The sequence below is a fragment of the Dromaius novaehollandiae genome, unplaced genomic scaffold (genome assembly GCF_036370855.1).
Source record: "Dromaius novaehollandiae isolate bDroNov1 unplaced genomic scaffold, bDroNov1.hap1 HAP1_SCAFFOLD_59, whole genome shotgun sequence".
Taxonomy (NCBI): Eukaryota; Metazoa; Chordata; class Aves; order Casuariiformes; family Dromaiidae; genus Dromaius; species Dromaius novaehollandiae.
Genome location: NW_026991418.1, coordinates 433,915 through 578,093, shown reverse-complemented (window position 1 = coordinate 578,093; position 144,179 = coordinate 433,915).

The following is a 144,179-nucleotide window of genomic DNA, read 5'->3' as shown; positions in this document are numbered from 1 at the left end:
GGGTATTCAACGACGTACCACGCGTATTATCCCCTATTCCCCTCAGGACTTGGCTAAAATACAGGAAAAATACTCCCGGGGCTCCCGGGAAACTGAAACTGAGTATGTGTGGAGAGTCTCCCTCACCGGGGGGGATCGCATTCTGCTGAGCGAAGATGAAGCTAGAGGATATTGGGGACCCAGAGTCTTTCTAACCACAAATGATAACAGGGAACCATGGTCCTTGACCCAGAGGGTAGCCTACTGGGCAGGAGGATTAGACCCAATGGAAAGAGGAGACCCTTTTTCTATTAAAACACCCACAGCGGGCCACATTCTGGAAAGCGTGCAGAAAACTGCTTGCCTCCAATTGATGCATGACGGTTTGCTGCTTCCGCAGCAGCCCTCCCCCATGCAGTGTGTGGCAGACCCCGAGAGGTTACATCCTCTGATCAGGGGACTTCCTGATGCTGTTCAGCTGCAAGACCGATTACGAACTCCCCGACTGAGACGAAGGGGAGGCCCCCCCAACATGACTTGGGGGGAGGTGGCACAGGAGCTAATTAATTACGGAAGGCGTATGGGATTCACTGGCCAGGGGGAAACAAAGCATAAAGCAGAAATAAGAAGAGTTGAGGAAAGTGGGAGGCAATATAAATCACTGCAACACCCACATCCTGGGAAACCGGTACGGGTGTTGGATAGCAGGAGACAATTATTATGGGCAGAAGGCATTTCAAAGGGAATTCCCAGAGAAGTCATGGATAGGTTACCAACTCCCAACCTGGAAGGTTTGGTAAGAAGTTGGGACAGGATAAGGGGAACCCCATCTTCCTCAAACCCCAAAGTTCCTCCTCCCTTATCCCAAGACCCCGTCTGCACCCCAGGACTCTTAAAACGAACCCTGAGACCGCACAATCCCGGATGGGCGCGACGAATATCTGATGCAGTAACTAAAGTCAATGGACGATGGGGAGTAAATGGCTGCCCCAGACTCGCTGCTTTTTGCCCTAATCCTCCATCCCTCTTACCTGGGACTGGGGAGAATAAGAAACCGAGGAATCCCTTGTATTACCCGGGACAACCAGTTCTAGTGGACTTACCCACTGTGGGAGAAATACCTCTAGTACTAAAAGCTTCAAAAAATCTGTATGCATGGGTAGCTACTGATGCCCATGGGAAAGATCATAGAATCCATGCCAGGTGGATCCTCCCTTCCTTTTAGGTCAACAGTGTAAAAGGAAGAGGACACTGGGGAAGAAGACTTGTCTTATGTTGAGCTTGAGTGTCCTCAACGATACTACCTGTGGTAGTTATAACAGTTATTTTTATCATTTTTTGTAATTGTGTGCTGCGATCATAATTAGCTTTATTGTTGAAAACACAACAGCCAAGAATGGCATTCTTAACTTGTGTTGGAAAGATACTTCTTGTCTTAATGTGCTTATATGTGCTATGGCAAACCTACCACCAGAATACACTTCTGGGGCTTGGTATTGTACCGGCCAAATAGGTGATGGGGCAACCACCTTCTTCAGCCCTCTGGGCAACAGAGATGCAACTTACTTTCAATTCCCACCAGGGATAAACGGGCCATTTGCTCAGGGCATTGGAGCTAAGAAGGGGCATTACTGGATATGCAGGCACACAGCATATACATTTTTACCCACGGGGTGGTTGGGAATTTGTTATATAGGGATTATCAGACCTTTGTTTTTCCTTTTGCCAGAAACAAGTGGACCTCGGTTAGGCATAAAGGTATATGATAACCTTGGAGACAGAAGTGTTGCCTGTAAGACACGATCCATTAAGGGAAATTTGGGCGGGACGCAAAAATGGGGAAATAATCAGACTACAAGCGGCTCTAGAAATTATTACCAACAAAACCGCTGACACGATAGATCTTCTAACTTGGCAATCCCAACAGATGCGCACGGCAATCCTTCAGCACCACATGGTTTTTAGATTACCTGTTAGCTGAAGAGGGAGAAGTGTGTGGGAAATTAAATATTCCTAACTGTTGTTTGGAAATAGATGATGTAGGCGAAGTAGTTCTCCAGTTAACCAAAGATATCAGAAAAATAGCCCACGTCCCCGTCCAAACATGGAATGGCTGGAGTGGCAATTTGTAGTCCTGGTTACTGGGGGCACCGTGGGTGAAACAGTTAATATTGTATTTGTTAGGTGCAGTTGCCGCCTTAATGTTCTTGTATAATTCCTTGCTTTGTTCAATTAATCGGACATGTTGTGTCAAATATGCAATTTGTTCCTACCACCTTGCCCGACGGCATAAAGAAAATCCGTGCCATCCATTGGCCGTGGCCAACCACAGTACCCATCATTTCCCAGTTTCTCCTGAAGGAGGAAATTGCATATTGACATCCACAGCGCATTTGCCAGCTGTTTTATGCCTATTGTAACAATCCTACCTCATTAACTCAGTTTTGATGTCTGTTTTGTAAAGTTAAATGTTGTTGAAGTTGTTAAAGAATAAGCTTGCATTGAGCAAGACCTCTGTTTAATCACTGTTAAGCACTTTATTTTTTACCCAAACCCATGTTGTTCCCACGACTTCCCCCCCGTCCCTAATTCTCTCTCCTTTCCTTCCTTGCTTGCTTGCTTGCTTTCTCTCTCTCTCTCTCCTGCTGCCAAGCTGCAATGTTGAGACACGGGGTGGTGTAGAGGACCGGTACTAAATGCGGTTTTGTCTTGACATTGCTGCTGCTGCTGCAAAGCTGCCGCTGCCAAGGTGTGTCGGGCAATGCCGCGCTGGCGCCCCCGGGAGCCGTCTGCGAAGTAAACAACCTCGTGCACCTGCACGGGGTAAAAAGGGTGCGAAAAGGGCAGAAGGGCGTCTCTAGGGCACGAACCGCACGTACTCATTTGCCATCTGCGCATGAGCAGGAGACCCCCAGATACCCCAGCCCATTTCTGGAAGGTTCCGAGAGGGCGGACTGCGCATGACGGTTAATCTGCATGGGAAGCGAGGAAGCACCTCCCAGAGGCCGGGCAAGAACCTATAAAAACTGCAGACTGTGTGAATGGGGGGGCTTGCTTGCGACGACTGAAGAACTCGAGCAGAGTCAGCGGAACCAGACGGGAGCTTCCCCCCTCTGCCCCCCCGCCCCGCCGCAAGGACTCCCAAAAGAAGAGGACCAACGGGACGCCGCTGGATCCACGGGTGGTGATATCTTTCTCTCTCTCTCTTCCCCTTTTCCTCTCTTTTTCCCTAAACGTGTGACGCGGGACATGTCTCGTTAGTTGATTCCATTTTGCCTTAATAAATCTTAAACTGGTTGGCTGGTGTCGTTTTCACCTTAATTGAGTGCAAGGGCATCACGAACTTGGTCGTTGGTCCTAAGGGGAGGGAGGTCGTCCTGAACGACTCCTTTCGGGCCGCGACACGTGTCTGATAGGTCACTGGCAGGCCCATAGCTGCTGGCTGTGCTTGTGAGGTCACAGCAGTCCTACAGCCTGATAGGCCAGTGGCAGACCCACAGCTGCTGGCTTTGCTTGTGAGGTCACAGCAGCCTCAGTGTCTTATAGGCCAGTGGCAGGCTCATGGCTGCTTTCTGTGCTTGTGAGGTCACAGCAGCCTCAGTGCTTCACAGGCCAGTGGCAGGCACGTGGCTGCTGGCTGTGCTTTTCAGGTTACAGAAGCTTCAGTGCCAGGTATGCCAGTTCGAGGCCAATGACTGCTGGGTGGGCTTGTGAGGTCAGAGAAGCCTCAGTGCCCTATAGGGCAGTGGCAGGCCCATAGCTGCTCACTGGGCTTCTGAGGTCACAGCAGCCTCCATGCCCTTTAGGGCAGTGGCAGGCCCCTGACTATTTACTGTGCTTCTGAGTTGACAGCAGCGTCAGCGCCTCATCAGGCAGTTGGAGGCCAATGGCTGCTGGCTGTGCTTGTGAGGTCACAGCAGCCTCAGTGCCTGACAGGCCCATGGGAGGCCAATGTCTGCTTGGTGTGCTTTTGAGGTCACAGCAGCCTCCGTGCCTCATAGGCCAGTGGCAGGCCCGAAGCTGCTGGCTGTGCTTGTAACGTCACAGCAGTCCTATTTCCTGATAGGCTTGTGGCAGGCCTCTGTCTGCTGGCTGCCTTTTGAGGTCACATTTGTCTCTGTACCTTATAGGGCAGTGGGAGGCCTCTGGCTCCTCGCTGTGCTTGTGAGGTCCCATCAGCCTCCTTTTCCTGTAGGCCAGAGGGAGGCCAATGGCTGCTTGGTGTGCTGGTGAGGTCAGAGCAAACTCAGTGCCTGTTTGGACAGTGGCAGGCCAATGGCTGCTGGCTGTGCTTGTGAGGTCACATCAGCCTCCGTTCCCTATAGGCCAGTGGCAGGCCCATAGCTGCTGGCTGTGCTTGTGAGGTCACAGCAGTCCTAGTTCCTGATAGGGCCGTGGAAGGCCCCTGTGTGCTGGATGCCTTTTGAGGTCACATTTGTCTCTGTACCTTATAGGTCAGTGGGAGGCCCCTGGCTACTCGCTGTGCTTGTGAGGTCCCATCAGCCTCCTTTTCTTGTAGGCCAGTGGCAGACCAAATGCTGCTGGCTGTGCTTGTCAGGTCACAACACTCCTACAGCCTGATTGGCCAGCAGCAGGCCCCTGGCTGCTGGCTGTGCTTGTGAGGTCACAGCAGCCTCAGTGCCTCATAGCACAGTGGCAGGCCCATAGCTGCTGGCTGTGCTTGTGAGGTCACAGCAGCCTCAGTGCCCTATAGGGCAGTGGCAGGCCCTTGGCTGCTGCCTGGGCTCGTGAGGTCACAGCAGCCTCCGTTCCCTTTAGGCCAGTGGCAGGCCCCTGGCTACTGGCTGTGCTTGTCAGGTCACAGCAGTCCTATTGCCTGATAGGCAAGTGGCAGACCCACAGCTGCTGGCTTTGCTTGTGAGGTCACAGCAGCCTCAGTGTCTTATAGGGCAGTGGCAGGCCCCTGTCTGCTGGCTGTGTTTGTGAGGTCACAGCAGCCTCAGTGCTTCACAGGCCAGTGGCAGGCTCATGGCTGCTGGCTGTGCTTGTGAGGTCACAGTAGCCTCAGTGCTTCTCAGGGCAGTGGCAGGCTCCTGGCTGCTGGCTGTGCTTGTCAGGTGACAGCAGCCTGAGTGCCTCCTAGGCCAGTGGCATGCTCCTGGCTGCTCCTGTGCTTGTGAGGTCACAGCAGCCTCCATGCCTCCTTGGCCACTGGCTAGCTCATGGCTGCTGGCGGTGCTTGTGAGGTCACAGCAACCTCAGTGCCTCCTAAGCCAGTGGCAGGCCCCTGACTGCTGGCTGTGCTGGTGAGGTCACAGCAGCCTCAGTGCCTCCTAGGCCAGTGGCAGGCTCATGGCTGCTGGCTGTGTTTGTGAGGTCACAGCAGCCTCAGTGCCTCCAAGGCCAGTGGCAGGCTCTTGGCTGCTGGCTGTGCTTGTGAGGTCACAGCACCCTCAGTGCCTCATAGGGCAGTGGCAGGCTCATGGCTGCTGGCTGTGCTTGTGAGGTCACAGGAGCCTCAGTGCCTCCCAGGCGACTGGCAAGCTCATGGCTGCTGGCTGGGCTTGTGATGTCACAGCAGCCTCCGTGCCTGATAAGCCACTGGTAGGCTAATGGTTGCTAGGTGTGCTTGTGAGGTCACAGTAGCCTCAGTGCCTCCTAGGCCAGTGTCAGGCTCATGGCTGCTGGCTGAGCTTGTGAGGTCACAGCAGCCTCAGGGCCTCATAGGTTAGGGGCAAGCGCCCCCTTCTGTTTGTACTTGTGAGGTCACAACAGCCTCCGTGCCTCCTAGGCCAGTGACAGACCCACAGCTGCTGGCTGTGCTTGTAAGGTCACAGCAGTCCTATTTCCTGATAGGCCTGTGGCAGGCCTCTGTCTGCTGACTGCCTTTTGAGGTCATATTTGTCTCTGTATCTTATAGGGCAGTGGTAGGATCCTGGCTGCTGGCTGTGCTTGTGAGGTCACAGCAGCCTCAGTGCCTCCGAGGCCAGTGGCAGGCTCATGACTGCTTTCTGTGCTTGTGAGGTCACAGCAGCCTCCGTGCCTCAAAGGCCAGTGGCAGGCTCATGGCTGCTTTCTGTGCTTGTCAGGTCACAGCAGCCTCAGTGCTTCTCAGGGCAGTGGCAGGCTCCTGGCTGCTGGCTGTGCTTGTCAGGTGACAGCAGCCTGAGTGCCTCCTAGGCCAGTGGCATGCTCCTGGCTGCTCCTGTGCTTGTGAGGTCACAGCAGCCTCCATGCCTCCTTGGCCACTGGCTAGCTCATGGCTACTGGCGGTGCTTGTGAGGTCACAGCAACCTCAGTGCCTCCTAAGCCAGTGGCAGGCCCCTGACTGCTGGCTGTGCTGGTGAGGTCACAGCAGCCTCAGTGCCTCCTAAGCCAGTGGCAGGCTCATGGCTACTGGCTGTGCTTGTGAGGTCACAGCAGCCTCAGTGCCTCCTAGGCCAGTGGCAGGCTCTTGGCTGCTGGTTGTGCTTGTGAGGTCACAGCACCCTCAGTGCCCCATAGGGCAGTGGCAGGCTCATGGCTGCTGGCTGTGCTTGTGAGGTCACAGCAGCCTCAGTGCCTCCCAGGCGACTGGCAAGCTCATGGCTGCTGGCTGGGCTTGTGAGGTCACAGCAGCCTCAGGGCCTCATAGGTTAGGGGCAAGCGCCCCCTTCTGTTTGTGCTTGTCAGGTCACAGCAGCCTCCGTGCCTCGTAGGCCAGTGGCAGTCCCCTTCCTGCTGGTTGTGCTTTTGAGGTCACAGCAGCCTCAGTGCCTCCTATGGCAGTGGCAGGCTCCTGGCTGCTGGCTGTGCTGGTGAGGTCACAGCAGCCTGAGTGCCTCATAAGTTAGTCTACAGCGCCTCCTGCTGGCTGTGCTTGTGAGGTCACAGCAGCCTCAGTGCCTCCTAGGCCAGTGTCAGGCTCATGGCTGCTGGCTGAGCTTGGGAGGTCACAGCAGTCTGAGTGCCTCCTAGGCCAGTAGCAGGCTCCTGGCTGCTGGCTGTGCTTGTGAGGTCACAGCAGCCTCAGTGCCTCCTATGGCAGCGGCAGGCTCCTGGCTGCTGGCTGTGCTTGTGAGGTCACAGCAGCCTCAGTGCCTCATAAGTTAGTCTACAGCGCCTCCTGCTGGCTGTGCTTGTGAGGTCACAGCAGCCTCATTGCCTCCGAGGCCAGTGGCAGGCTCATGGCTGCTGGCTGTGCTTGTGAGGTCACAGCAGCCTCAGTGCCCCCTAGGCCAGTGGCAGGCTCATGGCTGCTGGCTGTGCTTGTGAGGTCACAGCAGCCTGAGTGCCTCCTAGGTCACTGGCTAGCTCATGGCTGCTGGCGGTGCTTGTGAGGTCACAGCAACCTTCAGTGCCTTATAAGCCAGTGGCAGGCCCCTGACTGCTGGCTGTGTTTGTGAGGTCACAGCAGCCTCAGTGCCCCTGAGGCCAGTTGTATGCTCCTAGCTGCTGGCTGTGCTTGTGAGGTCACAGCAGCCTCAGTGCCTCCTAGGCCAGTGGCAGGCTCATGACTGCTTTCTGTGCTTGTGAGGTCACAGCAGCCTCCATGCATCCTTGGCCACTGGCTAGCTCATGGCTGCTGGCGGTGCTTGTGAGGTCACAGCAACCTCAGTGCCTCCTAAGCCAGTGGCAGGCCCCTGACTGCTGGCTGTGCTGGTGAGGTCACAGCAGCCTCAGTGCCTCCGAGGCCAGTGGCAGGCTCATGGCTACTGGCTGTGCTTGTGAGGTCACAGCAGCCTCAGTGGCTCCTAGGCCAGTGGCAGGCTCTTGGCTGCTGGCTGCGCTTGTGAGGTCACAGCACCCTCAGTGCCCCATAGGACAGTGGCAGGCTCATGGCTGCTGGCTGTGCTTGTGAGGTCACAGCAGCCTCAGTGCCTCCCAGGCGACTGGCAAGCTCATGGCTGCTGGCTGGGCTTGTGAGGTCACAGCAGCCTCAGGGCCTCATAGGTTAGGGGCAAGCGCTCCCTTCTGTTTGTGCTTGTCAGGTCACAGCAGCCTCCGTGCCTCGTAGGCCAGTGGCAGTCCCCTTCCTGCTGGTTGTGCTTTTGAGGTCACAGCAGCCTCAGTGCCTCCTATGGCAGTGGCAGGCTCCTGGCTGCTGGCTGTGCTGGTGAGGTCACAGCAGCCTGAGTGCCTCATAAGTTAGTCTACAGCGCCTCCTGCTGGCTGTGCTTGTGACGTCACAGCAGCCTCAGTGCCTCCGAGGCCAGTGTCAGGCTCATGGCTGCTGGCTGAGCTTGGGAGGTCACAGCAGTCTGAGTGCCTCCTAGGCCAGTAGCAGGCTCCTGGCTGCTGGCTGTGCTTGTGAGGTCACAGCAGCCTCAGTGCCTCCTACGGCAGTGGCAGGCTCCTGGCTGCTGGCTGTGCTTGTGAGGTCACAGCAGCCTCAGTGCCTCCGAGGCCAGTGTCAGGCTCATGGCTGCTGGCCGAGCTTGGGAGGTCACAGGAGCCTGAGTGCCTCCTAGGTCAGAAACAGGCTCCTGGCTGCTGGCTGTGCTTGTGAGGTCACAGCAGCCTCAGTGCCTCCTAGGCCAGTGGCAGGATCATGGCTGCTGGCTGTGCTTGTGAGGTCACAGCAGCCTCAGTGCCTGCTAGGTCAGAAACAGGCTCCTGGCTGCTGGCTGTGCTTGGGAGGTCACAGCAGCCTCATTGCCTCCGAGGCCAGCGGCAGGCTCATGGCTGTTGGATGTGCTTGTGAGGTCACAGCAGCCTCATTGCCTCCGAGGCCAGCGGCAGGCTCATGGCTGCTGGCTGTGCTTGTGAGGTCACAGCAGCCTCAGTGCCTCCTAGGCCAGTGGCAGGCTCATGGCTGCTGGCTGTGCTTGTGAGGTCACAGTAGCCTGAGTGCCTCCTAGGCCGGTAGCAGGCTCACAGCTGCTGGCTGTGCTTGTGAGGTCACAGCAGCCTCAGTGCCTCCTAGGCCAGTGGCAGGCTCCTGGCTGCTGGCTGTGCTTGTGAGGTCACAGCAGCCTCACTGCCTCCTAGGCCAGTGTCAGGCTCCTGGCTGCTGGCTGCGCTTGTGAGGCCACAGCAGCCTCAGTGCCTCCTAGGCCAGTGGCAGGCCCATAGCTGCTGGCTGTGCTTGTCAGGTCACAGCAGTCCTATTCCTGATAGGCCCGTGGGAGGCCTCTGTCTGCTGGCTGCCTTTTGAGGTCACATTTGTCTCTGTACCTTATAGGGCAGTGGGAGGCCGCTGGCTACTCGCTGTGCTTGTGAGGTCACATCAGCCTCCTTTTCCTGTAGGCCAGTGGCAGACCCACAGCTGCTGGCTTTGCTTGTGACGTCACAGCAGCCTCAGTGTCTTACAGGCAGTGGCAGGCTCATGGCTGCTGGCTGTGCTTGTGAGGTCACAGCAGCCTCAGTGCCTTTTATGGCAGTGGCAGGCTCGCGACAGTGTGCTGTGCTTGTGAGGTCAGATCAGTGTCAGCGCCTCATCAGGCAGTGGAAGGCCAATGGCTGCTGGCTGTGTTTGTTAGGTCACATCAGCCTCCGTTCCCTATAGGCCAGTGGCAGGCCCTTCACTGCTGGCTGTGCTTGTGAGCTCACAGCAGTGTCAGCGCCTCATCAGGCAGTGGCAGGCCCCTGGCTGCTGGCTGTGCTTGTGAGCTCACAGCAGTCCTATTGCCTGATAGGTCTGTGGCAGGCCAATGGCTGCTGGCTGTGCTTGTGAGGTCACAGCAGTCTGAGTGACTGTTAGGCCAGTGGCAGGCCTCTGGCTGCTGGCTGATTTTGTGAGGTCACAGCAGCCTCAGTGCCTCATATGCCAGTGCGATGCCCTGGCTGCTGGCTGCTGGCTGTGCTTGTGAGGTCACAGCAGTCCTGTTGCCTGATAGGCCAGTGGCAGGCCCATGGCTGCTGGCTGCGTTTTGAGGTCACCTTTGTCTTAGTGCCTCATTGGCCAGTGGGATGCCCATGGCTGCTGGCTGTACTTGTGATGTCACGGAAGTACCAGTGCCTGATAGGGCAGTGACAGCTCCATGCCTGCTGGCTGCGTTATGAGGTCACTTTTGTCTCGGGGCCTCATAGGGCAGTTGGATGCCCATGCCTGCTGGCCGTGCTTGTCAGGTCACAGCAGTCCTGTTGCCTGATAGGCCAGTTCAAGGCCAATGACTGCTGTGAGGTCAGAGAAGCCTCAGTGCCCTATAGGCCAGTGGGAGGCCCATAGCTGCTGGCTGTGCTTGTGAGGTCACAGCAGCCTCAGTGCCCTATAGGGCAGTTTCAGGCCCATACATGCTGGCTGTGCTTGTGAGGTCACAGCAGCCTCAGTGCTTCACAGGCCAATGGCAGGCCCCTGGCTGCTGGCTGTGCTTGTGAGGTCACAGCAGCCTCCGTGCCCTTTATGGCAGTGGCAGGCCCGTGACAGTGTGCTGTGCTTGTGAATAATTTGTAGTACAGAGGATCTGACAATGAAGGATAATCCTCTTTTTGAGAATCTGAAGGGCTATAAAGCCCTGCTCTCTCTTGGCATGGCTCGGGCAACAGTTTGTGGTGTTTTAGGGGCAGCACTAATTGCTGCCCGGTGGGGGAGGCAAGGTGATAAAAAGACCATTGAGTCCTTGGGAGAACACATAAGAAACTCCCAGAGTCGAGCCAAAGAGACAATCGAGTTCTTGCAAGACTCCCGGAGTCGAGCCAAAGAGACAGCTGAGTCTTTGCAAGAACAGGTAAGAAACTTGCAAAGTCAACTCACTGCGGAGCGCAACCTTACTCAGCGGCTTCACATAATCTTATCAGACTCACTAGACCGAGAGAGAATCCTGCGGTCTGAATTGGAAGAAAACAGGCGTGGGGTTAATGATAGTGAACCGGGATTCTCGAATTTGGCCGAACTAGACGGAAAACAGGCATCTGATCTAAAATCCATATATCCAATTAAAGAATTAGAAGACAGCAGGAACTGCTTTTATCCTGGAGATGGGAATGTAGTAATGAGACCCTTGATTAAAACGGAAACCACTGACAATGGTCAGGGGGGTATTCAACGACGTACCACGCGTATTATCCCCTATTCCCCTCAGGACTTGGCTAAAATACAGGAAAAATACTCCCGGGGCTCCCGGGAAACTGAAACTGAGTATGTGTGGAGAGTCTCCCTCACCGGGGGGGATCGCATTCTGCTGAGCGAAGATGAAGCTAGAGGATATTGGGGACCCAGAGTCTTTCTAACCACAAATGATAACAGGGAACCATGGTCCTTGACCCAGAGGGTAGCCTACTGGGCAGGAGGATTAGACCCAATGGAAAGAGGAGACCCTTTTTCTATTAAAACACCCACAGCGGGCCACATTCTGGAAAGCGTGCAGAAAACTGCTTGCCTCCAATTGATGCATGACGGTTTGCTGCTTCCGCAGCAGCCCTCCCCCATGCAGTGTGTGGCAGACCCCGAGAGGTTACATCCTCTGATCAGGGGACTTCCTGATGCTGTTCAGCTGCAAGACCGATTACGAACTCCCCGACTGAGACGAAGGGGAGGCCCCCCCAACATGACTTGGGGGGAGGTGGCACAGGAGCTAATTAATTACGGAAGGCGTATGGGATTCACTGGCCAGGGGGAAACAAAGCATAAAGCAGAAATAAGAAGAGTTGAGGAAAGTGGGAGGCAATATAAATCACTGCAACACCCACATCCTGGGAAACCGGTACGGGTGTTGGATAGCAGGAGACAATTATTATGGGCAGAAGGCATTTCAAAGGGAATTCCCAGAGAAGTCATGGATAGGTTACCAACTCCCAACCTGGAAGGTTTGGTAAGAAGTTGGGACAGGATAAGGGGAACCCCATCTTCCTCAAACCCCAAAGTTCCTCCTCCCTTATCCCAAGACCCCGTCTGCACCCCAGGACTCTTAAAACGAACCCTGAGACCGCACAATCCCGGATGGGCGCGACGAATATCTGATGCAGTAACTAAAGTCAATGGACGATGGGGAGTAAATGGCTGCCCCAGACTCGCTGCTTTTTGCCCTAATCCTCCATCCCTCTTACCTGGGACTGGGGAGAATAAGAAACCGAGGAATCCCTTGTATTACCCGGGACAACCGGTTCTAGTGGACTTACCCACTGTGGGACAAATACCTCTAGTACTAAAAGCTTCAAAAAATCTGTATGCATGGGTAGCTACTGATGCCCATGGGAAAGATCATAGAATCCATGCCAGGTGGATCCTCCCTTCCTTTTAGGTCAACAATGTAAAAGGAAGAGGACACTGGGGAAGAAGACTTGTCTTATGTTGAGCTTGAGTGTCCTCAACGATACTACCTGTGGTAGTTATAACAGTTATTTTTATCATTTTTTGTAATTGTGTGCTGCGATCATAATTAGCTTTATTGTTGAAAACACAACAGCCAAGAATGGCATTCTTAACTTGTGTTGGAAAGATACTTCTTGTCTTAATGTGCTTATATGTGCTATGGCAAACCTACCACCAGAATACACTTCTGGGGCTTGGTATTGTACCGGCCAAATAGGTGATGGGGCAACCACCTTCTTCAGCCCTCTGGGCAACAGAGATGCAACTTACTTTCAATTCCCACCAGGGATAAACGGGCCATTTGCTCAGGGCATTGGAGCTAAGAAGGGGCATTACTGGATATGCAGGCACACAGCATATACATTTTTACCCACGGGGTGGTTGGGAATTTGTTATATAGGGATTATCAGACCTTTGTTTTTCCTTTTGCCAGAAACAAGTGGACCTCGGTTAGGCATAAAGGTATATGATAACCTTGGAGACAGAAGTGTTGCCTGTAAGACGCGATCCATTAAGGGAAATTTGGGCGGGACGCAAAAATGGGGAAATAATCAGACTACAAGCGGCTCTAGAAATTATTACCAACAAAACCGCTGACACGATAGATCTTCTAACTTGGCAATCCCAACAGATGCGCACGGCAATCCTTCAGCACCACATGGTTTTTAGATTACCTGTTAGCTGAAGAGGGAGAAGTGTGTGGGAAATTAAATATTCCTAACTGTTGTTTGGAAATAGATGATGTAGGCGAAGTAGTTCTCCAGTTAACCAAAGATATCAGAAAAATAGCCCACGTCCTCGTCCAAACCTGGAATGGCTGGAGTGGCAATTTGTAGTCCTGGTTACTGGGGGCACCGTGGGTGAAACAGTTAATATTGTATTTGTTAGGTGCAGTTGCCGCCTTAATGTTCTTGCATAATTCCTTGCTTTGTTCAATTAATCGGACATGTTGTGTCAAATATGCAATTTGTTCCTACCACCTTGCCGGACGGCATAAAGAAAATCCGTGCCATCCATTGGCCGTGGCCAACCACAGTACCCATCATTTCCCAGTTTCTCCTGAAGGAGGAAATTGCATATTGACATCCACAGCGCATTTGCCAGCTGTTTTATGCCTATTGTAACAATCCTACCTCATTAACTCAGTTTTGATGTCTGTTTTGTAAAGTTAAATGTTGTTGAAGTTGTTAAAGAATAAGCTTGCATTGAGCAAGACCTCTGTTTAATCACTGTTAAGCACTTTATTTTTTACCCAAACCCATGTTGTTCCCACGACTTCCCCCCCGTCCCTAATTCTCTCTCCTTTCCTTCCTTCCTTGCTTGCTTGCTTTCTCTCCTGCTGCCAAGCTGCAATGTTGAGACACGGGGTGGTGTAGAGGACCGGTACTAAATGCGGTTTTGTCTTGACATTGCTGCTGCTGCTGCAAAGCTGCCGCTGCCAAGGTGTGTCGGGCAATGCCGCGCTGGCGCCCCCGGGAGCCGTCTGCGAAGTAAACAACCTCGTGCACCTGCACGGGGTAAAAAGGGTGCGAAAAGGGCAGAAGGGCGTCTCTAGGGCACGAACCGCACGTACTCATTTGCCATCTGCGCATGAGCAGGAGACCCCCAGATACCCCAGCCCATTTCTGGAAGGTTCCGAGAGGGCGGACTGCGCATGACGGTTAATCTGCATGGGAAGCGAGGAAGCACCTCCCAGAGGCCGGGCAAGAACCTATAAAAACTGCAGACTGTGTGAATGGGGGGGCTTGCTTGCGACGACTGAAGAACTCGAGCAGAGTCAGCGGAACCAGACGGGAGCTTCCCCCCTCTGCCCCCCCGCCCCGCCGCAAGGACTCCCAAAAGAAGAGGACCAACGGGACGCCACTGGATCCACGGGTGGTGATATCTTTCTCTCTCTCTCTTCCCCTTTTCCTCTCTTTTTCCCTAAACGTGTGACGCGGGACATGTCTCGTTAGTTGATTCCATTTTGCCTTAATAAATCTTAAACTGGTTGGCTGGTGTCGTTTTCACCTTAATTGAGTGCAAGGGCATCACGAACTTGGTCGTTGGTCCTAAGGGGAGGGAGGTCGTCCTGAACGACTCCTTTCGGGCCGCGACACGTGTCTGATAGGTCACTGGCAGGCCCATAGCTGCTGGCTGTGCTTGTCAGGTCACAGCAGTCCTATTGCCTGACAGGCCAGTGGCAGACCCACAGCTGCTGGCTGTGCTTGTGACGTCACAGCAGCCTCAGTGTCTTATAGGGCAGTTGGATGCCCATGCCTGCTGGCCGTGCTTGTGAGGTCACAGCAGCCTCAGTGCCTGATAGGCCAGTTTGAGGCCAATGACTGCTGGGTGGGCTTGTGAGGTCACAGCAGCCTCAGTGCCTCATAAGCGAGAGAGAGGCCCCTGGCTGCTGGCTGTGTTTGTGAGTGTTAAAGAATAGTGAATTGAAACTGTCTAGAAATAGCTGCTTAGCACAACTTACATAAAACTTGCTTAGCATGAGTGGCTAGATTTGCTGAAGCCTTAGGCTGCATGTGGGAAAAGTAACGAATCTTTACCTAGTTTAATAAAAAATAGTGCCTCAGAGCTCATTCAGGCTGGGAAAATAAGGAAGCCACACGCAGTCTGCGCTCCTGTGTCACCGACTCCGAGAGGGAAGACGCCAAAACAATTGGGAAAATAAGACCTTGGGAAACAGCCGCCAGACCCAACAAAAACAGAGGTACAACCATCATCAGAGACTGCAAAAAAACAAAAAAAAGGAGAAAACCAGCTTGCCTCAGAAAGATGATGAGACCCAATGAGGAGCAGGAGACCCCAGACCAAAAAATTACTATTGGGCTAACTACCGCGTGAGGGGTGGGAAATGGAAGTTGAAAAGACTATAATTACCCAGGATTTGTTTATGTTAGGGTCCCTCTTCGGAGGCACCCAGCTCGAGCTGTAATTACGGTACGCGCGTGATTAAAATTATCTGATTTGTTTTGATTTGGCTCTGAACTTTACTTGGGGGAACCTAGGGTCGAGCCCTGTTATGGTGGCCGACAGGCCTAATTTCCATAACAGTTTGGCACCCCAGATGGGACCCTAGGCGACCACTGTTGGGGCCTCTCATCTCCAAACAATCATCTGGCGCCATCGGGTGAGTTCACCTGGGATCTTTGGCACCGAGAGGCACCGAGAAGGTGAGTCTTAAACTCCCGCCTAAATTCTAAACTCTGGTCTGGTAACAGTGCACTGAAAGGGTACGCGGACTGATCACCGTAAGGCGTACCAGGTGTGTGTGGGGGGTACGCGGGCTGGCCACTGTAAGGCATACCAGGGGGACAGGTAGGAGTCCCATCCCCAGGGTTAGAGTGGGTTTTAAGTCCCAGCTCGGTCCGGCCGGAGGAGGGTTGTGCAGCCTGATCAGCATAAGGCGCACTGCAAAACTGTAAGACCGAAATCTAGAGTCACCGTGACTGGTGTGAGTGTAAACAGCACTGTGTGTTTGTGTGTGTGTGTGTGTGTGTGTGTGAGTGCGTGTAGCCTGGGAACTGATTGGGGCACCCGTCGGCTGAGAAGCCGCCTGCTGCGAAGGGACAGCAGTCCTAGCAGTTAAAGACGCGGGTGGTGTGAGTGCAGTTCCCAGAGAGCGAGAGAAAGAGAGGGAGAGAAATAGTGTGTGTGATCACACCAGCTACAGGGACTGGTGTTACCGGGAAGGAAGTGCACTGCCTGATTTGCTTAAGACGCACTTTTCAGGAACTCAATATGGGAAATAATTTCGGCATAGAAAAGGGGACGCCCTTAGCCGAAATTTTGGTAAACTGGAGTAAGATTGATGGTACCAAAAATTTAGGGAGAAAAAGGTTAGTCCAACTATGTCAGGAGGATTGGCCGTTCCTGACTAAGGAAGGTAATCTGGCAGAGCGATGGCCACCCCAGGGGTCCTTCAGTTACCAGGAACTAACTTTCCTGCGTCATCATTTGCAGAATAGGTTCCCCAGACAAATGGATTACTGGTATGTATGGGACAACTGGGCATTTGCTAGATGAAAAGAGGCGCCTAGGAAAGAGAGACTCTTTCCTCAGAATGCTGTAAGTACCGCAGCTGCTGAAACGCTTGTGGAAACTATTCCACCCTATGCGCTACCCTCTGCTTCAGCTTCCCTACACCCCCGCTTGCCTTCCGCCCCCGCCTTTCAAGCTCCTCTGGAAGGCCTTCCTGTGCCAGGAGTGCCCCCACCCGGTCTGGAAGGGGTACCTCGGGTCGCCACAACACGAGTTTACCGACCCTGGAGACCCCAAGATTTAATTATATGGAGTCAACGGCTCCCCAGACTTAGGGATGATCCAGAAAGAGTGTTACAAATCATAAGGGGAATTATGCAGGCGTATGACCCTACCTGGGGAGATGTACAAATGCTCCTTGAATCTGTGTTCACTCCAGATGAAAGGTGCTCAATTTTGGATGCAAACCACCGTTGGGCAGCAGAGAGGGGTGTGTTGGGGCTGCTCAAACAGCCTGGCCAGCTGTGGACCCCGGATGGAATCATAATGTAGATGCAGATTACAGGCAGTTGCAATTAGCCAGAGAGGGCTTAGAAGAAGCTATACGTTTGGCAGGACAAAAGACTGCAAGTAAGGGAGTGTCAGCAACAGGCAGAGGAACACCCCTCGGCTTTCTTTGCTAGGCTAATTAAGCAAGTCAGAATGTATGGGGGAGGACTAGACCCAGAAGCCGAGGCTAACAGGCCGCTAATGATTTCCACATTTGTAGACCAAGCAGCCCCGGACATTAGAAAGTAGTTTTCCAAACATGTTCCTGACTGGCCAGGAAAGCGAATGGATGAAATAATACGTTTAGCCACATTTGTGTATAATAGTCGAGAGGAGGAGAGGGCAAAAGAAAAGAGACAGCAAAAAAAAGAGGAAGTTAGTGTGTTAGCAGCTGTGTTAAGAGATGGATTTAGAGGACCCAGGGGGAGGGGACGTGAAAGAGCCAGGAGAGATAGATGGAACCAAAGTGAACGTGCTGTACAGTCAGGAGTTAATGATTGTTATTATTGTGGGGAACAAGGACACTGGCAGCAGGAGTGCCCAGTGAGGCCCCGTGTAGTTAGGAACAGAGGAACCGGCATGAGACAATCAAACACTAAGGAGGAGACCAGGCGATTCCCAGTCAATCCACAATGAGAGGAAACAGGAGACTCAGAAAATACTGTGGAAATTGGAGTAAATTTATGGGATGTAGTTTTGGATTTTGAGGGTCACGTAATGGCAATACTGAAGGTTTAGAAGTTCCCTTTCTAGTGGATACTGGAGCCACCCTTTCCCTTTTAAATTTTGAGCCTAAAGGATGCAAATCATCAGATAAAATAGCGATGCAAGGAGTGATGGGAAAGGGCGAATGAATGTTATCTAAGCCCTTATTACTCACTATTGAGGGTAAAACAGTGTGGGGACATTTTATAATTTCCACAGACGCACCTATATGCCTTTTGGGGAGAGATCTCCTGCAAGCCTTGGATACTCAGATCTGCTTACAGCCGGAAGGGATAAAGCTAATAATTATGGGTTCATGTGTTCTGGCTAAGACACCAGAACCAGAGTCAACTAATCTGCAAATTCCAACAGGTTTAGAATCAGTTTCTAAAAAATTATGGAGCTCTTCAGGAATGGATGTGGGACTACTGAAATCAGCCGGTCCAGTCTCGATAAAAACAAAGGGGGGATTGCCTCCTGCAGTTAAACAATATCCTATCCCAAAGGAAGCAGAGAAGAGTATCCAAAAACAAACTGATCATTATCTGAAAATGGGTATCCTTAGAGTCTGTGAATCCCCATATAACACCCCAATTCTGCCAGTTAAAAAGAACAGGCAAGATGCTGATGGTGATCCAGAGTATCGCTTTGTACAAGACTTAAGGGCTATAAACCAACATGTAGTTGCTCCACATCCAGTAGTCCCCGACCCATCAACCATTTTACTACAGATACCCCACTGGGCAACTTATTTTACTGTGATTGACCTAACAGCAGCCTTTTTTAGTATACCGATAGCTGAAGATAGCCAAGATCTCTTTGCTTTCACTTGGAAGGGACAACAATTAACTTGGACAAGGCTGCCACAGGGATTTACTGGGTCTCCGACTGTTTTTTCGCGTATACTTAAAAATGACCTCTCAGATATCGAACTTCCAGGACATTCTGCATTAATACAATATGTAGATGATTTGTTATTAGCAAGTAAAGATTATGAGACATGTTTGAAAGATACTGTTTCTCTGTGTAACGCTCTTGCAGAAAAAGGGCATCGAGCATCTCTGTCTAAACTCCAGCTGTGTCAAAGAGAGGTAAAATATTTGGGTTTTATCTTAAGAGAAGGACACAGGTTAGTTGATCCAGAACGAGTAAAGACAATTCTTGATATGCCTCGTCCTGTAACAAAAAAACAGCTTAGGGGATTTTTAGGAGCTGTAGGATTCTGCCGACCGTGGATTCCGGGGTTAGCAGAATTTACTAAGCCTCTGGTACAGGCAACAAAAAAGGAGGAAATAGAGCCTTTGGCCTGGGGCCCAGAAAGGGAGAAAGCTTTTACATCTGTGAAAAAAGCGTTGGTTTCAGCCCCTGCTCTCGGGTTACCAGATTATAGCAAACTATTTGAATTATTTGTCCATGAGCGACAGGGAGTAGCAAGTGGGGTACTCACCCAAAAACTAGGCCCTCACCGTAGACCAGTGGCCTATTACTCCACGCAACTAGATGAGGTAGCTAAAGGCACTCCAGGACGCATCAGAGCAATAGCAGCTACTGCAGCTCTTATTGAAAAAAACACGACCTGTGGTTTTGGGTCATTCATTAACTGTGTATGTGCCACATGAAGTAGAACTGTTAATGAAGCAATATGCGACTCAAGCACTATCCCCACAGAGAGCTGACCGCTATGAACTGATAATACTGCATGCAGATAATGTGACTTTCAAAAGATGCAATATTTTGAATCCAGCAACGCTATTGCCTCAACCGGAGGACGGAGAGCCACATCATTCCTGTGAGCAGGTGGTCGTCAGCTCGAGCAAGCCCCGGGAGGACCTTAAAGATGAACCTTTGGAGAACCCGGACTTAGTTCTGTTTACAGATGGGTCATCCTATTATTTGGACGGAAGACGTCACTCCGGCTATGCTGTCACTAACGTCTTTGAGGTGCTCGAGGCCAATCCTTTGTCTCCATCAGTAAGTGCTCAAGGAGCAGAATTAATAGCATTGACCCAAGCAGCAAAAAATAGGTAAGAGCTTGCGGGTAAATATCTATACCGACTCTAAATATGCATTTGGAGTGTGTCATGCAACAGGGATGTTATGGAAAGAACGAGGATTCTTGCCGTCATCAGGAAAGAAATTAGCTAATGGAGAAGAAATACGTAATTTGCTGGAAGCAGTTCAACTGCCCAAAGAAATTGCGGTAATACACTGCCCAGCCCATACTAAAGACACTACAGAAATTAGCAGAGGAAATGCTCTAGCCAACGCTGCTGCGAGGGCTGCAGCTCAACAACCTCTGAGAGAATGTATGGGGGCAGTTCCAAGGATGGACCAGAGTGAGTGGCCAAACTTAATAGACCCCAAAACTATGTATGAAAAAGACTGCTCAGTGGAAGAGAAAAAACAATGGGAACAGTGGGAAGCAAAACAAAATGGTGACGGAATATGGACAATTGGGGAAAAACCAATTCTACCAAAAAAATATTTAATTACTATAGCTAGGTGGTTTCACGATAAAGCTCATGGGGGAGCCGAGGGAATAGCTAAACAGGTACAGAAAGTATGGGCTGCTCCAGGAATCTATGCAGCTGCTAGAAGAATAACAAATAGCTGCCCGACCTGCCAGAAGTTTTCAAATAACAAGCCAAGCTCAGATTTGGGGGGGACGACCATGGGCTTACTTCCCTTTCCAGAAGCTGCAAATAGCTTATGCAGATATGCCATCTGTCTATGGATAGAAACACTTGTTAGTGATAATAGATCAGTTATCAGGCTGGGTAGAAGCTTTTCCAACAAGAAAGGCTGACACAGGGGGAATGGTAAAAGCCTTACTGAAGGAAATCATACCCAGGTATGGGGTCCCAGAAGCCATTGATTCAGACAGGGGTGCCCATTTTACAGCAAGCATAATCAATCAGTTATGTAAATCGTTAGGAATAAAAAGAAACCTACATGCTCCTTATCACCCACAATCTTCAGGACAAGTAGAAAGAATGAATAGAACATTAAAAGAGAAAATAGCAAGAATATGCACACATGCTAGCCTAAAATGGCCAGAGGCATTAAACTTAGCTCTGTGGGATGTTCGAAATTCTCCACGGCAACCCATAGGACTACCACCAGCAGAAATTCTTTTTGGGAGACATTTAGCGATACCAGGGACTTATATCCCTGCTAAGACCAGCCTATTAGACGGAGATGAACGAGTAACACAATAGGTACTAGCCTTACAAGAACGGTTTAAGGCCTTGCAAAATCAGGCTCAGTGGTTTCAGCCGGTGCCATCAGACATTCAGGCACATGCTATACAGCCTGGAGATAAAGTGTTGATAAAGGTATTCTCGCGAAAAACAAAACTAGAACCAAAATGGGAAGGACCCTATACTGTATTGTTAAGTTCTTACTGCGCTGTTAAAATTCTAGGAAAAGAGAATTGGATTCACCACTCTCACGTGAAACGAGTGACAGTCCAAGAAGCAAACACAGCAGAGGTTGCAGCAGAACAGTGAAAACAACCACGTAAAGCTTGATGCTACTTTCTGTAACCTGTGGTCAAAGAACCTTAGAGTGGCCATGGTCCCAGGCCCGTGTTAAGTATACCGGAAGTATGAGATTAAGTTCTGATAAAAACTTAAACCTCTCAACCCTGCTCATGCATGGAACTGAAGTATACTCAGAAAATGAATGGAACTGGGATAATACTAACCAACTTCCCCAACTCCTGGGAAGGACAGGAAAGGAAATAAAGATAGGGTGTCGAGTGATCAACGGGTCCACCCATGAGAAGGCAACTCAAATCTCTCTCACTAAAATCAAATCAAATGAAAAAGAAAGGAAAATTTGTGCCACTGAAAAACTGGATTGTTGGTACAATTTTACCTTAGAACAACCTGTTTTTATAGTTTGCCTGTGGGCTCACCACAATGTGGGACTATCATTTGAATTTAAAATAGACATTATTGAGCCCAGTACAGCAATACCTACCCTGACTACAATTATTTCCACCAATATAAATAACTCTGTTACCATGAAGAGTAAGAAAACCTTATCCCCACAAATCTTTGAAATTGGACCGTATGTGATTAGAAATACAGGCCAACAACGAGTGTTATTTAATCCATCATGGTCTCTCAAACGAGTAGAGCTATTAATGCAAATTATATCTCTACAATCAAACCGACCTGTTCACCATTCTTAGGTACGTCCTATGTGGGATGGACGGCGTGGTTACATAGGCGAACCCTCACCTCTCCAAAATGAACAAGGAGAGATGTGACCGGTATCATAGGAACAGGATTGGGAGTCCTAAACAGTATAGATGCTGAAGTACTCGTAAATAAACTGAGCACAACAACAAGTGACTTATACAGATTAAAACATCCATTGAGGTCTTCTCTATTAGCATTAGGAACTAACCAATGGCTTTCATCCGAGATATTACCTCAGTGGGAAAAAATGAATGAAAAAGATCACCACTTGATAGTGGATGCACTTGGGGAAGCCCAAATTAATATTTCCCTGGCCCTCAGTTGCATCCAAGCTCAACTGTGGATGCAATCTATGGCAGCAGCGATTATAAGGGAGGGGAAGAAGGCACTTTACCCACTGAAATTCGAAAGGTAATTTGGGATAATGTGACCGAATTTGAAAAGGAATTCCAATCCTGGTGGTATCTGGTCAATTTTACTTATGATCCTATCAACACTGAGGCCACAGCCTTTGTTTCAACAATACGTAATGCTCCAACATATACAATATATCCAATCATTGCGTTAGGATTAAATCACAATGGAGCTATACTCTATCCATTGGAACACAGAGTATGGGCCCAACGAAATGGAAATAAATGGCAAACTGTGGACGTTAGCGCATGTATTGTACAGGAACAGCAAGGGTTTATTTGTGAAAGTAATACCATCAAAGCCCAAGACATTTGTCTTGACACTGAGCAAAATGTTTGTCACTTTGAAATACACCCTGATGAAACACCTGCAACTATACTTGTATATATTGGGAGAGGGTGTGTATGTATGAGAACCTTTTGTAGTCTTATAGTTATAGATGGCATTGTAGTAGATATGAGTAATCATTGAAATATTTGTATTTGTAGCTTTACCAAAATCATGGGATGTGATTTCAATTATTCAGCTCCTATCACGTCTTATCAATTGTTACAATCTAATTATACATTAATTCAAAATTTACTACCTACTCCCATTGGGATGAATCTCACCCTGGTAAGGAAACTACTGCAACATGATGATTTGCATCGACTGCTAGAGCGCATCCGGAACAGTGGACAGAAAACTCTAATCACTGTTCACCATGATGCAAAAGAGATACATCATATCTTAGAAAGGGTAAAAAGGGACGGAGAACATCATGGCTGGGAAACTCTTCTAGGGTGGTCACCAACCACAACAGGGATTTATAATCATGTATTGCACCCGGTAGTAGTTGTGTTCAGTTTAACTGTGTTATGCCTATTGCTTACGATCATATTATATATAAGAGTATGGAAAGTGATAGTATGCCTCGAAAGACTTCGAGAACTCTGTTTAAAATATTAGCAGGGATGCTTCATAAAAATAAAGGGGGGAAACTGTTAAAGAATAGTGAATTGAAACTGTCTAGAAATGGCTGCTTAGCACAACTTACATAAAACTTGCTTAGCATGAGTGGCTAGATTTGCTGAAGCCTTAGGCCGTGCGTGGGAAAAGTAACGAATCTTTACTTAGTTTAATAAAAAATAGTGCCTCAGAGCTCGTTCAGGCTGGGAAGATAAGGGAGCCACACGCAGTCTGCGCACCTGTGTCACCGACTCCGAGAGGGAAGACGCCAAAACAATGGGGGAAAATAAGACCTTGGGAGGCAACCGCCAGACCCAACAAAAACAGAAGTACAACCGTCATCAGAGACTGCAAAAAAACAAGAATAAGGAGAAAACCAGCTTGCCTCAGAAAGATGATGAGACCCAATGAGGAGCAGGAGACCCCAGACCAAAAAATTACTATTGGTCTAACTATCGCGTGAGGGGTGGGAAATGGAAGTTGAAAAGACTATAATTACCCAGGATTTGTTTATGTTAGGGTCCCTCTTCGGAGGCACCCAGCTCGAGCTGTAATTACGGCACGCGTGTGATTAAAATTTACTTTGTTTTGATTTGGCTCTGAACTTTACTTGGGGGAACCTAGGGTCGAGCCCTGTTATGGTGGCCGACAAGCCTAATTTCCGTAACAGGCCGATGAGGCTGCAAAAAGGGCAGCATTATCCATGTCAGTGGCAGCATTAGTTCCAGAGAGACTGTTAAAAATGGAAATTCCAGTATACACTGAAAAAGAAAATAAATTAGCAGAAATACTGAAATGCATAAAAACTCCTGAAGGATGGTGGGTGACATCTACTGGACAGTGTGTGGTAACTTTGCCGATAATGAAGAAGCTGATGAAGCAAATACATGGTAGTACCCACATGGGAGCTGAGGCATTGGTTGAAACAGTTAAAAGATTTGCTGTGGGAGTTAGTATGTTAATAATTGCAAAGGGTATTACACAAAAATGTGAAATCTGTCTTAGAAATAATCCCAGGATTCAGAAGAAGCCCCCCCAGGGGAAGTAAAAAGGGGCTTCATGCCTGGGGATTACTGGCAAATTGATTTTTCTGAATTACCAAGATGTAATGGATATAAACATTTGTTGGTAATTGTTGACACCTTTTCAGGATGGCCTGAGGCTTTCCCGTGTCGTACCACTAAAGCAGGGGAGGTAGTGAAAATGTTATTAAAAGAAATCATACCAAGATTTAGGGTACCAGAAGGGTTTTCTTCAGATAGGGGACCTCATTTTATAGCAGAAATAGTACAACAAATCTCAAAAATACTACAAATTAAATGGGACTTACATACCCCCTGGAGGCCACAATCCAGTGGAAAAGTGGAAAGAATGAATCAAACAATTAAGAGACAGGTAGGAAAATTGTGTCAGGAGACTCAGATGAAATGGACTGATGTTTTACCTCTGGCATTATTAAGAACCAGAATAACCCCAAGGGTTAGGGAGAAAGTTAGTCCATTTGAGATTCTGTATGGCAAACCTTACACTGTAAATTTAACTGGAAATGAAATTCAAATGCACGTTAAGGGTGATCAAATTTTAAGTGATTATCTCTTGTCTATGGCAAAGGTTCTTCTCTCCGTAGGTACATCCAGTTATACTTTTAGATTACACCCGAGTGAAAGCAGTACCTCAAGAGACGTGGAAAGCTGAACAAGTTCAACCTCTAAAGTTAAAAATATATAAAGATATATGAGATGTATTAGAAGCGAATCGGTTTTAAATTTAGATTGTATTCAGGGAAAAAATGCTTTAATCTGATTGTTAGGAATAGGGTTAATATTGTTGTTACGGTATCTGTGTAAAAATGATGTTCTCCTTAACAACCAGGGGAGAAATGTGGTGGTTAGTTTTTCTAGGTTACCTGAGCCAAACAATTAAAGGGAATCAGGAAGGATTTTGGAGTCACAATCTCCATTTGGAAGTAATTACGAAATCTATGAAGATAGTTAAGCAGAGGGATTGCTGGGTGTGTACCCACTTCCCTGAACTTTCCAACAAGGGCTTCCCACTAATTGGAGTGCCTATGAAACAACCAAACAGGAATGGGAAGTCCAGAGGGTGACAGGAGATTATTATCAATGTATCCAAAGATGTAATAATAGTAATAAATGGTGGGAGAAAACTATACTTTATGGAAAGCAACCGATCAACTGTACTGGAGCCATTAAGGTAGGAGGTTATAAAGATTGCTCTCGGATACCTGAATAGGTTATAAGTGGCCAAGTAAGGAACTAAATGGGTGGCGTGTTCCAAAAGGTAGTGGATGGTATTGGTTGTGTGGAAACAAGGCACGAAAAGTGCTACCTCCTAATTGGTCAGGGACATGTACTTTAGGGGCAATAATCCCTAATGTTACTATAAGAAAAGAATTGAGTAATAAATACCAAAAATCCTGGCTAAGAACATTCATAAGGAGACAAAAGAGGGTCAATAATCCTTTAATAGATCGACCTGCTAGGTTGCAGTCATTCGTAAGGTGGCTGTTTCCACAACTGGGAGTGAGTGAACTTGAAAAAGCAATAGTAAATATTTCAGCAGTTATTGAAAAAAATAGGGAATAAAACCTCTGATGCCACTGCAGCTTTACAAGAGGAGGTTTCAGAAATTGCTAAAATAACTACCCAAAACAGGATGGCTCTAGAGATGTTATTGGCATCTCAGGGAGGAGTATGTACAGTAATAAATACTAGTTGCTGTGTATATGTGGATCAAAGCGGGAGAATTTCTACCGATCTAAATGAAATCTGGAAGCAGACTGAAATCTTACATGGGGTTCAGAAAGAGGATACCTCTTTTGGATTTGAAGAAACATGGAAATGGTTGACTTCCTGGTTCCCTGACGTGAGCTCATGGGTTAAAAAGTGTTTAACAATTTTGGGAATGGTGTTAGTAGTTTTTGTATGCGTTTATGTAGTGATTCAATGCATTTGTAGATGTTGTACAAAATTAATATGGGAAAGATTTTAAAAGAGTGAGACTAATATGAAAATGATCATATAAGTCTCAAAGGGGGGAATTGTTACAAGACAACCCTGGGAAGCTCAGAAGGAATGCGTGAACTAGGTAGATTAGGATAACTTCTAACATTAAGTCTGAAGTGGTCTAGAGGTAGCCACTTAGATAAAACTTGCTTCATGAGTAGCTAAATTTGCTGAAGCCTTAGGCCGAACTCCTAGTTCAGTAAGAAAGGGCCCCAGAGCTGGTGCAGGCTGGAAAGATAAGGGAGTTACAAGCAGGCTGCATTCCTGTGCCCCACACTCCGAAAGGGAGGATGTCAAGGCTTTGAAATAAGGCCTGCTTGGGCACCAGGACCTTGGGAAGCAAAACCTCCTCTCACTGCTGAAACAATGTTAATTAAGGGGTCTGGACTATCTCCCCCTTGTCAGGACTTTGGGAGATAACACCTACTGTCCCTGCTGGGGCAGTGTTAATTGATCTCCCCTCATCAGGACCTTGGGAGACAGGGGTGGGACCCGGGGAATGAAGAAATCACTAACCAATCAGTGTAAAAGGGAAAATTGCAAATCTGGCAATTTGTTTGTATAAATGCTACTTGAAAAGTTGGGGGGGGGGGGTGTGCTTGATTTGTGGGAAACGACCGAGCACCCAGGCTTGCGCAACTCTGAAATAAATAAGCAAATGTCTCTCCTGAGTGTGTAATTATTGGCTTATTGCACACCGGGCAACGAATCCGCTTTTCAGACAACAGCAGCAGCCTCAGTGCCTGATATACGAGGGGCAGGCCAGTGCCTGCTGGCTGTGCTTGTGAGGTCACAGCAGCCTCCGTGCCTCCGAGGCCAGTGGCAGGCCCATAGCTGCTGGCTGTGCTCGTGAGGTCACAGCAGTCCCATTGACTGATATGCCAGTGGGATGCCCAAGGCTGTTTGCTGTGCTTGTGAGGTCACATTTGTCTCAGTGCTTCACAGGCCAGTGGCAGGCTCCTGGCTGCTGGCTGTGCTCGTGAGGTCACAGCAGCCTCTGTGCCCTATAGGGCAGTGGCAGGCTCATGGCTGTTTGCTGTGCTTGTGAGCTCACAGCAGTCTGAGTGCCTGATAGCCAGTGGCAGACCCACAGCTGCTGGCTGTGCTTGTAACGTCACAGCAGTCCTATTGCCTGATAGGCCTGTGGCAGGCCTCTGTCTGCTGGCTGCCTTTTGAGGTCACATTTGTCTCTGTACCTTATAGGGCCGTGGGAGGCCCATGGCTGCTGACTCTGCTTGTGAGCTCACAGCAGCCTCACAGCCACAGTGCTTAATAGGCGAGTGGCAGGATCCTGTAAGCCAGCTTTTTTTGTGAGGTTAGAGCACTCTCATTGCCTCATAGGCCAGTGGCAGACCCCTGTTTGCTGGCTGTGCTTGTGAAGTCAAAGCAGTCCCAGTGCCTGATACACCAGGGGCAGGACCCTGGCTGCATTCTGTGCTTGTGAGGTCACATTTATCTCAGTGCTTCACAGGGCAGTGGCAGTCCCCTGGCTGTGCTTGTGAGGTCACAGCAGCCTCCATGCCCTATACGCCAGTGGCAGGCCAATGGATGATGGCTGTGCTTGTAAGGTCACAATAACCTCAGGGCCTGATAGGCCAGTGTCAGCTTCCTGGGTGCTGGCTGTGCTTGTGAAGTCAAAGCAGTCCCAGTGCATAATACACCAGGGGCATCCCCTGGCTGCTGGCGGTGCTTGTGAGGTCACAGCAGCCTCCGTGCCTCAAAGGCCAGTGGCAGGCTCATGGCTGCTGGCTGAGCTTGTGAGGTCACAGCAACCTCAGTGCCTCATAAGCCGCTGGCAGTCCCCTGACTGCTGGCTGTGCTTGTGAGGTCACAGCAGCCTCAGTGCTTCCTAGGCCAGTAGCAGGCTCCTGGCTGCTGGCTGTGCTTGTGAGGTCACAGCAGCCTCAGTGCCTCATAAGCCAGTAGCAGGCTCCTGGCTGCTGGCTGTGCTTGTGACGTCACAGCAGCCTCAGTGCCTCCTACGACAGTGGCAGGCTGCTGGCTGCTGGCTGTGTTTGTGAGGTCACAGCACCCTCAGTGCCTCCGAGGCCAGTGGCAGGCTCATGGCTGCTGGCTGTGCTTGGGAGGTCACAGCAGCCTGACTGCCTCCTAGGCCAGTGGCAGGCTCCTGCCTGCTGGCTGTGCTTGTGACGTCACAGCAGCCTCAGTGACTCATAGGTTAGTCTACAGCGCCTCCTGCTGGCTGTGTTTGTGAGGTCACAGCAGCCTCAGTGCCTCCTAGGCCAGTGTCAGGCTCATGGCTGCTGGCTGTGCTGCTGAGGTCACAGCAGCCTGAGTGCCTCTGAGGCCAGTGGCAGGATCATGGCTGCTGGCTGTGCTTGTGAGGTCACAGCAACCTCAGTGCCTCATAAGCCAGTGGCAGGCCCCTGACTGCTGGCTGTGCTTGTGAGGTCACAGCAGCCTGAGTGCCTCATAGGTTAGTCTACAGCGCCCCCAGCTGGCTGTGCTTGTGATGTCACAGCAGCCTGAGTGCCTCATAGGTTAGTCTACAGCGTACCCTGCTGGCTGTGTTTGTGAGGTCACAGCACCCTCAGTGCCTCCTAGGCCAGTGTCAGGCGCATAGCTGCTGGCTGTGCTTGTGAGGTCACAGCACCCTCAGTGCCTCATAAGCCACTGGCAGGCCCCTGACTGCTGGCTGTGCTGGTGAGGTCACAGCAGCCTTAGTGCCTCTGAGGCCAGTGGCAGGCTCATGGCTGCTGGCTGTGCTTGTGAGGTCACAGCAGCCTCAGTGCCTCCTAGGCCAGTAGCAGGCTCATGGCTGCTGGCTGTGCTGCTGAGGTCACAGCAGCCTCAGTGCCTCCTAGGTTAGTCTACAGGGCCCGCTGCTGGCTGTGCTTGTGAGGTCACAGCAGCCTCAGTGCCTCCTAGGCCAGTGGCATGCTCATAACTGCTGGCTGTGCTTGTGAGGTCACAGCAGCCTGACTGCCTGTGAGGCCAGCGGCAGGCTCCTGGCTGCTGGCTGTGCTTGTGAGGTCACAGCAGCCTGAGTGGCTCCTAGGCCAGTGGCAGTCTCATGGTTGCTGGCTGTGCTTGGGATGTCACAGCAGCCTGAGTGACTCCTAGGCCAGTAGCAGGCTCCTGGCTGCTGGCTGTGCTTGTGAGGTCACAGCAGCCTCAGTGCCTCCGAGGCCAGTGGCAGGCTCCTGGATGATGGCTGTGCTTTTTGGTCACAGCAGCCTGAGTGCGTACTAGGCCAGGGGCATGCTCCTGGCTGCTGGCTGTGCTTGTGAGGTCACAGCAGCCTCAGTGCCTCTCAAGCCAGTGTCAGGCTCCTGGCTGCTGGCTGTGCTTGTGATATCACAGCAGCCTCAGTGCCTCTAAGGCCAGTGTCAGGCTCATGGCTGCTGGCTGTGCTTGGGAGGTCACAGCACCCTCAGTGCCTCATAGGTTAGTGTCCAGCGCCCCCTGCTGGCTGTGCCTGTGGTGTCACAGCAGCCTGAGTGCCTCTAAGGCCAGTGTCAGGCTCCTGGCTGCTGGCTGTGCTTGTGAGGTCACAGCAGCCTCTGTGCCTCATAAGTTAGTCTACAGGGCCCCCTGCTGGTTATGCTTGTGAGGTCACAGCACCCTCTGTGCCTGCTAGGCAAGTGTCAGGCTCATGGCTGCTGGCTGTGCTTGTGATGTCACAGTAGCCTCAGTGCCTCATAAGTTATTCTACAGGGCCCCCTGCTGGCTGTGCTTGTGAGGTCACAGCACCCTCTGTGCCTGCTAGGCAAGTGTCAGGCTCCTGGCTGCTGGCTGTGCTTGCGATGTCACAGTAGCCTCAGTGCCTCATAAGTTAGTCTACAGGGCCCCCTGCTGGCTGTGCTTCTGAGTTGACATCAGCGTCAGCGCCTCCTAGGGCAGTGGGAGGCTAATGGCGGCTGCCTGTGCTTGTGAGGTCACAGCAGCCTCCGTGCTGTATAGGCCAGTGGCAGGCCCATAGCTGCTGGCTGTGCTTGTGAGGTCACAGCAGTCCTATTGCCTGATAGGCTTGTGGCAGGCCCTTGGCTGCTGGCTGTGCTTGTGAGGTCACAGCAGCCTCTGTGCCCTATAGGGCAGTGGCAGGCTCATGGCTGTTTGCTGTGCTTGTGAGCTCACAGCAGTCCCATTGCCTGATAGGCCAGTGTGACGCCATTGGCTGCTGGCTGTCCTTTTGAGCTCACAGCAGTCTGAGTGCCTGATAGCCAGTGGCAGACCCACAGCTGCTGGCTGTGCTCGTGAGGTCACAGCAGTCCCAATGCCTGATAGGCCAGTGCGAGGCCATTGGCTGCTGGCTGTCCTTTTGAGCTCACAGCAGTCTGAGTGACTGATAGGCCAGTGGCAGGCCTCTGCGTGCTGGCTGCATTTTGAGGTCACCTTGGTCTCAGTGCCTCATCAGGCAGTGGGATGCCCATGGCTGCTGACTCTGCTTGTGAGCTCACAGAAGTACCAGTGCCTGATAGGCCACTGGCAGGCCCCAGGTGGCTTCCTGTCCTTGTCAGGTCACATCAGCCTCTGTGTCTGATAGGGAAGTGGAAGGTGTTGTAGAGGCCTCTGACTGCCTTTTATTGTGGTGCAGGGGCCTCCAAGTGCCTTTTTTTCGTGTTGTAGCAGCCCCTGAGTGCCTTTTTTTGCAGTGCAGGGTCCTCAGGGTGCATTTTTTGTGGTGCAGGGACCTCCAAGTGCCTTTATTTCCAGTGTACAGGCCTCCGAGTGCCTCTTTTTGCAGTGCAGGAGCCTCCGAGTGCCTTTCTTGGTGGTGCTGGGCCCCCCGAGTGCCTTGTTTCACATTGTAGCAGCCCCCAAGAGCCTTTGTTTGTGCTGTAGGGGCCACTGAGTGCCTTTTTTTGTGGTGTAGCGCCCTCCGAGTGCCTTTTTTTGCATTGTAGCAGCCTCCAAGTGCCTTTTTTGTGGTGCACTGGCCTCCGAGTGCCTTTTTTTCCAGTACAGGGGCCTCCGAGTGCCTTTCTCTGCAGTGTAGCAGCCTCCGAGTGCCTTTTTTTGTGGTGCAGGGCCCTGCGAGTGCCTTTTTTTCCGGTGCAGGGGCCTCAGGGTGCATTTTTTTTGCAGTGTAGTAGCCTCCAAGTGCCTTTTTTTCAGTGCACTGGCCTCCGAGTGCCCTTTTTTGCAGTGTGGAGGCCTCTGAGTGCCTTTTTTTGAGGTGCGGGAGCCTCCGAGTGCCTTTATTTCCAGTGTAGGGGCCTCCGAGTGCCTTTTTTCTGCATTGTAGCAGCCCCCAAGTGCCTTTTTTTGTGCTGTAGGGGCCTCCGAGTGCCTTTCTCTGTGGTGTAGGGGCCTCCGAGTGCCATTTTTTCTGGTGAACAGGCCTGCAAGTGCCTCTTTTTCCAGTGCAGGAGCCTCCGAGTGCCTCTTTTGGTGGTGCCGGGCACTCCGAGTGCCTTGGTTCGCATTGTAGCAGCCCCCGAGTGCCTTTGTGCTGTCGGGGCCACCCAGTACCTTTTTTTGTGGTGTGGTCCTCTGAGTGCCTTTTTTTGTGCTGTAGTGGCCACCGAGTGCCTTTTTTTACAGTGTAGTGGCCTCCGAGGGCTTTTTTTTTTCCTCTGCAGGGGCCTCCGAGTGCCTTTGTCTGTGGTGTAGCGCCCTCCAATTGCCTTTTTTTGTGATGCAGCGGCCTGCAAGTGCCTATTTCTGCGGTGCAGGGGCCTCCGAGTGACTTTTTTTCATATGTAGGGGCATCCGAGGGCCCTTTTCCTGGCGGTGCAGGGCCCTCTGAGTGCTTTTTTTCATGGTGCAGTGATTTCCAAGTGCTTTTTCTTTGCAGTGGGGCCTCCGAGAGCCCTTTTTTTGCGGTGCAGGTCCTTCTGAGTGCCTTTTTTGCTGTGCAGTGGTCTCCGCGTGCCTTTTTTTGTGGTGCAGGTCCTCGCTCTGCTTGTGAGTTTGCTTCTGCCTCTGTGCTTGATAGGCCAGTGGCAGGGTCATGCCACCTGGCTTTGCTTGTGAGGATACTTGTGTCTGCATGCCGAAAAGGGCAGTGGCAGGCCCATGGTTGCTGGTTGTGTCTTACGATGTCACTTTGACCTGCATGCCATTGCATGCATGGCATGCATGGGCATGCACTGCCACGCCCATGGCTGCTGGTCTGCTTGGGTGTTCCCTTCTTTCTCCGTGTTTGATGCGCCATGGCAGGCCCAGAGCTGCTGGCTGTGCTTGTGAGGTCCCTTTGACCTCAGTGCCTGATGAGGCACTCAGAGCGCCATGAGTCCTGCCTGCGCTTCTGAGCTCACTTCTGCCTCAGTGCCTGATTGGCAAGTGACAGGCCACTGGCTGCTTGCTGAGGTAGAGTGAGGTCATTTTTACCAGCAGCCCTAAACTTAGCGCTACGGGATGTTCAGAATCCTCCGTGACAGCCTCTAAGACTATTGCCAGTAGAAATGGGACCAAGACATTACCCAAACTGAGAAGTCCAGTGTGTCACTAACTACAAATTGTAGTGACTCTCGCCTGGTGCCGGAGAGACGATTGCACTGAAAACTTCCGCCTTCCATTGCCCGGGTCCCGGCAGACCCCGGTGATGCGTTCTAACGAACGCTCTTGTAATGGGAGTGTAACTTGTAAGTCTACGCCATTAGTTCTACCCTGCACTCTCAGGAGCAGGCTTTCAACACTCTCTCCTGCTTTAACCACTTCCCCAATGCTCTCCATTTTAACTTTCCCTGCGGTCACTGCAGGAACAGCCCGACCATCTCCGCAGAGCTCCCACGCAGTTAAATCAACCGGAACACAAAAGTTACTGTTGAACCCTTTGTGGTCTCTAAAACCTGTAGCGTTACTCAGGCAAGAGAACATGTCTATGATTAAGCCATCCTGTCTGCCATTTTTAAATATAGCTTACACCACATGGATGGAATGGTTACGCAAGCGGACCTGAAGCGCCAAATGGCGAGAAAGAAAGGATGTCAGTGGTGTTACAGGGCCAGGATTAGGAGTTCTAAATAGCATCGATGCTGAGGCATTAGTGAATAAGCAAGTGCCACAAACAGAGATGTGTCTAGATTAGACAAAGCAAAGCCATTACGATCATCTCTGTTACCTCTTGGACGTAATCAACGGTGCTCCTCTCAGATTTCTACCTCAGTGGGAGCTCAAAGAAGGCAAGCTCATCAGCTTCCTTAGTTGCAGCAGGAGGAGCTCAAACTAATGTTTCTTTGGCGGTCCATTGTATCCAAGCCAAATGGACACAATCCGGACCAGTTGCAACAACTCGGGCAGGTGAGAAAGGGCTCCTACCCAGTGAAATTCGCAAAGCAGGACTCCTTCCAAAGGAGTTCAGTGTTAAGGAATCTTGGACTGCCACCATCTAGAGTTAATCAGAGTCAGGCTAGGGCAGCCCCATGACATTGCCTCCCGCACCCCCGGTCGACAATAACACCAGGCCTGTTCCCACCTTTCTCCTAAGAGTGTGAAACTGCTCAAACTCTCCCACCTATCAGTTCACATGGATCAGAGGTCTGGGCACACCAGGCTTGCCTCGGGCAATCCCACAAGACATGCCCAATCTCGCCATCCTCCCCTGTGGACACTTACACCACGTCCACTCACAGCTGCCTCCTAAGAATGCCCGCCTGCTCAGCTGCCTGTCCGAACAGCCGACGCTGACAGGCAAGAGCTGTTGCCAAGCAAGCTTGACCTGCATGCGCAGGGCAGCCCCATAGCACTTTCACAGCTGCCTTCCTCGCCGGTTGACACTTACAGCAGGGCTATTCCCTCCGAACGCCTAGGAGTGCCACACTGCTCCAATGCCTCCACTGACAGTCAGGGCTCACAGGCAGGAGCTAGTCCCAGCCAAGCTTCCCCTGCATGCCTAAGGCAGTCCCACAACAGGATAACGGCTTGCCTTCCTTTCCTGTCGACATTAACAGCACCGCTACTCCCGCCTTCCTCCTAGCAATGCCACGTTGCTCAAATGCCTGTCCAACGAGCAAGGGCTGCTGGGCAAGAGCGCAGGTATGCGAAACTAGCCTTGGGCAGCCCCACAAGATGTACCCATCTCGCCTTCCTCCCCCGTCAACAGTTACAGCAGGCGTACTCACAGCTTCCTCCTAAGAATGCCCAACTGCTCAGACGCCTGTCCGAACAGCAAGGGCCGCTAGGCAAGAGCTCTGGGCATGCCAAGCTTCCCTTTGGCAGCCCACAGCATATTCCCTGCTCTCTTCTAGGTGAGGGCCTTTTGGCCTTTACATCACGGCTACTCCCAACTTAGTCCTAAGAATGCCAAAATGCTCAGACGCCTTTGCGAGCAAGCAGGGCTCAAAAGCAAGAGCTCATCCCCACCACACAAAACCTGCTAAGCCACAGCAGGCCCACAACACGTTCACAGTTGCCTTCCTCTCCTGTCCACACTTAAAGGCTGCGTACTCACGCCTTACTCCGAGGAGTGCCATATTGCGCAAACGCCTCTCTCACCTGTCAGTCCTCACAGGCAAGAATTCTGGACACGAGCTGGAAAAGAGCTTCTGGCAGCCGCACAGGATATGCGCAGCTCACCGTTCACTTGTGTCGCCGATCACACCAGGCGTACTCAGCGCTTCCTCAATGAATGCCAGAATAGTCAGTGGCGCGTCCGAGCAGCCAGGGCTCACAGGCAAGAGCCTTCATCCCTAACGCCACCGCACAATATGTTCCCGAGTGGCCATCCTCTCCTGGCAAAACAGAGGGGCTTGCTCGCTCTAAGTGTGGAGGGAAGAGGCGGGCAAACTGCGAACCTGTTGTAGAGCTGCCTCAGATATGCAGCTCAAGCCTGTGAGCGCTGGCTGTTCGGACAGCCGTCGGAGCAGTCTGTCGTGCTTAGGAAGAAGCTGTAACTGTCGACAGGGGAGGATGGTGAGCCCGGCTCGTTTTGTGGCCCTGCCAGAGACAATCTTCTCCTGCCCAGATCTCTTGCCTATGAGTGCCGGCTCTCCGGAGAAGCCTCTGAGCACCCTCTTAAGAGTAAGCATGGTGTAGTTGTTCATGGGGGAGGATGGCAAAATGTGACTACCTGTGGGGCTTCCAGAGACAAGCTTGTTATGCCAAGAACGCTCGCCTGTGAGTAATGACAGGGGAGAAAGGCATCTGAGCAGTGTGCCACTCCTAGCAGTAGGTTGGGAATTGGCGCGCTGTAACTGTCAGCAGGCGAAGAAGGCAAGCAAATGTCGATGGCGGAAGGATGGCGAGACGGGCTCATTTTGTTGTGCTCCCAGAGACAAGCTTGTCGTGGCCAGCGCTCTTGCCCGTGAGTGCCGGCTGCCAGACAGGTGTCTGAGCAGGCGAGCTTTCTAAAGCGTAAGCCTGGTGTAATTGTCGACAGGTCTCACAGGCAGGAGAGCTGGACCCCCCCCACCCAGAATTGTTCTGCATGCTTAGGGCAGCCCAACAGCACATTCACGGCTCGCCTCCTTTGCCGGTCGACACTTACGAGCTTTCTTAAGAGTAAGCATGGTAGAATTGTCGGCAGGGGGCACAGGCAGGAGAGCTATCCAACCAAGCTTCCTTTTCATGCTTAGGGCAGCACCGCAACACATTCACAGCTGCCTTCCTCGCCGGTCGACACTTACAGCAGGGCTATTCCCTCCAGACGCCTAGGAGTGCCACACTGCTCAAGCGCCTCCACCGACAATCAGGGCTCACAGGCGGGAGCTAGTCCCAGCCAAGCTTCCCCTGCATGCCTAAGGCAGTCCCACAACAGGATAACAGCTTGCCTTCTTCTCCTGTCGACATTAAAAGCACGTCAGCATCCACCTTCCGCCTAGCAATGCCACATTGCTCAAATGCCTGTCCAACGAGCAAGGGCTGCTGGGCTTGCCTCGAGCAGCCCACAAGAGGTACCCATCTCACCTTCCTCCGCCGTCGACAAATACAGCATGCGTACTCACAGCTTCCTCCTAAGAATGCCAGAGTGCTCAGACGCCTGAGCGAACGACAAGTGCAGAGAGGTAATAGCTCTGGGCATGCCAAGCTTCCCTTTGGCAGCCCACAAAATATTCCCTTGCCCTCTTCCTAGGTGCGCCCCTTTTGGCCCTTTACACCACGGCTGCTCACAAGCCTTATTCCTGAGAATGCCGGCCGGCTCCGACACCCGTCGTGGCAGAAGTGGATTCAGAGGGGAGAGCTCTGGGCACCACAGGCTTGCCTCGGGCAGCCTGACCAAAAACGTCCAGGTCTCGCTTTCCTTCCCTGTGGACACTTACAGCAGGACTCTTCCCAGCTCACTCCTGGGATAGGCACAGGTAGCACATGTCTCTCCCACTTGCCAGCACTCACAGGCAAGAGCTCTGGGCACCCCAAATTGGCTTCCGACAGCCTCGCAAAAAGTCCCCCTCTCGCCATCCTTCCCCTCGATAAGAAGACCAGGCCAACTCAAAGCTTCCTCCTATGAATGCCAGAAGACTCAGATACAGCCAAGGCTCACAGGCAAGAGCTCTTCCCAAGCAAGCAGGCCCTTCATCCCTAAGGCCACCGCACAGCACGTTCGCAAGTGGCCTTCCTCTCCTGGCGCCACTTACAGCGGGGCTTGCTTGCTCTAAGTGTGGCGAGGAGAGGCAGGCAAAGTGCACATCTGTTGTAGAGCCGCCTTAGATATGCAGCTCAGGTCTGTGAGTTCTGGTTATTCGGAAAGGTGTCAGAGCAGTCTGGCATTCTTAGGAGGAAGTTTTGAGTACGCCTGTTGCAATTGTCGAAGGGGAGGAGGGTGAGGTGGAGGTTTCTTGTGAGCTTCGAGAGACAAGCTTGTCATGTCCGGAGCGCTTGCCCGTGCGTACTGACGAGGAGAGAGCCGTTTAAGCAGTGTGGCACGCCTAGCAGTAAGGTGGAATAGGCCTGCTATACGTGCCGACAGGCAAAGAAAGGGAGCCGGGAACGTATTAATTGGGCTGCCCTGAGCATGCGGAGCAAGCTTGCTGGGGCAGTGCTCTTCCTTGTGAGCGCAGTCGACAGTTACAGCAGGCTGAATCTTAAGAAAGCAAGCCTGCTCAGAAGCCTCTCTGGACTGGCGGCAGTCACAGGCGAGCGCTCTGGACACAACAAGCTTCTTTCTGGCAGCTCCACAAGAAGTCCACATCTCGCCTTCCTCCCCGTCGGCAATTACACCAGGCATACTCAGAGCTGCCTCCTAAGAATGCCAGACTGCTCAGACACCTGTCCGAACAGCCTGGGCTCTGGCCACCGCACAGCACGTTCCCGAGTGGCCGTTCTCTGCTGGCAGCAGGGAAAGCGGGGCTTGCTTGTTCTAAGTGTGGAGAGAAGAGGTAGGCAAACTGCGAACCTGTTGGAGAGCCGCAGATCAACGTTGTGAGCTCTGGTTGTTCGGCCAGCCGTCCGAGCAGTCTGGCACTCCTAGGCGGAAGCTTTGAGTATGCCTGGTCTTATTCTCGATGGGGAGGATGGCGAGACGGACTCGTGGCTGTGGGAAAAGACAAGGGAGAGACGTTTAAACAGTGTGGCACTCCTAGAAATAAGGTGGGCATAGCCCTGTGTAATTGTCAACACAGGAGAAAGGTGAGACGGGGAACTTTTTGCGAGACTGCTCGAAGCAAGCTGGCCTGCCCAGAGCTCTTGCCTGTGAACGCCTGCTGGTCCAAGAGGCATCAGAGCAGCCTGGCATTCTTAGGCAGAAGCTGTGCGTGTACTGTTGCAATTGTCGACGGGCGAGATGGAGGGGCTTCGAGAGACAAGCTTGTCGTGCCTAGAGCGCTTGCCTGTGTGTGCTGGCGAGGAGAGAGGTGTTTGAGCAGTGTGGCACTCCGAGCAGTAAAGTGGAATCGGCCTGCTGTATGTGTCGACGGGCAAAGAACGCGAGCCGGGAACGTGTTGTGGGACTGGGCTAAGCATGCGGAGCAAGCTTGGTGGGGCAGCTCTCTTGCCTGTGAGTGCAGTCGACAGTTACACAGGCTGACACCCAAGAAAACCATCCTCTCGGACGCCTGTCCAGAGAGCCGGCACTCATGGGCAAGAGGTCTGGGCACGCCAAGCTTGTCTCTGGCAGCCCTGCGAGACAACCCGGCTCTCCGTCGACACTTACAGCAGGCGTCCTCAATGCCTCCTTCTAAGAATGCCAGACTTCTCAGACAACTGGCCGAACACCCAGGCCTCGCAGACGCTGTCGACACTGCAGTTGCATGGCACTGCTAGGCGTGCAACTCTGCTCAAACGTGTCTCTCGCCCCTGTCAGTACTCACAGTCAAGCGCTCTGGGCACGACAAGCTTGTCTCTCGAAGCTCTCCCCATCTCGCCATCCTCCCCCGTGGCCATTTACACCACATCCACTCACAGCTTCCTCCAAAGAATGCCCGCCTGCTCTGCTGCCTGTACGAACAGCCAGCGCTCACAGGCAAGACCTCTGGGCAGGACAAGCTTCCATCTGGAAGCCCAGAAGAAGAGCCAAATTCCCATATTACCCTTGTTTGACAGGTATACAAGCCTTACTGCTGAGAATGCCAGCCTGCTCAGACAACTCTCCGAATAGAAAGGGGTTCAGAGGCAAGAACTCTGGGCACTCCAATTGTGCTTCCGGCAGCCTCGCGAAACGCCCCTTTCTCGCCATCCTCCCCCTCGATTGTAAAACCAGGCAGATTCGAAGCTTCCTCTTATGAATGCCAAAATGCTCAGACGCCTGCCCGAACAGCCAGCGTTCACAGGCAAGAGCTCTTCCCCAAGCACGCTAGACCTTCATCCCTAAGGCAGCCGCACATGCCGTTCACGAGGGGGCCTTCCCTCTCCTGGCGACACTTACAGCGGGGCTTGCTTACGCTGTGTGGAGGTAGGCAAAGTGCAAACGTGTTGTAGAGCCGCCTTCGATATGCAGCTCAAGCCTGTGAGCTCTGGCTGTTCAGACAGGCAGCTGAGCAGGCTGGCATTGTTAGGAGGAAGGCGTGAGAACCCCTGGTGCAATTGTCGACGAGGGAGGATGGAGACTCAGCCTTGCCCATGGGCCGTCCCGAGACAAGCTTGGTGTGTCTAGAGCTCTTGCCCATGAGTGCCCGCTCTCCGGACAGGCATCCGAGCAAGCTTACTTTCTTAGGAGTCAGCCTGGTGTAACTGTCGACTGCGCTCACAGGCAAGAGAGCTGCCCCACCAAGCTTGCTCCGCATGCTCAGGGCAGCCCAACAACACCTTCCCGGCTCCCTTTCTTTGCCCGTCGGCACATACAGCAGGCCTATTCCCACCTTACTGCTCGCCGTGCCACACTGCTCAAACGCGTCTCTCCTCCCCAGTAGTCACAGGCGAGCGCTCTGGAACTGACAAGCTTGTCTCTGGCCGCTCCACAAGACGAACCCGTCTCGCCATCCTCCCCATCGACAATTACACCAGGTGTCCTCATAGCTTCCTCCTTAGAATGCCAGACTGCTCATCTGCCTGTGCGAACAGCCAGCGCTCACAGACCCGAGCTGCATAGCTAAGCCAGCTCTCCAACAGTTTCGCAGTCTGCCTACCTCGTTTCCCAACACAGAGCAAGCAAGTTCCTCTGTAATCCCGCCAGGAGAGGACGGCCACTCCTGATTGTGTCCTGCGGCTGCCTTAGGGATGGAAGTCAAGCGTGCTTGGGAAAAGCTCTTGCCTTGGAGCCCTGGCTGCTGGGACAGGGGTCTGAGACCAGCAAGCTTTCATAGGAAAGAGCTCTGGGCATGCCACGCTTTCCTCAGGCAGCCCCGCAGAACGTGCCCTTGACTACCACCCCACATCGACCTGGTCGAAACACCACTTCTGCTCGCACCTTATTCTGAAGACTGCTAAAATACTCAGACACCTGTCCGAAAAGCAAAGGCTTACAGGCAAGCGCTCTGGGCCAGGACAGCTTGCTTCGGGCAGTTTCGCCAAAATTCCCAGTCTCGCCTTATTCGCCTGTCGACGATAACACAAGGCCTTTTCCACCTTACGCCTATTTGTTCTACACTGCTTAAACGCCTCTCCCACCTGTCAGAATGCACAGACAGGAGATCTGGGCACGCCAAGCTTGTCTTGCGCAGCCCCATCAGATGAGCCCGTCTCACCATCCTCCCCTTGACAATTGCACCAGGCGTACTCACAACTTCCTCCTGAGAGTGCCAGACTGCTCTGACACCTTTCCGAATAGCCAGAGCTCACAGACTTGATATGCATATCTAAGGCGGCTCTACAACAGCTTCGCACTTTGCCTACCCTCTTCTCTCCTCGCCACAGAGCCAGCAAGCCCCGATCTATGTGTCGCCGGGATAGGAAGGCCCGCCCCCCCCCCCCGCCAACATGCTGTGCAGTGGCCTTAGGGATGAAGGGCCAGCTTGCTTGGGAAGAGCACTTGCCTGTGAGCCCTGCCTGCTCGTACAGGCATCTGAGTCTTCTGGCATTCTTAGGCGGAAGCTTTGAGTTGGCCTGGTCTTATCGAGGGGGAGGATGACGAGAGGGGGACTTTTTGCGAGGCTGTCGAAAGCCAGTTTGGTGTGCCCAGAGCTCTTGCCTGTGAGTGCTGACAAGTGGGAGAGGCGGGTGATACCTGTGGCATGCCGAGGAGTGAGGTGGGAAGAGGCCTGCTATAAGTGTCCACAGGGACGGAAAGCGAGACCTGGATTTTTGGTCAGGCTGCCTGAGGCAAGCCTGTCGTGCCCAGAGCTCTCCCCTCTGAACCCATTTCTGCTCTTTGGACAGGCGTCTGAGCAGGCTGGCATTCTTAGGAGCAAGCCTTGTGTAATTGTCGACTGGGGAGGATGGTGCGATGGTATGTCTTCTGGAGCTGCCAGAAGCTCTTTTCCAGCTGGTGTCCAGAATTCTTGCTTGTGCGTACTGACGCGGAGCGAAGCATTTGAGCAGTGTGGCACTCCGAGCAGTAAGGTGGGAGTAGGCCTGCTGTAAGTGTTGACAGGCAAAGAAGGCGAGACGTGGACGCATTGTGGGCTGCCGTAAGCATGAAAACACGCTTGGTTGGCGTATCTCTTGCCTGTGAGCCCTGCTGACAATTACATCAGTTTTACGCCTTAGAAAGCTCGCCGAATTGGAGCCTGTCCGGACAGTGGGCAAGCACAGGCAAGAACACTGGGCACGACAAGCTTGTCTCTGGAAGCACAACAAAATCAGCCCATCTTGCCATCTTCCCCTGTTTCCACAAGACGTACTCACGCTTCCAGATTGCTCAGCTGGCGCTCCGAACAGCCAGGGTTCACAGGCCAGGAAGCTGCCCCCACCAAGCTTGCTTTTCATGCTTATGGCAGTTCCACAACACGATCACAGTTTGCCGTCTTCGCCTGCTGACACAGCCTGCCTGTTCCAACCTACTGCTAGGAAGGCCACACTGTTCAAACGCTTTTCTCTCCATCAGTATTCACAGGCGAGCGTTCTGGGCACAGGACAAGCCTGTCTCTGGCATCCCCACAGGACGTCCGCCTTTCGCCATCCTCCCCATGAACAATTACACCAGACTAACTCTTTAGAAATGTCGCCTAATCAGAACCTGCTCCAGAGAGCGAGCACTCACGGGCAAGAGAGCTGGGCACGACAAGCTTGTCTCTGGCAGTGCCACAAGACGAGCCCGTCTCGCCATCCTCCCTCGTCGACAATTACACCAGGCGTATTCACAACTTCTTCCTAAGCACGACAGACTGTTCAGTGGCCCATCCGAACAGCCAGAGCTCATAGGTTCGATCAGCATAGCTAAGGCAGCCCTACCAGAATTTTGCTGTTTGCCTGCCTCTCCTCGCCACAATTAGAGCAAGCAAAGGCCGCTGTAAGTGGCGCCAGGAGAGGAAGGCCCACCTCGTGAACATGCTGTGCGGCGGCCTTAGGGATGAAGATCAAGCTTGCTTGGGAAGAGCACTTGCCTGTGAGCCCTCTCTGTTCGGACAGGTGTCTGAGTCTTCTAGCATTCTTAGGAGGAAGCTTTGAGTTGGCCTGGTCTTCTTATCAATGGAGGAGGATGGCGAGAGGGGACTTTTTGTGAGGCTGTCGGAAGCCAGTTTGGGGTGCCCAGAGCTCTTGCCTGTGAGTGCCGACAAGTGGGAGAGACATGTGCTACCTGTGCCTATCCCAGGAGTGAGGTGGGAAGAGTCCTGCTGTAAGTGTCCACAGGGAAGGAAAGCGAGACCTGGATGTTTTTGGTCAGGCTGCCCGAGGCAAGCCTGTGGTGCCCAGAGCTCTCCCCTCTGAATCCACTTCTGCCACGACGGGTGTCAGAGCCGGCCGGCATTCTCAGGAATAAGGCTTGTGAGCAGCCGTGGTGTAAAGGGCCAAAAGGGCGCACCTAGGAAGAGGGCAAGGGAATATTTTGTGGGCTGCCAAAGGGAAGCTTGGCATGCCCAGAGCTATTACTTCTCTGCACTTGTTGTTCACTCAGGCGTCTGAGCACGCTGACATTCTTAGGAGGAAGCTGTGAGTACGCATGGTGTATTTGTCGACGGCGGAGGAAGGTGAGATGGGTACGTCTTGCGGGGCTGCCCAAGGCTACCCGGGGGTCTTGCCTAGCAGCCCTTGCTCGTTGGACAGGCATTTGAGCAACGTGGCATTGCTAGGAGGAAGGCGGGAGTAGCGGTGCTGTTAATGTCGACAGGAGAAGGCAAGCCGTTATCCTGTTGTGGGACTGCCTTAGGCATGCAGGGGAAGCTTGGCTTGGACTAGCTCCCGCCTGTGAGCCCTGATTGTCGGTGGAGGCGCTTGAGCAGTGTGGCACGCCTAGGCGTCTGGAGGGAATAGCCCTGCTGTAAGTGTCGACCGGCGAGGAAGGCAGCTGTGAACGCATTGCGGGGCTGCCCTAAGCATGCAGAGCAATTCTGGGGGAGTCCAGCTGTCTTGCCTCTGAGACCTTTCGACAATTACACCAGGCTTACGCTTTAGAAAGCTCGCCTGCTCAGACACCTGTCTGGCAGCCGGCACTCACGGGCAAGAGCGCTGGGCACGACATGCTTGTCTCTGGGAGCACAACAAAATGAGCCCGTCTCGCCATCCTCCCCCCGTCGACAATTACACCAGGCGTACTCACAGCTTCTGCCTAAGAATGCCAGACTGCTCACACGACTGTCCGAACACCCAGAGCTCACAGGCAAAAAAGATGCCCCAGCAAGCTTGCACTGCATGCTTAGGGCAGCTCCACAACACGTTCACGACTTGCCTTCTTCGCAAGGCGTGAGTACGCATCCTTTAAGTGTGGACAGGAGAGGAAGGCAACCGTGAACGTGTTGTGGGCCTGCTGTGGCTTAGCAGGTTTTGTGTGGTGGGGATGAGCTCTTGCTTTTGAGCCCTGCTTGCTCGCAAAGGCGTCTGAGCATTTTGGCATTCTTAGGACTAAGTTGGGAGTAGCCAGGGTGTAAAGGCCAAAAGGCCCTCACCTAGAAGAGAGCAGGGAATATGTTGTGGGCTGGCAAAGGGAAGCTTGGCATGCCCAGAGCTCTTGCCTAGCGGCCCTTGCTGTTCGGACAGGCGTCTGAGCAGTTGGGCATTCTTAGGAGGAAGCTGTGAGTACGCCTGCTGTAACTGTTGACGGGGGAGGAAGGCGAGATGGGTACATCTTGTGGGGCTGCCCAAGGCTAGTTTCGCATACCTGCGCTCTTGCCTAGCAGCTCTCGCTCGTTGGACAGGCATTTGAGCAACGTGGCATTGCTAGGAGGAAGGCGGGAGTAGCGGTGCTGTTAATGTCTACAGGAAAGGAAGGCAAGCCGTTATCCTGTTGTGGGACTGCCTTAGGCATGCAGGGGAAGCTTGGCTGGGACTAGCTCCTGCCTGTGAGCCCTGACTGTCAGTGGAGGCATTGGAGCAGTGTGGCACTCCTAGGCGTTCGGAGGGAATAGCCCTGCTGTAAGTGTCAACCGGCGAGGAAGGCAGCTGTGAAAGTGCTATGGGGCTGCCCTGCGCATGCAGGTCAAGCTTGCTTGGCAACAGCTCTTGCCTGTCAGCGTCGGCTGTTCGGACAGGCAGCTGAGCAGGCGGGCATTCTTAGGAGGCAGCTGTGAGTGGACGTGGTGTAAGTGTCCACAGGGGAGGATGGCGAGATTGGGCATGTCTTGTGGGATTGCCCGAGGCAAGCCTGGTGTGCCCAGACCTCTGATCCATGTGAACTGATAGGTGGGAGAGTTTGAGCAGTTTCACACTCTTAGGAGAAAGGTGGGAACAGGCCTGGTGTTATTGTCGACTAGGGGCGCGGGAGGCAATGTCATGGGGCTGCCCTAGCCTGACTCTGATTAACTCTAGATGGTGGCAGTCCAAGATTCCTTAACACTGAACGCCTTTGGAAGGAGTCCTGCTTTGCGAATTTCACTGGGTAGGAGCCCTTTCTCACCTGCCCGAGTTGTTGCAACTGGTCCGGATTGTGTCCATTTGGCTTGGATACAATGGACCGCCAAAGAAACATTAGTTTGAGCTCCTCCTGCTGCAACTAAGGAAGCTGATGAGCTTGCCTTCTTTGAGCTCCCACTGAGGTAGAAATCTGAGAGGAGCACCGTTGATTACGTCCAAGAGGTAACAGAGATGATCGTAATGGCTTTGCTTTGTCTAATCTAGACACATCTCTGTTTGTGGCACTTGCTTATTCACTAATGCCTCAGCATCGATGCTATTTAGAACTCCTAATCCTGGCCCTGTAACACCACTGACATCCTTTCTTTCTCGCCATTTGGCGCTTCAGGTCCGCTTGCGTAACCATTCCATCCATGTGGTGTAAGCTATATTTAAAAATGGCAGACAGGATGGCTTAATCATAGACATGTTCTCTTGCCCGAGTAACGCTACAGGTTTTAGAGACCACAAAGGGTTCAACAGTAACTTTTGTGTTCCGGTTGATTTAACTGCGTGGGAGCTCTGCGGAGATGGTCGGGCTGTTCCTGCAGTGACCGCAGGGAAAGTTAAAATGGAGAGCATTGGGGAAGTGGTTAAAGCAGGAGAGAGTGTTGAAAGCCTGCTCCTGAGAGTGCAGGGTAGAACTAATGGCGTAGACTTACAAGTTACACTCCCATTACAAGAGCGTTCGTTAGAACGCATCACCGGGGTCTGCCGGGACCCGGGCAATGGAAGGCGGAAGTTTTCAGTGCAATCGTCTCTCCGGCACCAGGCGAGAGTCACTACAATTTGTAGTTAGTGACACACTGGACTTCTCAGTTTGGGTAATGTCTTGGTCCCATTTCTATCCGTATGGGATGCTCCTCCAGGGCTTTTGCCTCACCTTCAACGTGGTAGGCACTGCAACATGCTGTCAACTCTGTGGATGCGCTATTTGATACAAGTAGGAACAATAGCGTTCCTCATTTGCTTCCCAAATTGCTTCTCCTCGATTTTGGCTACAACACATTTTACTCGCAGGTTGGTTTTTTGCTAGGGCGGTTAAACAATACTCCAGTGCAAGCACAAATGTCATGACAACAACTAACAACACAAGCAAGTGTTACACGCCACACTTTGTAACATTTAATGTCCAGTACGGCTTAGCTCATGTGGTGCTTCCAAGAGCTTCCGGTCCACTCAGCCGCTTTACATCTGACTAGAGCCAATTTTCTTTACCTGGAAGTTTAACAATGAAATAAGAACTCAACAATACAGTGTAGGGGCCTCCCGAGATTTGGTTGCACTTCGGACTTTCAGGTGACTATCTGTACCAACCCCTTATGTCCAGGCTGGATAGCGTGTGCTTGCACGCCACCTGGTACTGAGTGGGCCCACTGAGCTTTTCCCCTGCCTTTTGTAAGTGTAATTCGCTCATCTCCACCCAAGCGGTTGCTTTTAGCCTGAGTTGCCCACTGTGGCTAAAGGTCTCCCCAAAAGAATTTCCACTGGCAATAGTCTTAGAGGCTGTCATGGAGGATTCTGAACATCCCATAGTGCTAAGTTTAGGGCTGCTGGTAAAAATGACCTCACTACCTCAGCAAGCAGCTATTGGCCTGCCACTTGCCAATCAGGCACTGAGGCAGAAGTGAGCTCAGAAGCGCAGGTAGGACTCATGGCGCTCTGAGTGCCTCATCAGGCACTGAGGTCAAAGGGACCTCACAAGCACAGCCAGCAGCTCTGGGCCTGCCATGGCGCATCAAACACGGAGAAAGAAGGGAACACCCAAGCAGACCAGCAGCCATGGGCGTGGCAGTGCATGCCATGCATGCAATGGCATGCAGGTCAAAGTGACATCGTAAGACACAACCAGCAACCATGGGCCTGCCACTGCCCTTTTTGGCATGGAGACACAAGTATCCTCACAAGCAAAGCCAGGAGGCATGGCCCTGCCACTGGCCTATCAAGCACAGAGGCAGAAGCAACCTCACAAGCAGAGCGAGGACTGATGGGCCTGACTGGCCTACCAGGCCGTGAGGCAGAAGTGACATGACTATCTCATCCAGCAGTGGTGGGCCTGACAATATCATTTCAAGCAGTACAGGTTAATACAGGTAAAGTGCTAACACAGAACGTTGAAGGACCATAACAGAAAAAAGGCACTTGGAGGCCTGAGCACTGGAAAAAAGGGCACTAGGAGGACATGCACTGCAAAAAATATGCACATGGAGGACACTATACTGGAAAAAAAGGCACTTTGGGAGCCTGCATCGCAAAAATAGGCACTTGGAGGCTGCTAGACTGGAAAAAAAGGCACTTAGATGCCCCTTCACTGCAAAAAAAGGCACTCAGACAGCAGTGCACCTCAAAAGGAGGCACTCGGAGGCCCCTGCACCACAAAAAAAGGCACCCGGACAACAGTGAATCACAAGAAAAGGCACTCGGAAGCCCCTACATCACAAAAAAAGGCACTTGGAGGCTAGTACACTGCAAAAAAAAGGCACTCGGAGGACCATGCACGGCAAAAAAAGGCACTCGGTGGCCCCTACAGCACAAAAGAAGGCACTCGGGGGCTGCTACAATGTGAAACAAGGCACTCGGAGGCCCCTGAACCACAAGAAAAGGCACTTGGGGCCACTACACCACAAAAAAAGGTACATGGAGGACCACACACCCCAAAATAACAGCACTCGGAGGTCCCTGAACCACAAGAAAAGGCACTCGGTGGCTCCTACAGCACAAAAAAAGGCACTCGGGGGCTGCTACAATGTGAAACAAGGCACTCGGAGGGCCCTGCACCACCAAAAAAGGCACTCGGAGGCTCCTGCATTGGAAAAAGAGGCACTTGCAGGCCTGTACACTGGAAATAAAGGCACTTGGAGGCCCCTGCACTGGAAAGAGAAAGGCACTCGGAGGCCTGTACACTGGAAATAAAGGCACTCGGAGTCCCCTGCACCACAAAAAAAGGCACTCGGAAGCCCCTACACCACCAAAAAACGCACTTGGAGGCTAGTACACTGCAAAAAAATGCACCCTGTGGCTCCTACAGCACAAAAAAAGGCACTCAGTGGCCCCTACAGCACAAAAAAAGGCACTCGGAGGCTGCTACAATGCGAAAAAAAGGCACTCGGATCCTGCTACACCGGAAAAATAAGGCACTCGGAGGCTGCTACACCGTAGAGAAAGGCACTCGGAGGCCCCTGCACTGGAAAAAAAAGGCACTCGGAGGCCAGTGCACCCCAAAAAAGGCACTTGGAGGCTGCTACACCGTAGAGAAAGGCACTCGGAGGCCCCTGCACTGGAAAAAAAAGGCACTCGGAGGCCAGTGCACCCCAAAAAAGGCACTTGGAGGCTGCTACAATGCAAAAAAAGGCACTCGGAGGCCAGTGCACCCCAAAAAAAGGCACTCGGAGGCCTCTACACCACAATGAAAAGGCATTAGGAGGGCCTTACGCTGGCAAAAAAGGCACTAGGGGGCATCTACACTGCAAAAGAAGGCACTCGGAGGCCACTACACTGGAACAAAAGGCACTCGGAGGCCAGTGCACCACAAGAATAGGCACTTGGTGGCCTCTGAACCACAAGAAAAGGCACTCAGAGGCCTCCACACTGCAAAAAAAGGCACTCGGGGGCTGCTACAATGTGAAACAAGGCACTCGGAGGGCCCAGCACCACCACAAAAGGCACTCGGAGGCTCCTACACTGGAAAAAGAGGCACTTGCAGGCCTGTACACTGGAAAAAAAGGCACTCGGAGGCTCCTGCACCACAAAAGAAGGCACTCAGAGGCCCCTACACCACCAAGAAAGGCACTCGGTGGCCCCCACATTGCAAAAAAAGGCACTTGGAGGCTACTACACTGCAAATAAACGCACTCGGAGGACCACACCACAAAAAAAGGCACTCGATGGCCCCTACGCTGGAAAAAAAGGGATTTGGTGGCCCCTACACCACAGAAAAAGGCACTCGGGGGCCGCTACAATGCAAAAAAAGGCACTCAGAGGCCCCTACACTGGAATAAAAGGTACTCAGAGGCCAGTGCACCACAAGAAAAGGCACTCGGTGGCCCCTGCACTGCCAAAAAAGTCAATCACAGGCCCCTGCACAGCAAAAAAAGGCACTCAGAGGCTGCTACAATGCAAAAAAAGGCACTCGGAGGACCACACCACAAAAAAAGGTACTGGGTGGCCCCGACAGCACAAACAAAGGCACTCGGGGGCTGCTACAATGTGAAAAAAGGCACTTGGAGGGCCCTGCACCACCAAAAAAGGCACTCGGAGGCCCCTGCACCACAAAAAAAGGCACTCAGAGGCCCCCACATTGCAAAAAAAGGCACTTGGAGGCTACTACACTGCAAAAAATGCACCCTGAGGCCCCAGCACCTCAAAAAAAGGCACTCCGGTGCCCCTACACTGGAAAGAAAGGCACTCAGAGGGCCCTGCAGCACAAAAAAAGGCACTCAGCTGCCCTTACAGTGGAAAAACAGGCACTTGGAGGCCTCTACACCCCAGAAAAAGGCACTCGGTGGCCCCTACACTGCAAAAAAAGGCACTCGGCGGCTGCTACAATGTGAAACAAGGCACTCGGAGGGCCCAGCACCACCAAAAAAGGCACTCGGAGGCTCCTGCACTGCAAAAAGAGGCACTTGCAGGCCTGTACACTGGAAAAAATGCACTCAGAGGCCCCTACACCACAAGAAAAAGCACTCGGCTGCCCCTACACTGGAAAAAAAGGCACTCGGAGGCCCGTACAACACAAAAAAAGGCATTTGGGGGCTGCTACAATGCAAAAAAAGGCACTCGGCTGCCCCTACACTGGAAAAAAAGGCACTCGGAGGCCCATACACCACAAAAAAAGGCACTCGGAGCCCCCTACAGCACAAAAAAAGGCACTTGGGGGCTGCTACAATGCAAAAAAAGGCACTCGGAGGCCCCTGCAGCAGAAAGAAAGGCACTCGGCGTGCCCTGCACCAGAAGAAAAGGCACTCGGGGCCACTACACCACAAAAAAAGATACATGGAGGACCACACACCCCAAAATAACAGCACTCGGAGGCCCCTACACCACAAGAAAAGGCACTTCAGGGCTGCTACAATGTGAAACAAGGCACTTGGAGGCCCCTGCACCACAAAAAAGGCACTTGGAGGCCCCTGCACCACAAAAAAAGGCACTCAGAGGCCTCTACAACACCTTCCACTTCCCTATCAGACACAGAGGCTGATGTGACCTGACAAGGACAGGAAGCCGCCTGGGGCCTGCCAGTGGCCTATCAGGCACTGGTACTTCTGTGAGCTCACAAGCAGAGTCAGCAGCCATGGGCATCCCACTGCCTGATGAGGCACTGAGACCAAGGTGACCTCAAAATGCAGCCAGCACGCAGAGGCCTGCCACTGGCCTATCAGTCACTCAGACTGCTGTGAGCTCAAAAGGACAGCCAGCAGCCAATGGCCTCGCACTGGCCTATCAGGCAATGGGACTGCTGTGACCTCACGAGCACAGCCAGCAGCTGTGGGTCTGCCACTGGCTATCAGGCACTCAGACTGCTGTGAGCTTAAAAGGACAGCCAGCAGCCAATGGCCTCGCACTGGCCTATCAGGCAATGGGACTGCTGTGAGCTCACAAGGACAGCAAACAGCCATGAGCCTGCCACTGCCCTATAGGGCACAGAGGCTGCTGTGACCTCACGAGCACAGCCAGCAGCCAGGGGCCTCCCACTGCACTATAAGGTACAGAGACAAATGTTACCTCACAAGCACAGCCAGCAGCCATGGGCCTGCCACTGGCCTATGAGGCACTGAGGCTGCTGTGACCTCACAAGCACAGTCAGCAGCCACTGGCCTGCTGCTGGCCTATCGGGAACGGAGGCTGCTGTGACCTGACAAGCACAGCCAGCAGCTATGGGCCTGCCACTGGCCTATAGGGCACTGAGGCTGCTGTGACCTCACAAGCACGGCCAGCAGGCATGGGCATCCAACTGCCCTATAAGACACTGAGGCTGCTGTGACGTCACAAGCAAAGCCAGCAGCTGTGGGTCTGCCACCGGCCTGTCAGGCAATAGGACTGCTGTGACCTGACAAGCACAGCCAGCAGCTATGGGCCTGCCACTGGCCTATAGGGCACTGAGGCTGCTGTGACCTCACAAGCATGGCCAGCAGGCATGGGCATCCAACTGCCCTATAAGACACTGAGGCTGCTGTGATGTCACAAGCAAAGCCAGCAGCAGTGGGTCTGCCACTGACCTGTCAGGCAATAAGACTGCTGTGACCTGACAAGCACAGCCAGCAGCTATGGGCCTGCCACTGGCCTATAGGGCACTGAGGCTGCTGTGACCTCACAAGCACAGCAAGGAGCCAGAGGCCTGCCATTGCCCTATAAGGTACAGAGACAAATGTGACCTCAAAAGGCAGCCAGCAGATGGGGCTTCCCACGGGCCTATCAGGCTGTAGGAGTGTTGTGACCTCACAAGCACAGCCAGCAGCTATGGGCCTGCCACTGGCCTATACAGCACGGAGGCTGCTGTGACCTCACAAGCACAGCCAGCAGCCAGGGGCCTGCTGCTGGCCTATCAGGCTGTAGGAGTGTTGTGACCTGACAAGCACAGCCAGCAGCTATGGGCCTGCCACTGGCCTATGAGGCACTGAGGCTGCTGTGACCTCACAAGCATAGCCAGCAGCCAGGGGCCTGCTGCTGGCCTATCAGGCTGTAGGAGTGTTGTGACCTCACAAGCACAGCCAGCAGCTATGGGCCTGCCACTGGCCTATACAGCACAGAGGCTGCTGTGACCTCACAAGCACAGGCAGCCGCCATTAGCCTCCCACTGCCCTAGGAGGCGCTGACGCTGCTGTCAACTCAGAAGCACAGCCAGCAGGGGGCCCTGTAGACTAACTTATGAGGCACTGAGGCTGCTGTGACCTCACCAGCACAGCCAGCAGGGGGCGCTGGAAACTAACCTATGAGGCACTCAGGCTGCTGTGACCTCACAAGCACAGCCAGCAGTCATGAGCATGCCACTGCCATAGGAGGCACTGAGGCTGCTGTGACCTCACAAGCACAGCCAGCAACCATGAGCCTGCCACTGGCCTAGGAGCCACTCAGGCTGATGTGACCTCACAAGCACAGCCAGCAGCAATGAGCCTGCCACTGTCCTCGGAGGCACTGAGGCTGCTGTGACCTCACAAGCACAGCCAGCAGCCAGGAGCCTGCCACTGGCCTCAGAGGCACTCAGGCTGCTGTGACCTCAGCAGCACAGCCAGCAGCCAGGAGCCTGCCACTGGCCTCGGAGGCACTGAGGCTGCTGTGACCTCCCAAGCACAGCCAGCAGGCACTGGCCTGCCCCTCGTATATCAGGCACTGAGGCTGCTGCTGTTGTCCGAAAAGCGGATTCGTTGCCCGGTGTGCAATAAGCCAATAATTACACACTCAGGAGAGACATTTGCTTATTTATTTCAGAGTTGCGCAAGCCTGGGTGCTCGGTCGTTTCCCACAAATCAAGCACACCCCCCCCCCCCAACTTTTCAAGTAGCATTTATACAAACAAATTGCCAGATTTGCAATTTTCCCTTTTACACTGATTGGTTAGTGATTTCTTCATTCCCCGGGTCCCACCCCTGTCTCCCAAGGTCCTGATGAGGGGAGATCAATTAACACTGCCCCAGCAGGGACAGTAGGTGTTATCTCCCAAAGTCCTGACAAGGGGGAGATAGTCCAGACCCCTTAATTAACATTGTTTCAGCAGTGAGAGGAGGTTTTGCTTCCCAAGGTCCTGGTGCCCAAGCAGGCCTTATTTCAAAGCCTTGACATCCTCCCTTTCGGAGTGTGGGGCACAGGAATGCAGCCTGCTTGTAACTCCCTTATCTTTCCAGCCTGCACCAGCTCTGGGGCCCTTTCTTACTGAACTAGGAGTGCGGCCTAAGGCTTCAGCAAATTTAGCTACTCATGAAGCAAGTTTTATCTAAGTGGCTACCTCTAGACCACTTCAGACTTAATGTTAGAAGTTATCCTAATCTACCTAGTTCACGCATTCCTTCTGAGCTTCCCAGGGTTGTCTTGTAACAATTCCCCCCTTTGAGACTTATATGATCATTTTCATATTAGTCTCACTCTTTTAAAATCTTTCCCATATTAATTTTGTACAACATCTACAAATGCATTGAATCACTACATAAACGCATACAAAAACTACTAACACCATTCCCAAAATTGTTAAACACTTTTAAACCCATGAGCTCACGTCAGGGAACCAGGAAGTCAACCATTTCCATGTTTCTTCAAATCCAAAAGAGGTATCCTCTTTCTGAACCCCATGTAAGATTTCAGTCTGCTTCCAGATTTCATTTAGATCGGTAGAAATTCTCCCGCTTTGATCCACATATACACAGCAACTAGTATTTATTACTGTACATACTCCTCCCTGAGATGCCAATAACATCTCTAGAGCCATCCTGTTTTGGGTAGTTATTTTAGCAATTTCTGAAACCTCCTCTTGTAAAGCTGCAGTGGCATCAGAGGTTTTATTCCCTATTTTTTTCAATAACTGCTGAAATATTTACTATTGCTTTTTCAAGTTCACTCACTCCCAGTTGTGGAAAGAGCCACCTTACGAATGACTGCAACCTAGCAGGTCGATCTATTAAAGGATTATTGACCCTCTTTTGTCTCCTTATGAATGTTCTTAGCCAGGATTTTTGGTATTTATTACTCAATTCTTTTCTTATAGTAACATTAGGGATTATTGCCCCTAAAGTACATGTCCCTGACCAATTAGGAGGTAGCACTTTTCGTGCCTTGTTTCCACACAACCAATACCATCCACTACCTTTTGGAACACGCCACCCATTTAGTTCCTTACTTGGCCACTTATAACCTATTCAGGTATCCGAGAGCAATCTTTATAACCTCCTACCTTAATGGCTCCAGTACAGTTGATCGGTTGCTTTCCATAAAGTATAGTTTTCTCCCACCATTTATTACTATTATTACATCTTTGGATACATTGATAATAATCTCCTGTCACCCTCTGGACTTCCCATTCCTGTTTGGTTGTTTCATAGGCACTCCAATTAGTGGGAAGCCCTTGTTGGAAAGTTCAGGGAAGTGGGTACACACCCAGCAATCCCTCTGCTTAACTATCTTCATAGATTTCGTAATTACTTCCAAATGGAGATTGTGACTCCAAAATCCTTCCTGATTCCCTTTAATTGTTTGGCTCAGGTAACCTAGAAAAACTAACCACCACATTTCTCCCCTGGTTGTTAAGGAGAACATCATTTTTACACAGATACCGTAACAACAATATTAACCCTATTCCTAACAAACAGATTAAAGCATTTTTTCCCTGAATACAATCTAAATTTAAAACCGATTCGCTTCTAATACATCTCATATATCTTTATATATTTTTAACTTTAGAGGTTGAACTTGTTCAGCTTTCCACGTCTCTCGAGGTACTGCTTTCACTCGGGTGTAATCTAAAAGTATAACTGGATGTACCTACGGAGAGAAGAACCTTTGCCATAGACAAGAGATAATCACTTAAAATTTGATCACCCTTAACGTGCATTTGAATTTCATTTCCAGTTAAATTTACAGTGTAAGGTTTGCCATACAGAATCTCAAATGGACTAACTTTCTCCCTAACCCTTGGGGTTATTCTGGTTCTTAATAATGCCAGAGGTAAAACATCAGTCCATTTCATCTGAGTCTCCTGACACAATTTTCCTACCTGTCTCTTAATTGTTTGATTCATTCTTTCCACTTTTCCACTGGATTGTGGCCTCCAGGGGGTATGTAAGTCCCATTTAATTTGTAGTATTTTTGAGATTTGTTGTACTATTTCTGCTATAAAATGAGGTCCCCTATCTGAAGAAAACCCTTCTGGTACCCTAAATCTTGGTATGATTTCTTTTAATAACATTTTCACTACCTCCCCTGCTTTAGTGGTACGACACGGGAAAGCCTCAGGCCATCCTGAAAAGGTGTCAACAATTACCAACAAATATTTATATCCATTACATCTTGGTAATTCAGAAAAATCAATTTGCCAGTAATCCCCAGGCATGAAGCCCCTTTTTACTTCCCCTGGGGGGGGCTTCTTCTGAATCCTGGGATTATTTCTAAGACAGATTTCACATTTTTGTGTAATACCCTTTGCAATTATTAACATACTAACTCCCACAGCAAATCTTTTAACTGTTTCAACCAATGCCTCAGCTCCCATGTGGGTACTACCATGTATTTGCTTCATCAGCTTCTTCATTATCGGCAAAGTTACCACACACTGTCCAGTAGATGTCACCCACCATCCTTCAGGAGTTTTTATGCATTTCAGTATTTCTGCTAATTTATTTTCTTTTTCAGTGTATACTGGAATTTCCATTTTTAACAGTCTCTCTGGAACTAATGCTGCCACTGACATGGATAATGCTGCCCTTTTTGCAGCCTCATCGGCCTGTTACGGAAATTAGGCTTGTCGGCCACCATAACAGGGCTCGACCCTAGGTTCCCCCAAGTAAAGTTCAGAGCCAAATCAAAACAAAGTAAATTTTAATCACACGCGTGCCGTAATTACAGCTCGAGCTGGGTGCCTCCGAAGAGGGACCCTAACATAAACAAATCCTGGGTAATTATAGTCTTTTCGACTTCCATTTCCCACCCCTCACGCGATAGTTAGACCAATAGTAATTTTTTGGTCTGGGGTCTCCTGCTCCTCATTGGGTCTCATCGTCTTTCTGAGGCAAGCTGGTTTTCTCCTTATTCTTGTTTTTTTGCAGTCTCTGATGACGGTTGTACTTCTGTTTTTGTTGGGTCTGGCGGTTGCCTCCCAAGGTCTTATTTTCCCCCATTGTTTTGGCGTCTTCCCTCTCGGAGTCGGTGACACAGGTGCGCAGACTGCGTGTGGCTCCCTTATCTTCCCAGCCTGAACGAGCTCTGAGGCACTATTTTTTATTAAACTAAGTAAAGATTCGTTACTTTTCCCACGCACGGCCTAAGGCTTCAGCAAATCTAGCCACTCATGCTAAGCAAGTTTTATGTAAGTTGTGCTAAGCAGCCATTTCTAGACAGTTTCAATTCACTATTCTTTAACAGTTTCCCCCCTTTGTTTTTATGAAGCATCCCTGCTAATATTTTAAACAGAGTTCTTGAAGTCTTTCGAGGCATACTATCACTTTCCATACTCTTATATATAATATGATCGTAAGCAATAGGCATAACACAGTTAAACTGAACACAACTACTACCGGGTGCAATACATGATTATAAATCCCTGTTGTGGTTGGTGACCACCCTAGAAGAGTTTCCCAGCCATGATGTTCTCCATCCCTTTTTACCCTTTCTAAGATATGATGTATCTCTTTTGCATCATGGTGAACAGTGATTAGAGTTTTCTGTCCACTGTTCCGGATGCGCTCTAGCAGTTGATGCAAATCATCATGTTGCAGTAGTTTCCTTACCAGGGTGAGATTCATCCCAATGGGAGTAGGTAGTAAATTTTGAATTAATGTATAATTAGATTGTAACAATTGATAAGACGTGATAGGAGCTGAATAATTGAAATCACATCCCATGATTTTGGTAAAGCTACAAATACAAATATTTCAATGATTACTCATATCTACTACAATGCCATCTATAACTATAAGACTACAAAAGGTTCTCATACATACACACCCTCTCCCAATATATACAAGTATAGTTGCAGGTGTTTCATCAGGGTGTATTTCAAAGTGACAAACATTTTGCTCAGTGTCAAGACAAATGTCTTGGGCTTTGATGGTATTACTTTCACAAATAAACCCTTGCTGTTCCTGTACAATACATGCGCTAACGTCCACAGTTTGCCATTTATTTCCATTTCGTTGGGCCCATACTCTGTGTTCCAATGGATAGAGTATAGCTCCATTGTGATTTAATCCTAACGCAATGATTGGATATATTGTATATGTTGGAGCATTACGTATTGTTGAAACAAAGGCTGTGGCCTCAGTGTTGATAGGATCATAAGTAAAATTGACCAGATACCACCAGGATTGGAATTCCTTTTCAAATTCGGTCACATTATCCCAAATTACCTTTCGAATTTCAGTGGGTAAAGTGCCTTCTTCCCCTCCCTTATAATCGCTGCTGCCATAGATTGCATCCACAGTTGAGCTTGGATGCAACTGAGGGCCAGGGAAATATTAATTTGGGCTTCCCCAAGTGCATCCACTATCAAGTGGTGATCTTTTTCATTCATTTTTTCCCACTGAGGTAATATCTCGGATGAAAGCCATTGGTTAGTTCCTAATGCTAATAGAGAAGACCTCAATGGATGTTTTAATCTGTATAAGTCACTTGTTGTTGTGCTCAGTTTATTTACGAGTACTTCAGCATCTATACTGTTTAGGACTCCCAATCCTGTTCCTATGATACCGGTCACATCTCTCCTTGTTCATTTTGGAGAGGTGAGGGTTCGCCTATGTAACCACGCCGTCCATCCCACATAGGACGTACCTAAGAATGGTGAACAGGTCGGTTTGATTGTAGAGATATAATTTGCATTAATAGCTCTACTCGTTTGAGAGACCATGATGGATTAAATAACACTCGTTGTTGGCCTGTATTTCTAATCACATACGGTCCAATTTCAAAGATTTGTGGGGATAAGGTTTTCTTACTCTTCATGGTAACAGAGTTATTTATATTGGTGGAAATAATTGTAGTCAGGGTAGGTATTGCTGTACTGGGCTCAATAATGTCTATTTTAAATTTAAATGACAGTCCCACATTGTGGTGAGCCCACAGGCAAACTATAAAAACAGGTTGTTCTAAGGTAAAATTGTACCAACAATCCAGTTTTTCAGTGGCACAAATTTTCCTTTCTTTTTCATTTGATTTGATTTTAGTGAGAGAGATTTGAGTTGCCTTCTCATGGGTGGACCCGTTGATCACTCGACACCCTATCTTTATTTCCTTTCCTGTCCTTCCCAGGAGTTGGGGAAGTTGGTTAGTATTATCCCAGCTCCATTCATTTTCTGAGTATACTTCAGTTCCATGCATGACCAGGGCTGAGAGGTTTAAGTTTTTATCAGAACTTAATCCCATACTTCCGGTATACTTAACACGGGCCTGGGACCATGGCCACTCTAAGGTTCTTTGACCACAGCTTAGGGAAAGTAGCATTGCCAGGGTTTGAAACAGCAGGGTGCAGTAAAGGGAAAGAGATTTGTGTTAGTGAGGCGAGTCCGAACAGATTACCCTGGGGAAGTCGTGTATCCCATCGAGCTTTACGTGGTTGTTTTCACTGTTCTGCTGCAACCTCTGCTGTGTTTGCTTCTTGGACTGTCACTCGTTTCATGTGAGAGTGGTGAATCCAATTCTCTTTTCCTAGAATTTTAACAGCGCAGTAAGAACTTAACAATACAGTATAGGGTCCTTCCCATTTTGGTTCTAGTTTTGTTTTTCGCGAGAATACCTTTATCAACACTTTATCTCCAGGCTGTATAGCATGTGCCTGAATGTCTGATGGCACTGGCTGAAACCACTGAGCCTGATTTTGCAAGGCCTTAAACCGTTCTTGTAAGGCTAGTACCTATTGTGTTACTCGTTCATCTCCGTCTAATAGGCTGGTCTTAGGAGGGATATAAGTCCCTGGTATCGCTAAATGTCTCCCAAAAAGAATTTCTGCTGGTGGTAGTCCTATGGGTTGCCGTGGAGAATTTCGAACATCCCACAGAGCTAAGTTTAATGCCTCTGGCCATTTTAGGCTAGCATGTGTGCATATTCTTGCTATTTTCTCTTTTAATGTTCTATTCATTCTTTCTACTTGTCCTGAAGATTGTGGGTGATAAGGAGCATGTAGGTTTCTTTTTATTCCTAACGATTTACATAACTGATTGATTATGCTTGCTGTAAAATGGGCACCCCTGTCTGAATCAATGGCTTCTGGGACCCCATACCTGGGTATGATTTCCTTCAGTAAGGCTTTTACCACTCCCCCTGTGTCAGCCTTTCTTGTTGGAAAAGCTTCTACCCAGCCTGATAACTGATCTACTATCACTAACAAGTGTTTGTATCCATAGACAGATGGCATATCTGCATAATCTATTTGCAGCTTCTGGAAAGGGAAGTAAGCCCATGGTCGTCCCCCCCCCCAAATCTGAGCTTGGCTTGTTATTTGAAAACTTCTGGCAGGTCGGGCAGCTATTTGTTATTCTTCTAGCAGCTGCATAGATTCCTGGAGCAGCCCATACTTTCTGTACCTGTTTAGCTATTCCCTCGGCTCCCCCATAAGCTTTATCGTGAAACCACCTAGCTATAGTAATTAAATATTTTTTTGGTAGAATTGGTTTTTCCCCAATTGTCCATATTCCGTCACCATTTTGTTTTGCTTCCCACTGTTCCCATTGTTTTTTCTCTTCCACTGAGCAGTCTTTTTCATACATAGTTTTGGGGTCTATTAAGTTTGGCCACTCACTCTGGTCCATCCTTGGAACTGCCCCCATACATTCTCTCAGAGGTTGTTGAGCTGCAGCCCTCGCAGCAGCGTTGGCTAGAGCATTTCCTCTGCTAATTTCTGTAGTGTCTTTAGTATGGGCTGGGCAGTGTATTACCGCAATTTCTTTGGGCAGTTGAACTGCTTCCAGCAAATTACGTATTTCTTCTCCATTAGCTAATTTCTTTCCTGATGACGGCAAGAATCCTCGTTCTTTCCATAACATCCCTGTTGCATGACACACTCCAAATGCATATTTAGAGTCGGTATAGATATTTACCCGCAAGCTCTTACCTATTTTTTGCTGCTTGGGTCAATGCTATTAATTCTGCTCCTTGAGCACTTACTGATGGAGACAAAGGATTGGCCTCGAGCACCTCAAAGACGTTAGTGACAGCATAGCCGGAGTGACGTCTTCCGTCCAAATAATAGGATGACCCATCTGTAAACAGAACTAAGTCCGGGTTCTCCAAAGGTTCATCTTTAAGGTCCTCCCGGGGCTTGCTCGAGCTGACGACCACCTGCTCACAGGAATGATGTGGCTCTCCGTCCTCCGGTTGAGGCAATAGCGTTGCTGGATTCAAAATATTGCATCTTTTGAAAGTCACATTATCTGCATGCAGTATTATCAGTTCATAGCGGTCAGCTCTCTGTGGGGATAGTGCTTGAGTCGCATATTGCTTCATTAACAGTTCTACTTCATGTGGCACATACACAGTCAATGAATGACCCAAAACCACAGGTCGTGTTTTTTTCAGTAAGAGCTGCAGTAGCTGCTATTGCTCTGATGCGTCCTGGAGTGCCTTTAGCTACCTCATCTAGTTGCGTGGAGTAATAGGCCACTGGTCTACGGTGAGGGCCTAGTTTTTGGGTGAGTACCCCACTTGCTACTCCCTGTCGCTCATGGACAAATAATTCAAATAGTTTGCTATAATCTGGTAACCCGAGAGCAGGGGCTGAAACCAACGCTTTTTTCACAGATGTAAAAGCTTTCTCCCTTTCTGGGCCCCAGGCCAAAGGCTCTATCTCCTCCTTTTTTGTTGCCTGTACCAGAGGCTTAGTAAGTTCTGCTAACCCCGGAATCCACGGTCGGCAGAATCCTACAGCTCCTAAAAATCCCCTAAGCTGTTTTTTTGTTACAGGACGAGGCATATCAAGAATTGTCTTTACTCGTTCTGGATCAACTAACCTGTGTCCTTCTCTTAAGATAAAACCCAAATATTTTACCTCTCTTTGACACAGCTGGAGTTTAGACAGAGATGCTCGATGCCCTTTTTCTGCAAGAGCGTTACACAGAGAAACAGTATCTTTCAAACATGTCTCATAATCTTTACTTGCTAATAACAAATCATCTACATATTGTATTAATGCAGAATGTCCTGGAAGTTCGATATCTGAGAGGTCATTTTTAAGTATACGCGAAAAAACAGTCGGAGACCCAGTAAATCCCTGTGGCAGCCTTGTCCAAGTTAATTGTTGTCCCTTTCAAGTGAAAGCAAAGAGATCTTGGCTATCTTCAGCTATCGGTATACTAAAAAAGGCTGCTGTTAGGTCAGTCACAGTAAAATAAGTTGCCCAGTGGGGTATCTGTAGTAAAATGGTTGATGGGTCGGGGACTACTGGATGTGGAGCAATTACATGTTGGTTTATAGCCCTTAAGTCTTGTACAAAGCGATACTCTGGATCACCATCAGCATCTTGCCTGTTCTTTTTAACTGGCAGAATTGGGGTGTTATATGGGGATTCACAGACTCTAAGGATACCCATTTTCAGATAATGATCAGTTTGTTTTTGGATACTCTTCTCTGCTTCCTTTGGGATAGGATATTGTTTAACTGCAGGAGGCAATCCCCCCTTTGTTTTTATCGAGACTGGACCGGCTGATTTCAGTAGTCCCACATCCATTCCTGAAGAGCTCCATAATTTTTTAGAAACTGATTCTAAACCTGTTGGAATTTGCAGATTAGTTGACTCTGGTTCTGGTGTCTTAGCCAGAACACATGAACCCATAATTATTAGCTTTATCCCTTCCGGCTGTAAGCAGATCTGAGTATCCAAGGCTTGCAGGAGATCTCTCCCCAAAAGGCATATAGGTGCGTCTGTGGAAATTATAAAATGTCCCCACACTGTTTTACCCTCAATAGTGAGTAATAAGGGCTTAGATAACATTCATTCGCCCTTTCCCATCACTCCTTGCATCACTATTTTATCTGATGATTTGCATCCTTTAGGCTCAAAATTTAAAAGGGAAAGGGTGGCTCCAGTATCCACTAGAAAGGGAACTTCTAAACCTTCAGTATTGCCATTACGTGACCCTCAAAATCCAAAACTACATCCCATAAATTTACTCCAATTTCCACAGTATTTTCTGAGTCTCCTGTTTCCTCTCATTGTGGATTGACTGGGAATCGCCTGGTCTCCTCCTTAGTGTTTGATTGTCTCATGCCGGTTCCTCTGTTCCTAACTACACGGGGCCTCACTGGGCACTCCTGCTGCCAGTGTCCTTGTTCCCCACAATAATAACAAACATCATTAACTCCTGACTGTACAGCACGTTCACTTTGGTTCCATCTATCTCTCCTGGCTCTTTCACCTCCCCTCCCCCTGGGTCCTCTAAATCCATCTCTTAACACAGCTGCTAACACACTAACTTCCTCTTTTTTTTGCTGTCTCTTTTCTTTTGCCCTCTCCTCCTCTCGACTATTATACACAAATGTGGCTAAACGTATTATTTCATCCATTCGCTTTCCTGGCCAGTCAGGAACATGTTTGGAAAACTACTTTCTAATGTCCGGGGCTGCTTGGTCTACAAATGTGGAAATCATTAGCGGCCTGTTAGCCTCGGCTTCTGGGTCTAGTCCTCCCCCATACATTCTGACTTGCTTAATTAGCCTAGCAAAGAAAGCCGAGGGGTGTTCCTCTGCCTGTTGCTGACACTCCCTTACTTTAGACCAATTTGCAGTCTTTTGTCCTGCCAAACGTATAGCTTCTTCTAAGCCCTCTCTGGCTAATTGCAACTGCCTGTAATCTGCATCTACATTATGATTCCATCCGGGGTCCACAGCTGGCCAGGCTGTTTGAGCAGCCCCAACACACCCCTCTGCTGCCCAACGGCGGTTTGCATCCAAACTTGAGCACCTTTCATCTGGAGTGAACACAGATTCAAGGAGCATTTGTACATCTCCCCAGGTAGGGTCATACGCCCGCATAATTCCCCTTATGATTTGTAACACTCTTTCTGGATCATCCCTAAGTCTGGGGAGCCGTTGACTCCATATAATTAAATCTTGGGGTCTCCAGGGTCGGTAAACTCGTGTAGTGGCGACCCGAGGTACCCCTTCCAGACCGGGTGGGGGCACTCCTGGCACAGGAAGGCCTTCCAGAGGAGCTTGAAAGGCGGGGGCGGAAGGCAAGCGGGGGTGTAGGGAAGCTGAAGCAGAGGGTAGCACATAGGGTGGAATAGTTTCCACAAGCGTTTCAGCAGCTGCGGTACTTACAGCATTCTGAGGAAAGAGTCTCTCTTTCCTAGGCGCCTCCTTTCGTCTAGCAAATGCCCAGTTGTCCCATACATACCAGTAATCCATTTGTCTGGGGAACCTATTCTGCAAATGATGACGCAGGAAAGTTAGTTCCTGGTAACTGAAGGACCCCTGGGGTGGCCATCGCTCTGCCAGATTACCTTCCTTAGTCAGGAACGGCCAATCCTCCTGACATAGTTGGACTAACCTTTTTCTCCCTAAATTTTTGGTACCATCAATCTTACTCCAGTTTACCAAAATTTCGGCTAAGGGCGTCCCCTTTTCTATGCCGAAATTATTTCCCATATTGAGTTCCTGAAAAGTGCGTCTTAAGCAAATCAGGCAGTGCACTTCCTTCCCGGTAACACCAGTCCCTGTAGCTGGTGTGATCACACACACTATTTCTCTCCCTCTCTTTCTCTCGCTCTCTGGGAACTGCACTCACACCACCCGCGTCTTTAACTGCTAGGACTGCTGTCCCTTCGCAGCAGGCGGCTTCTCAGCCGACGGGTGCCCCAATCGGTTCCCAGGCTACACGCACTCATACACACACACACACACACACACACACACACAAACACACAGTGCTGTTTACACTCACACCAGTCACGGTGACTCTAGATTTCGGTCTTACAGTTTTGCAGTGCGCCTTATGCTGATCAGGCTGCACAACCCTCCTCCGGCCGGACCGAGCTGGGACTTAAAACCCACTCTAACCCTGGGGATGGGACTCCTACCTGTCCCCCTGGTATGCCTTACAGTGGCCAGCCCGCGTACCCCCCCCACACACCTGGTACGCCTTACGGTGATCAGTCCGCGTACCCTTTCAGTGCACTGTTACCAGACCAGAATTTAGAATTTAGGCGGGAGTTTAAGACTCACCTTCTCGGTGCCTCTCGTTGCCAAAGATCCCAGGTGAACTCACCCGATGGCGCCAGATGATTGTTTGGAGATGAGAGGCCCCAACAGTGGTCGCCTAGGGTCCCATCTGGGGTGCCAAACTGTTATGGAAATTAGGCCTGTCGGCCACCATAACAGGGCTCGACCCTAGGTTCCCCCAAGTAAAGTTCAGAGCCAAATCAAAACAAATCAGATAATTTTAATCACGCGCGTACCGTAATTACAGCTCGAGCTGGGTGCCTCCGAAGAGGGACCCTAACATAAACAAATCCTGGGTAATTACAGTCTTTTCGACTTCCATTTCCCACCCCTCACGCGGTAGTTAGCCCAATAGTAATTTTTTGGTCTGGGGTCTCCTGCTCCTCATTGGGTCTCATCATCTTTCTGAGGCAAGCTGGTTTTCTCCTTTTTTTTTGTTTTTTTGCAGTCTCTGATGATGGTTGTACCTCTGTTTTTGTTGGGTCTGGCGGCTGTTTCCCAAGGTCTTATTTTCCCAATTGTTTTGGCGTCTTCCCTCTCGGAGTCGGTGACACAGGAGCGCAGACTGCGTGTGGCTTCCTTATTTTCCCAGCCTGAATGAGCTCTGAGGCACTATTTTTTATTAAACTAGGTAAAGATTCGTTACTTTTCCCACATGCAGCCTAAGGCTTCAGCAAAACTAGCCACTCATGCTAAGCAAGTTTTATGTAAGTTGTGCTAAGCAGCTATTTCTAGACAGTTTCAATTCACTATTCTTTAACACTCACAAACACAGCCAGCAGCCAGGGGCCTCTCTCTCGCCTATGAGGCACTGAGGCTGCTGTGACCTCACAAGCCCACCCAGCAGTCATTGGCCTCAAACTGGCCTATCAGGCACTGAGGCTGCTGTGACCTCACAAGCACGGCCAGCAGGCATGGGCATCCAACTGCCCTATAAGACACTGAGGCTGCTGTGACGTCACAAGCAAAGCCAGCAGCTGTGGGTCTGCCACTGGCCTGTCAGGCAATAGGACTGCTGTGACCTGACAAGCACAGCCAGCAGCTATGGGCCTGCCACTGGCCTATAGGGCACTGAGGCTGCTGTGACCTCACAAGCACAGCGAGGAGCCAGAGGCCTGCCATTGCCCTATAAGGTACAGAGACAAATGTGACCTCAAAAGGCAGCCAGCAGACGGGGCCTCCCACGGGCCTATCAGGAAATAGGACTGCTGTGACCTCACAAGCACAGCCAGCAGCTATGGGCCTGCCACTGGCCTATGAGGCACTGAGGCTTCTCTGACCTCACAAGCACAACCAGCAGCTATGGACCTCGCACTGGCTATCAGGCACTCATACTGCTGTGACCTCACAAGCACAGCCAGCAGCCATGGGCCTGCCCCTGGTGTATGAGGAACTAGGACTCCTGTGCCTTCACAAGCACAGGCAGCAGCTGTGGGCCTGCCACTGAACTGTGAAGCACGGAGACAAACATGGCCTCACAAACACAACCAGCAGCCAGGGGCCTGCCACTGCCCTATGAGACACTGAGGCTGCTGTGACCTCACAAGCAAAGCCAGCAGCCAGGGGACTCCCTTTGGCCTATGAGGCACTGATGCTGCTATGACCTCACAAGGACAGCCAACAGCCAGGAGCCATCCCACTGGCCTATGAGGCTATAGGACTGCTGTGACCTCACAAGCACAGCCAGCAGCTATGGGCCTGCCAGTGACCTATCAGACACGTGTCGCGGCCCGAAAGGAGTCGTTCAGGACGACCTCCCTCCCCTTAGGACCAACGACCAAGTTCGTGATGCCCTTGCACTCAATTAAGGTGAAAACGACACCAGCCAACCAGTTTAAGATTTATTAAGGCAAAATGGAATCAACTAACGAGACATGTCCCGCGTCACACGTTTAGGGAAAAAGAGAGGAAAAGGGGAAGAGAGAGAGAGAAAGATATCACCACCCGTGGATCCAGCGGCGTCCCGTTGGTCCTCTTCTTTTGGGAGTCCTTGCGGCGGGGCGGGGGGGCAGAGGGGGGAAGCTCCCGTCTGGTTCCGCTGACTCTGCTCGAGTTCTTCAGTCGTCGCAAGCAAGCCCCCCCATTCACACAGTCTGCAGTTTTTATAGGTTCTTGCCCGGCCTCTGGGAGGTGCTTCCTCGCTTCCCATGCAGATTAACCGTCATGCGCAGTCCGCCCTCTCGGAACCTTCCAGAAATGGGCTGGGGTATCTGGGGGTCTCCTGCTCATGCGCAGATGGCAAATGAGTACGTGCGGTTCGTGCCCTAGAGACGCCCTTCTGCCCTTTTCGCACCCTTTTTACCCTGTGCAGGTGCACGAGGTTGTTTACTTCGCAGACGGCTCCCGGGGGCGCCAGCGCGGCATTGCCCGACACACCTTGGCAGCGGCAGCTTTGCAGCAGCAGCAGCAATGTCAAGACAAAACCGCATTTAGTACCGGTCCTCTACACCACCCCGTGTCTCAACATTGCAGCTTGGCAGCAGGAGAGAGAGAGAGAGAAAGCAAGCAAGCAAGCAAGGAAGGAAAGGAGAAAGAATTAGGGACAGGGGGGAAGTCGTGGGAACAACATGGGTTTGGGTAAAAAATAAAGTGCTTAACAGTGATTAAACAGAGGTCTTGCTCAATGCAAGCTTATTCTTTAACAACTTCAACAACATTTAACTTTACAAAACAGACATCAAAACTGAGTTAATGAGGTAGGATTGTTACAATAGGCATAAAACAGCTGGCAAATGCGCTGTGGATGTCAATATGCAATTTCCTCCTTCAGGAGAAACTGGGAAATGATGGGTACTGTGGTTGGCCACGGCCAATGGATGGCACGGATTTTCTTTATGCCGTCGGGCAAGGTGGTAGGAACAAATTGCATATTTGACACAACATGTCTGATTAATTGAACAAAGCAAGGAATTATACAAGAACATTAAGGCGGCAACTGCACCTAACAAATACAATATTAACTGTTTCACCCACGGTGCCCCCAGTAACCAGGACTACAAATTGCCACTCCAGCCATTCCATGTTTGGACGGGGACGTGGGCTATTTTTCTGATATCTTTGGTTAACTGGAGAACTACTTCGCCTACATCATCTATTTCCAAACAACAGTTAGGAATATTTAATTTCCCACACACTTCTCCCTCTTCAGCTAACAGGTAATCTAAAAACCATGTGGTGCTGAAGGATTGCCGTGCGCATCTGTTGGGATTGCCAAGTTAGAAGATCTATCGTGTCAGCGGTTTTGTTGGTAATAATTTCTAGAGCCGCTTGTAGTCTGATTATTTCCCCATTTTTGCGTCCCGCCCAAATTTCCCTTAATGGATCGCGTCTTACAGGCAACACTTCTGTCTCCAAGGTTATCATATACCTTTATGCCTAACCGAGGTCCACTTGTTTCTGGCAAAAGGAAAAACAAAGGTCTGATAATCCCTATATAACAAATTCCCAACCACCCCGTGGGTAAAAATGTATATGCTGTGTGCCTGCATATCCAGTAATGCCCCTTCTTAGCTCCAATGCCCTGAGCAAATGGCCCGTTTATCCCTGGTGGGAATTGAAAGTAAGTTGCACCTCTGTTGCCCAGAGGGCTGAAGAAGGTGGTTGCCCCATCACCTATTTGGCCGGTACAATACCAAGCCCCAGAAGTGTATTCTGGTGGTAGGTTTGCCATAGCACATATAAGCACATTAAGACAAGAAGTATCTTTCCAACACAGGTTAAGAATGCCATTCTTGGCTGTTGTGTTTTCAACAATAAAGCTAATTATGATCGCAGCACACAATTACAAAAAATGATAAAAATAACTGTTATAACTACCACAGGTAGTATCGTTGAGGACACTCAAGCTCAACATAAGACAAGTCTTCTTCCCCAGTGCCCTCTTCCTTTTACATTGTTGACCTAAAAGGAAGGGAGGATCCACCTGGCATGGATTCTATGATCTTTCCCATGGGCATCAGTAGCTACCCATGCATACAGATTTTTTGAAGCTTTTAGTACTAGAGGTATTTGTCCCACAGTGGGTAAGTCCACTAGAACCGGTTGTCCCGGGTAATACAAGGGATTCCTCGGTTTCTTATTCTCCCCAGTCCCAGGTAAGAGGGATGGAGGATTAGGGCAAAAAGCAGCGAGTCTGGGGCAGCCATTTACTCCCCATCGTCCATTGACTTTAGTTACTGCATCAGATATTTGTCGCGCCCATCCAGGAATGTGCGGTCTCAGGGTTCGTTTTAAGAGTCCTGGGGTGCAGACGGGGTCTTGGGATAAGGGAGGAGGAACTTTGGGGTTTGAGGAAGATGGGGTTCCCCTTATCCTGTCCCAACTTCTTACCAAACCTTCCAGGTTGGGAGTTGGTAACCTATCCATGACTTCTCTGGGAATTCCCTTTGAAATGCCTTCTGCCCATAATAATTGTCTCCTGCTATCCAACACCCGTACCGGTTTCCCAGGATGTGGGTGTTGCAGTGATTTATATTGCCTCCCACTTTCCTCAACTCTTCTTATTTCTGCTTTATGCTTTGTTTCCCCCTGGCCAGTGAATCCCATACGCCTTCCGTAATTAATTAGCTCCTGTGCCACCTCCCCCCAAGTCATGTCGGGGGGGCCTCCCCTTCGTCTCGGTCGGGGAGTTCGTAATCGGTCTTGCAGCTGAACAGCATATTGTTTTAAAGCATCAGGAAGTCCCCTGATCAGAGGATGTGACCTCTCGGGGTCTGCCACACACTGCATGGGGGAGGGCTGCTGCGGAAGCAGCAAACGGTCATGCATCAATTGGAGGCAAGCAGTTTTCTGCACGCTTTCCAGAATGTGGCCCGCTGTGGGTGTTTTAATAGAAAAAGGGTCTCCTCTTTCCATTGGTCTAATCCTCCTGCCCAGTAGGCTACCCTCTGGGTCAAGGACCATGGTTCCCTGTTATCATTTGTGGTTAGAAAGACTCTGGGTCCCCAATATCCTCTAGCTTCATCTTCGCTCAGCAGAATGCGATCCCCCCCCGGTGAGGGAGACTCTCCACACATCCTCAGTTTCAGTTTCCCGGGAGCCCCGGGAGTATTTTTTCCGAAGTCCTGAGGGGAATAGGGGATCATACGCGTGGTACGTCGTTGAATACCCCCCTGACCATTGTCAGTGGTTTCCGTTTTAATCAAGGGTCTCATTACTACGTTCCCATCTCCAGGATAAAAGGAGTTCCTGCTGTCTTCTAATTCTTTAATTGGATATATGGATTTTAGATCAGATGCCTGTTTTCCGTCTAGTTCGGCCACATTCGAGAATCCCGGTTCACTATCATCAACCCCCCGCCTGTTTTCTTCCAATTCAGACCGCAGGATTCTCTCTCGGTCTAGTGAGTCCGATAAGATTATGTGAAGCCGCTGAGTATGGTTGCGCTCCGCAGTGAGTTGACTTTGCAAGTTTCTTACCTGTTCTTGCAAAGACTCAACTGTCTCTTTGGCTCGACTCCGGGAGTCTTGCAAGAACTCGATTGTCTCTTTGGCTTGACTCTGGGAGTTTCTTATGTGTTCTCCCAAGGACTCAATGGTCTTTTTATCACCTTGCCTCCCCCACCGGGCAGCAATTAGTGCCGCCCCTAAAACACCACAAACTGTTGCCTGAGCCATGCCAAGAGAGAGCAGGGCTTTATAGCCCTTCAGATTCTCAAAAGAGGATTATCCTTCATTGTCAGATCCTCTGTACTACAAATTATTCACAAGCACAGCACACTGTCACGGGCCTGCCACTGCCATAAAGGGCACGGAGGCTGCTGTGACCTCACAAGCACAGCCAGCAGCCAGGGGCCTGCCATTGGCCTGTGAAGCACTGAGGCTGCAGTGACCTCACAAATACAGCGAGGAGCAAGAGGCCTGCCATTGCCCTATAAGGTACAGAGACAAATGTGACCTCAAAAGGCAGCCAGCAGACAGAGGCCTGCCACGGGCCTATCAGGAAATAGGACTGCTGTGACCTTACAAGCACAGCCAGCAGCTATGGGCCTGCCACTGGCCTATGAGGCACTGAGGCTGCTATGACCTCAACAAGCACAGTCAGCAGCCAGGGGCCTGCTGCTGGCCTCTCAGGCTGTAGGAGTGTTGTGACCTGACAAGCACAGCCAGCAGCTATGGGCCTGCCACTGGCCTATAGGGTACAGAGGCTGATGTGACCTCACAAGCACAGGCAGCAGCCATTGGCCTGCCACTGTCCAAACAGGCACTGAGGCTGCTTTGACCTAACCAGCACACCAAGTAGCCATTGGCCTCCCTCTGGCCTACAGGAAAAGGAGGCTGCTGTGACCTCACAAGCACAGCCAGCAGCCAGGAGCCTGCCACTGGCCTAGGAGGCACTGAGGCTGCTGTGACCTCACAAGCACAGACAGCAGCCAGGAGCCTGCTACCGGCCTAGGAGGCACTGAGGCTGCTGTGACCTCCCAAGCTCGGCCAGCAGCCATGAGCCTGCCACTGGCCTAGGAGGCACTGAGGCTGCTGTGACCTCACAAGCACAGCCAGCAGCCATGAGCCTGCCGCTGGCCTCGGAGGCAATGAGGCTGCTGTGACCTCACAAGCACATCCAACAGCCATGAGCCTGCCGCTGGCCTCGGAGGCAATGAGGCTGCTGTGACCTCACAAGCACAGCCAGCAGCCATGAGCCTGCTACTGGCCTAGGAGGCACTGAGGCTGCTGTGATCTCACAAGCACAGCCAGTAGCCAGGAGCCTGCCACTGGCCTAGGAGGCACTGAGGCTGCTGTGACCTCACAAGCACAGCCAGTAGCCATGAGCCTGCCACTGGCCTCGGAGGCAATGAGGCTGCTGTGACCTCCCAAGCACAGCCAGCAGCCATGAGCCTGCTACTGGCCTAGGAGGCACTGAGGCTGCTGTGACCTCACAAGCACAGCCAGTAGCCAGGAGCCTGCCACTGGCCTCAGAGGCACTGAGGCTGCTGTGACCTCACAAGCACAGCCAGCAGCCATGAGCCTGCTGCTGGCCTCGGAGGCAATGAGGCTGCTGTGACCTCCCAAGCACAGCCAGCAGCCATGAGCCTGCTACTGGCCTAGGAGGCACTGAGGCTGCTGTGACCTCACAAGCACAGCCAGCAGCCAGGAGCCTGCCACTGGCCTAGGAGGCAGTGAGGCTGCTGTGACCTCACAGTCACAGCCAGCAGCCAGGAGCCTGCCACTGGCCTAGGAGGCACGGAGGCTGCTGTGACCTCACAAGCACAGCCAGCAGCCAGGAGCCTGCCACTGGCCTAGCAGGCACTGAGGCTGCTGTGACCTCACAAGCACAGCCAGCAGCCATGAGCCTGCCACTGGCCTAGGAGGCACTGAGGCTGCTGTGACCTCACAAGCACAGCCAGCAGCCATGAGCCTGCCGCTGGCCTTGGAGGCAATGAGGCTGCTGTGACCTCACAAGCACATCCAACAGCCATGAGCCTTCCGCTGGCCTAGGAGGCACTGAGGCTTCTGTGACCTCACAAGCACAGCCAGTAGCCAGGAGCCTGCAACTGGCCTAGGAGGCACTGAGGCTGCTGTGACCTCACAAGCACATCCAACATCCATGAGCCTGCCACTGGCCTAGGAGGCACTGAGGCTGCTGTGACCTCACAAGCACATCCAACATCCATGAGCCTGCCACTGGCCTAGGAGGCACTGAGGCTGCTGTGACCTCCCAAGCACAGCCAGCAGCCTGTTACTGACCTAGGAGGCACGGAGGCTGCTGTGACCTCACAAGCACAGCCAGCAGCCAGGAGCCTGCCACTGGCCTAGGAGGCACTGAGGCTGCTGTGACCTCACAAGCACAGCCAGCAGCCAGGAGCCTGCTACTGGCCTAGGCGGCACTCAGACTGCTGTGACCTCCCAAGCTCAGCCAGCAGCCATGAGCCTGCCACTGGCCTCAGAGGCACTGAGGCTGCTGTGACCTCACAAGCACAGCCAGCAGGAGGCGCTGTAGACTAACTTATGAGGCACTGAGGCTGCTGTGACCTCACCAGCACAACCAGCAGCCAGGAGCCTGCCACTGCCATAGGAGGCACTGAGGGTGCTGTGACCTCACAAGCACAGCCAGCAGCCAGGAGCCTGCGACTGGCCTAGGAGGCACTGAGGCTGCTGTGACCTCACAAGCACATCCAACATCCATGAGCCTGCCACTGGCCTAGCAGGCACTCAGGCTACTGTGACCTCACAAGCACAGCCAGCAGCCATGAGCCTGCCACTGGCCTAGGAGGCACTGAGGCTGCTGTGACCTCACAAGCGCAGCCAGCAGCCAGGAGTCTGACACTGGCCTAGGAGGCACTGAGCCTGCTGTGACCTCACAGTCACAGCCAGCAGCCATGAGCCTGCCACTGGCCTAGGAGGCACTCAGGCTGCTGTGACGTCACAAGCACAGCCAGCAGCCAGGAGCCTGCCACTAGCCTAGCAGGCACTGAGGCTACTGTGACCACACAAGCACATCCAACAGCCACGAGCCTGCTACCAGCCTAGGAGGCACTCAGGCTACTGTGACCTCACAAGCACAGCCAGCAGCCAGGAGCCTGCCACTGGCCTAGGAGGCACTGAGGCTGCTGTGACCTCACAAGCACAGCCAGCAGCCATGAGCCTGCCGCTGGCCTCGGAGGCAATGAGGCTGCTGTGACCTCACAAGCACATCCAACAGCCATGAGCCTGCCGCTGGCCTCGGAGGCAATGAGGCTGCTGTGACCTCCCAAGCACAGCCAGCAGCCATGAGCCTGCTACTGGCCTAGGAGGCACTGAGGCTGCTGTGACCTCACAAGCACAACCAGTAGCCAGGAGCCTGCAACTGGCCTAGGAGGTACTGAGGCTGCTGTGACCTCACAAGCACATCCAACATCCATGAGCCTGCCACTGGCCTAGGAGGCACTGAGGCTGCTGTGACCTCACAAGCACAGCCAGCAGGAGGCGCTGTAGACTAACTTATGAGGCACTGAGGCTGCTGTGACCTCACCAGCACAGCCAGCAGCCAGGAGCCTGCCACTGACATAGGAGGCACTGAGGCTACTGTGACCTCACAAGCACAGCCAGCAGCCGTGAGCCTGCCACTGGCCTAGGAGGCACTGAGGCTGCTGTGACCTCACAAGCACAGCCAGCAGCCAGGAGCCTGCTACTGGCCTAGGAGGCAATCAGACTGCTGTGACCTCCCAAGCTCAGCCAGCAGCCATGAGCCTGACACTGGCCTAGGAGGCACTGAGGCTGCTGTGACCTCACAAGCACAGCGAGTAGCCAGGGGCCTCCCACTGACCTATAAGGTACAGAGACAAATGTGACCTCAAAAGGCATCCAGCACACAGGGGCCTTCCACGGCCCTATCAGGAACTAGGACTGCTGTGACCTCACAAGCACGGCCAGCAGCTATGGGCCTGCCACTGGCCTATAGGGAACGGAGGCTGATGTGACCTCACAAGCACAGCCAGCAGCCATTGGCCTGCCACTGTCCAAACAGGCACTGAGGCTGCTTTGACCTAACCAGCACACCAAGCAGCCATTGGCCTCCCTCTGGCCTACAGGAAAAGGAGGCTGATGGGACCTCACAAGCACAGCGAGGAGCCAGAGGCCTCCCACTGCCCCATAAGGTACAGAGACAAATGTGACCTCAAAAGGCAGCCAGCAGACAGAGGCCTGCCACAAGCCTATCAGGAAATAGGACTGCTGTGACGTTACAAGCACAGTCAGCAGCTTCGGGCCTGCCACTGGCCTATGAGGCACGGAGGCTGCTGTGACCTCAAAAGCACACCAAGCAGACATTGGCCTCCCATGGGCCTGTCAGGCACTGAGGCTGCTGTGACCTCACAAGCCCAGCCAGCAGCCATTGGCCTCGAACTGGCATACCTGGCACTGAAGCTTCTGTAACCTGAAAAGCACAGCCAGCAGCCACGTGCCTGCCACTGGCCTCTGAAGCACTGAGGCTGCTGTGACCTCACAAGCACAGCCAGCAGCTGTGGGTCTGCCACTGGCCTATCAGGCTGTAGGACTGCTGTGACCTCACAAGCACAGCCAGCAGCTATGGGCCTGCCACTGGCCTGTGAAGCACTGAGGCTGCTGTGACCTCACAAGCACAGACAGCAGCTATGGGCCTGCCACTGGCCTATGAGGCACTGAGGCTTCTCTGACCTCACAAGCACAACCAGCAGCTATGGACCTCGCACTGGCTATCAGGCACTCATACTGCTGTGACCTCACAAGCACAGCCAGCAGCCATGGGCCTGCCCCTGGTGTATGAGGAACTAGGACTCCTGTGCCTTCACAAGCACAGGCAGCAGCTGTGGGCCTGCCACTGAACTGTGAAGCACGGAGACAAACATGGCCTCACAAGCACAACCAGCAGCCAGGGGCCTGCCACTGCCCTATGAGACACTGAGGCTGCTGTGACCTCACAAGCAAAGCCAGCAGCCAGGGGACTCCCTTTGGCCTATGAGGCACTGATGCTGCTATGACCTCACAAGGACAGCCAACAGCCAGGAGCCATCCCACTGGCCTATGAGGCTATAGGACTGCTGTGACCTCACAAGCACAGCCAGCAGCTATGGGCCTGCCAGTGACCTATCAGACACGTGTCGCGGCCCGAAAGGAGTCGTTCAGGACGACCTCCCTCCCCTTAGGACCAACGACCAAGTTCGTGATGCCCTTGCACTCAATTAAGGTGAAAACGACACCAGCCAACCAGTTTAAGATTTATTAAGGCAAAATGGAATCAACTAACGAGACATGTCCCGCGTCACACGTTTAGGGAAAAAGAGAGGAAAAGGGGAAGAGAGAGAGAGAAAGATATCACCACCCGTGGATCCAGCGGCGTCCCGTTGGTCCTCTTCTTTTGGGAGTCCTTGCGGCGGGGCGGGGGGGCAGAGGGGGGAAGCTCCCGTCTGGTTCCGCTGACTCTGCTCGAGTTCTTCAGTCGTCGCAAGCAAGCCCCCCCATTCACACAGTCTGCAGTTTTTATAGGTTCTTGCCCGGCCTCTGGGAGGTGCTTCCTCGCTTCCCATGCAGATTAACCGTCATGCGCAGTCCGCCCTCTCGGAACCTTCCAGAAATGGGCTGGGGTATCTGGGGGTCTCCTGCTCATGCGCAGATGGCAAATGAGTACGTGCGGTTCGTGCCCTAGAGACGCCCTTCTGCCCTTTTCGCACCCTTTTTACCCTGTGCAGGTGCACGAGGTTGTTTACTTCGCAGACGGCTCCCGGGGGCGCCAGCGCGGCATTGCCCGACACACCTTGGCAGCGGCAGCTTTGCAGCAGCAGCAGCAATGTCAAGACAAAACCGCATTTAGTACCGGTCCTCTACACCACCCCGTGTCTCAACATTGCAGCTTGGCAGCAGGAGAGAGAGAGAGAGAAAGCAAGCAAGCAAGCAAGGAAGGAAAGGAGAAAGAATTAGGGACAGGGGGGAAGTCGTGGGAACAACATGGGTTTGGGTAAAAAATAAAGTGCTTAACAGTGATTAAACAGAGGTCTTGCTCAATGCAAGCTTATTCTTTAACAACTTCAACAACATTTAACTTTACAAAACAGACATCAAAACTGAGTTAATGAGGTAGGATTGTTACAATAGGCATAAAACAGCTGGCAAATGCGCTGTGGATGTCAATATGCAATTTCCTCCTTCAGGAGAAACTGGGAAATGATGGGTACTGTGGTTGGCCACGGCCAATGGATGGCACGGATTTTCTTTATGCCGTCGGGCAAGGTGGTAGGAACAAATTGCATATTTGACACAACATGTCTGATTAATTGAACAAAGCAAGGAATTATACAAGAACATTAAGGCGGCAACTGCACCTAACAAATACAATATTAACTGTTTCACCCACGGTGCCCCCAGTAACCAGGACTACAAATTGCCACTCCAGCCATTCCATGTTTGGACGGGGACGTGGGCTATTTTTCTGATATCTTTGGTTAACTGGAGAACTACTTCGCCTACATCATCTATTTCCAAACAACAGTTAGGAATATTTAATTTCCCACACACTTCTCCCTCTTCAGCTAACAGGTAATCTAAAAACCATGTGGTGCTGAAGGATTGCCGTGCGCATCTGTTGGGATTGCCAAGTTAGAAGATCTATCGTGTCAGCGGTTTTGTTGGTAATAATTTCTAGAGCCGCTTGTAGTCTGATTATTTCCCCATTTTTGCGTCCCGCCCAAATTTCCCTTAATGGATCGCGTCTTACAGGCAACACTTCTGTCTCCAAGGTTATCATATACCTTTATGCCTAACCGAGGTCCACTTGTTTCTGGCAAAAGGAAAAACAAAGGTCTGATAATCCCTATATAACAAATTCCCAACCACCCCGTGGGTAAAAATGTATATGCTGTGTGCCTGCATATCCAGTAATGCCCCTTCTTAGCTCCAATGCCCTGAGCAAATGGCCCGTTTATCCCTGGTGGGAATTGAAAGTAAGTTGCACTTCTGTTGCCCAGAGGGCTGAAGAAGGTGGTTGCCCCATCACCTATTTGGCCGGTACAATACCAAGCCCCAGAAGTGTATTCTGGTGGTAGGTTTGCCATAGCACATATAAGCACATTAAGACAAGAAGTATCTTTCCAACACAGGTTAAGAATGCCATTCTTGGCTGTTGTGTTTTCAACAATAAAGCTAATTATGATCGCAGCACACAATTACAAAAAATGATAAAAATAACTGTTATAACTACCACAGGTAGTATCGTTGAGGACACTCAAGCTCAACATAAGACAAGTCTTCTTCCCCAGTGCCCTCTTCCTTTTACATTGTTGACCTAAAAGGAAGGGAGGATCCACCTGGCATGGATTCTATGATCTTTCCCATGGGCATCAGTAGCTACCCATGCATACAGATTTTTTGAAGCTTTTAGTACTAGAGGTATTTGTCCCACAGTGGGTAAGTCCACTAGAACCGGTTGTCCCGGGTAATACAAGGGATTCCTCGGTTTCTTATTCTCCCCAGTCCCAGGTAAGAGGGATGGAGGATTAGGGCAAAAAGCAGCGAGTCTGGGGCAGCCATTTACTCCCCATCGTCCATTGACTTTAGTTACTGCATCAGATATTTGTCGCGCCCATCCAGGAATGTGCGGTCTCAGGGTTCGTTTTAAGAGTCCTGGGGTGCAGACGGGGTCTTGGGATAAGGGAGGAGGAACTTTGGGGTTTGAGGAAGATGGGGTTCCCCTTATCCTGTCCCAACTTCTTACCAAACCTTCCAGGTTGGGAGTTGGTAACCTATCCATGACTTCTCTGGGAATTCCCTTTGAAATGCCTTCTGCCCATAATAATTGTCTCCTGCTATCCAACACCCGTACCGGTTTCCCAGGATGTGGGTGTTGCAGTGATTTATATTGCCTCCCACTTTCCTCAACTCTTCTTATTTCTGCTTTATGCTTTGTTTCCCCCTGGCCAGTGAATCCCATACGCCTTCCGTAATTAATTAGCTCCTGTGCCACCTCCCCCCAAGTCATGTCGGGGGGGCCTCCCCTTCGTCTCGGTCGGGGAGTTCGTAATCGGTCTTGCAGCTGAACAGCATATTGTTTTAAAGCATCAGGAAGTCCCCTGATCAGAGGATGTGACCTCTCGGGGTCTGCCACACACTGCATGGGGGAGGGCTGCTGCGGAAGCAGCAAACGGTCATGCATCAATTGGAGGCAAGCAGTTTTCTGCACGCTTTCCAGAATGTGGCCCGCTGTGGGTGTTTTAATAGAAAAAGGGTCTCCTCTTTCCATTGGTCTAATCCTCCTGCCCAGTAGGCTACCCTCTGGGTCAAGGACCATGGTTCCCTGTTATCATTTGTGGTTAGAAAGACTCTGGGTCCCCAATATCCTCTAGCTTCATCTTCGCTCAGCAGAATGCGATCCCCCCCCGGTGAGGGAGACTCTCCACACATCCTCAGTTTCAGTTTCCCGGGAGCCCCGGGAGTATTTTTTCCGAAGTCCTGAGGGGAATAGGGGATCATACGCGTGGTACGTCGTTGAATACCCCCCTGACCATTGTCAGTGGTTTCCGTTTTAATCAAGGGTCTCATTACTACGTTCCCATCTCCAGGATAAAAGGAGTTCCTGCTGTCTTCTAATTCTTTAATTGGATATATGGATTTTAGATCAGATGCCTGTTTTCCGTCTAGTTCGGCCACATTCGAGAATCCCGGTTCACTATCATCAACCCCCCGCCTGTTTTCTTCCAATTCAGACCGCAGGATTCTCTCTCGGTCTAGTGAGTCCGATAAGATTATGTGAAGCCGCTGAGTATGGTTGCGCTCCGCAGTGAGTTGACTTTGCAAGTTTCTTACCTGTTCTTGCAAAGACTCAACTGTCTCTTTGGCTCGACTCCGGGAGTCTTGCAAGAACTCGATTGTCTCTTTGGCTCGACTCTGGGAGTTTCTTATGTGTTCTCCCAAGGACTCAATGGTCTTTTTATCACCTTGCCTCCCCCACCGGGCAGCAATTAGTGCCGCCCCTAAAACACCACAAACTGTTGCCTGAGCCATGCCAAGAGAGAGCAGGGCTTTATAGCCCTTCAGATTCTCAAAAGAGGATTATCCTTCATTGTCAGATCCTCTGTACTACAAATTATTCACAAGCACAGCACACTGTCACGGGCCTGCCACTGCCATAAAGGGCACGGAGGCTGCTGTGACCTCACAAGCACAGCCAGCAGCCAGGGGCCTGCCATTGGCCTGTGAAGCACTGAGGCTGCAGTGACCTCACAAATACAGCGAGGAGCAAGAGGCCTGCCATTGCCCTATAAGGTACAGAGACAAATGTGACCTCAAAAGGCAGCCAGCAGACAGAGGCCTGCCACGGGCCTATCAGGAAATAGGACTGCTGTGACCTTACAAGCACAGCCAGCAGCTATGGGCCTGCCACTGGCCTATGAGGCACTGAGGCTGCTATGACCTCAACAAGCACAGTCAGCAGCCAGGGGCCTGCTGCTGGCCTCTCAGGCTGTAGGAGTGTTGTGACCTGACAAGCACAGCCAGCAGCTATGGGCCTGCCACTGGCCTATAGGGTACAGAGGCTGATGTGACCTCACAAGCACAGGCAGCAGCCATTGGCCTGCCACTGTCCAAACAGGCACTGAGGCTGCTTTGACCTAACCAGCACACCAAGTAGCCATTGGCCTCCCTCTGGCCTACAGGAAAAGGAGGCTGCTGTGACCTCACAAGCACAGCCAGCAGCCAGGGGCCTCCCACTGCACTATAAGGTGCAGAGACAAATGTGACCTCAAAAGGCAGACAGAGGTCTGCCACTGGCCTATCAGGAAACAGGACTGCTGTGACCTTACAAGCACAGCCAGCAGCTTTGGGCCTGCCACTGGCTTATGATGCACTGAGGCGTCTATGACCCCACAAGCACAGTCAGCAGCCAGGGGCCTGCTGCTGGCCTCTCAGGCTGTAGGAGTGTTGTGACCTGACAAGCACAGCCAGCAGCTATGGGCCTGCCACTGGCCTACAGGAAAAGGAGGCTGATGGGACCTCACAAGCACAGCGAGTAGCCAGGGGCCTCCCACTGCCCTATAAGGTACAGAGACAAATGTGACCTCAAAAGGCAGCCAGCAGACAGAGGCCTGCCACAGGCCTATCAGGCAATAGGACTGCTGTGACGTTACAAGCACAGCCAGCAGCTGTGGGTCTGCCACTGGCTATCAGGCACTCAGACTGCTGTGAGCTCATAAGCACAGCAAACAGCCATGAGCCTGCCATTGCCCTATAGGGCACAGAGGCTGCTGTGACCTCACGAGCACAGCCAGCAGCCATTGGCCTGCCACTGGCCTGTGAAGCACTGAGACAAATGTGACCTCACAAGCACAGCAAACAGCCTTGGGCATCCCACTGGCATATCAGTCAATGGGACTGCTGTGACCTCACGAGCACAGCCAGCAGCTATGGGCCTGCCACTGGCCTCGGAGGCACTGAGGCTGCTGTGACCTCACAAGCACAGCCAGCAGGCACTGGCCTGCCCCTCGTATATCAGGCACTGAGGCTGCTGCTGTTTTGCTTCCCAAGGTCCTGGTGCCCAAGCAGGCCTTATTTCAAAGCCTTGACATCCTCCCTTTCGGAGTGTGGGGCACAGGAATGCAAACTGCTTGTAACTCCCTTATCTTTCCAGCCTGCACCAGCTCTGGGGCCCTTTCTTACTGAACTAGGAGTGCGGCCTAAGGCTTCAGCAAATTTAGCTACTCATGAAGCAAGTTTTATCTAAGTGGCTACCTCTAGACCACTTCAGACTTAATGTTAGAAGTTATCCTAATCTACCTAGTTCACGCATTCCTTCTGAGCTTCCCAGGGTTGTCTTGTAACAATTCCCCCCTTTGAGACTTATATGATCATTTTCATATTAGTCTCACTCTTTTAAAATCTTTCCCATATTAATTTTGTACAACATCTACAAATGCATTGAATCACTACATAAACGCATACAAAAACTACTAACACCATTCCCAAAATTGTTAAACACTTTTTAACCCATGAGCTCACGTCAGGGAACCAGGAAGTCAACCATTTCCATGTTTCTTCAAATCCAAAAGAGGTATCCTCTTTCTGAACCCCATGTAAGATTTCAGTCTGCTTCCAGATTTCATTTAGATCGGTAGAAATTCTCCCGCTTTGATCCACATATACACAGCAACTAGTATTTATTACTGTACATACTCCTCCCTGAGATGCCAATAACATCTCTAGAGCCATCCTGTTTTGGGTAGTTATTTTAGCAATTTCTGAAACCTCCTCTTGTAAAGCTGCAGTGGCATCAGAGGTTTTATTCCCTATTTTTTTCAATAACTGCTGAAATATTTACTATTGCTTTTTCAAGTTCACTCACTCCCAGTTGTGGAAAGAGCCACCTTACGAATGACTGCAACCTAGTAGGTCGATCTATTAAAGGATTATTGACCCTCTTTTGTCTCCTTATGAATGTTCTTAGCCAGGATTTTTGGTATTTATTACTCAATTCTTTTCTTATAGTAACATTAGGGATTATTGCCCCTAAAGTACATGTCCCTGACCAATTAGGAGGTAGCACTTTTCGTGCCTTGTTTCCACACAACCAATACCATCCACTACCTTTTGGAACACGCCACCCATTTAGTTCCTTACTTGGCCACTTATAACCTATTCAGGTATCCGAGAGCAATCTTTATAACCTCCTACCTTAATGGCTCCAGTACAGTTGATCGGTTGCTTTCCATAAAGTATAGTTTTCTCCCACCATTTATTACTATTATTACATCTTTGGATACATTGATAATAATCTCCTGTCACACTCTGGACTTCCCATTCCTGTTTGGTTGTTTCATAGGCACTCCAATTAGTGGGAAGCCCTTGTTGGAAAGTTCAGGGAAGTGGGTACACACCCAGCAATCCCTCTGGTTAACTATCTTCATAGATTTCGTAATTACTTCCAAATGGAGATTGTGACTCCAAAATCCTTCCTGATTCCCTTTAATTGTTTGGCTCAGGTAACCTAGAAAAACTAACCACCACATTTCTCCCCTGGTTGTTAAGGAGAACATCATTTTTACACAGATACCGTAACAACAATATTAACCCTATTCCTAACAAACAGATTAAAGCATTTTTTCCCTGAATACAATCTAAATTTAAAACCGATTCGCTTCTAATACATCTCATATATCTTTATATATTTTTAACTTTAGAGGTTGAACTTGTTCAGCTTTCCACGTCTCTCGAGGTACTGCTTTCACTCGGGTGTAATCTAAAAGTATAACTGGATGTACCTACGGAGAGAAGAACCTTTGCCATAGACAAGAGATAATCACTTAAAATTTGATCACCCTTAACGTGTATTTGAATTTCATTTCCAGTTAAATTTACAGTGTAAGGTTTGCCATACAGAATCTCAAATGGACTAACTTTCTCCCTAACCCTTGGGGTTATTCTGGTTCTTAATAATGCCAGAGGTAAAACATCAGTCCATTTCATCTGAGTCTCCTGACACAATTTTCCTACCTGTCTCTTAATTGTTTGATTCATTCTTTCCACTTTTCCACTGGATTGTGGCCTCCAGGGGGTATGTAAGTCCCATTTAATTTGTAGTATTTTTGAGATTTGTTGTACTATTTCTGCTATAAAATGAGGTCCCCTATCTGAAGAAAACCCTTCTGGTACCCTAAATCTTGGTATGATTTCTTTTAATAACATTTTCACTACCTCCCCTGCTTTAGTGGTACGACACGGGAAAGCCTCAGGCCATCCTGAAAAGGTGTCAACAATTACCAACAAATGTTTATATCCATTACATCTTGGTAATTCAGAAAAATCAATTTGCCAGTAATCCCCAGGCATGAAGCCCCTTTTTACTTCCCCTGGGGGGGCTTCTGAATCCTGGGATTATTTCTAAGACAGATTTCACATTTTTGTGTAATACCCTTTGCAATTATTAACATACTAACTCCCACAGCAAATCTTTTAACTGTTTCAACCAATGCCTCAGCTCCCATGTGGGTACTACCATGTATTTGCTTCATCAGCTTCTTCATTATCGGCAAAGTTACCACACACTGTCCAGTAGATGTCACCCACCATCCTTCAGGAGTTTTTATGCATTTCAGTATTTCTGCTAATTTATTTTCTTTTTCAGTGTATACTGGAATTTCCATTTTTAACAGTCTCTCTGGAACTAATGCTGCCACTGACATGGATAATGCTGCCCTTTTTGCAGCCTCATCGGCCTGTTACGGAAATTAGGCTTGTCGGCCACCATAACAGGGCTCGACCCTAGGTTCCCCCAAGTAAAGTTCAGAGCCAAATCAAAACAAAGTAAATTTTAATCACACGCGTGCCGTAATTACAGCTCGAGCTGGGTGCCTCCGAAAAGGGACCCTAACATAAACAAATCCTGGGTAATTATAGTCTTTTCAACTTCCATTTCCCACCCCTCACGCGATAGTTAGACCAATAGTAATTTTTTGGTCTGGGGTCTCCTGCTCCTCATTGGGTCTCATCGTCTTTCTGAGGCAAGCTGGTTTTCTCCTTATTCTTGTTTTTTTGCAGTCTCTGATGACGGTTGTACTTCTGTTTTTGTTGGGTCTGGCGGTTGCCTCCCAAGGTCTTATTTTCCCCCATTGTTTTGGCGTCTTCCCTCTCGGAGTCGGTGACACAGGTGCGCAGACTGCGTGTGGCTCCCTTATCTTCCCAGCCTGAACGAGCTCTGAGGCACTATTTTTTATTAAACTAAGTAAAGATTCGTTACTTTTCCCACGCACGGCCTAAGGCTTCAGCAAATCTAGCCACTCATGCTAAGCAAGTTTTATGTAAGTTGTGCTAAGCAGCCATTTCTAGACAGTTTCAATTCACTATTCTTTAACAGTTTCCCCCCTTTGTTTTTATGAAGCATCCCTGCTAATATTTTAAACAGAGTTCTCGAAGTCTTTCGAGGCATACTATCACTTTCCATACTCTTATATATAATATGATCGTAAGCAATAGGCATAACACAGTTAAACTGAACACAACTACTACCGGGTGCAATACATGATTATAAATCCCTGTTGTGGTTGGTGACCACCCTAGAAGAGTTTCCCAGCCATGATGTTCTCCATCCCTTTTTACCCTTTCTAAGATATGATGTATCTCTTTTGCATCATGGTGAACAGTGATTAGAGTTTTCTGTCCACTGTTCCGGATGCGCTCTAGCAGTTGATGCAAATCATCATGTTGCAGTAGTTTCCTTACCAGGGTGAGATTCATCCCAATGGGAGTAGGTAGTAAATTTTGAATTAATGTATAATTAGATTGTAACAATTGATAAGACGTGATAGGAGCTGAATAACTGAAATCACATCCCATGATTTTGGTAAAGCTACAAATACAAATATTTCAATGATTACTCATATCTACTACAATGCCATCTATAACTATAAGACTACAAAAGGTTCTCATACATACACACCCTCTCCCAATATATACAAGTATAGTTGCAGGTGTTTCATCAGGGTGTATTTCAAAGTGACAAACATTTTGCTCAGTGTCAAGACAAATGTCTTGGGCTTTGATGGTATTATTTTCACAAATAAACCCTTGCTGTTCCTGTACAATACATGCGCTAACGTCCACAGTTTGCCATTTATTTCCATTTCGTTGGGCCCATACTCTGTGTTCCAATGGATAGAGTATAGCTCCATTGTGATTTAATCCTAACGCAATGATTGGATATATTGTATATGTTGGAGCATTACGTATTGTTGAAACAAAGGCTGTGGCCTCAGTGTTGATAGGATCATAAGTAAAATTGACCAGATACCACCAGGATTGGAATTCCTTTTCAAATTCGGTCACATTATCCCAAATTACCTTTCGAATTTCAGTGGGTAAAGTGCCTTCTTCCCCTCCCTTATAATCGCTGCTGCCATAGATTGCATCCACAGTTGAGCTTGGATGCAACTGAGGGCCAGGGAAATATTAATTTGGGCTTCCCCAAGTGCATCCACTATCAAGTGGTGATCTTTTTCATTCATTTTTTCCCACTGAGGTAATATCTCGGATGAAAGCCATTGGTTAGTTCCTAATGCTAATAGAGAAGACCTCAATGGATGTTTTAATCTGTATAAGTCACTTGTTGTTGTGCTCAGTTTATTTACGAGTACTTCAGCATCTATACTGTTTAGGACTCCCAATCCTGTTCCTATGATACCGGTCACATCTCTCCTTGTTCATTTTGGAGAGGTGAGGGTTCGCCTATGTAACCACGCCGTCCATCCCACATAGGACGTACCTAAGAATGGTGAACAGGTCGGTTTGATTGTAGAGATATAATTTGCATTAATAGCTCTACTCGTTTGAGAGACCATGATGGATTAAATAACACTCGTTGTTGGCCTGTATTTCTAATCACATACGGTCCAATTTCAAAGATTTGTGGGGATAAGGTTTTCTTACTCTTCATGGTAACAGAGTTATTTATATTGGTGGAAATAATTGTAGTCAGGGTAGGTATTGCTGTACTGGGCTCAATAATGTCTATTTTAAATTCAAATGATAGTCCCACATTGTGGTGAGCCCACAGGCAAACTATAAAAACAGGTTGTTCTAAGGTAAAATTGTACCAACAATCCAGTTTTTCAGTGGCACAAATTTTCCTTTCTTTTTCATTTGATTTGATTTTAGTGAGAGAGATTTGAGTTGCCTTCTCATGGGTGGACCCGTTGATCACTCGACACCCTATCTTTATTTCCTTTCCTGTCCTTCCCAGGAGTTGGGGAAGTTGGTTAGTATTATCCCAGCTCCATTCATTTTCTGAGTATACTTCAGTTCCATGCATGAGCAGGGTTGAGAGGTTTAAGTTTTTATCAGAACTTAATCCCATACTTCCGGTATACTTAACACGGGCCTGGGACCATGGCCACTCTAAGGTTCTTTGACCACAGGTTACAGAAAGTAGCATCAAGCTTTACGTGGTTGTTTTCACTGTTCTGCTGCAACCTCTGCTGTGTTTGCTTCTTGGACTGTCACTCGTTTCACGTGAGAGTGGTGAATCCAATTCTCTTTTCCTAGAATTTTAACAGCGCAGTAAGAACTTAACAATACAGTATAGGGTCCTTCCCATTTTGGTTCTAGTTTTGTTTTTCGCGAGAATACCTTTATCAACACTTTATCTCCAGGCTGTATAGCATGTGCCTGAATGTCTGATGGCACCGGCTGAAACCACTGAGCCTGATTTTGCAAGGCCTTAAACCGTTCTTGTAAGGCTAGTACCTATTGTGTTACTCGTTCATCTCCGTCTAATAGGCTGGTCTTAGCAGGGATATAAGTCCCTGGTATCGCTAAATGTCTCCCAAAAAGAATTTCTGCTGGTGGTAGTCCTATGGGTTGCCGTGGAGAATTTCGAACATCCCACAGAGCTAAGTTTAATGCCTCTGGCCATTTTAGGCTAGCATGTGTGCATATTCTTGCTATTTTCTCTTTTAATGTTCTATTCATTCTTTCTACTTGTCCTGAAGATTGTGGGTGATAAGGAGCATGTAGGTTTCTTTTTATTCCTAACGATTTACATAACTGATTGATTATGCTTGCTGTAAAATGGGCACCCCTGTCTGAATCAATGGCTTCTGGGACCCCATACCTGGGTATGATTTCCTTCAGTAAGGCTTTTACCATTCCCCCTGTGTCAGCCTTTCTTGTTGGAAAAGCTTCTACCCAGCCTGATAACTGATCTATTATCACTAACAAGTGTTTGTATCCATAGACAGATGGCATATCTGCATAAGCTATTTGCAGCTTCTGGAAAGGGAAGTAAGCCCATGGTCGTCCCCCCCAAATCTGAGCTTGGCTTGTTATTTGAAAACTTCTGGCAGGTCGGGCAGCTATTTGTTATTCTTCTAGCAGCTGCATAGATTCCTGAAGCAGCCCATACTTTCTGTACCTGTTTAGCTATTCCCTCGGCTCCCCCATAAGCTTTATCGTGAAACCACCTAGCTATAGTAATTAAATATTTTTTTGGTAGAATTGGTTTTTCCCCAATTGTCCATATTCCATCACCATTTTGTTTTGCTTCCCACTGTTCCCATTGTTTTTTCTCTTCCACTGAGCAGTCTTTTTCATACATAGTTTTGGGGTCTATTAAGTTTGGCCACTCACTCTGGTCCATCCTTGGAACTGCCCCCATACATTCTCTCAGAGGTTGTTGAGCTGCAGCCCTCGCAGCAGCGTTGGCTAGAGCATTTCCTCTGCTAATTTCTGTAGTGTCTTTAGTATGGGCTGGGCAGTGTATTACCGCAATTTCTTTGGGCAGTTGAACTGCTTCCAGCAAATTACGTATTTCTTCTCCATTAGCTAATTTCTTTCCTGATGACGGCAAGAATCCTCGTTCTTTCCATAACATCCCTGTTGCATGACACACTCCAAATGCATATTTAGAGTCGGTATAGATATTTACCCGCAAGCTCTTACCTATTTTTTGCTGCTTGGGTCAATGCTATTAATTCTGCTCCTTGAGCACTTACTGATGGAGACAAAGGATTGGCCTCGAGCACCTCAAAGACGTTAGTGACAGCATAGCCGGAGTGACGTCTTCCGTCCAAATAATAGGATGACCCATCTGTAAACAGAACTAAGTCCGGGTTCTCCAAAGGTTCATCTTTAAGGTCCTCCCGGGGCTTGCTCGAGCTGACGACCACCTGCTCACAGGAATGATGTGGCTCTCCGTCCTCCGGTTGAGGCAATAGCGTTGCTGGATTCAAAATATTGCATCTTTTGAAAGTCACATTATCTGCATGCAGTATTATCAGTTCATAGCGGTCAGCTCTCTGTGGGGATAGTGCTTGAGTCGCATATTGCTTCATTAACAGTTCTACTTCATGTGGCACATACACAGTCAATGAATGACCCAAAACCACAGGTCGTGTTTTTTTCAGTAAGAGCTGCAGTAGCTGCTATTGCTCTGATGCGTCCTGGAGTGCCTTTAGCTACCTCATCTAGTTGCGTGGAGTAATAGGCCACTGGTCTACGGTGAGGGCCTAGTTTTTGGGTGAGTACCCCACTTGCTACTCCCTGTCGCTCATGGACAAATAATTCAAATAGTTTGCTATAATCTGGTAACCCGAGAGCAGGGGCTGAAACCAACGCTTTTTTCACAGATGTAAAAGCTTTCTCCCTTTCTGGGCCCCAGGCCAAAGGCTCTATTTCCTCCTTTTTTGTTGCCTGTACCAGAGGCTTAGTAAGTTCTGCTAACCCCGGAATCCACGGTCGGCAGAATCCTACAGCTCCTAAAAATCCCCTAAGCTGTTTTTTTGTTACAGGACGAGGCATATCAAGAATTGTCTTTACTCGTTCTGGATCAACTAACCTGTGTCCTTCTCTTAAGATAAAACCCAAATATTTTACCTCTCTTTGACACAGCTGGAGTTTAGACAGAGATGCTCGATACCCTTTTTCTGCAAGAGCGTTACACAGAGAAACAGTATCTTTCAAACATGTCTCATAATCTTCACTTGCTAATAACAAATCATCTACATATTGTATTAATGCAGAATGTCCTGGAAGTTCGATATCTGAGAGGTCATTTTTAAGTATACGCGAAAAAACAGTCGGAGACCCAGTAAATCCCTGTGGCAGCCTTGTCCAAGTTAATTGTTGTCCCTTCCAAGTGAAAGCAAAGAGATCTTGGCTATCTTCAGCTATCGGTATACTAAAAAAGGCTGCTGTTAGGTCAGTCACAGTAAAATAAGTTGCCCAGTGGGGTATCTGTAGTAAAATGGTTGATGGGTCGGGGACTACTGGATGTGGAGCAACTACATGTTGGTTTATAGCCCTTAAGTCTTGTACAAAGCGATACTCTGGATCACCATCAGCATCTTGCCTGTTCTTTTTAACTGGCAGAATTGGGGTGTTATATGGGGATTCACAGACTCTAAGGATACCCATTTTCAGATAATGATCAGTTTGTTTTTGGATACTCTTCTCTGCTTCCTTTGGGATAGGATATTGTTTAACTGCAGGAGGCAATCCCCCCTTTGTTTTTATCGAGACTGGACCGGCTGATTTCAGTAGTCCCACATCCATTCCTGAAGAGCTCCATAATTTTTTAGAAACTGATTCTAAACCTGTTGGAATTTGCAGATTAGTTGACTCTGGTTCTGGTGTCTTAGCCAGAACACATGAACCCATAATTATTAGCTTTATCCCTTCCGGCTGTAAGCAGATCTGAGTATCCAAGGCTTGCAGGAGATCTCTCCCCAAAAGGCATATAGGTGCGTCTGTGGAAATTATAAAATGTCCCCACACTGTTTTACCCTCAATAGTGAGTAATAAGGGCTTAGATAACATTCATTCGCCCTTTCCCATCACTCCTTGCATCACTATTTTATCTGATGATTTGCATCCTTTAGGCTCAAAATTTAAAAGGGAAAGGGTGGCTCCAGTATCCACTAGAAAGGGAACTTCTAAACCTTCAGTATTGCCATTACGTGACCCTCAAAATCCAAAACTACATCCCATAAATTTACTCCAATTTCCACAGTATTTTCTGAGTCTCCTGTTTCCTCTCATTGTGGATTGACTGGGAATCGCCTGGTCTCCTCCTTAGTGTTTGATTGTCTCATGCCGGTTCCTCTGTTCCTAACTACACGGGGCCTCACTGGGCACTCCTGCTGCCAGTGTCCTTGTTCCCCACAATAATAACAAACATCATTAACTCCTGACTGTACAGCACGTTCACTTTGGTTTCATCTATCTCTCCTGGCTCTTTCACGTCCCCTCCCCCTGGGTCCTCTAAATCCATCTCTTAACACAGCTGCTAACACACTAACTTCCTCTTTTTTTTGCTGTCTCTTTTCTTTTGCCCTCTCCTCCTCTCGACTATTATACACAAATGTGGCTAAACGTATTATTTCATCCATTCGCTTTCCTGGCCAGTCAGGAACATGTTTGGAAAACTACTTTCTAATGTCCGGGGCTGCTTGGTCTACAAATGTGGAAATCATTAGCGGCCTGTTAGCCTCGGCTTCTGGGTCTAGTCCTCCCCCATACGTTCTGACTTGCTTAATTAGCCTAGCAAAGAAAGCCGAGGGGTGTTCCTCTGCCTGTTGCTGACACTCCCTTACTTTAGACCAATTTGCAGTCTTTTGTCCTGCCAAACGTATAGCTTCTTCTAAGCCCTCTCTGGCTAATTGCAACTGCCTGTAATCTGCATCTACATTATGATTCCATCCGGGGTCCACAGCTGGCCAGGCTGTTTGAGCAGCCCCAACACACCCCTCTGCTGCCCAACGGCGGTTTGCATCCAAACTTGAGCACCTTTCATCTGGAGTGAACACAGATTCAAGGAGCATTTGTACATCTCCCCAGGTAGGGTCATACGCCCGCATAATTCCCCTTATGATTTGTAACACTCTTTCTGGATCATCCCTAAGTCTGGGGAGCCGTTGACTCCATATAATTAAATCTTGGGGTCTCCAGGGTCGGTAAACTCGTGTAGTGGCGACCCGAGGTACCCCTTCCAGACCGGGTGGGGGCACTCCTGGCACAGGAAGGCCTTCCAGAGGAGCTTGAAAGGCGGGGGCGGAAGGCAAGCGGGGGTGTAGGGAAGCTGAAGCAGAGGGTAGCGCATAGGGTGGAATAGTTTCCACAAGCGTTTCAGCAGCTGCGGTACTTACAGCATTCTGAGGAAAGAGTCTCTCTTTCCTAGGCGCCTCCTTTCGTCTAGCAAATGCCCAGTTGTCCCATACATACCAGTAATCCATTTGTCTGGGGAACCTATTCTGCAAATGATGACGCAGGAAAGTTAGTTCCTGGTAACTGAAGGACCCCTGGGGTGGCCATCGCTCTGCCAGATTACCTTCCTTAGTCAGGAACGGCCAATCCTCCTGACATAGTTGGACTAACCTTTTTCTCCCTAAATTTTTGGTACCATCAATCTTACTCCAGTTTACCAAAATTTCGGCTAAGGGCGTCCCCTTTTCTATGCCGAAATTATTTCCCATATTGAGTTCCTGAAAAGTGCGTCTTAAGCAAATCAGGCAGTGCACTTCCTTCCCGGTAACACCAGTCCCTGTAGCTGGTGTGATCACACACACTATTTCTCTCCCTCTCTTTCTCTCGCTCTCTGGGAACTGCACTCACACCACCCGCGTCTTTAACTGCTAGGACTGCTGTCCCTTCGCAGCAGGCGGCTTCTCAGCCGACGGGTGCCCCAATCGGTTCCCAGGCTACACGCACTCATACACACACACACACACACACACAAACACACAGTGCTGTTTACACTCACACCAGTCACGGTGACTCTAGATTTCGGTCTTACAGTTTTGCAGTGCGCCTTATGCTGATCAGGCTGCACAACCCTCCTCCGGCCGGACCGAGCTGGGACTTAAAACCCACTCTAACCCTGGGGATGGGACTCCTACCTGTCCCCCTGGTATGCCTTACAGTGGCCAGCCCGCGTACCCCCCCCCACACACACCTGGTACGCCTTACGGTGATCAGTCCGCGTACCCTTTCAGTGCACTGTTACCAGACCAGAATTTAGAATTTAGGCGGGAGTTTAAGACTCACCTTCTCGGTGCCTCTCGTTGCCAAAGATCCCAGGTGAACTCACCCGATGGCGCCAGATGATTGTTTGGAGATGAGAGGCCCCAACAGTGGTCGCCTAGGGTCCCATCTGGGGTGCCAAACTGTTATGGAAATTAGGCCTGTCGGCCACCATAACAGGGCTCGACCCTAGGTTCCCCCAAGTAAAGTTCAGAGCCAAATCAAAACAAATCAGATAATTTTAATCACGCGCGTACCGTAATTACAGCTCGAGCTGGGTGCCTCCGAAGAGGGACCCTAACATAAACAAATCCTGGGTAATTATAGTCTTTTCGACTTCCATTTCCCACCCCTCACGTGGTAGTTAGCCCAATAGTAATTTTTTGGTCTGGGGTCTCCTGCTCCTGATTGGGTCTCATCATCTTTCTGAGGCAAGCTGGTTTTCTCCTTTTTTTTTGTTTTTTTGCAGTCTCTGATGATGGTTGTACCTCTGTTTTTGTTGGGTCTGGCGGCTGTTTCCCAAGGTCTTATTTCCCAATTGTTTTGGCGTCTTCCCTCTCGGAGTCGGTGACACAGGAGCGCAGACTGCGTGTGGCTTCCTTATTTTCCCAGCCTGAATGAGCTCTGAGGCACTATTTTTTATTAAACTAGGTAAAGATTCGTTACTTTTCCCACATGCAGCCTAAGGCTTCAGCAAATCTAGCCACTCATGCTAAGCAAGTTTTATGTAAGTTGTGCTAAGCAGCTATTTCTAGACAGTTTCAATTCACTATTCTTTAACACTCACAAACACAGCCAGCAGCCAGGGGCCTCTCTCTCGCCTATGAGGCACTGAGGCTGCTGTGACCTCACAAGCCCACCCAGCAGTCATTGGCCTCAAACTGGCCTATCAGGCACTGAGGCTGCTGTGACCTCACAAGCACGGCCAGCAGGCATGGGCATCCAACTGCCCTATAAGACACTGAGGCTGCTGTGACGTCACAAGCACAGCCAGCAGCTGTGGGTCTGCCACTGGCCTGTCAGGCAATAGGACTGCTGTGACCTGACAAGCACAGCCAGCAGCTATGGGCCTGCCACTGGCCTATAGGGCACTGAGGCTGCTGTGACCTCACAAGCACAGCGAGGAGCCAGAGGCCTGCCATTGCCCTATAAGGTACAGAGACAAATGTGACCTCAAAAGGCAGCCAGCAGACGGGGCCTCCCACGGGCCTATCAGGAAATAGGACTGCTGTGACCTCACAAGCACAGCCAGCAGCTATGGGCCTGCCACTGGCCTATGAGGCACTGAGGCTTCTCTGACCTCACAAGCACAACCAGCAGCTATGGACCTCGCACTGGCTATCAGGCACTCATACTGCTGTGACCTCACAAGCACAGCCAGCAGCCATGGGCCTGCCCCTGGTGTATGAGGAACTAGGACTCCTGTGCCTTCACAAGCACAGGCAGCAGCTGTGGGCCTGCCAGTGACCTATCAGACACGTGTCGCGGCCCGAAAGGAGTCGTTCAGGACGACCTCCCTCCCCTTAGGACCAACGACCAAGTTCGTGATGCCCTTGCACTCAATTAAGGTGAAAACGACACCAGCCAACCAGTTTAAGATTTATTAAGGCAAAATGGAATCAACTAACGAGACATGTCCCGCGTCACACGTTTAGGGAAAAAGAGAGGAAAAGGGGAAGAGAGAGAGAGAAAGATATCACCACCCGTGGATCCAGCGGCGTCCCGTTGGTCCTCTTCTTTTGGGAGTCCTTGCGGCGGGGCGGGGGGGCAGAGGGGGGAAGGTCCCGTCTGGTTCCGCTGACTCTGCTCGAGTTCTTCAGTCGTCGCAAGCAAGCCCCCCCATTCACACAGTCTGCAGTTTTTATAGGTTCTTGCCCGGCCTCTGGGAGGTGCTTCCTCGCTTCCCATGCAGATTAACCGTCATGCGCAGTCCGCCCTCTCGGAACCTTCCAGAAATGGGCTGGGGTATCTGGGGGTCTCCTGCTCATGCGCAGATGGCAAATGAGTACGTGCGGTTCGTGCCCTAGAGACGCCCTTCTGCCCTTTTCGCACCCTTTTTACCCCGTGCAGGTGCACGAGGTTGTTTACTTCGCAGACGGCTCCCGGGGGCGCCAGCGCGGCATTGCCCGACACACCTTGGCAGCGGCAGCTTTGCAGCAGCAGCAGCAATGTCAAGACAAAACCGCATTTAGTACCGGTCCTCTACACCACCCCGTGTCTCAACATTGCAGCTTGGCAGCAGGAGAGAGAGAGAGAGAAAGCAAGCAAGCAAGCAAGGAAGGAAAGGAGAGAGAATTAGGGACGGGGGGGAAGTCGTGGGAACAACATGGGTTTGGGTAAAAAATAAAGTGCTTAACAGTGATTAAACAGAGGTCTTGCTCAATGCAAGCTTATTCTTTAACAACTTCAACAACATTTAACTTTACAAAACAGACATCAAAACTGAGTTAATGAGGTAGGATTGTTACAATAGGCATAAAACAGCTGGCAAATGCGCTGTGGATGTCAATATGCAATTTCCTCCTTCAGGAGAAACTGGGAAATGATGGGTACTGTGGTTGGCCACGGCCAATGGATGGCACGGATTTTCTTTATGCCGTCCGGCAAGGTGGTAGGAACAAATTGCATATTTGACACAACATGTCCGATTAATTGAACAAAGCAAGGAATTATACAAGAACATTAAGGCGGCAACTGCACCTAACAAATACAATATTAACTGTTTCACCCACGGTGCCCCCAGTAACCAGGACTACAAATTGCCACTCCAGCCATTCCATGTTTGGACGAGGACGTGGGCTATTTTTCTGATATCTTTGGTTAACTGGAGAACTACTTCGCCTACATCATCTATTTCCAAACAACAGTTAGGAATATTTAATTTCCCACACACTTCTCCCTCTTCAGCTAACAGGTAATCTAAAAACCATGTGGTGCTGAAGGATTGCCGTGCGCATCTGTTGGGATTGCCAAGTTAGAAGATCTATCGTGTCAGCGGTTTTGTTGGTAATAATTTCTAGAGCCGCTTGTAGTCTGATTATTTCCCCATTTTTGCGTCCCGCCCAAATTTCCCTTAATGGATCGCGTCTTACAGGCAACACTTCTGTCTCCAAGGTTATCATATACCTTTATGCCTAACCGAGGTCCACTTGCTTCTGGCAAAAGGAAAAACAAAGGTCTGATAATCCCTATATAACAAATTCCCAACCACCCCGTGGGTAAAAATGTATATGCTGTGTGCCTGCATATCCAGTAATGCCCCTTCTTAGCTCCAATGCCCTGAGCAAATGGCCCGTTTATCCCTGGTGGGAATTGAAAGTAAGTTGCATCTCTCTTGCCCAGAGGGCTGAAGAAGGTGGTTGCCCCATCACCTATTTGGCCGGTACAATACCAAGCCCCAGAAGTGTATTCTGGTGGTAGGTTTGCCATAGCACATATAAGCACATTAAGACAAGAAGTATCTTTCCAACACAAGTTAAGAATGCCATTCTTGGCTGTTGTGTTTTCAACAATAAAGCTAATTATGATCGCAGCACACAATTACAAAAAATGATAAAAATAACTGTTATAACTACCACAGGTAGTATCGTTGAGGACACTCAAGCTCAACATAAGACAAGTCTTCTTCCCCAGTGCCCTCTTCCTTTTACATTGTTGACCTAAAAGGAAGGGAGGATCCACCTGGCATGGATTCTATGATCTTTCCCATGGGCATCAGTAGCTACCCATGCATACAGATTTTTTGAAGCTTTTAGTACTAGAGGTATTTGTCCCACAGTGGGTAAGTCCACTAGAACCGGTTGTCCCGGGTAATACAAGGGATTCCTCGGTTTCTTATTCTCCCCAGTCCCAGGTAAGAGGGATGGAGGATTAGGGCAAAAAGCAGCGAGTCTGGGGCAGCCATTTACTCCCCATCGTCCATTGACTTTAGTTACTGCATCAGATATTCGTCGCGCCCATCCGGGATTGTGCGGTCTCAGGGTTCGTTTTAAGAGTCCTGGGGTGCAGACGGGGTCTTGGGATAAGGGAGGAGGAACTTTGGGGTTTGAGGAAGATGGGGTTCCCCTTATCCTGTCCCAACTTCTTACCAAACCTTCCAGGTTGGGAGTTGGTAACCTATCCATGACTTCTCTGGGAATTCCCTTTGAAATGCCTTCTGCCCATAATAATTGTCTCCTGCTATCCGACACCCGTACCGGTTTCCCAGGATGTGGGTGTTGCAGTGATTTATATTGCCTCCCACTTTCCTCAACTCTTCTTATTTCTGCTTTATGCTTTGTTTCCCCCTGGCCAGTGAATCCCATACGCCTTCCGTAATTAATTAGCTCCTGTGCCACCTCCCCCCAAGTCATGTTGGGGGGGCCTCCCCTTCGTCTCAGTCGGGGAGTTCGTAATCGGTCTTGCAGCTGAACAGCATCAGGAAGTCCCCTGATCAGAGGATGTAACCTTTCGGGGTCTGCCACACACTGCATGGGGGAGGGCTGCTGCGGAAGCAGCAAACGGTCATGCATCAATTGGAGGCAAGCAGTTTTCTGCACGCTTTCCAGAATGTGGCCCGCTGTGGGTGTTTTAATAGAAAAAGGGTCTCCTCTTTCCATTGGGTCTAATCCTCCTGCCCAGTAGGCTACCCTCTGGGTCAAGGACCATGGTTCCCTGTTATCATTTGTGGTTAGAAAGACTCTGGGTCCCCAATATCCTCTAGCTTCATCTTCGCTCAGCAGAATGCGATCCCCCCCGGTGAGGGAGACTCTCCACACATACTCAGTTTCAGTTTCCCGGGAGCCCCGGGAGTATTTTTCCTGTATTTTAGCCAAGTCCTGAGGGGAATAGGGGATAATACGCGTGGTACGTCGTTGAATACCCCCCTGACCATTATCAGTGGTTTCCGTTTTAATCAAGGGTCTCATTACTACATTCCCATCTCCAGGATAAAAGCAGTTCCTGCTGTCTTCTAATTCTTTAATTGGATATATGGATTTTAGATCAGATGCCTGTTTTCCGTCTAGTTCGGCCAAATTCGAGAATCCCGGTTCACTATCATTAACCCCCCGCCTGTTTTCTTCCAATTCAGACCGCAGGATTCTCTCTCGGTCTAGTGAGTCTGATAAGATTATGTGAAGCCGCTGAGTATGGTTGCGCTCCGCAGTGAGTTGACTTTGCAAGTTTCTTACCTGTTCTTGCAAAGACTCAACTGTCTCTTTGGCTCGACTCCGGGAGTCTTGCAAGAACTCGATTGTCTCTTTGGCTCGACTCTGGGAGTTTCTTATGTGTTCTCCCAAGGACTCAATGGTCTTTTTATCACCTTGCCTCCCCCACCGGGCAGCAGTGCCGCCCCTAAAACACCACAAACTGTTGCCCGAGCCATGCCAAGAGAGAGCAGGGCTTTATAGCCCTTCAGATTCGCAAAAAGAGGATTATCCTTCATTGTCGGATACTCTGTACTACAAATTATTCACAAGCACAGCACACTGTCACGGGCCTGCCACTGCCATAAAGGGCACGGAGGCTGCTGTGACCTCACAAGCACAGCCAGCATGTATGGGCCTGAAACTGCCCTATAGGGCACTGAGGCTGCTGTGACCTCACAAGCACAGCCAGCAGTTATGGGCCTCCCACTGGCCTATAGGGCACTGAGGCTTCTCTGACCTCACAGCAGTCATTGGCCTTGAACTGGCCTATCAGGAATAGGACTGCTGTGACCTGACAAGCACGGCCAGCAGGCATGGGCATCCAACTGCCCTATGAGGCCCCGAGACAAACGTGACCTCATAACGCAGCCAGCAGGCATGGAGCTGTCACTGCCCTATCAGGCACTGGTACTTCCGTGACATCACAAGTACAGCCAGCAGCCATGGGCATCCCACTGGCCAATGAGGCACTAAGACAAAGGTGACCTCAAAACGCAGCCAGCAGCCATGGGCCTGCCACTGGCCTATCAGGCAACAGGACTGCTGTGACCTCACAAGGACAGCCAGCAGCCAGCAGCCAGGGCATCGCACTGGCATATGAGGCACTGAGGCTGCTGTGACCTGACAAAATCAGCCAGCAGCGAGAGGACTGCCACTGGCCTATCAGTCACTCAGACTGCTGTGACCTCACAAGCACAGCCAGCAGCCATTGGCCTGCCACAGACCTATCAGGCAATAGGACTGCTGTGAGCTCACAAGCACAGCCAGCAGCCAGGGGCCTGCCACTGCCTGATGAGGCGCTGACACTGCTGTGAGCTCACAAGCACAGCCAGCAGTGAAGGGCCTGCCACTGGCCTAGGAGGCACTGAGGCTGCTGTGACCTCACAAGCACAGCCAGCAGCCAGGAGCCTGACACTGGCCTCGGAGGCAGTGAGGCTGCTGTGACCTCACAGTCACAGCCAGCAGCCAGGAGCCTGCCACTGGCCTAGGAGGCACTCGGGCTGCTGTGACGTCACAAGCACAGCCAGCAGCCAGGAGCCTGCCACTGGCCTAGGAGGCACTGAGGCTGCTGTGACCTCACAAGCACAGCCAGCAGCCATTAGCCTGCTACCGGCCTAGGAGGCACTCAGGCTACTGTGACGTCACAAGCACAGCCAGCAGCCATGAACCTGGCACTGGCCTAGGAGGCACTGAGGCTGCTGTGACCTCACAGTCACAGCCAGCAGCCAGGAGCCTGCCACTGGCCTAGGAGGCACTCAGGCTGCTGTGGCGTCACAAGCACAGCCAGCAGCCAGGAGCCTGCCACTGGCCTAGGAGGCACTGAGGCTGCTGTGACCTCACAAGCACAGCCAGCAGCTGTGAGCCTGCTACCGGCCTAGGAGGCACTGAGGCTACTGTGACCTCACAAGCACAGCCAGCAGCCATGAGCCTGCCACTGGCCTAGGAGGCACTGAGGCTGCTGTGACCTCACAAGCACAGCCAGCAGCCATGAGCCTGCCGCTGGCCTCGGAGGCAATGAGGCTGCTGTGACCTCACAAGCACATCCAACAGCCATGAGCCTGCCGCTGGTCTCGGAGGCAATGAGGCTGCTGTGACCTCCCAAGCACAGCCAGCAGCCATGAGCCTGCCACTGGCCTAGGAGGCACTGAGGCTGCTGTGACCTCACAAGCACAGCCAGTAGCCAGGAGCCTGCAACTGGCCTAGGAGGCACTGAGGCTGCTGTGACCTCACAAGCACATCCAACATCCATGAGCCTGATACTGGCCTAGGAGGCACTCAGGCTGCTGTGACCTCCCAAGCACAGCCAGCAGCCTGTTACTGACCTAGGAGGCACTGAGGCTGCTGTGACCTCCCAAGCACAGCCAGCAGCCATGAGCCTGCCACTGGCCTAGGAGGCACTGAGGCTGCTGTCACCTCACAAGCACAGCCAGCAGCCAGGAGCCTGCTACTGGCCTAGGAGGCACTCAGACTGCTGTGACCTCCCAAGCTCAGCCAGCAGCCATGAGCCTGCCACTGGCCTCAGAGGCACTGAGGCTGCTGTGACCTCACAAGCACAGCCAGCAGGAGGCGCTGTAGACTAACTTATGAGGCACTGAGGCTGCTGTGACCTCACCAGCACAACCAGCAGCCAGGAGCCTGCCACTGCCATAGGAGGCACTGAGGCTGCTGTGACCTCACAAGCACAGCCAGCAGCCAGGAGCCTGCGACTGGCCTAGGAGGTACTGAGGCTGCTGTGACCTCACAAGCACATCCAACATCCATGAGCCTGCCACTGGCCTAGCAGGCACTCAGGCTACTGTGACCTCACAAGCACAGCCAGCAGCCATGAGCCTGCCACTGGCCTAGGAGGCACTGAGGCTGCTGTGACCTCACAAGCACAGCCAGCAGCCAGGAGCCTGCGACTGGCCTAGGAGGTACTGAGGCTGCTGTGACCTCCCAAGCACATCCAACATCCATGAGCCCGCCACTGGCCTAGCAGACACTCAGACTGCTGTGACCTCCCAAGCTCAGCCAGCAGCCATGAGCCTGACACTGGCCTAGGAGGCACTGAGGCTGCTGTGACCTCACAAGCACAGCCAGCAGCCAGGAGCCTGCTACTGGCCTAGGAGGCACTCAGACTGCTGTGACCTCCCAAGCTCAGCCAGCAGCCATGAGCCTGACACTGGCCTCGGAGGCACTGAGGCTGCTGTGACCTCACAAGCACAGCCAGCAGGAGGCGCTGTAGACTAACTTATGAGGCACTCAGGCTGCTGTGACCTCACCAGCACAGCCAGCAGCCAGGAGCCTGCCACTGCCATAGGAGGCACTGAGGCTGCTGTGACCTCAAAAGCACAACCAGCAGCCAGGGGACTGCCACTGGCCTACGAGGCACGGAGGCTGCTGTGACCTGACAAGCACAAAGAGAAGGGGGCGCTTGCCCCTAACGTATGAGGCCCTGAGGCTGCTGTGACGTCACAAGCCCAGCCAGCAGCCATGAGCTTGCCAGTCGCCTGGGAGGCACTGAGGCTGCTGTGACCTCACAAGCACAGCCAGCAGCCATGAGCCTGCCACTGCCCTATGGGGCACTGAGGGTGCTGTGACCTCACAAGCACAGCCAGCAGCCAAGAGCCTGCCACTGGCCTTGGAGGCACTGAGGCTGCTGTGACCTCACAAACACAGCCAGCAGCCATGAGCCTGCCACTGGCTTAGGAGGCACTGAGGCTGCTGTGACCTCACCAGCACAGCCAGCAGTCAGGGGCCTGCCACTGGCTTAGGAGGCACTGAGGGTGCTGTGACCTCACAAGCACCGCCAGCAGCCATGAGCTAGCCAGTGGCCAAGGAGGCATGGAGGCTGCTGTGACCTCACAAGCACAGGAGCAGCCAGGAGCATGCCACTGGCCTAGGAGGCACTCAGGCTGCTGTCACCTGACAAGCACAGCCACCAGCCAGGAGCCTGCCACTGCCCTGAGAAGCACTGAGGCTGCTGTGACCTCACAAACACAGAAAGCAGCCATGAGCCTGCCACTGGCCTTTGAGGCACGGAGGCTGCTGTGACCTCACAAGCACAGAAAGCAGTCATGAGCCTGACACTGGCCTCGGAGGCACTGAGGCTGCTGTGACCTCACCAGCACAGCCAGCAGCTAGGAGCCTACAACTGGCCTCAGGGCACTGAGGCTGCTGTGACCTCACAAGCACATCCAACAGCCATGAGCCTGCCGCTGGCCTTGGAGGCAATGAGGCTGCTGTGACCTCCCAAGCACAGCCAGCAGCCATGAGCCTGCCACTGGCCTAGGAGGCACTGAGGCTGCTGTGACCTCACAAGCACAGCCAGTAGCCAGGAGCCTGCCACTGCCCTATGGGGCACTGAGGGTGCTGTGACCTCACAAGCACAGCCAGCAGCCAAGAGCCTGCCACTGGCCTTGGAGGCACTGAGGCTGCTGTGACCTCACAAACACAGCCAGCAGCCATGAGCCTGCCACTGGCTTAGGAGGCACTGAGGCTGCTGTGACCTCACCAGCACAGCCAGCAGTCAGGGGCCTGCCACTGGCTTAGGAGGCACTGAGGTTGCTGTGACCTCACAAGCACCGCCAGTAGCCATGAGCTAGCCAGTGGCCAAGGAGGCATGGAGGCTGCTGTGACCTCACAAGCACAGGAGCAGCCAGGAGCATGCCACTGGCCTAGGAGGCACTCAGGCTGCTGTCACCTGACAAGCACAGCCACCAGCCAGGAGCCTGCCACTGCCCTGAGAAGCACTGAGGCTGCTGTGACCTCACAAACACAGAAAGCAGCCATGAGCCTGCCACTGGCCTTTGAGGCACGGAGGCTGCTGTGACCTCACAAGCACAGAAAGCAGTCATGAGCCTGACACTGGCCTCGGAGGCACTGAGGCTGCTGTGACCTCACAAGCACAGCCAGCAGCCATGAGCTAGCCAGTGACCTAGGAGGCACTGAGGCTGCTGTGACCTCACAAGCACAGCCAGCAACCATGAGCCTGACACTGCCCTATGAGACACGGAGGCTGCTGTGACCTCACAAACACAGCCAGCAGCCAGGAGCCTGCCACTGGCCTCGGAGGCACTGAGGCTGCTGTGACCTCACCAGCACAGCCAGCAACCATGAGCCTGCCACTGGCCTCGGAGGCACTGAGGCTGCTGTGACCTCACAAGCACAGCCAGCAGCCAGGATCCTGCCACTGCCCGATAAGATACAGAGACAAATATGACCTCAAAAGGCAGCCAGCAGACAGAGGCCTGCCACAGGCCTATCAGGAAATAGGACTGCTGTGACCTGACAAGCACAGCCAGCAGGCATGGGCATCCAACTGCCCTATGAGGCCCCAAGACAAACGTGACCTCATAACGCAGCCAGCAGGCATGGAGCTCTCACTGCCCAGTGAGGCACTATGACAAAGGTGACCTCAAAATGCAGCTAGCCGACAGAGGCGTGCCAGTGGCCTATCAGGCAACAGACCTGCTATGACCTCACAAGCACAGCCAGCAGCCAGCAGCAAGGGCATACCACTGGCCTATGAGGCACTGAGGCTGCTGTGACGTCACAAAAACAGCCAGCACCCAGAGGCCTGCCACTGGCCTATCAGTCACTCAGACTGCTGTGACGTCAACAGGACAGCCAGCAGCCATTGGCCTGCCACTGACCTATCAGGCAATAGGACTGCTGTGATGTCACAAGCACAGCCAGCAGCTGTGGGTCTGTCACTGGCCTAGGAGGCACGGAGGCTGCTGTGACCTGACAAGCACAAACAGAAGGGGGCGCCTGCCCCTAACCTATGAGGCCCTGAGGCTGCTGTGACCTCACAAGCACAGCCAGCAGACAGGGGCTTGACACTGCCCTAGGAGGTACTGAGGCTACTGTGACCTCACAAGCACACCTAGCAACCATTAGCCTACCAGTGGCTTATGAGGCCCTGAGGCTGCTGTGACCTCACAAGCCCAGCCAGCAGCCATGAGCTTGCCAGTCGCCTGGGAGGCACTGAGGCTGCTGTGACCTCACAAGCACAGCCAGCAGCCATGAGCCTGCCACTGCCCTATGAGGCACTGAGGGTGCTGTGACCTCACAAGCACAGCCAGCAGCCATGAGCCTGCCACTGCCCTATGAGGCACTGAGGGTGCTGTGACCTCACAAGCACAGCCAGCAGCCAAGAGCCTGCCACTGGCCTCAGGAGCACTGAGCTGTGGGTCTGTCACTGGCCTAGGAGGCATGGAGGCTGCTGTGACCTCACAACACACAGCCAGCAACCAGGGGACTGCCACTGCCTGATGAGGCGCTGACACTGCTCTGACCTCACAAGCACAGCACACTGTCACGGGCCTGCCACTGCCATAAAGGGCACGGAGGCTGCTGTCACCTCACAAGCACAGGCAGCAGACAGGGGCCTGCCATTGGCCTGTGAAGCACTGAGGCTGCTGTGACCTCACGAGCACAGACAGCAGACAGGGGCCTGCCACTGCCCTATAAGACACTGAGGCTGCTGTGACCTCACAAGCACAGCCAGCAGCTGTGGGTCTGCCACTTGCCTATCAGGCAATAGGACTGCTGTGACCTGACAAGCACAGCCAGCAGCTATGGGCCTGCCACTGGCCTGTGAAGCACTGAGGCTGCTGTGACCTCACAAGCACAGACAGCAGACAGGGGCCTGCCACTGCCCTATAAGACACTGAGGCTGCTGTGACCTCACAAGCAAAGCCAGCAGCTGTGGGTCTGCCACTTGCCTATCAGGCAATAGGACTGCTGTGACCTGACAAGCACAGCCAGTAGCCAGGGGCCTGCCACTAACCTAAAGGGAACGGAGGCTGCTGTGACCTCACGAGCCCAGGCAGCAGCCAAGGGCCTGCCACTGCCCTATAGGGCACTGAGGCTGCTGTGACCTCACAAGCACAGACAGCAGCCATGAGCCTGCCACTGGCCTAGGAGGCACTGAGGCTGCTGTGACCTCACAAGCACAGCCAGTAGCCAGGAGCCTGCAACTGGCCTAGGAGGCACTGAGGCTGCTGTGACCTCACAAGCACATCCAACATCCATGAGCCTGATACTGGCCTAGGAGGCACTCAGGCTGCTGTGACCTCCCAAGCACAGCCAGCAGCCTGTTACTGACCTAGGAGGCACTGAGGCTGCTGTGACCTCCCAAGCCCAGCCAGCAGCCATGAGCCTGCCACTGGCCTAGGAGGCACTGAGGCTGCTGTCACCTCACAAGCACAGCCAGCAGCCAGGAGCCTGCTACTGGCCTAGGAGGCACTCAGACTGCTGTGACCTCCCAAGCTCAGCCAGCAGCCATGAGCCTGCCACTGGCCTCAGAGGCACTGAGGCTGCTGTGACCTCACAAGCACAGCCAGCAGGAGGCGCTGTAGACTAACTTATGAGGCACTGAGGCTGCTGTGACCTCACCAGCACAACCAGCAGCCAGGAGCCTGCCACTGCCATAGGAGGCACTGAGGCTGCTGTGACCTCACAAGCACAGCCAGCAGCCAGGAGCCTGCGACTGGCCTAGGAGGCACTGAGGCTGCTGTGACCTCACAAGCACATCCAACATCCATGAGCCTGCCACTGGCCTAGCAGGCACTCAGGCTACTGTGACCTCACAAGCACAGCCAGCAGCCATGAGCCTGCCACTGGCCTAGGAGGCACTGAGGCTGCTGTGACCTCACAAGCACAGCCAGCAGCCAGGAGCCTGCGACTGGCCTAGGAGGTACTGAGGCTGCTGTGACCTCCCAAGCACATCCAACATCCTTGAGCCCGCCACTGGCCTAGCAGGCACTCAGACTGCTGTGACCTCCCAAGCTCAGCCAGCAGCCATGAGCCTGACACTGGCCTAGGAGGCACTGAGGCTGCTGTGACCTCACAAGCACAGCCAGCAGCCAGGAGCCTGCTACTGGCCTAGGAGGCACTCAGACTGCTGTGACCTCCCAAGCTCAGCCAGCAGCCATGAGCCTGACACTGGCCTCGGAGGCACTGAGGCTGCTGTGACCTCACAAGCACAGCCAGCAGGAGGCGCTGTAGACTAACTTATGAGGCACTCAGGCTGCTGTGACCTCACCAGCACAGCCAGCAGCCAGGAGCCTGCCACTGCCATAGGAGGCACTGAGGCTGCTGTGACCTCAAAAGCACAACCAGCAGCCAGGGGACTGCCACTGGCCTACGAGGCACGGAGGCTGCTGTGACCTGACAAGCACAAAGAGAAGGGGGCGCTTGCCCCTAACGTATGAGGCCCTGAGGCTGCTGTGACGTCACAAGCCCAGCCAGCAGCCATGAGCTTGCCAGTCGCCTGGGAGGCACTGAGGCTGCTGTGACCTCACAAGCACAGCCAGCAGCCATGAGCCTGCCACTGCCCTATGGGGCACTGAGGGTGCTGTGACCTCACAAGCACAGCCAGCAGCCAAGAGCCTGCCACTGGCCTTGGAGGCACTGAGGCTGCTGTGACCTCACAAACACAGCCAGCAGCCATGAGCCTGCCACTGGCTTAGGAGGCACTGAGGCTGCTGTGACCTCACCAGCACAGCCAGCAGTCAGGGGCCTGCCACTGGCTTAGGAGGCACTGAGGTTGCTGTGACCTCACAAGCACCGCCAGCAGCCATGAGCTAGCCAGTGGCCAAGGAGGCATGGAGGCTGCTGTGACCTCACAAGCACAGGAGCAGCCAGGAGCATGCCACTGGCCTAGGAGGCACTCAGGCTGCTGTCACCTGACAAGCACAGCCACCAGCCAGGAGCCTGCCACTGCCCTGAGAAGCACTGAGGCTGCTGTGACCTCACAAACACAGAAAGCAGCCATGAGCCTGCCACTGGCCTTTGAGGCACGGAGGCTGCTGTGACCTCACAAGCACAGAAAGCAGTCATGAGCCTGACACTGGCCTCGGAGGCACTGAGGCTGCTGTGACCTCACAAGCACAGCCAGCAGCCATGAGCTAGCCAGTGACCTAGGAGGCACTGAGGCTGCTGTGACCTCACAAGCACAGCCAGCAACCATGAGCCTGACACTGCCCTATGAGACACGGAGGCTGCTGTGACCTCACAAACACAGCCAGCAGCCAGGAGCCTGCCACTGGCCTCGGAGGCACTGAGGCTGCTGTGACCTCACCAGCACAGCCAGCAACCATGAGCCTGCCACTGGCCTCGGAGGCACTGAGGCTGCTGTGACCTCACAAGCACAGCCAGCAGCCAGGATCCTGCCACTGCCCTATAAGATACAGAGACAAATATGACCTCAAAAGGCAGCCAGCAGACAGAGGCCTGCCACAGGCCTATCAGGAAATAGGACTGCTGTGACCTGACAAGCACAGCCAGCAGGCATGGGCATCCAACTGCCCTATGAGGCCCCAAGACAAACGTGACCTCATAACGCAGCCAGCAGGCATGGAGCTCTCACTGCCCAGTGAGGCACTATGACAAAGGTGACCTCAAAATGCAGCTAGCCGACAGAGGCGTGCCAGTGGCCTATCAGGCAACAGACCTGCTATGACCTCACAAGCACAGCCAGCAGCCAGCAGCAAGGGCATACCACTGGCCTATGAGGCACTGAGGCTGCTGTGACGTCACAAAAACAGCCAGCACCCAGAGGCCTGCCACTGGCCTATCAGTCACTCAGACTGCTGTGACGTCAACAGGACAGCCAGCAGCCATTGGCCTGCCACTGACCTATCAGGCAATAGGACTGCTGTGACGTCACAAGCACAGCCAGCAGCTGTGGGTCTGTCACTGGCCTAGGAGGCACGGAGGCTGCTGTGACCTGACAAGCACAAACAGAAGGGGGCGCCTGCCCCTAACCTATGAGGCCCTGAGGCTGCTGTGACCTCACAAGCACAGCCAGCAGACAGGGGCTTGACACTGCCCTAGGAGGTACTGAGGCTACTGTGACCTCACAAGCACACCTAGCAACCATTAGCCTACCAGTGGCTTATGAGGCCCTGAGGCTGCTGTGACCTCACAAGCCCAGCCAGCAGCCATGAGCTTGCCAGTCGCCTGGGAGGCCCTGAGGCTGCTGTGACCTCACAAGCCCAGCCAGCAGCCATGAGCTTGCCAGTCGCCTGGGAGGCACTGAGGCTGCTGTGACCTCACAAGCACAGCCAGCAGCCATGAGCCTGCCACTGCCCTATGAGGCACTGAGGGTGCTGTGACCTCACAAGCACAGCCAGCAGCCATGAGCCTGCCACTGCCCTATGAGGCACTGAGGGTGCTGTGACCTCACAAGCACAGCCAGCAGCCAAGAGCCTGCCACTGGCCTCAGGAGCACTGAGCTGTGGGTCTGTCACTGGCCTAGGAGGCATGGAGGCTGCTGTGACCTCACAACACACAGCCAGCAGCCAGGGGCCTGCCACTGCCTGATGAGGCGCTGACACTGCTCTGACCTCACAAGCACAGCACACTGTCACGGGCCTGCCACTGCCATAAAGGGCACGGAGGCTGCTGTCACCTCACAAGCACAGGCAGCAGACAGGGGCCTGCCATTGGCCTGTGAAGCACTGAGGCTGCTGTGACCTCACGAGCACAGACAGCAGACAGGGGCCTGCCACTGCCCTATAAGACACTGAGGCTGCTGTGACCTCACAAGCACAGCCAGCAGCTGTGGGTCTGCCACTTGCCTATCAGGCAATAGGACTGCTGTGACCTGACAAGCACAGCCAGCAGCTATGGGCCTGCCACTGGCCTGTGAAGCACTGAGGCTGCTGTGACCTCACAAGCACAGCCAGTAGCCAGGAGCCTGCAACTGGCCTAGGAGGCACTGAGGCTGCTGTGACCTCACAAGCACATCCAACATCCATGAGCCTGATACTGGCCTAGGAGGCACTCAGGCTGCTGTGACCTCCCAAGCACAGCCAGCAGCCTGTTACTGACCTAGGAGGCACTGAGGCTGCTGTGACCTCCCAAGCACAGCCAGCAGCCATGAGCCTGCCACTGGCCTAGGAGGCACTGAGGCTGCTGTCACCTCACAAGCACAGCCAGCAGCCAGGAGCCTGCTACTGGCCTAGGAGGCACTCAGACTGCTGTGACCTCCCAAGCTCAGCCAGCAGCCATGAGCCTGCCACTGGCCTCAGAGGCACTGAGGCTGCTGTGACCTCACAAGCACAGCCAGCAGGAGGCGCTGTAGACTAACTTATGAGGCACTGAGGCTGCTGTGACCTCACCAGCACAACCAGCAGCCAGGAGCCTGCCACTGCCATAGGAGGCACTGAGGCTGCTGTGACCTCACAAGCACAGCCAGCAGCCAGGAGCCTGCGACTGGCCTAGGAGGTACTGAGGCTGCTGTGACCTCACAAGCACATCCAACATCCATGAGCCTGCCACTGGCCTAGCAGGCACTCAGGCTACTGTGACCTCACAAGCACAGCCAGCAGCCATGAGCCTGCCACTGGCCTAGGAGGCACTGAGGCTGCTGTGACCTCACAAGCACAGCCAGCAGCCAGGAGCCTGCGACTGGCCTAGGAGGTACTGAGGCTGCTGTGACCTCCCAAGCACATCCAACATCCATGAGCCCGCCACTGGCCTAGCAGGCACTCAGACTGCTGTGACCTCCCAAGCTCAGCCAGCAGCCATGAGCCTGACACTGGCCTAGGAGGCACTGAGGCTGCTGTGACCTCACAAGCACAGCCAGCAGCCAGGAGCCTGCTACTGGCCTAGGAGGCACTCAGACTGCTGTGACCTCCCAAGCTCAGCCAGCAGCCATGAGCCTGACACTGGCCTCGGAGGCACTGAGGCTGCTGTGACCTCACAAGCACAGCCAGCAGGAGGCGCTGTAGACTAACTTATGAGGCACTCAGGCTGCTGTGACCTCACCAGCACAGCCAGCAGCCAGGAGCCTGCCACTGCCATAGGAGGCACTGAGGCTGCTGTGACCTCAAAAGCACAACCAGCAGCCAGGGGACTGCCACTGGCCTACGAGGCACGGAGGCTGCTGTGACCTGACAAGCACAAAGAGAAGGGGGCGCTTGCCCCTAACGTATGAGGCCCTGAGGCTGCTGTGACGTCACAAGCCCAGCCAGCAGCCATGAGCTTGCCAGTCGCCTGGGAGGCACTGAGGCTGCTGTGACCTCACAAGCACAGCCAGCAGCCATGAGCCTGCCACTGCCCTATGGGGCACTGAGGGTGCTGTGACCTCACAAGCACAGCCAGCAGCCAAGAGCCTGCCACTGGCCTTGGAGGCACTGAGGCTGCTGTGACCTCACAAACACAGCCAGCAGCCATGAGCCTGCCACTGGCTTAGGAGGCACTGAGGCTGCTGTGACCTCACCAGCACAGCCAGCAGTCAGGGGCCTGCCACTGGCTTAGGAGGCACTGAGGTTGCTGTGACCTCACAAGCACCGCCAGCAGCCATGAGCTAGCCAGTGGCCAAGGAGGCATGGAGGCTGCTGTGACCTCACAAGCACAGGAGCAGCCAGGAGCATGCCACTGGCCTAGGAGGCACTCAGGCTGCTGTCACCTGACAAGCACAGCCACCAGCCAGGAGCCTGCCACTGCCCTGAGAAGCACTGAGGCTGCTGTGACCTCACAAACACAGAAAGCAGCCATGAGCCTGCCACTGGCCTTTGAGGCACGGAGGCTGCTGTGACCTCACAAGCACAGAAAGCAGTCATGAGCCTGACACTGGCCTCGGAGGCACTGAGGCTGCTGTGACCTCACCAGCACAGCCAGCAGCTAGGAGCCTACAACTGGCCTCAGGGCACTGAGGCTGCTGTGACCTCACAAGCACATCCAACAGCCATGAGCCTGCCGCTGGCCTTGGAGGCAATGAGGCTGCTGTGACCTCCCAAGCACAGCCAGCAGCCATGAGCCTGCCACTGGCCTAGGAGGCACTGAGGCTGCTGTGACCTCACAAGCACAGCCAGTAGCCAGGAGCCTGCCACTGCCCTATGGGGCACTGAGGGTGCTGTGACCTCACAAGCACAGCCAGCAGCCAAGAGCCTGCCACTGGCCTTGGAGGCACTGAGGCTGCTGTGACCTCACAAACACAGCCAGCAGCCATGAGCCTGCCACTGGCTTAGGAGGCACTGAGGCTGCTGTGACCTCACCAGCACAGCCAGCAGTCAGGGGCCTGCCACTGGCTTAGGAGGCACTGAGGTTGCTGTGACCTCACAAGCACCGCCAGCAGCCATGAGCTAGCCAGTGGCCAAGGAGGCATGGAGGCTGCTGTGACCTCACAAGCACAGGAGCAGCCAGGAGCATGCCACTGGCCTAGGAGGCACTCAGGCTGCTGTCACCTGACAAGCACAGCCACCAGCCAGGAGCCTGCCACTGCCCTGAGAAGCACTGAGGCTGCTGTGACCTCACAAACACAGAAAGCAGCCATGAGCCTGCCACTGGCCTTTGAGGCACGGAGGCTGCTGTGACCTCACAAGCACAGAAAGCAGTCATGAGCCTGACACTGGCCTCGGAGGCACTGAGGCTGCTGTGACCTCACAAGCACAGCCAGCAGCCATGAGCTAGCCAGTGACGTAGGAGGCACTGAGGCTGCTGTGACCTCACAAGCACAGCCAGCAACCATGAGCCTGACACTGCCCTATGAGACACGGAGGCTGCTGTGACCTCACAAACACAGCCAGCAGCCAGGAGCCTGCCACTGGCCTCGGAGGCACTGAGGCTGCTGTGACCTCACCAGCACAGCCAGCAACCATGAGCCTGCCACTGGCCTCGGAGGCACTGAGGCTGCTGTGACCTCACAAGCACAGCCAGCAGCCAGGATCCTGCCACTGCCCTATAAGATACAGAGACAAATATGACCTCAAAAGGCAGCCAGCAGACAGAGGCCTGCCACAGGCCTATCAGGAAATAGGACTGCTGTGACCTGACAAGCACAGCCAGCAGGCATGGGCATCCAACTGCCCTATGAGGCCCCAAGACAAACGTGACCTCATAACGCAGCCAGCAGGCATGGAGCTCTCACTGCCCAGTGAGGCACTATGACAAAGGTGACCTCAAAATGCAGCTAGCCGACAGAGGCGTGCCAGTGGCCTATCAGGCAACAGACCTGCTATGACCTCACAAGCACAGCCAGCAGCCAGCAGCAAGGGCATACCACTGGCCTATGAGGCACTGAGGCTGCTGTGACGTCACAAAAACAGCCAGCACCCAGAGGCCTGCCACTGGCCTATCAGTCACTCAGACTGCTGTGACGTCAACAGGACAGCCAGCAGCCATTGGCCTGCCACTGACCTATCAGGCAATAGGACTGCTGTGACGTCACAAGCACAGCCAGCAGCTGTGGGTCTGTCACTGGCCTAGGAGGCACGGAGGCTGCTGTGACCTGACAAGCACAAACAGAAGGGGGCGCCTGCCCCTAACCTATGAGGCCCTGAGGCTGCTGTGACGTCACAAGCACAGCCAGCAGACAGGGGCTTGACACTGCCCTAGGAGGTACTGAGGCTACTGTGACCTCACAAGCACACCTAGCAACCATTAGCCTAAGAGTGGCTTATGAGGCCCTGAGGCTGCTGTGACCTCACAAGCCCAGCCAGCAGCCATGAGCTTGCCACTGCCCTATGAGGCACTGAGGGTGCTGTGACCTCACAAGCACAGCCAGCAGCCATGAGCCTGCCACTGCCCTATGAGGCACTGAGGGTGCTGTGACCTCACAAGCACAGCCAGCAGCCAAGAGCCTGCCACTGGCCTCAGGAGCACTGAGCTGTGGGTCTGTCACTGGCCTAGGAGGCATGGAGGCTGCTGTGACCTCACAACACACAGCCAGCAGCCAGGGGCCTGCCACTGCCTGATGAGGCGCTGACACTGCTCTGACCTCACAAGCACAGCACACTGTCACGGGCCTGCCACTGCCATAAAGGGCACGGAGGCTGCTGTCACCTCACAAGCACAGGCAGCAGACAGGGGCCTGCCATTGGCCTGTGAAGCACTGAGGCTGCTGTGACCTCACGAGCACAGACAGCAGACAGGGGCCTGCCACTGCCCTATAAGACACTGAGGCTGCTGTGACCTCACAAGCACAGCCAGCAGCTGTGGGTCTGCCACTTGCCTATCAGGCAATAGGACTGCTGTGACCTGACAAGCACAGCCAGCAGCTATGGGCCTGCCACTGGCCTGTGAAGCACTGAGGCTGCTGTGACCTCACAAGCACAGACAGCAGACAGGGGCCTGCCACTGCCCTATAAGACACTGAGGCTGCTGTGACCTCACAAGCAAAGCCAGCAGCTGTGGGTCTGCCACTTGCCTATCAGGCAATAGGACTGCTGTGACCTGACAAGCACAGCCAGTAGCCAGGGGCCTGCCACTAACCTAAAGGGAACGGAGGCTGCTGTGACCTCACGAGCCCAGGCAGCAGCCAAGGGCCTGCCACTGCCCTATAGGGCACTGAGGCTGCTGTGACCTCACAAGCACAGACAGCAGCCATGAGCCTGCCACTGGCCTAGGAGGCACTGAGGCTGCTGTGACCTGACAAGCACAGCCAGTAGCCAGGAGCCTGCCACTGGCCTAGGAGGCACTGAGGCTGCTGTGACCTCACCAGCACAGCCAGCAGTCAGGGGCCTGCCACTGGCTTAGGAGGCACTGAGGTTGCTGTGACCTCACAAGCACCGCCAGCAGCCATGAGCTAGCCAGTGGCCAAGGAGGCATGGAGGCTGCTGTGACCTCACAAGCACAGGAGCAGCCAGGAGCATGCCACTGGCCTAGGAGGCACTCAGGCTGCTGTCACCTGACAAGCACAGCCAGCAGCCAGGAGCCTGCCACTGCCCTGAGAAGCACTGAGGCTACTGTGACCTCACAAGCACAGCCAGCAGCCATGAGCCTGCCACTGGCCTGTGAAGCACTGAGGCTGCTGTGACCTCACAAACACAGCCAGCAGACAGGGGCCTGCCACTGCCCTATAAGACACTGAGGCTGCTGTGACCTCACAAGCAAAGCCAGCAGCTGTGGGTCTGCCACTTGCCTATCAGGCAATAGGACTGCTGTGACCTCACAAGCACAGCCAGTAGCCAGGGGCCTGCCACTGGCCTAAAGGGAACGGAGGCTGCTGTGACCTCACGAGCCCAGGCAGCAGCCAAGGGCCTGCCACTGCCCTATAGGGCACTGAGGCTGCTGTGACCTCACAAGCACAGCCAGCAGCTATGGGCCTGCCACTGTGCTATGAGGCACTGAGGCTGCTGTGACCTCACAAGCACAGCCAGCAGCCAGGGGCCTGCTGCTGGCCAATCAGGCTGTAGGAGTGTTGTGACCTGACAAGCACAGCCAGCAGCATTTGGTCTGCCACTGGCCTACAAGAAAAGGAGGCTGATGGGACCTCACAAGCACAGCGAGTAGCCAGGGGCCTCCCACTGACCTATAAGGTACAGAGACAAATGTGACCTCAAAAGGCATCCAGCACACAGGGGCCTTCCACGGCCCTATCAGGAACTAGGACTGCTGTGACCTCACAAGCACAGCCAGCAGCTATGGGCCTGCCACTGGCCTATAGGGAACGGAGGCTGCTGTGACCTCACAAGCACAGCCAGCAGCCATTGGCCTGCCACTGTCCAAACAGGCACTGAGTTTGCTCTGACCTCACCAGCACACCAAGCAGCCATTGGCCTCCCTCTGGCCTACAGGAAAAGGAGGCTGATGGGACCTCACAAGCACAGCGAGGAGCCAGAGGCCTCCCACTGCCCTATAAGGTACAGAGACAAATGTGACCTCAAAAGGCAGCCAGCAGACAGAGGCCTGCCACAAGCCTATCAGGAAATAGGACTGCTGTGACGTTACAAGCACAGCCAGCAGCTTCGGGCCTGCCACTGGCCTATGAGGCACGGAGGCTGCTGTGACCTCAAAAGCACACCAAGCAGACATTGGCCTCCCATGGGCCTGTCAGGCACTGAGGCTGCTGTGACCTCACAAGCACAGCCAGCAGCCATTGGCCTCCAACTGCCTGATGAGGCGCTGACGCTGCTGTCAACTCAGAAGCACAGTAAATAGTCAGGGGCCTGCCACTGCCCTAAAGGGCATGGAGGCTGCTGTGACCTCAGAAGCCCAGTGAGCAGCTATGGGCCTGCCACTGCCCTATAGGGCACTGAGGCTTCTCTGACCTCACAAGCCCACCCAGCAGTCATTGGCCTCGAACTGGCATACCTGGCACTGAAGCTTCTGTAACCTGAAAAGCACAGCCAGCAGCCACGTGCCTGCCACTGGCCTGTGAAGCACTGAGGCTGCTGTGACCTCACAAGCACAGCCAGCAGACAGGGGCCTGCCACTGCCCTATAAGACACTGAGGCTGCTGTGACCTCACAAGCAAAGCCAGCAGCTGTGGGTCTGCCACTGGCCTATCAGGCTGTAGGACTGCTGTGACCTCACAAGCACAGCCAGCAGCTATGGGCCTGCCAGTGACCTATCAGACACGTGTCGCGGCCCGAAAGGAGTCGTTCAGGACGACCTCCCTCCCCTTAGGACCAACGACCAAGTTCGTGATGCCCTTGCACTCAATTAAGGTGAAAACGACACCAGCCAACCAGTTTAAGATTTATTAAGGCAAAATGGAATCAACTAACGAGACATGTCCCGCGTCACACGTTTAGGGAAAAAGAGAGGAAAAGGGGAAGAGAGAGAGAGAAAGATATCACCACCCGTGGATCCAGCGGCGTCCCGTTGGTCCTCTTCTTTTGGGAGTCCTTGCGGCGGGGCGGGGGGGCAGAGGGGGGAAGCTCCCGTCTGGTTCCGCTGACTCTGCTCGAGTTCTTCAGTCGTCGCAAGCAAGCCCCCCCATTCACACAGTCTGCAGTTTTTATAGGTTCTTGCCCGGCCTCTGGGAGGTGCTTCCTCGCTTCCCATGCAGATTAACCGTCATGCGCAGTCCGCCCTCTCGGAACCTTCCAGAAATGGGCTGGGGTATCTGGGGGTCTCCTGCTCATGCGCAGATGGCAAATGAGTACGTGCGGTTCGTGCCCTAGAGACGCCCTTCTGCCCTTTTCGCACCCTTTTTACCCTGTGCAGGTGCACGAGGTTGTTTACTTCGCAGACGGCTCCCGGGGGCGCCAGCGCGGCATTGCCCGACACACCTTGGCAGCGGCAGCTTTGCAGCAGCAGCAGCAATGTCAAGACAAAACCGCATTTAGTACCGGTCCTCTACACCACCCCGTGTCTCAACATTGCAGCTTGGCAGCAGGAGAGAGAGAGAGAGAAAGAAAGCAAGCAAGCAAGGAAGGAAAGGAGAGAGAATTAGGGATGGGGGGGAAGTCGTGGGAACAACATGGGTTTGGGTAAAAAATAAAGTGCTTAACAGTGATTAAACAGAGGTCTTGCTCAATGCAAGCTTATTCTTTAACAACTTCAACAACAGTTAACTTTACAAAACAGACATCAAAACTGAGTTAATGAGGTAGGATTGTTACAATAGGCATAAAACAGCTGGCAAATGCGCTGTGGATGTCAATATGCAATTTCCTCCTTCAGGAGAAACTGGGAAATGATGGGTACTGTGGTTGGCCACGGCCAATGGATGGCACGGATTTTCTTTATGCCGTCGGGCAAGGTGGTAGGAACAAATTGCATATTTGACACAACATGTCCGATTAATTGAACAAAGCAAGGAATTATACAAGAACATTAAGGCGGCAACTGCACCTAACAAATACAATATTAACTGTTTCACCCACGGTGCCCCCAGTAACCAGGACTACAAATTGCCACTCCAGCCATTCCATGTTTGGACGGGGACGTGGGCTATTTTTCTGATATCTTTGGTTAACTGGAGAACTACTTCGCCTACATCATCTATTTCCAAACAACAGTTAGGAATATTTAATTTCCCACACACTTCTCCCTCTTCAGCTAACAGGTAATCTAAAAACCATGTGGTGCTGAAGGATTGCCGTGCGCATCTGTTGGGATTGCCAAGTTAGAAGATCTATCGTGTCAGCGGTTTTGTTGGTAATAATTTCTAGAGCCGCTTGTAGTCTGATTATTTCCCCATTTTTGCGTCCCGCCCAAATTTCCCTTAATGGATCGCGTCTTACAGGCAACACTTCTGTCTCCAAGGTTATCATATACCTTTATGCCTAACCGAGGTCCACTTGTTTCTGGCAAAAGGAAAAACAAAGGTCTGATAATCCCTATATAACAAATTCCCAACCACCCCGTGGGTAAAAATGTATATGCTGTGTGCCTGCATATCCAGTAATGCCCCTTCTTAGCTCCAATGCCCTGAGCAAATGGCCCGTTTATCCCTGGTGGGAATTGAAAGTAAGTTGCACTTCTGTTGCCCAGAGGGCTGAAGAAGGTGGTTGCCCCATCACCTATTTGGCCGGTACAATACCAAGCCCCAGAAGTGTATTCTGGTGGTAGGTTTGCCATAGCACATATAAGCACATTAAGACAAGAAGTATCTTTTCAACACAAGTTAAGAATGCCATTCTTGGCTGTTGTGTTTTCAACAATAAAGCTAATTATGATCGCAGCACACAATTACAAAAAATGATAAAAATAACTGTTATAACTACCACAGGTAGTATCGTTGAGGACACTCAAGCTCAACATAAGACAAGTCTTCTTCCCCAGTGCCCTCTTCCTTTTACATTGTTGACCTAAAAGGAAGGGAGGATCCACCTGGCATGGATTCTATGATCTTTCCCATGGGCATCAGTAGCTACCCATGCATACAGATTTTTTGAAGCTTTTAGTACTAGAGGTATTTGTCCCACAGTGGGTAAGTCCACTAGAACCGGTTGTCCCGGGTAATACAAGGGATTCCTCGGTTTCTTATTCTCCCCAGTCCCAGGTAAGAGGGATGGAGGATTAGGGCAAAAAGCAGCGAGTCTGGGGCAGCCATTTACTCCCCATCGTCCATTGACTTTAGTTACTGCATCAGATATTTGTCGCGCCCATCCAGGAATGTGCGGTCTCAGGGTTCGTTTTAAGAGTCCTGGGGTGCAGACGGGGTCTTGGGATAAGGGAGGAGGAACTTTGGGGTTTGAGGAAGATGGGGTTCCCCTTATCCTGTCCCAACTTCTTACCAAACCTTCCAGGTTGGGAGTTGGTAACCTATCCATGACTTCTCTGGGAATTCCCTTTGAAATGCCTTCTGCCCATAATAATTGTCTCCTGCTATCCAACACCCGTACCGGTTTCCCAGGATGTGGGTGTTGCAGTGATTTATATTGCCTCCCACTTTCCTCAACTCTTCTTATTTCTGCTTTATGCTTTGTTTCCCCCTGGCCAGTGAATCCCATACGCCTTCCGTAATTAATTAGCTCCTGTGCCACCTCCCCCCAAGTCATGTCGGGGGGGCCTCCCCTTCGTCTCGGTCGGGGAGTTCGTAATCGGTCTTGCAGCTGAACAGCATATAGTTTTAAAGCATCAGGAAGTCCCCTGATCAGAGGATGTGACCTCTCGGGGTCTGCCACACACTGCATGGGGGAGGGCTGCTGCAGAAGCAGCAAACGGTCATGCATCAATTGGAAGCAAGCAGTTTTCTGCACGCTTTCCAGAATGTGGCCCGCTGTGGGTGTTTTAATAGAAAAAGGGTCTCCTCTTTCCATTGGGTCTAATCCTCCTGCCCAGTAGGCTACCCTCTGGGTCAAGGACCATGGTTCCCTGTTATCATTTGTGGTTAGAAAGACTCTGGGTCCCCAATATCCTCTAGCTTCATCTTCGCTCAGCAGAATGCGATCCCCCCCGGTGAGGGAGACTCTCCACACATACTCAGTTTCAGTTTCCCGGGAGCCCCGGGAGTATTTTTCCAAAGTCCTGAGGGGAATAGGGGATCATACGCGTGGTACGTCGTTGAATACCCCCCTGACCATTGTCAGTGGTTTCCGTTTTAATCAAGGGTCTCATTACTACGTTCCCATCTCCAGGATAAAAGGAGTTCCTGCTGTCTTCTAATTCTTTAATTGGATATATGGATTTTAGATCAGATGCCTGTTTTCCGTCTAGTTCGGCCAAATTCGAGAATCCCGGTTCACTATCATCAACCCCCCGCCTGTTTTCTTCCAATTCAGACCGCAGGATTCTCTCTCGGTCTAGTGAGTCTGATAAGATTATGTGAAGCCGCTGAGTATGGTTGCGCTCCGCAGTGAGTTGACTTTGCAAGTTTCTTACCTGTTCTTGCAAAGACTCAACTGTCTCTTTGGCTCGACTCCGGGAGTCTTGCAAGAACTCGATTGTCTCTTTGGCTTGACTCTGGGAGTTTCTTATGTGTTCTCCCAAGGACTCAATGGTCTTTTTATCACCTTGCCTCCCCCACCGGGCAGCAATTAGTGCCGCCCCTAAAACACCACAAACTGTTGCCCGAGCCATGCCAAGAGAGAGCAGGGCTTTATAGCCCTTCAGATTCTCAAAAGAGGATTATCCTTCATTGTCAGATCCTCTGTACTACAAATTATTCACAAGCACAGCACACTGTCACGGGCCTGCCACTGCCATAAAGGGCACGGAGGCTGCTGTGACCTCACAAGCACAGCCAGCAGCCAGGGGCCTGCCATTGGCCTGTGAAGCACTGAGGCTGCAGTGACCTCACAAATACAGCGAGGAGCAAGAGGCCTGCCATTGCCCTATAAGGTACAGAGACATATGTGACCTCAAAAGGCAGCCAGCAGACAGAGGCCTGCCACGGGCCTATCAGGAAATAGGACTGCTGTGACCTTACAAGCACAGCCAGCAGCTATGGGCCTGCCACTGGCCTATGAGGCACTGAGGCTGCTATGACCTCAACAAGCACAGTCAGCAGCCAGGGGCCTGCTGCTGGCCTCTCAGGCTGTAGGAGTGTTGTGACCTGACAAGCACAGCCAGCAGCTATGGGCCTGCCACTGGCCTATAGGGTACAGAGGCTGATGTGACCTCACAAGCACAGCCAGCAGCCATTGGCCTGCCACTGTCCAAACAGGCACTGAGGCTGCTTTGACCTAACCAGCACACCAAGCAGCCATTGGCCTCCCTATGGCCTACAGGAAAAGGAGGCTGCTGTGACCTCACAAGCACAGCCAGCAGCCAGGGGCCTCCCACTGCACTATAAGGTACAGAGACAAATGTGACCTCAAAAGGCAGCCAGCAGACAGAGGCCTGCCACGGGCCTATCAGGAAATAGGACTGCTGTGACGTTACAAGCACAGCCAGCAGCTATGGGCCTGCCACTGGCTTATGATGCATGGAGGCTGCTGTGACCTCAAAAGCACACCAAGCAGCCATTGGCCGCCCATGGGCCTGTCAGGCACTGAGGCTGCTGTGACCTCCCAAGCACAGCCAGCAGCCATGAGCCTGCCACTGGCCTCGGAGGCACTGAGGGTGCTGTGACCTCACAAACACAGCCAGCAGCCAGCAGCCTGCCACTGTCGTAGGAGGCACTGAGGCTGCTGTGACGTCACAAGCACAGCCAGCAGCCAGGAGCCTGCTACTGGCTTATGAGGCACTGAGGCTGCTGTGACCTCACAAGCACAGCCAGCAGCCAGGAGCCTGCTACTGGCCTAGGAAGCACTGAGGCTGCTGTGACCTCACAAGCACAGCCAGCAGTCAGGGGACTGCCAGCGGCTTATGAGGCACTGAGGTTGCTGTGACCTCACAAGCTCAGCCAGCAGCCATGAGCCTGCCACTGGCCTTTGAGGCACGGAGGCTGCTGTGACCTCACAAGCACCGCCAGCAGCCAGGGGATGCCCCTGGTGTATTATGCACTGGGACTGCTTTGACTTCACAAGCACAGCCAGCACCCAGGAAGCTGACACTGGCCTATCAGGCCCTGAGGTTATTGTGACCTTACAAGCACAGCCATCATCCATTGGCCTGCCACTGGCGTATAGGGCATGGAGGCTGCTGTGACCTCACAAGCACAGCCAGGGGACTGCCACTGCCCTGTGAAGCACTGAGATAAATGTGACCTCACAAGCACAGAATGCAGCCAGGGTCCTGCCCCTGGTGTATCAGGCACTGGGACTGCTTTGACTTCACAAGCACAGCCAGCAAACAGGGGTCTGCCACTGGCCTATGAGGCAATGAGAGTGCTCTAACCTCACAAAAAAAGCTGGCTTACAGGATCCTGCCACTCGCCTATTAAGCACTGTGGCTGTGAGGCTGCTGTGAGCTCACAAGCAGAGTCAGCAGCCATGGGCCTCCCACTGCCCTATAAGGTACAGAGACAAATGTGACCTCAAAAGGCAGCCAGCAGACAGAGGCCTGCCACAGGCCTATCAGGCAATAGGACTGCTGTGACGTTACAAGCACAGCCAGCAGCTGTGGGTCTGCCACTGGCTATCAGGCACTCAGACTGCTGTGAGCTCACAAGCACAGCAAACAGCCATGAGCCTGCCACTGCCCTATAGGGCACAGAGGCTGCTGTGACCTCACGAGCACAGCCAGCAGCCAGGAGCCTGCCACTGGCCTGTGAAGCACTGAGACAAATGTGACCTCACAAGCACAGCAAACAGCCTTGGGCATCCCACTGGCATATCAGTCAATGGGACTGCTGTGACCTCACGAGCACAGCCAGCAGCTATGGGCCTGCCACTGGCCTCGGAGGCACTGAGGCTGCTGTGACCTCACAAGCACAGCCAGCAGGCACTGGCCTGCCCCTCGTATATCAGGCACTGAGGCTGCTGCTGTTGTCTGAAAAGCGGATTCGTTGCCCGGTGTGCAATAAGCCAATAATTACACACTCAGGAGAGACATTTGCTTATTTATTTCAGAGTTGCGCAAGCCTGGGTGCTCGGTCGTTTCCCACAAATCAAGCACACCCCCCCCCCCCCAACTTTTCAAGTAGCATTTATACAAACAAATTGCCAGATTTGCAATTTTCCCTTTTACACTGATTGGTTAGTGATTTCTTCATTCCCCGGGTCCCACCCCTGTCTCCCAAGGTCCTGATGAGGGGAGATCAATTAACACTGCCCCAGCAGGGACAGTAGGTGTTATCTCCCAAAGTCCTGACAAGGGGGAGATAGTCCAGACCCCTTAATTAACATTGTTTCAGCAGTGAGAGGAGGTTTTGCTTCCCAAGGTCCTGGTGCCCAAGCAGGCCTTATTTCAAAGCCTTGACATCCTCCCTTTCGGAGTGTGGGGCACAGGAATGCAGCCTGCTTGTAACTCCCTTATCTTTCCAGCCTGCACCAGCTCTGGGGCCCTTTCTTACTGAACTAGGAGTGCGGCCTAAGGCTTCAGCAAATTTAGCTACTCATGAAGCAAGTTTTATCTAAGTGGCTACCTCTAGACCACTTCAGACTTAATGTTAGAAGTTATCCTAATCTACCTAGTTCACGCATTCCTTCTGAGCTTCCCAGGGTTGTCTTGTAACAATTCCCCCCTTTGAGACTTATATGATCATTTTCATATTAGTCTCACTCTTTTAAAATCTTTCCCATATTAATTTTGTACAACATCTACAAATGCATTGAATCACTACATAAACGCATACAAAAACTACTAACACCATTCCCAAAACTGTTAAACACTTTTAAACCCATGAGCTCACGTCAGGGAACCAGGAAGTCAACCATTTCCATGTTTCTTCAAATCCAAAAGAGGTATCCTCTTTCTGAACCCCATGTAAGATTTCAGTCTGCTTCCAGATTTCATTTAGATTGGTAGAAATTCTCCCGCTTTGATCCACATATACACAGCAACTAGTATTTATTATTGTACATACTCCTCCCTGAGATGCCAATAACATCTCTAGAGCCATCCTGTTTTGGGTAGTTATTTTAGCAATTTCTGAAACCTCCTCTTGTAAAGCTGCAGTGGCATCAGAGGTTTTATTCCCTATTTTTTTCAATAACTGCTGAAATATTTACTATTGCTTTTTCAAGTTCACTCACTCCCAGTTGTGGAAACAGCCACCTTACGAATGACTGCAACCTAGTAGGTCGATCTATTAAAGGATTATTGACCCTCTTTTGTCTCCTTATGAATGTTCTTAGCCAGGATTTTTGGTATTTATTACTCAATTCTTTTCTTATAGTAACATTAGGGATTATTGCCCCTAAAGTACATGTCCCTGACCAATTAGGAGGTAGCACTTTTCGTGCCTTGTTTCCACACAACCAATACCATCCACTACCTTTTGGAACACGCCACCCATTTAGTTCCTTACTTGGCCACTTATAACCTATTCAGGTATCCGAGAGCAATCTTTATAACCTCCTACCTTAATGGCTCCAGTACAGTTGATCGGTTGCTTTCCATAAAGTATAGTTTTCTCCCACCATTTATTACTATTATTACATCTTTGGATACATTGATAATAATCTCCTGTCACCCTCTGGACTTCCCATTCCTGTTTGGTTGTTTCATAGGCACTCCAATTAGTGGGAAGCCCTTGTTGGAAAGTTCAGGGAAGTGGGTACACACCCAGCAATCCCTCTGGTTAACTATCTTCATAGATTTCGTAATTACTTCCAAATGGAGATTGTGACTCCAAAATCCTTCCTGATTCCCTTTAATTGTTTGGCTCAGGTAACCTAGAAAAACTAACCACCACATTTCTCCCCTGGTTGTTAAGGAGAACATCATTTTTACACAGATACCGTAACAACAATATTAACCCTATTCCTAACAATCAGATTAAAGCATTTTTTCCCTGAATACAATCTAAATTTAAAACCGATTCGCTTCTAATACATCTCATATATCTTTATATATTTTTAACTTTAGAGGTTGAACTTGTTCAGCTTTCCACGTCTCTCGAGGTACTGCTTTCACTCGGGTGTAATCTAAAAGTATAACTGGATGTACCTACGGAGAGAAGAACCTTTGCCATAGACAAGAGATAATCACTTAAAATTTGATCACCCTTAACGTGCATTTGAATTTCATTTCCAGTTAAATTTACAGTGTAAGGTTTGCCATACAGAATCTCAAATGGACTAACTTTCTCCCTAACCCTTGGGGTTATTCTGGTTCTTAATAATGCCAGAGGTAAAACATCAGTCCATTTCATCTGAGTCTCCTGACACAATTTTTCTACCTGTCTCTTAATTGTTTGATTCATTCTTTCCACTTTTCCACTGGATTGTGGCCTCCAGGGGGTATGTAAGTCCCATTTAATTTGTAGTATTTTTGAGATTTGTTGTACTATTTCTGCTATAAAATGAGGTCCCCTATCTGAAGAAAACCCTTCTGGTACCCTAAATCTTGGTATGATTTCTTTTAATAACATTTTCACTACCTCCCCTGCTTTAGTGGTACGACACGGGAAAGCCTCAGGCCATCCTGAAAAGGTGTCAACAATTACCAACAAATGTTTATATCCATTACATCTTGGTAATTCAGAAAAATCAATTTGCCAGTAATCCCCAGGCATGAAGCCCCTTTTTACTTCCCCTGGGGGGGCTTCTTCTGAATCCTGGGATTATTTCTAAGACAGATTTCACATTTTTGTGTAATACCCTTTGCAATTATTAACATACTAACTCCCACAGCAAATCTTTTAACTGTTTCAACCAATGCCTCAGCTCCCATGTGGGTACTACCATGTATTTGCTTCATCAGCTTCTTCATTATCGGCAAAGTTACCACACACTGTCCAGTAGATGTCACCCACCATCCTTCAGGAGTTTTTATGCATTTCAGTATTTCTGCTAATTTATTTTCTTTTTCAGTGTATACTGGAATTTCCATTTTTAACAGTCTCTCTGGAACTAATGCTGCCACTGACATGGATAATGCTGCCCTTTTTGCAGCCTCATCGGCCTGTTACGGAAATTAGGCTTGTCGGCCACCATAACAGGGCTCGACCCTAGGTTCCCCCAAGTAAAGTTCAGAGCCAAATCAAAACAAAGTAAATTTTAATCACACGCGTGCCGTAATTACAGCTCGAGCTGGGTGCCTCCGAAGAGGGACCCTAACATAAACAAATCCTGGGTAATTATAGTCTTTTCGACTTCCATTTCCCACCCCTCACGCGATAGTTAGACCAATAGTAATTTTTTGGTCTGGGGTCTCCTGCTCCTCATTGGGTCTCATCGTCTTTCTGAGGCAAGCTGGTTTTCTCCTTATTCTTGTTTTTTTGCAGTCTCTGATGACGGTTGTACTTCTGTTTTTGTTGGGTCTGGCGGTTGCCTCCCAAGGTCTTATTTTCCCCCATTGTTTTGGCGTCTTCCCTCTCGGAGTCGGTGACACAGGTGCGCAGACTGCGTGTGGCTCCCTTATCTTCCCAGCCTGAACGAGCTCTGAGGCACTATTTTTTATTAAACTAAGTAGAGATTCGTTACTTTTCCCACGCACGGCCTAAGGCTTCAGCAAATCTAGCCACTCATGCTAAGCAAGTTTTATGTAAGTTGTGCTAAGCAGCCATTTCTAGACAGTTTCAATTCACTATTCTTTAACAGTTTCCCCCCTTTGTTTTTATGAAGCATCCCTGCTAATATTTTAAACAGAGTTCTTGAAGTCTTTCGAGGCATACTATCACTTTCCATACTCTTATATATAATATGATCGTAAGCAATAGGCATAACACAGTTAAACTGAACACAACTACTACCGGGTGCAATACATGATTATAAATCCCTGTTGTGGTTGGTGACCACCCTAGAAGAGTTTCCCAGCCATGATGTTCTCCGTCCCTTTTTACCCTTTCTAAGATATGATGTATCTCTTTTGCATCATGGTGAACAGTGATTAGAGTTTTCTGTCCACTGTTCCGGATGCGCTCTAGCAGTCGATGCAAATCATCATGTTGCAGTAGTTTCCTTACCAGGGTGAGATTCATCCCAATGGGAGTAGGTAGTAAATTTTGAATTAATGTATAATTAGATTGTAACAATTGATAAGACGTGATAGGAGCTGAATAATTGAAATCACATCCCATGATTTTGGTAAAGCTACAAATACAAATATTTCAATGATTACTCATATCTACTACAATGCCATCTATAACTATAAGACTACAAAAGGTTCTCATACGTACACACCCTCTCCCAATATATACAAGTATAGTTGCAGGTGTTTCATCAGGGTGTATTTCAAAGTGACAAACATTTTGCTCAGTGTCAAGACAAATGTCTTGGGCTTTGATGGTATTACTTTCACAAATAAACCCTTGCTGTTCCTGTACAATACATGCGCTAACGTCCACAGTTTGCCATTTATTTCCATTTCGTTGGGCCCATACTCTGTGTTCCAATGGATAGAGTATAGCTCCATTGTGATTTAATCCTAACGCAATGATTGGATATATTGTATATGTTGGAGCATTACGTATTGTTGAAACAAAGGCTGTGGCCTCAGTGTTGATAGGATCATAAGTAAAATTGACCAGATACCACCAGGATTGGAATTCCTTTTCAAATTCGGTCACATTATCCCAAATTACCTTTCGAATTTCAGTGGGTAAAGTGCCTTCTTCCCCTCCCTTATAATCGCTGCTGCCATAGATTGCATCCACAGTTGAGCTTGGATGCAACTGAGGGCCAGGGAAATATTAATTTGGGCTTCCCCAAGTGCATCCACTATCAAGTGGTGATCTTTTTCATTCATTTTTTCCCATTGAGGTAATATCTCGGATGAAAGCCATTGGTTAGTTCCTAATGCTAATAGAGAAGACCTCAATGGATGTTTTAATCTGTATAAGTCACTTGTTGTTGTGCTCAGTTTATTTACGAGTACTTCAGCATCTATACTGTTTAGGACTCCCAATCCTGTTCCTATGATACCGGTCACATCTCTCCTTGTTCATTTTGGAGAGGTGAGGGTTCGCCTATGTAACCACGCCGTCCATCCCACATAGGACGTACCTAAGAATGGTGAACAGGTCGGTTTGATTGTAGAGATATAATTTGCATTAATAGCTCTACTCGTTTGAGAGACCATGATGGATTAAATAACACTCGTTGTTGGCCTGTATTTCTAATCACATACGGTCCAATTTCAAAGATTTGTGGGGATAAGGTTTTCTTACTCTTCATGGTAACAGAGTTATTTATATTGGTGGAAATAATTGTAGTCAGGGTAGGTATTGCTGTACTGGGCTCAATAATGTCTATTTTAAATTCAAATGATAGTCCCACATTGTGGTGAGCCCACAGGCAAACTATAAAAACAGGTTGTTCTAAGGTAAAATTGTACCAACAATCCAGTTTTTCAGTGGCACAAATTTTCCTTTCTTTTTCATTTGATTTGATTTTAGTGAGAGAGATTTGAGTTGCCTTCTCATGGGTGGACCCGTTGATCACTCGACACCCTATCTTTATTTCCTTTCCTGTCCTTCCCAGGAGTTGGGGAAGTTGGTTAGTATTATCCCAGTTCCATTCATTTTCTGAGTATACTTCAGTTCCATGCATGAGCAGGGTTGAGAGGTTTAAGTTTTTATCAGAACTTAATCTCATACTTCCGGTATACTTAACACGGGCCTGGGACCATGGCCACTCTAAGGTTCTTTGACCACAGGTTACAGAAAGTAGCATCAAGCTTTACGTGGTTGTTTTCACTGTTCTGCTGCAACCTCTGCTGTGTTTGCTTCTTGGACTGTCACTCGTTTCACGTGAGAGTGGTGAATCCAATTCTCTTTTCCTAGAATTTTAACAGCGCAGTAAGAACTTAACAATACAGTATAGGGTCCTTCCCATTTTGGTTCTAGTTTTGTTTTTCGCGAGAATACCTTTATCAACACTTTATCTCCAGGCTGTATAGCATGTGCCTGAATGTCTGATGGCACCGGCTGAAACCACTGAGCCTGATTTTGCAAGGCCTTAAACCGTTCTTGTAAGGCTAGTACCTATTGTGTTACTCGTTCATCTCCGTCTAATAGGCTGGTCTTAGCAGGGATATAAGTCCCTGGTATCGCTAAATGTCTCCCAAAAAGAATTTCTGCTGGTGGTAGTCCTATGGGTTGCCGTGGAGAATTTCGAACATCCCACAGAGCTAAGTTTAATGCCTCTGGCCATTTTAGGCTAGCATGTGTGCATATTCTTGCTATTTTCTCTTTTAATGTTCTATTCATTCTTTCTACTTGTCCTGAAGATTGTGGGTGATAAGGAGCATGTAGGTTTCTTTTTATTCCTAACGATTTACATAACTGATTGATTATGCTTGCTGTAAAATGGGCACCCCTGTCTGAATCAATGGCTTCTGGGACCCCATACCTGGGTATGATTTCCTTCAGTAAGGCTTTTACCATTCCCCCTGTGTCAGCCTTTCTTGTTGGAAAAGCTTCTACCCAGCCTGATAACTGATCTATTATCACTAACAAGTGTTTCTATCCATAGACAGATGGCATATCTGCATAAGCTATTTGCAGCTTCTGGAAAGGGAAGTAAGCCCATGGTCGTCCCCCCCAAATCTGAGCTTGGCTTGTTATTTGAAAACTTCTGGCAGGTCGGGCAGCTATTTGTTATTCTTCTAGCAGCTGCATAGATTCCTGGAGCAGCCCATACTTTCTGTACCTGTTTAGCTATTCCCTCGGCTCCCCCATGAGCTTTATCGTGAAACCACCTAGCTATAGTAATTAAATATTTTTTTGGTAGAATTGGTTTTTCCCCAATTGTCCATATTCCGTCACCATTTTGTTTTGCTTCCCACTGTTCCCATTGTTTTTTCTCTTCCACTGAGCAGTCTTTTTCATACATAGTTTTGGGGTCTATTAAGTTTGGCCACTCACTCTGGTCCATCCTTGGAACTGCCCCCATACATTCTCTCAGAGGTTGTTGAGCTGCAGCCCTCGCAGCAGCGTTGGCTAGAGCATTTCCTCTGCTAATTTCTGTAGTGTCTTTAGTATGGGCTGGGCAGTGTATTACCGCAATTTCTTTGGGCAGTTGAACTGCTTCCAGCAAATTACGTATTTCTTCTCCATTAGCTAATTTCTTTCCTGATGACGGCAAGAATCCTCGTTCTTTCCATAACATCCCTGTTGCATGACACACTCCAAATGCATATTTAGAGTCGGTATAGATATTTACCCGCAAGCTCTTACCTATTTTTTGCTGCTTGGGTCAATGCTATTAATTCTGCTCCTTGAGCACTTACTGATGGAGACAAAGGATTGGCCTCGAGCACCTCAAAGACGTTAGTGACAGCATAGCCGGAGTGACGTCTTCCGTCCAAATAATAGGATGACCCATCTGTAAACAGAACTAAGTCCGGGTTCTCCAAAGGTTCATCTTTAAGGTCCTCCCGGGGCTTGCTCGAGCTGACGACCACCTGCTCACAGGAATGATGTGGCTCTCCGTCCTCCGGTTGAGGCAATAGCGTTGCTGGATTCAAAATATTGCATCTTTTGAAAGTCACATTATCTGCATGCAGTATTATCAGTTCATAGCGGTCAGCTCTCTGTGGGGATAGTGCTTGAGTCGCATATTGCTTCATTAACAGTTCTACTTCATGTGGCACATACACAGTTAATGAATGACCCAAAACCACAGGTCGTGTTTTTTTCAATAAGAGCTGCAGTAGCTGCTATTGCTCTGATGCGTCCTGGAGTGCCTTTAGCTACCTCATCTAGTTGCGTGGAGTAATAGGCCACTGGTCTACGGTGAGGGCCTAGTTTTTGGGTGAGTACCCCACTTGCTACTCCCTGTCGCTCATGGACAAATAATTCAAATAGTTTGCTATAATCTGGTAACCCGAGAGCAGGGGCTGAAACCAACGCTTTTTTCACAGATGTAAAAGCTTTCTCCCTTTCTGGGCCCCAGGCCAAAGGCTCTATTTCCTCCTTTTTTGTTGCCTGTACCAGAGGCTTAGTAAATTCTGCTAACCCCGGAATCCACGGTCGGCAGAATCCTACAGCTCCTAAAAATCCCCTAAGCTGTTTTTTTGTTACAGTACGAGGCATATCAAGAATTGTCTTTACTCGTTCTGGATCAACTAACCTGTGTCCTTCTCTTAAGATAAAACCCAAATATTTTACCTCTCTTTGACACAGCTGGAGTTTAGACAGAGATGCTCGATGCCCTTTTTCTGCAAGAGCGTTACACAGAGAAACAGTATCTTTCAAACATGTCTCATAATCTTTACTTGCTAATAACAAATCATCTACATATTGTATTAATGCAGAATGTCCTGGAAGTTCGATATCTGAGAGGTCATTTTTAAGTATACGCGAAAAAACAGTCGGAGACCCAGTAAATCCCTGTGGCAGCCTTGTCCAAGTTAATTGTTGTCCCTTCCAAGTGAAAGCAAAGAGATCTTGGCTATCTTCAGCTATCGGTATACTAAAAAAGGCTGCTGTTAGGTCAATCACAGTAAAATAAGTTGCCCAGTGGGGTATCTGTAGTAAAATGGTTGATGGGTCGGGGACTACTGGATGTGGAGCAACTACATGTTGGTTTATAGCCCTTAAGTCTTGTACAAAGCGATACTCTGGATCACCATCAGCATCTTGCCTGTTCTTTTTAACTGGCAGAATTGGGGTGTTATATGGGGATTCACAGACTCTAAGGATACCCATTTTCAGATAATGATCAGTTTGTTTTTGGATACTCTTCTCTCTTCCTTTGGGATAGGATATTGTTTAACTGCAGGAGGCAATCCCCCCTTTGTTTTTATCGAGACTGGACTGGCTGATTTCAGTAGTCCCACATCCATTCCTGAAGAGCTCCATAATTTTTTAGAAACTGATTCTAAACCTGTTGGAATTTGCAGATTAGTTGACTCTGGTTCTGGTGTCTTAGCCAGAACACATGAACCCATAATTATTAGCTTTATCCCTTCCGGCTGTAAGCAGATCTGAGTATCCAAGGCTTGCAGGAGATCTCTCCCCAAAAGGCATATAGGTGCGTCTGTGGAAATTATAAAACGTCCCCACACTGTTTTACCCCCAATAGTGAGTAATAAGGGCTTAGATAACATTCATTCGCCCTTTCCCATCACTCCTTGCATCACTATTTTATCTGATGATTTGCATCCTTTAGGCTCAAAATTTAAAAGGGAAAGGGTGGCTCCAGTATCCACTAGAAAGGGAACTTCTAAACCTTCAGTATTGCCATTACGTGACCCTCAAAATCCAAAACTACATCCCATAAATTTACTCCAATTTCCACAGTATTTTCTGAGTCTCCTGTTTCCTCTCATTGTGGATTGACTGGGAATCGCCTGGTCTCCTCCTTAGTGTTTGATTGTCTCATGCCAGTTCCTCTGTTCCTAACTACACGGGGCCTCACTGGGCACTCCTGCTGCCAGTGTCCTTGTTCCCCACAATAATAACAAACATCATTAACTCCTGACTGTACAGCATGTTCGCTTTGACTCCATCTCTCCTGGCTCTTTCACGTCCCCTCCCCCTGGGTCCTCTAAATCCATCTCTTAACACAGCTGCTAACACACTAACTTCCTCTTTTTTTTGCTGTCTCTTTTCTTTTGCCCTCTCCTCCTCTCGACTATTATACACAAATGTGGCTAAACGTATTATTTCATCCATTCGCTTTCCTGGCCAGTCAGGAACATGTTTGGAAAACTACTTTCTAATGTCCGGGGCTGCTTGGTCTACAAATGTGGAAATCATTAGCGGCCTGTTAGCCTCGGCTTCTGGGTCTAGTCCTCCCCCATACATTCTGACTTGCTTAATTAGCCTAGCAAAGAAAGCCGAGGGGTGTTCCTCTGCCTGTTGCTGACACTCCCTTACTTGCAGTCTTTTGTCCTGCCAAACGTATAGCTTCTTCTAAGCCCTCTCTGGCTAATTGCAACTGCCTGTAATCTGCATCTACATTATGATTCCATCCGGGGTCCACAGCTGGCCAGGCTGTTTGAGCAGCCCCAACACCCCTCTCTGCTGCCCAACGGTGGTTTGCATCCAAAATTGAGCACCTTTCATCTGGAGTGAACACAGATTCAAGGAGCGTTTGTACATCTCCCCAGGTAGGGTCATACGCCCCCACAATTCCCCTTAATTGGGCACTTTTCTCTCGCTCCCTGGGAACCGCAGTCACACCACCCGAGTCTTTAACTGCTAGGACTACTGTCCCTTGGCAGCGGGCAGCTTTTCAGCCGATGGGTGCCCCAATCGGTTCCCAGGCTACACGCACTCACACACACACACACACACACACAAACACACAGTGCTGTTTACACTCACACCAGTCACGGTGACTCTAGATTTCGGTCTTACAGTTTTGCAGTGCGCCTTATGCTGATCAGGCTGCGCACCCCTCCTCCAGCCAGACCGAGCTGGGACTTAGACCCACTCTAACCCTGGGGATGGGACTCACGCCCGTCCCCCTGGTACGCCTTATGGTGGTCAGTCCTCATACCCCCTTCAGTGCACTGTTACCAGACCAGAATTTAGAATTTAGGCGGGAGTTTAAGACTCACCTTCTCGGTGCCTCTCGTTGCCAAAGATCCCAGGTGAACTCACCCGATGGTGCCAGATGATCGTTTGGAGATGAGAAGCCCGACAGTCGTCGCCTAGGGTCCCATCTGGGGTGCCAAACTATTATGGAAAATAGGCTTGTCGGCCACCATAACAGGGCTCGACCCTAGGTTCCCGCAGAAAAGTTCAGAGTCAAATCAAAACAAATTAGATAATTTTAATAATGCGCATGCCGTAATTACAGCTCGAGCTGGGTGCCTCCGAAGAGGGACCCCAACATAAACAAATTCTGGGTAATTATAGTCTTTTCGACTTCCATTTCCCACCCTCACGTGATAGTTAGACCAATAGTAATGTTTTGGTCTGGGGTCTCCTGCTCCTCATTGGGTCTCATCGTCTTTCTGAGGCAAGCTGGTTTTCTCCTTATTCTTGTTTGGCTGCTGGCTGTACTTGTGATGTCACGGAAGTACCAGTGCCTGATAGGCCAGTGACAGCTCCACGCCTGCTGGCTGCGTTATGAGGTCACGTTTGTCTCGGGGCCTCATAGGGCAGTTGGAAGCCCATGCCTGCTGGCTGTGCTTGTGAGGTCACAGCAGTCCTGTTGCCTGATAGGCCAGTTCGAGGCCAATGACTGCTGGGTGGGCTTATGAGGTCAGAGAAGCCTCAGTGCCCTATAGGGCAGTGGCAGGCCCATAGCTGCTACCTGGGCTTGTGAGGTCACAGCAGCCTCCATGCCCTTGAGGGCAGTGGCAGGCCCCTGACTGTTTATTGTGCTTCTGAGTTGACAGCAGCGCCAGCACCTGACTGGGCAGTTGGAGGCCAATGGCTGCTGCCTGTGCTTGTGAGGTCAAATCAGCCTCCGGGCTGTATAGGCTAGTGGCAGGCCCTTGGCTGTTGGCTGTGCTTGTGAGGTCACAGCAGCCTCAGTGCCCTATAGGGCAGTGGCAGGCCCCTAGCTGCTGGCTGTGCTTGGGAGGTCACAGCAGCCGCAGGGCTTCACAGGCCACTAGCAGGCCCCTGGCTACTCGCTGTGCTTGTGAGGTCACAACACTCCTACAGCCTGACAGTCCAGTGGCAGGCACGCAGCTGCTGGCTTTGCTTGTGAGGTCACAGCAGCCTCAGTGTCTTATAGGGCAGTGGCAGGCCCCTGGCTGCTGGCTGTGCTTGTGAGGTCAAATCAGCCTCCGTGCCCTTTCTGGCAGTGTCAGCCCCGTGACAGTGCACTCTGCTTGTGAGGTCAGAGCCTCATCGGGCAGTGGAAGGCCAATGGCTGCTGGCTGTGCTTGTGAGGTCACAGCAGCCTCCTTTTCCTGTAGGCCAGAGGGAGGCCAATGGCTGCTTGGTGTGCTGGTTAGGTCAAAGCAGCCTCAGTGCCTGTTTGGACAGTGGCAGGCCCATAGCTGCTGGCTGTGCTTGTCAGGTCACAACACTCCTACAGCCTGAGAGGCCAGCAGCAGGCCCCTGGCTGCTGACTGTGCTTGTTGAGGTCATAGCAGCCTCAGTGCCTCATAGGCCAGTGGCAGGCCCATAGCTGCTGGCTGTGCTTGTAAGGTCACAGCAGTCCTATTTCCTGATAGGCCCATGGCAGGCCTCTGTCTGCTGGCTGCCTTTTGAGGTCACATTTGTCTCTGTACCTTATAGGGCAATGGCAGGCCTCTTGCTCCTCGCTGTATTTGTGAGGTCACTGCAGCCTCAGTGCTTCACAGGCCAATGGCAGGCCCCTGGCTGCTGGCTGTGCTTGTGAGGTCACAGCAGCCTCCGTGCCCTTTATGGCAGTGGCAGGCCCGTGACAGTGTGCTGTGCTTGTGAATAATTTGTAGTACAGAGGATCTGACAATGAAGGATAATCCTCTTTTGAGAATCTGAAGGGCTATAAAGCCCTGCTCTCTCTTGGCATGGCTCAGGCAACAGTTTGTGGTGTTTTAGGGGCGGCACTAATTGCTGCCCGGTGGGGGAGGCAAGGTGATAAAAAGACCATTGAGTCCTTGGGAGAACACATAAGAAACTCCCAGAGTCGAGCCAAAGAGACAATCGAGTTCTTGCAAGACTCCCGGAGTCGAGCCAAAGAGACAGTTGAGTCTTTGCAAGAACAGGTAAGAAACTTGCAAAGTCAACTCACTGCGGAGCGCAACCATACTCAGCGGCTTCACATAATCTTATCGGACTCACTAGACCGAGAGAGAATCCTGCGGTCTGAATTGGAAGAAAACAGGCGGGGGGTTGATGATAGTGAACCGGGATTCTCGAATTTGGCCGAACTAGACGGAAAACAGGCATCTGATCTAAAATCCATATATCCAATTAAAGAATTAGAAGACAGCAGGAACTCCTTTTATCCTGGAGATGGGAATGTAGTAATGAGACCCTTGATTAAAACGGAAACCACTGACAATGGTCAGGGGGGTATTCAACGACGTACCACGCGTATGATCCCCTGTTCCCCTCAGGACTTTGGAAAAATACTCCCGGGGCTCCCGGGAAACTGAAACTGAGTATGTGTGGAGAGTCTCCCTCACCGGGGGGGGGGATCGCATTCTGCTGAGCGAAGATGAAGCTAGAGGATATTGGGGACCCAGAGTCTTTCTAACCACAAATGATAACAGGGAACCATGGTCCTTGACCCAGAGGGTAGCCTACTGGGCAGGAGGATTAGACCAATGGAAAGAGGAGACCCTTTTTCTATTAAAACACCCACAGCGGGCCACATTCTGGAAAGCGTGCAGAAAACTGCTTGCCTCCAATTGATGCATGACCGTTTGCTGCTTCTGCAGCAGCCCTCCCCCATGCAGTGTGTGGCTGACCCCGAGAGGTTACATCCTCTGATCAGGGGACTTCCTGATGCTTTAAAACAATATGCTGTTCAGCTGCAAGACCGATTACGAACTCCCCGACCGAGACGAAGGGGAGGCCCCCCCGACATGACTTGGGGGGAGGTGGCACAGGAGCTAATTAATTACGGAAGGCGTATGGGATTCACTGGCCAGGGGGAAACAAAGCATAAAGCAGAAATAAGAAGAGTTGAGGAAAGTGGGAGGCAATATAAATCACTGCAACACCCACATCCTGGGAAACCGGTACGGGTGTTGGATAGCAGGAGACAATTATTATGGGCAGAAGGCATTTCAAAGGGAATTCCCAGAGAAGTCATGGATAGGTTACCAACTCCCAACCTGGAAGGTTTGGTAAGAAGTTGGGACAGGATAAGGGGAACCCCATCTTCCTCAAACCCCAAAGTTCCTCCTCCCTTATCCCAAGACCCCGTCTGCACCCCAGGACTCTTAAAACGAACCCTGAGACCGCACAATCCCGGATGGGCGTGACGAATATCTGATGCAGTAACTAAAGTCAATGGACGATGGGGAGTAAATGGCTGCCCCAGACTCGCTGCTTTTTGCCCTAATCCTCCATCCCTCTTACCTGGGACTGGGGAGAATAAGAAACCGAGGAATCCCTTGTATTACCCGGGACAACCAGTTCTAGTGGACTTACCCACTGTGGGACAAATACCTCTAGTACTAAAAGCTTCAAAAAATCTGTATGCATGGGTAGCTACTGATGCCCATGGGAAAGATCATAGAATCCATGCCAGGTGGATCCTCCCTTCCTTTTAGGTCAACAGTGTAAAAGGAAGAGGACACTGGGGAAGAAGACTTGTCTTATGTTGAGCTTGAGTGTCCTCAACGATACTACCTGTGGTAGTTATAACAGTTATTTTTATCATTTTTTGTAATTGTGTGCTGCGATCATAATTAGCTTTATTGTTGAAAACACAACAACCAAGAATGGCATTCTTAACTTGTGTTGGAAAGATACTTCTTGTCTTAATGTGCTTATATGTGCTATGGCAAACCTACCACCAGAATACACTTCTGGGGCTTGGTATTGTACCGGCCAAATAGGTGATGGGGCAACCACCTTCTTCAGCCCTCTGGGCAACAGAGATGCAACTTACTTTCAATTCCCACCAGGGATAAACGGGCCATTTGCTCAGGGCATTGGAGCTAAGAAGGGGCATTACTGGATATGCAGGCACACAGCATATACATTTTTACCCACGGGGTGGTTGGGAATTTGTTATATAGGGATTATCAGACCTTTGTTTTTCCTTTTGCCAGAAACAAGTGGACCTCGGTTAGGCATAAAGGTATATGATAACCTTGGAGACAGAAGTGTTGCCTGTAAGACACGATCCATTAAGGGAAATTTGGGCGGGACGCAAAAATGGGGAAATAATCAGACTACAAGCGGCTCTAGAAATTATTACCAACAAAACCGCTGACACGATAGATCTTCTAACTTGGCAATCCCAACAGATGCGCACGGCAATCCTTCAGCACCACATGGTTTTTAGATTACCTGTTAGCTGAAGAGGGAGAAGTGTGTGGGAAATTAAATATTCCTAACTGTTGTTTGGAAATAGATGATGTAGGCGAAGTAGTTCTCCAGTTAACCAAAGATATCAGAAAAATAGCCCACGTCCCCGTCCAAACATGGAATGGCTGGAGTGGCGATTTGTAGTCCTGGTTACTGGGGGCACCGTGGGTGAAACAGTTAATATTGTATTTGTTAGGTGCAGTTGCCGCCTTAATGTTCTTGTATAATTCCTTGCTTTGTTCAATTAATCGGACATGTTGTGTCAAATATGCAATTTGTTCCTACCACCTTGCCGGACGGCATAAAGAAAATCCGTGCCATCCATTGGCCGTGGCCAACCACAGTACCCATCATTTCCCAGTTTCTCCTGAAGGAGGAAATTGCATATTGACATCCACAGCGCATTTGCCAGCTGTTTTATGCCTATTGTAACAATCCTACCTCATTAACTCAGTTTTGATGTCTGTTTTGTAAAGTTAAATGTTGTTGAAGTTGTTAAAGAATAAGCTTGCATTGAGCAAGACCTCTGTTTAATCACTGTTAAGCACTTTATTTTTTACCCAAACCCATGTTGTTCCCACGACTTCCCCCCCGTCCCTAATTCTCTCTCCTTTCCTTCCTTGCTTGCTTGCTTTCTTTCTCTCTCTCTCTCTCCTGCTGCCAAGCTGCAATGTTGAGACACGGGGTGGTGTAGAGGACCGGTACTAAATGCGGTTTTGTCTTGACATTGCTGCTGCTGCTGCAAAGCTGCCGCTGCCAAGGTGTGTCGGGCAATGCCGCGCTGGCGCCCCCGGGAGCCGTCTGCGAAGTAAACAACCTCGTGCACCTGCACGGGGTAAAAAGGGTGCGAAAAGGGCAGAAGGGCGTCTCTAGGGCACGAACCGCACGTACTCATTTGCCATCTGCGCATGAGCAGGAGACCCCCAGATACCCCAGCCCATTTCTGGAAGGTTCCGAGAGGGCGGACTGCGCATGACGGTTAATCTGCATGGGAAGCGAGGAAGCACCTCCCAGAGGCCGGGCAAGAACCTATAAAAACTGCAGACTGTGTGAATGGGGGGGCTTGCTTGCGACGACTGAAGAACTCGAGCAGAGTCAGCGGAACCAGACGGGAGCTTCCCCCCTCTGCCCCCCCGCCCCGCCGCAAGGACTCCCAAAAGAAGAGGACCAACGGGACGCCGCTGGATCCACGGGTGGTGATATCTTTCTCTCTCTCTCTTCCCCTTTTCCTCTCTTTTTCCCTAAACGTGTGACGCGGGACATGTCTCGTTAGTTGATTCCATTTTGCCTTAATAAATCTTAAACTGGTTGGCTGGTGTCGTTTTCACCTTAATTGAGTGCAAGGGCATCACGAACTTGGTCGTTGGTCCTAAGGGGAGGGAGGTCGTCCTGAACGACTCCTTTCGGGCCGCGACACGTGTCTGATAGGTCACTGGCAGGCCCATAGCTGCTGGCTGTGCTTGTGAGGTCACAGCAGTCCTACAGCCTGATAGGCCAGTGGCAGACCCACAGCTGCTGGCTTTGCTTGTGAGGTCACAGCAGCCTCAGTGTCTTATAGGCCAGTGGCAGGCTCATGGCTGCTTTCTGTGCTTGTGAGGTCACAGCAGCCTCAGTGCTTCACAGGCCAGTGGCAGGCACGTGGCTGCTGGCTGTGCTTTTCAGGTTACAGAAGCTTCAGTGCCAGGTATGCCAGTTCGAGGCCAATGACTGCTGGGTGGGCTTGTGAGGTCAGAGAAGCCTCAGTGCCCTATAGGGCAGTGGCAGGCCCATAGCTGCTCACTGGGCTTCTGAGGTCACAGCAGCCTCCATGCCCTTTAGGGCAGTGGCAGGCCCCTGACTATTTACTGTGCTTCTGAGTTGACAGCAGCGTCAGCGCCTCATCAGGCAGTTGGAGGCCAATGGCTGCTGGCTGTGCTTGTGAGGTCACAGCAGCCTCAGTGCCTGACAGGCCCATGGGAGGCCAATGTCTGCTTGGTGTGCTTTTGAGGTCACAGCAGCCTCCGTGCCTCATAGGCCAGTGGCAGGCCCGAAGCTGCTGGCTGTGCTTGTAACGTCACAGCAGTCCTATTTCCTGATAGGCTTGTGGCAGGCCTCTGTCTGCTGGCTGCCTTTTGAGGTCACATTTGTCTCTGTACCTTATAGGGCAGTGGGAGGCCTCTGGCTCCTCGCTGTGCTTGTGAGGTCCCATCAGCCTCCTTTTCCTGTAGGCCAGAGGGAGGCCAATGGCTGCTTGGTGTGCTGGTGAGGTCAGAGCAAACTCAGTGCCTGTTTGGACAGTGGCAGGCCCATAGCTGCTGGCTGTGCTTGTGAGGTCACAGCAGCCTCAGTGCCCTATAGGGCAGTGGCAGGCCCTTGGCTGCTGCCTGGGCTCGTGAGGTCACAGCAGCCTCCGTTCCCTTTAGGCCAGTGGCAGGCCCCTGGCTACTGGCTGTGCTTGTCAGGTCACAGCAGTCCTATTGCCTGATAGGCAAGTGGCAGACCCACAGCTGCTGGCTTTGCTTGTGAGGTCACAGCAGCCTCAGTGTCTTATAGGGCAGTGGCCGGCCCCTGTCTGCTGGCTGTGTTTGTGAGGTCACAGCAGCCTCAGTGCTTCACAGGCCAGTGGCAGGCTCATGGCTGCTTTCTGTGCTTGTCAGGTCACAGTAGCCTCAGTGCTTCTCAGGGCAGTGGCAGGCTCCTGGCTGCTGGCTGTGCTTGTCAGGTGACAGCAGCCTGAGTGCCTCCTAGGCCAGTGGCATGCTCCTGGCTGCTCCTGTGCTTGTGAGGTCACAGCAGCCTCCATGCCTCCTTGGCCACTGGCTAGCTCATGGCTGCTGGCGGTGCTTGTGAGGTCACAGCAACCTCAGTGCCTCCTAAGCCAGTGGCAGGCCCCTGACTGCTGGCTGTGCTGGTGAGGTCACAGCAGCCTCAGTGCCTCCTAGGCCAGTGGCAGGCTCATGGCTGCTGGCTGTGTTTGTGAGGTCACAGCAGCCTCAGTGCCTCCAAGGCCAGTGGCAGGCTCTTGGCTGCTGGCTGTGCTTGTGAGGTCACAGCACCCTCAGTGCCTCATAGGGCAGTGGCAGGCTCATGGCTGCTGGCTGTGCTTGTGAGGTCACAGGAGCCTCAGTGCCTCCCAGGCGACTGGCAAGCTCATGGCTGCTGGCTGGGCTTGTGATGTCACAGCAGCCTCCGTGCCTGATAAGCCACTGGTAGGCTAATGGTTGCTAGGTGTGCTTGTGAGGTCACAGTAGCCTCAGTGCCTCCTAGGCCAGTGTCAGGCTCATGGCTGCTGGCCGAGCTTGTGAGGTCACAGCAGCCTCAGGGCCTCATAGGTTAGGGGCAAGCGCCCCCTTCTGTTTGTACTTGTCAGGTCACAACAGCCTCCGTGCCTCCTAGGCCAGTGACAGACCCACAGCTGCTGGCTGTGCTTGTAAGGTCACAGCAGTCCTATTTCCTGATAGGCCTGTGGCAGGCCTCTGTCTGCTGACTGCCTTTTGAGGTCATATTTGTCTCTGTATCTTATAGGGCAGTGGTAGGATCCTGGCTGCTGGCTGTGCTTGTGAGGTCACAGCAGCCTCAGTGCCTCCGAGGCCAGTGGCAGGCTCATGACTGCTTTCTGTGCTTGTGAGGTCACAGCAGCCTCCGTGCCTCAAAGGCCAGTGGCAGGCTCATGGCTGCTTTCTGTGCTTGTCAGGTCACAGCAGCCTCAGTGCTTCTCAGGGCAGTGGCAGGCTCCTGGCTGCTGGCTGTGCTTGTCAGGTGACAGCAGCCTGAGTGCCTCCTAGGCCAGTGGCATGCTCCTGGCTGCTCCTGTGCTTGTGAGGTCACAGCAGCCTCCATGCCTCCTTGGCCACTGGCTAGCTCATGGCTGCTGGCGGTGCTTGTGAGGTCACAGCAACCTCAGTGCCTCCTAAGCCAGTGGCAGGCCCCTGACTGCTGGCTGTGCTGGTGAGGTCACAGCAGCCTCAGTGCCTCCTAAGCCAGTGGCAGGCTCATGGCTACTGGCTGTGCTTGTGAGGTCACAGCAGCCTCAGTGCCTCCTAGGCCAGTGGCAGGCTCTTGGCTGCTGGCTGTGCTTGTGAGGTCACAGCACCCTCAGTGCCCCATAGGGCAGTGGCAGGCTCATGGCTGCTGGCTGTGCTTGTGAGGTCACAGCAGCCTCAGTGCCTCCCAGGCGACTGGCAAGCTCATGGCTGCTGGCTGGGCTTGTGAGGTCACAGCAGCCTCAGGGCCTCATAGGTTAGGGGCAAGCGCCCCCTTCTGTTTGTGCTTGTCAGGTCACAGCAGCCTCCGTGCCTCTGAGGCCAGTGGCAGTCCCCTTCCTGCTGGTTGTGCTTTTGAGGTCACAGCAGCCTCAGTGCCTCCTATGGCAGTGGCAGGCTCCTGGCTGCTGGCTGTGCTGGTGACGTCACAGCAGCCTCAGTGCCTCATAAGTTAGTCTACAGCGCCTCCTGCTGGCTGTGCTTGTGAGGTCACAGCAGCCTCAGTGCCTCCTAGGCCAGTGGCAGGCTCATGGCTGCTGGCTGAGCTTGGGAGGTCACAGCAGTCTGAGTGCCTCCTAGGCCAGTAGCAGGCTCCTGGCTGCTGGCTGTGCTTGTGAGGTCACAGCAGCCTCAGTGCCTCCTATGGCAGTGGCAGGCTCCTGGCTGCTGGCTGTGCTTGTGAGGTCACAGCAGCCTCAGTGCCTCATAAGTTAGTCTACAGCGCCTCCTGCTGGCTGTGCTTGTGAGGTCACAGCAGCCTCATTGCCTCCGAGGCCAGTGGCAGGCTCATGGCTGCTGGCTGTGCTTGTGAGGTCACAGCAGCCTCAGTGCCCCCTAGGCCAGTGGCAGGCTCATGGCTGCTGGCTGTGCTTGTGAGGTCACAGCAGCCTCAGTGCCTCCTAGGTCACTGGCTAGCTCATGGCTGCTGGCGGTGCTTGTGAGGTCACAGCAACCTTCAGTGCCTTATAAGCCAGTGGCAGGCCCCTGACTGCTGGCTGTGCTTGTGAGGTCACAGCAGCCTCAGTGCCCCTGAGGCCAGTTGTATGCTCCTAGCTGCTGGCTGTGCTTGTGAGGTCACAGCAGCCTGAGTGCCTCCTAGGCCAGTGTCAGGCTCATGACTGCTTTCTGTGCTTGTGAGGTCACAGCAGCCTCCATGCCTCCTTGGTCACTGGCTAGCTCATGGCTGCTGGCGGTGCTTGTGAGGTCACAGCAACCTCAGTGCCTCCTAAGCCAGTGGCAGGCCCCTGATTGCTGGCTGTGCTGGTGAGGTCACAGCAGCCTCAGTGCCTCCGAGGCCAGTGGCAGGCTCATGGCTACTGGCTGTGCTTGTGAGGTCACAGCAGCCTCAGTGGCTCCTAGGCCAGTGGCAGGCTCATGGCTGCTGGCTGTGCTTGTGAGGTCACAGTAGCCTGAGTGCCTCCTAGGCCGGTAGCAGGCTCACAGCTGCTGGCTGTGCTTGTGAGGTCACAGCAGCCTCAGTGCCTCCTAGGCCAGTGGCAGGCTCCTGGCTGCTGGCTGTGCTTGTGAGGTCACAGCAGCCTCACTGCCTCCTAGGCCAGTGTCAGGCTCCTGGCTGCTGGCTGGGCTTGTGAGGTCACAGCAGCCTCAGTGCCTCCTAGGCCAGTGGCAGGCCCATAGCTGCTGGCTGTGCTTGTCAGGTCACAGCAGTCCTATTCCTGATAGGCCCGTGGGAGGCCTCTGTCTGCTGGCTGCCTTTTGAGGTCACATTTGTCTCTGTACCTTATAGGGCAGTGGGAGGCCGCTGGCTACTCGCTGTGCTTGTGAGGTCACATCAGCCTCCTTTTCCTGTAGGCCAGTGGCAGACCCACAGCTGCTGGCTTTGCTTGTGACGTCACAGCAGCCTCAGTGTCTTACAGGCAGTGGCAGGCTCATGGCTGCTGGCTGTGCTTGTGAGGTCACAGCAGCCTCCGTGCCTTTTATGGCAGTGGCAGGCTCGCGACAGTGTGCTGTGCTTGTGAGGTCAGATCAGTGTCAGCGCCTCATCGGGCAGTGGAAAGCCAATGGCTGCTGGCTGTGTTTGTTAGGTCACATCAGCCTCCGTTCCCTATAGGCCAGTGGCAGGCCCTTCAGTGCTGGCTGTGCTTGTGAGCTCACAGCAGTGTCAGCGCCTCATCAGGCAGTGGCAGGCCCCTGGCTGCTGGCTGTGCTTGTGAGCTCACAGCAGTCCTATTGCCTGATAGGTCTGTGGCAGGCCAATGGCTGCTGGCTGTGCTTGTGAGGTCACAGCAGTCTGAGTGACTGTTAGGCCAGTGGCAGGCCTCTGGCTGCTGGCTGATTTTGTGAGGTCACAGCAGCCTCAGTGCCTCATATGCCAGTGCGATGCCCTGGCTGCTGGCTGCTGGCTGTGCTTGTGAGGTCACAGCAGTCCTGTTGCCTGATAGGCCAGTGGCAGGCCCATGGCTGCTGGCTGCGTTTTGAGGTCACCTTTGTCTTAGTGCCTCATTGGCCAGTGGGATGCCCATGGCTGCTGGCTGTACTTGTGATGTCACGGAAGTACCAGTGCCTGATAGGGCAGTGACAGCTCCATGCCTGCTGGCTGCGTTATGAGGTCACTTTTGTCTCGGGGCCTCATAGGGCAGTTGGATGCCCATGCCTGCTGGCCGTGCTTGTCAGGTCACAGCAGTCCTGTTGCCTGATAGGCCACTTCAAGGCCAATGACTGCTGTGAGGTCAGAGAAGCCTCAGTGCCCTATAGGCCAGTGGGAGGCCCATAGCTGCTGGCTGTGCTTGTGAGGTCACAGCAGCCTCAGTGCCCTATAGGGCAGTTTCAGGCCCATACATGCTGGCTGTGCTTGTGAGGTCACAGCAGCCTCAGTGCTTCACAGGCCAATGGCAGGCCCCTGGCTGCTGGCTGTGCTTGTGAGGTCACAGCAGCCTCCGTGCCCTTTATGGCAGTGGCAGGCCCGTGACAGTGTGCTGTGCTTGTGAATAATTTGTAGTACAGAGGATCTGACAATGAAGGATAATCCTCTTTTTGAGAATCTGAAGGGCTATAAAGCCCTGCTCTCTCTTGGCATGGCTCGGGCAACAGTTTGTGGTGTTTTAGGGGCAGCACTAATTGCTGCCCGGTGGGGGAGGCAAGGTGATAAAAAGACCATTGAGTCCTTGGGAGAACACATAAGAAACTCCCAGAGTCGAGCCAAAGAGACAATCGAGTTCTTGCAAGACTCCCGGAGTCGAGCCAAAGAGACAGCTGAGTCTTTGCAAGAACAGGTAAGAAACTTGCAAAGTCAACTCACTGCGGAGCGCAACCTTACTCAGCGGCTTCACATAATCTTATCAGACTCACTAGACCGAGAGAGAATCCTGCGGTCTGAATTGGAAGAAAACAGGCGTGGGGTTAATGATAGTGAACCGGGATTCTCGAATTTGGCCGAACTAGACGGAAAACAGGCATCTGATCTAAAATCCATATATCCAATTAAAGAATTAGAAGACAGCAGGAACTGCTTTTATCCTGGAGATGGGAATGTAGTAATGAGACCCTTGATTAAAACGGAAACCACTGATAATGGTCAGGGGGGTATTCAACGACGTACCACGCGTATTATCCCCTATTCCCCTCAGGACTTGGCTAAAATACAGGAAAAATACTCCCGGGGCTCCCGGGAAACTGAAACTGAGTATGTGTGGAGAGTCTCCCTCACCGGGGGGGATCGCATTCTGCTGAGCGAAGATGAAGCTAGAGGATATTGGGGACCCAGAGTCTTTCTAACCACAAATGATAACAGGGAACCATGGTCCTTGACCCAGAGGGTAGCCTACTGGGCAGGAGGATTAGACCCAATGGAAAGAGGAGACCCTTTTTCTATTAAAACACCCACAGCGGGCCACATTCTGGAAAGCGTGCAGAAAACTGCTTGCCTCCAATTGATGCATGACCGTTTGCTGCTTCCGCAGCAGCCCTCCCCCATGCAGTGTGTGGCAGACCCCGAGAGGTTACATCCTCTGATCAGGGGACTTCCTGATGCTGTTCAGCTGCAAGACCGATTACGAACTCCCCGACTGAGACGAAGGGGAGGCCCCCCCAACATGACTTGGGGGGAGGTGGCACAGGAGCTAATTAATTACGGAAGGCGTATGGGATTCACTGGCCAGGGGGAAACAAAGCATAAAGCAGAAATAAGAAGAGTTGAGGAAAGTGGGAGGCAATATAAATCACTGCAACACCCACATCCTGGGAAACCGGTACGGGTGTTGGATAGCAGGAGACAATTATTATGGGCAGAAGGCATTTCAAAGGGAATTCCCAGAGAAGTCATGGATAGGTTACCAACTCCCAACCTGGAAGGTTTGGTAAGAAGTTGGGACAGGATAAGGGGAACCCCATCTTCCTCAAACCCCAAAGTTCCTCCTCCCTTATCCCAAGACCCCGTCTGCACCCCAGGACTCTTAAAACGAACCCTGAGACCGCACAATCCCGGATGGGCGCGACGAATATCTGATGCAGTAACTAAAGTCAATGGACGATGGGGAGTAAATGGCTGCCCCAGACTCGCTGCTTTTTGCCCTAATCCTCCATCCCTCTTACCTGGGACTGGGGAGAATAAGAAACCGAGGAATCCCTTGTATTACCCGGGACAACCGGTTCTAGTGGACTTACCCACTGTGGGACAAATACCTCTAGTACTAAAAGCTTCAAAAAATCTGTATGCATGGGTAGCTACTGATGCCCATGGGAAAGATCATAGAATCCATGCCAGGTGGATCCTCCCTTCCTTTTAGGTCAACAGTGTAAAAGGAAGAGGACACTGGGGAAGAAGACTTGTCTTATGTTGAGCTTGAGTGTCCTCAACGATACTACCTGTGGTAGTTATAACAGTTATTTTTATCATTTTTTGTAATTGTGTGCTGCGATCATAATTAGCTTTATTGTTGAAAACACAACAGCCAAGAATGGCATTCTTAACTTGTGTTGGAAAGATACTTCTTGTCTTAATGTGCTTATATGTGCTATGGCAAACCTACCACCAGAATACACTTCTGGGGCTTGGTATTGTACCGGCCGAATAGGTGATGGGGCAACCACCTTCTTCAGCCCTCTGGGCAACAGAGATGCAACTTACTTTCAATTCCCACCAGGGATAAACGGGCCATTTGCTCAGGGCATTGGAGCTAAGAAGGGGCATTACTGGATATGCAGGCACACAGCATATACATTTTTACCCACGGGGTGGTTGGGAATTTGTTATATAGGGATTATCAGACCTTTGTTTTTCCTTTTGCCAGAAACAAGTGGACCTCGGTTAGGCATAAAGGTATATGATAACCTTGGAGACAGAAGTGTTGCCTGTAAGACGCGATCCATTAAGGGAAATTTGGGCGGGACGCAAAAATGGGGAAATAATCAGACTACAAGCGGCTCTAGAAATTATTACCAACAAAACCGCTGACACGATAGATCTTCTAACTTGGCAATCCCAACAGATGCGCACGGCAATCCTTCAGCACCACATGGTTTTTAGATTACCTGTTAGCTGAAGAGGGAGAAGTGTGTGGGAAATTAAATATTCCTAACTGTTGTTTGGAAATAGATGATGTAGGCGAAGTAGTTCTCCAGTTAACCAAAGATATCAGAAAAATAGCCCACGTCCTCGTCCAAACCTGGAATGGCTGGAGTGGTGATTTGTAGTCCTGGTTACTGGGGGCACCGTGGGTGAAACAGTTAATATTGTATTTGTTAGGTGCAGTTGCCGCCTTAATGTTCTTGCATAATTCCTTGCTTTGTTCAATTAATCGGACATGTTGTGTCAAATATGCAATTTGTTCCTACCACCTTGCCGGACGGCATAAAGAAAATCTGTGCCATCCATTGGCCGTGGCCAACCACAGTACCCATCATTTCCCAGTTTCTCCTGAAGGAGGAAATTGCATATTGACATCCACAGCGCATTTGCCAGCTGTTTTATGCCTATTGTAACAATCCTACCTCATTAACTCAGTTTTGATGTCTGTTTTGTAAAGTTAAATGTTGTTGAAGTTGTTAAAGAATAAGCTTGCATTGAGCAAGACCTCTGTTTAATCACTGTTAAGCACTTTATTTTTTACCCAAACCCATGTTGTTCCCACGACTTCCCCCCCGTCCCTAATTCTCTCTCCTTTCCTTCCTTGCTTGCTTGCTTGCTTTCTCTCCTGCTGCCAAGCTGCAATGTTGAGACACGGGGTGGTGTAGAGGACCGGTACTAAATGCGGTTTTGTCTTGACATTGCTGCTGCTGCTGCAAAGCTGCCGCTGCCAAGGTGTGTCAGGCAATGCCGCGCTGGCGCCCCCGGGAGCCGTCTGCGAAGTAAACAACCTCGTGCACCTGCACGGGGTAAAAAGGGTGCGAAAAGGGCAGAAGGGCGTCTCTAGGGCACGAACCGCACGTACTCATTTGCCATCTGCGCATGAGCAGGAGACCCCCAGATACCCCAGCCCATTTCTGGAAGGTTCCGAGAGGGCGGACTGCGCATGACGGTTAATCTGCATGGGAAGCGAGGAAGCACCTCCCAGAGGCCGGGCAAGAACCTATAAAAACTGCAGACTGTGTGAATGGGGGGGCTTGCTTGCGACGACTGAAGAACTCGAGCAGAGTCAGCGGAACCAGACGGGAGCTTCCCCCCTCTGCCCCCCCGCCCCGCCGCAAGGACTCCCAAAAGAGGAGGACCAACGGGACGCCACTGGATCCACGGGTGGTGATATCTTTCTCTCTCTCTCTTCCCCTTTTCCTCTCTTTTTCCCTAAACGTGTGACGCGGGACATGTCTCGTTAGTTGATTCCATTTTGCCTTAATAAATCTTAAACTGGTTGGCTGGTGTCGTTTTCACCTTAATTGAGTGCAAG